Source organism: Mustelus asterias, chromosome 14 (genome assembly GCF_964213995.1).
Source record: "Mustelus asterias chromosome 14, sMusAst1.hap1.1, whole genome shotgun sequence".
Classification (NCBI taxonomy): Eukaryota; Metazoa; Chordata; class Chondrichthyes; order Carcharhiniformes; family Triakidae; genus Mustelus; species Mustelus asterias.
In genome coordinates, this window is record NC_135814.1 from 40,451,070 (window position 1) to 40,565,434 (window position 114,365).

At 42.8% G+C, this 114,365-nt stretch overlaps 1 protein-coding gene across 3 annotated transcripts; it reads right to left on the reverse strand.

Moving 5' to 3' along the window:
* Nucleotides 1–26,721: 26,721 nt before the first annotated feature.
* Nucleotides 26,722–105,851, reverse strand: ttc21b (tetratricopeptide repeat domain 21B). Of its 3 annotated transcripts, XM_078228221.1 has the most exons (30): nucleotides 105,793–105,851; nucleotides 89,305–89,434; nucleotides 89,092–89,202; nucleotides 85,322–85,488; nucleotides 82,626–82,748; nucleotides 80,265–80,422; nucleotides 78,202–78,286; nucleotides 77,462–77,560; nucleotides 73,734–73,926; nucleotides 70,860–70,957; nucleotides 62,029–62,229; nucleotides 59,669–59,798; nucleotides 57,798–57,955; nucleotides 55,730–55,954; nucleotides 54,704–54,942; nucleotides 51,541–51,613; nucleotides 51,436–51,459; nucleotides 50,900–51,010; nucleotides 48,625–48,763; nucleotides 47,765–47,889; nucleotides 43,910–44,098; nucleotides 41,794–41,904; nucleotides 38,705–38,786; nucleotides 37,565–37,715; nucleotides 34,755–34,916; nucleotides 34,019–34,214; nucleotides 30,941–31,165; nucleotides 30,123–30,243; nucleotides 29,945–30,012; nucleotides 26,722–27,685 (listed from the first exon to the last, which is right to left on the reverse strand). In XM_078228221.1, the coding sequence occupies exons 1-30, from the start codon at nucleotides 105,817–105,819 to the stop codon at nucleotides 27,608–27,610; spliced, it is 3,999 nt and encodes a 1,332-aa protein (XP_078084347.1). In that variant the 5' UTR covers nucleotides 105,820–105,851; the 3' UTR covers nucleotides 26,722–27,607. The 3 variants fall into 3 exon arrangements, with proteins under 3 accessions (XP_078084347.1, XP_078084349.1, XP_078084348.1); XM_078228223.1 differs by lacking the exon at nucleotides 51,436–51,459 and having other exon boundaries at nucleotides 47,765–47,871; XM_078228222.1 differs by lacking the exon at nucleotides 51,436–51,459.
* Nucleotides 105,852–114,365: the final 8,514 nt, after the last annotated feature.

Here is a 114,365-nt window from a genome sequence, read left to right on the forward strand (position 1 = left end):
TCCCCGCACCGCCCCCCCCCCCCTCCACCCGCCGACAGATATTGGGATGCACCACACCAATTGCACCCTGTGCCAGTCTACACACGCCCACGCGTCCGACGGACATTACCACCCAGCCCCGCTGATCAGCCCTTGGCACAATTCCCTCCCTCTCACCCCAATCACCGCCCCCCCCAGCAGAGATTCCCCCTTCCCTCCCAACCAAGCAGAGATCCCCCCTTCCCTCCCACCCTGGCAGAGTTCCCTCCCTCCCACCCCTGTGGAGTCCCCATTCTCTCCTCCCCTGTCATAGCTCCACTCCACAGGCTCCACCTGCACTCAGGCCCCACCTCCTTGGCACTGCCTTGGCACAGTAATGGTGCCTGGTGAGCAGTGCCAGGTGGGCGGTGCCAGGTTGCCAGGTGGGCAATGCCAGGGATGCACTGCCAGACTTGCACTGCCCCATGGGCACTGCCTGGCCTTGCCCCTGACCACCCGGGGAGGAGAGGGCTTCAATGGTCTCTGATCCTCCATGAGGCCATCAAATTTGGTCTCCGCTAATGGAGACCGGCTGTGATTCTCACTGAGGAGAACCTCAACTGGCCAGTGGCGGATTAACCATTAGGCTGAGTAGGCTTAAGCCTAGGGGCCCGGAAGGGAGGGGGGCCCGAGAGCAAAGAAAATCACTAACTGTTCAGGTGAGCGTTCATTTTCGGCACTGAAGAAGATCAAAATCTATTTGCGCTCAACAATGAGCGATGAGAAACTTAGTCATCTGGCACTCATGCACATTGAATCAGACATGCTTCGACCTGTTGATTTACATGCTGTTATCGACACTTTTGTAAACCAAAAAACACGCAAGCTTTTTAAAGTACAATTGTAAAGAAAATGAAAAATAAATGAATGAAAGAGCTGTAATTGATTCATATAACTTTATGATATTATACATGTAGTACATTATACATAGTACAACGATATAAGTTATCTAACGTCACTTAACGTCACTTTATTCTATTCAACAAAGGGTGGGGCAGGGGGCAAGGTCAGGGGGCCTTACTAAAGCTCAGCCTAGGGGTCCGGGTGGTAGTTAATCCGCCACTGCAACTGTCGAGTGGTTAAGGTAAGTGAGCCTGGACGATAGCATCCGGAACTCGTTATTGACACACTAAGCATGTCATTGGGCGCAAAGCCGAGTTCACCAACAAAACAGGGCCAGTATGATCAGGGGAGTTGAAAAACTGGTTGCGTTTCTCATTTTCGCCACCCTTCCAATCTTACCACCTCGCCTTGTCGAAAGATTTTGCCCATGTGTCTGCACCAGCTCTCCAAACGAACATCATGGTGCCATTCCCTTGCCTTTTCCCCGTACCCCTGCACATTGTTTCTAATCTTTTTAAATTTTATTCCTTTCTTAGAGTTACAAAGCCAATGTGCAGAGTGGACAGGGGCAAGACCCTAATCCACCTCCTTGCTTGCTCCAAAAATCAATTCAATTTGAATCCAAATCATGGCCCCACCAAAGGGACATACTAGATCCAAGCTGACAAGAACAGGCATTACACCTGATCTGGGGCTTGATCATATCCTTGATCTTAGCCAAAATGTCAATTATTACCTCTCTTCAAGTAATCATCTAATGCCCTCTTGAATGCCTTGATTGAACCTGCCTCCACAACACTTCCAGCTGACAACTGATCATTTTTATTTTAGTAAAGATGCACAGAAGATTCAATCTCGGAACAAAAAATTGCAAAGTAATAATCCATCTTAAAGTAATATTGTCAATTGTAAAAGCGACTATGATTTGCCCATGAGAAAGTCCTGTCAGAAGTTTGTAAGCAAACACATAAGAACTACGGTAAAAAATTATTGTAAGAGATTATATGAATCTTATGTTTAAATAGCAATTGAGTTGAAAAGCATGAGTGTAAACTGAATGATTCAAATATAATTAGATTATGTTTTTGTAAAGAACTATTTGGCAACTCTATGTGATTGGCACATTGGAGTGGCACGAGGCACAGTGGTTAGCACGGCTGCCTCCCAGCACCAGGGACCCGGGTTCAATTCTTGGCTTGGATCACTGTCTATGTAGAGTCTGCACATTCTCGCTGTGTCTGCATGGGTTTCCTCCGGGTGCTCTGGTTTCTTCCACAGTCCAAAAGATGTGCTGGTTAAGTACATTGGCCATGCTAAATTCTCCCTCAGTGTACCCGAACAGGTGCTGGAGTGTGGCGACTAGGAGATTTTCACAGTAACTTAATTGCAGTGTTAATGTAAGCCTACTTGTGACACTAATAAATAAAGGCTGAACATTGGCACAAGGGAGAGACAAACATGCTAAAATGTAAAGATCAAGCATACTATCTAGGAGTGAAAATTGTAAAGTTGTGTATGCTACGTTAAAGTTTTAAAGTTTATTTATTAGTCACAAGTAGGATTACATTAACACCACAATGAAGTTACTGTGAAAATTCCCTATCGCCACACTCCAGCACCTGTTCAGGTACACTGAGGGAGAATTTAGCATGGCCAATGCACCTAACCAGCACGTCTTTCAGGCTGTGGGAGGAAACCGGAGCACCCGGAGGAAACGCACACAGACACGGGGAGAACATGCAAATTCCGTACAGACAGTACGGAATTCAAACCCGTGCCCCTGGCACTGTGAGGCAGCAGTGCTGATCACTGTTCCACCGTGTTAGTGCCGCTTTTAGAAAGACACATAGTTCACTAATCAAACAATGGGACAAATACGGAGCAAGTTGGTGTCAATCATATATATTTTGTTTGTAGGCAAGGGTGATAAAAATAGCATCATGAAAGATGGATGGGTTGTATATTAACCAAGATCCGGGAAGCTGGCTATTAGTATAGGATATTTGTCCAAATTAAACATGAAAGGGGAAGGGTTTTAAAAGTAGATAAACAAACTTAGAATAATAAAACAAAGTAAAAATTTTGCTGAAAACACAACAGAAATAGTTTGAAACTTGAATCAATTCAATATTTACAGAAATAAACTATTCCCAAAGGTAAAAAGACAAGAGAGGTGGAACAATTTAGCTTTGTTTGTGCAACAGAATTGCAAAATGAAGGGAAGTGAAAGGGACTTTTGCCTCTGCCCATCTGCTGTTGAAACCCTCATCCATACCTTTGTTATCTCTAGATTTTATGGCCGACCACATTCTTCCCTTTGAGGTCATTCAAAAAGTCTGCTTTTGTGCACTTACTCTGGGAGTCTTAATTTTAAAATTTAAATCCCTCCATGATCTCCCCCTTTCTCTGTAATTTCTTCTGAAGTTCCTGCGTAACCTGCACTCATCTAATTCTGGCCTCTTGAGAATTTAATTGCTGTATCATTGGTGGCTATGGCTTCAGTTGCTGAGGCACCATGTCCTGCAATACCCTCCAAAGCCCATCACCTCACTATCTCTTTTTCTGGGAGGAGACAGGGCAGAGCGTAAAACAGGTGAGGATCAGAATGTTGTAGACTGGGAGGAGTGTGAAACAAATCATGATCATCATGAAGCAGACCGGGAGGAGTGTGCATCAGGTTGGGATCACTCAGAAGCAGACCAGGATTAGTGTGAAGCAAGTCAGGATCACTGTGAAGCAGATCGTGAGGAGTGTGAGGCAAGACGGAATCCATGTGGAGCAGACTGGGAGGAGTGTGAGGCAAGTCATGATCACTGTGAACAGACCAGAAGGAGGGTGCAGCAGTTTGATGACTGTGAAGCAGACCGGGAGGACTGTGAAGCAGATGAGGATCACTGTGAAGCAGACCGGAAGAAGTTTGTGGGGTTTTAGCACCAGTACTGGGTAAAGTTGGCGTTGTATCTTTGGGATGATCTACATGTGAAAGTGCTGGAGTTGGTGTTCTAATGATTCACATAACTAGGGAAGTAGAGAGGATTTTAAGCTAAATAATCAGGACAAGGGATCAGATTTGGGAAGATATGGTGATTTGAAGAGTAGAGGCAAAAAAGAGAAAAATGTCTTAACGTGGGAAATGATAAACAGACTGTGACAAGAAGGGGCAGAGAGTACAAATCTAAGAGTAAATCAGCAGTCAAGGCTAGATGTTACAAAAATAATAAAAGGACAAAACTAAAGGCTCTGTATCTGAATGTTTGTAGCATTTGAAACAAAGCAGATGAACTGATAGCATAAATGGAAATAAATAAGTATGATCTGATACAGGATGACATAGATAGGGACCTGAATATTCAAGGGGACATGACATTTAGGAAAGACAGCAAGCTAGGAAAAGATGGAGGAATGCTCTGTTAATTAAAAATGGCATTGGCACATTGGAGAGAAATGATCCAAGTTCTGAAAATCAGGATGTAGAAGTGGTTTGTTTAGAGACTAGAAATTTTAAAGGCAAAAAATCACTTGTAGGAGTGGTACTCAGGCCCCCTAACAGTAACCACATCGTAGGATGGAGTATAAATGAAGGGATGATGAGAGTTTGTCTGAAAGATACACCGACAATCATGGGGATTTTAATCGACAGAAACACTGGAAAAATCAGATGGGCAAAGGTATCCTAGATGAGAAGTTCATAGAATGTTTTCAGGATTGTTTCTTAGAACAGAATGTTCTGGAGCCAATCAGAGACCAGTTTATGATAGACCTGGTATTGTGGAATGAGATAGGTTTAGTTGATGATCTCATAGTGAAGGTGCCCCTATGTGGCAACAACCATAACATGACTGAATTTCACATTCAATTTGAGGGAGAGAAGAGTGGGTCCAAGACTAGTATTTTAAACTTTAATAAGGGCAATTATGAGGGCATGAAAGCAGAGCTAGCTAAAGTGAACTGGCAAGTAAAGTTAAGCAATACATCTGTAGAGATGCAATAGCAGACATTCAAGGGGATATTTCAGAGTTACAGAACAGATAGATTCCAATGAGAAAAAAAAGATTCAAGGGGGTACCTACCACTTGTGGTTAACTAAAAAGGTTAAAGATAGAATCAGACTTAAAGAAAAAGCATATAATTGTGCAAAGATGGGTGGCAAGTCAGAAGATTGAGCAGAAAATTTTAAAAAAGCAAAGAACTAAAATATTGATAAGGAGGGAAAATTAGAGTATGAGGGTAAGCTAGTTAGAAATATAAAAACAGATAAGAAGAGTTTCTATAGATATATAAAAATGAAAAGAGTTAACTAAGTGAGTCTTGGTCCTATAGGAAGTGAGTGGGAAATTAATAAAGGAAAATAAGGAGCTGGAAGATGAATTGAATGAGTATTTTGCACCGGTCTTAACAACAAAGGATTCAAGTAAAATCCCAGAAATAGGGGGGTCTACTCTTGCTCCTAGTTCTTATATTTGTATGTATATTTGTACATTCACCAAATGGGAACGGTGTTTATTTATCTACTTTATCTCAACTTTCATAATTCTTAACATTCCTATCAAATCTCACCTTGATTGCCTTTGCTGCAGGGAGAACAAAATCAGCTTCTCCAACCTAACCTTTAGCTAAAATCCCTCTTCCCTGGAACCATTCTGACAAATCACTTCTGCACCCTCTCAAAGACCTCCATATCCTTCCTGAAGTATGATGACCAGACCGAACACAGTACCAAACCAGAGATTTATAAAAATACAGCATTACCACCCTGATTTTGTACTCGATACCTCTATTTATGAAGCACAAGATCCCACATGCTTTGTCAATAACTATCTCAATATGTCCGGCTATTTTCAAACATCTATTCCCATGGACCTCCCAGGTTTCTTCAAAGACTGTGGGTGCAATTTTCCAGCCCTGTCATTTATATTTTTCAGCAGACACGATGGGTTTAACGGCCTCTTCTGTGCCGTAACTTTTCCATCATTCTATGGTTCAATGAATGTAGGCACAGAAACCTCCAGGTCCCTAGTTACCTGCATAAATATCAGAAAAAGAAATTAATTTTTTTCAAGCATCTCCTCACAGGTTAGATTTTTCTAATGCTTCTTAACATGACAGAATTGTCGCCAATGTTAGGCATGACAGCAATATTGTGCAACATAAACCACCAATACTCTCACATGAGAGTGTTTTTGCTTCTATCTCAAACAACCTTGCACAGTAAATATAAAGAATCTGCATTGATATAACATTTCATCACAACCTCGTTCTGTGACACTGGCGAAAGATGACAAAGTCCCATTAAACTGACAAATGTTCCATAAAAAGCAATAAATCCAGCATGGCGCTGGATTTTCCTGACCCAAGGAACAATCACTCTTTGGAATTTTTGCAGGGCTACCCATAGAGATGGGTTCTCTCTCCAAATGAGGGTGATCTATTTCAATATTCCTCAAACCCATAATCCAGCTTGACCGGACGGAATGCACTACTTGGTCTCGACTCCCCATCTCCAGGGCCATGCCATAGAATCATAGAAACCCTACAGTACAGAAAGAGGCCATTCGGCCCATTAAGTCTGCACCGACCGCAATCCCACCCAGGCCCTACCCCCATATTCACCCACGAATCCCTCTAACCTACGCATTTCAGGACACTAAGGGCAATTTTTAGCACGGCCAATCAACCTAACCCGCACATCTTTGGACTGTGGGAGGAAACCGGAGCACCCAGAGGAAACCCACGCAGACACGAGGAGAATGTGCAAACTCCACACAGACAGTGACCCGAGCCGGGAATCGAACCCAGGTCCCTGGAGCTGTGAAGCAGCAGTGCTAACCACTGTGCTACTGTGCCGCCCAGATTGACTAGTATATTTTATTACGACCAGGTGAAAAGCATTGAGTTGGCTGCCCTTTTTATTCAACCCACTTGGTTGATCACAACAAAGGTTCATTTAAAATTGTTTCCTCATGGATACCTTTTCCCAATCCAAATATATTTATATTTTATAGGGAGCCAATTTAACCAGGCATTCTTGAACGTAAGTTTATTAGTTACGAAAGAAGACCAGGGAAAATAATAGATACCCCCTCCCATCCATACATTCACACATCAGAAGTGAGAGCTAAGAGTTCAAATAAAAGTTAAAACAATATATGAATCAGTCCTTGGCTTGTCCATGAAGTGTAGATGGTAGCACATTGCAGCCATTAAGTTCATAGAATCATAGAAACCCTACAGTACAGAAAGAGGGCATTCGGCCCATCGAGTCTACACCGACCACAATCCCACCCAGGCCCTACCCCCATATCCCTACATATTTACCCACTAATCCCTCTAACCTACGCATCGCAGGACACTAAGGGCAATTTTGAGCATGGCCAATCAACCTAACCCGCACATCTTTGGACTGTGATTTCTGTGATTTCGGTAGAGTTGACTTTAGCAGTTTCAAAGTGTGTTAGAGACACTTACTTGCTTATTCCCAGAGACAGAGGTGATCTCTTTGCCTCTGCAGGGATAACTGAAGAGGCTGTTCTTTTTCTTTCAGCTTGCTACCTGTTAGACAACTTGCCTCCAGCAAGAGGGAGAGAGATCACCTGCCTGTCTCTGTAGGGGTAACTGACTGATGTTGCTTCACTGTTCTTCTGTCTCTGTCACTCACTGGTCTTCAACTGGAGGAATAGGCATGCCAGGCATCTAAAGTCCATTTTGTCTTCAACTGAACTTTTTTTACGTATTCTGAAATATAATTCAACAGGGGATTTTGTTTTGATTTTTGAGGAGATGTAGGAAACAGTCTATTGTCTCCACAAACACAGGAATTTAAAACCCAGCCTTTTGCAATTTCCATATCTTTCTTTAAAGTGTCTCCGAAATGGGCCTTAACGTTTCTTCAGGTCTGAAATTCCATTTCTCAGGACAGGTCTGTCAGTAAAATTCAGATAGAAATTTTTCAGAAAGTGGGCACTTTGTAGATTCGACCATCTTTTGATCAGCGTCTTTACTTGTATTTCTTTCAAAAAAACACAGGTCTTCCTTGGAGAGTTCAATATGCCGGTAGGTGGTTGGTGAAGCTCGAGCCCACTTTCGTGACAATATGTAATATCTTGATTGAAAGACTGAAAAAGAAATGGTTGCCATGGTTTGTTTGAAAAGCAGCAGGACAGTATGTTGATGGCAGGGTCCTGTGCATTCAGCCCTTTCACTGAAGCGTTGCTTGGATACAAAATCACAGAAAATTCAAATAGTCTGCACAGGCAATGTTTACTTTTTCTTTTTGCCACTGCTAATTAAAACTTAGTTACAAGAACAATTCTTGTTCAGATGGCTTTTACATTTATATTATAGGTTACTCCAGTGAAAAAGATTTTTATCTGCAATTTGAGCACCATTTACATGAGTGATGAGTGTTGTGTTTTATTAAAGTTTGGTGAGAGACACACTGCTGGCAAAATGGAAAGCATTGTACATTCAGCCTGATACTATCTAATGTTAGCAGTTTTAAATTCAGTATCAAGAGATGGGAATAGTGTTACCTAGATCAAAATTAATAGCCATGTTGTTTTATTTGATATTTTTACTGAGAATATAAGCCATAGATGTGCAGTTTATTATAACCAAGATTTTGATCACACTTACTGCTCTCAGCAATTAGTTTTGAGAATTTCAGCATGACAAAATCCAAAACCAAGTTATCTTTACCTTTTTGTGCTACAGTTGAAATATAGAAGAGAAGGACCCATCTTACAAGTTGAATCTTGTTTGAGGCTGATAGTGTCATCAGTTCATCATTGCCAAGCACAGACATTCCAGGTACTGGAAGTTCTTGACATTATTGATAGTCTTGCTACATATATTGCCCCACAGGAAAAAAAATGAGCACTTAGTCATTCCAATCCTGGTGAACTTAAAAGCATGAATCTCTGCGAAAGGACATGGTACTTTAACACAAACAATTCCTGTGGGAAATCGTAAGTGGTCCTAAAAGATTGGCATGTTAACTGTGTGCTGATCTTTCTCAACTGAATATAACCTGTTTGGTTGCTAATAAGACAATAATCTGGCTTCATATCCTTTTTTATCCCATGGATGGAAGGAACAGGAGTAAGTAACAGATATCCATGAACTCCGGGCCTCACGGTGATCCCTTCACCCTGCCCACTCCCATCACCCCACAAGCCAACCAATGAGAAAAGCTTGATATTTAATTGATTATTGAAATTAATGTACCAGAACTCAGATTTAATATGCGGTCAGACCTAATCAAGACTTTTAATTCTGTCAGGAGATTCTGATATAACTTTCGGATTACAGTAAAATTTGGATATGAAGGAAAAGGTATATCAAGATTGAGAATTATTTTTTAAAGATTGACAAGTAATCAATATCTAAATACAAGATTGCAAATTACAGGCTAATTCCTTTTTGAATGCTTCAATTGAACCAGTCTCTGCCACACTCTCAGGCAGTGCATTCCAGACTCTATTCACCTGCTGAATGAGAAAGCTTTTTCTCCTGTTGCTTTTAATTCTTTTGCCAATTACTTTAAATATGTGTCCTCTTGTTCTCGATCTATCCAGGAGTGGAAACAGTTTGTCCCCATCTATTCTCTCCAGACCCTTCATGATTTTAATTATCTCTAGCAGATCTCCTCTCAGCTTCCTCTTCTCCATGAAAAAACAATCCTAACTTTTCCACTCTAGCTACGGAACTGAAATTCCTCATCCCTGGAACCATTCTTATGAATCTTTTTTGCACTCTCTTCAATGCCTTCACATACTTTCCATAGTGTGGCACCCAGAACTGGATATTCCAGCTGAGGCTGCACTAGTGTCTTATACAAGTTCAACATAACCTTCTTCCTCATATATTCTATGCTCCTATTAATAAAGTCTAGGATACTCTATACTTTATTAACCACTCTCTCAAACAGTCCTGATCTACTTGGTCCACGTCATTCATTCTTCACATTCTTGCCTTGGACCTCAAACATCCTACCAAAATAGTGACTTACAACAGTTTTCTGTTGACATTACAATGACTATTTAAATGCAGCTTAAAGTACAATGGAAAAATGAAAGGCCCTACATGGCAACGGAAATAAAAACCCATCCGGTTCATTAACGTCCTTGAGGGAAGGAAATCTGCTGTCCTTACTGGTCTGGCCTACATGTGACTCCAGAACCACAGCAATGTGGTTGACTCTCAACTGCCCTCTAAAATGGCCTAGCAAGCCACTCAGTTGTCAGAAGGCAGCTCACCACCACCTCCTTTAAGGGCAAGTAGGGATTGGCAATAAATGCTGGCCTAGCATTGACAAGATCTTCAACAAACAGCATTAAAAGTAAAAATAATTAAAGTTTAGAAATGACTCGTTGTGATATTTGCAGGTAATCGGTTAACCTGTTCAGGTAAAGATAGTAAGAGTTTTAACAACACCAGGTTATCCCAGTCCAACGCCGGCATCTCCACATCAGGTAAAAATATGCAAACCTTCAGTAATGCAATTTCAAACTCTTGTTAACTCCTTATTTGCTGTCACATTGTTTGCTGTAATTCTGTGAAATGAATGCAAGCTACCTCATTCTATAATGAAGACTCTATTCAGCAACAGAACTTATGTAATAGCATTTTCTCTCTAGCTATCTTCTACTGTGGTGTGACAAAAAATCGAATTACAAATAAATGCCTGTACGAAAAAATTGCTTTATTACAACAATGAAAAAAACATACAAAATGATCTTTTAGACATGAATTAAAGCTTATAATAATAGTTGCAAGTCATCATGCAGACTCGGTTAATAGTCATCTTGCAATTCTTACAAATGTGTCATTCTGACCACTATCAGATCCCACTGGAGCACCACAGCAGAAACAGGGTGGTGCCAGGGACCCGGTTTCAATTCCAGCCTCGTGTAACTGTCTACGTGGAATTTGCACATTCTCCCCTTGTCTGTGTGGGTTTCCTCTGGTTTGCTCCCACACTCCAAAAGTGTGTGGGTCAGGTTAATTGGCCATGCTCAATTGCCCCTTAGTGTCAGGGAGATTAGCAGGGTAAATATATGGGGCTACAGAGGTAGGGCCTTGGTGGGATTATTGTCAGTGCAGGCTCGATGGGTCAAATGGCCTCTTGCTGCGCTGTAGGGATCCTATAAAATCTTAATTATTTTACACTTTTAATAGGTCTTCAATCTTCCTTTATGATTTAAGATCTTGAAGACTTGGAACATTTATTATAATTCATTGCTAATTATATTAGAATTGAATTAAAATCAATAGAGTGCTAAATGGAATTTCCTGCGGCTAAAAAGGGATTACATTGAAAATATTTAATTTTGTCATGTGTTAATATGCTCAAACTATTGTTAAAAGCTCACTACAGATTGCTGACTTTCCTTATCATTTTTCTGCAAGTATTTTGCACTGTTACGTTTGAGATAGTGAATCTGAATTGTTTGGTCTTTGCTTCAGTTATTGTTCTGTGTGCCTCATTGCACATGGATAGCAATCTGGTAAACAAAAAAATCAACTATAACTCAGTTTTATGCCAAACATAGCCCTGCAGTATGTTGTTTGATGCACTGACCAACCATGCAACATTCTCAGAAACAAACTATTGTTTATTTTGTTTAAACTCAGTTGCGTGAGTTGCAGTACTGCCTTAAGCTCATGTACAACCCAGTTTAACACATTACTCTTCAAGCTAGATCATTAAAACACTCTGGGCGTCTTATGTCTCACAAATTGATTTAACTTCCATTCAGTTCTCCAGTATTTTACAGAATCCTAAGAAAAGCAACAAATGTTAAGAATTGACTTACCCAATTTCACCGATAACTGATTCATGGCTCACATTATTTTGCACCTTGTCAGATACACACCAACGTGCATCAACAAAGAAAAGCTGGGAGTAAAAGGCTGCAATGTAGTGGTCAGTAAGGTGAAAAGCCACAGCTTATTGAGAGTTTCTGTCGACTCTCAGCCAAGCACCCCCACGCAGAGTTAAATCAACAGTTGCAGTGACTACCACATACCTCCTTGGCCTCTTAGTGACTGTATTATACGCAAACAAGCTAGGGGGACTGTGAATAAATGTTGCTGGCATTCACATAAGGCTGCGAACATTGCATTAAATTGTGTGGAAAAGAAAATAAAAATCCAGTATGGTGATATCCCAAAAGCTAAACCCACCATTTTAGAGAAACAAATTAAAACCATTCTCAGAGTGGTCTGTCTGCCAACTGATCTTATCTCTAAGATATATGGCACTCATTCCCCAGGGAGATGCTGCTAGTCCAAAGACAATGAACAGATTGTGTCCAGATTTGTGTGTTGGGCACAAATGTTTAAAACAATAGTGAGTCCACAGTTGATAAAGATACACCGTTAATTTTAAGCACTGGTTAATAGTTAACAGGTGAGCTGGTGGAGTATTACCAGTTCAAGGACACCAATACATTTAAATACAGCCAAATTAATTAAATGTATTGCTAAGATATAAATAAATGTTGGAAATTTACTTGGGGGAGGGGGGCGATGTTGTCCCGTTTTGCCGTCACAAGATAGGCAGAGGTGCCACCCATGCCTAGAACAGGGTATGTGCCAAACTTCTGCTCTGCTTCCAACAGCAGATCGGGTAAACCCGGAGGAAATTTCGAGAGGGAAATTTTTAAAAACGTCTGTAGTACAAGAACATGAATGTAAGTGTCCACAAGGTACTTTATTCTTTCTCACCATATGAGAATTGTACCTTTATAAATTTCCCATTCTTGCCTTGGGCCTCAGCCATCCTAACAAAAAAGTGACTGTTACAACAGTTTTCTGTTGACATTACAATGGCTATTTAAATGCAGCTTAAATTACATTGGAATAATGTCATCAGAAAATGAAAGGCCCTACATGACAACGGAAATAAAAAAAGTTCACTAATGTCCTTTAGGGAAGGAAATCCGCCGTCCTTACCTGGTCTGGCCTACATATGACTCCAGAGCCACAGCAATGTGGTTGACTCTCAACTGCCCTCTGAAATGGCCTAGCAAGCCACTCAGTTCTCAAGAAGACAGCTCATCATAAGGGCAACTAGGGATTGGCAATAAATGCTGGTATAGCCTGCGACGCCCATGTCCCATGAATGAATTAAAAAAACTTGGAGTTATAGTTAGCCATTAACACAGGATTGTGTATAATGTTGGGAAAGAGTTGGGAAGAGACGAGAAAGAAGATTATCCAGGATTGCAATGTGATCTTGATCAATTGGGCCAGTGGGCTGATGAATGGCAGATGGATTTTAATTTAGCTAAATGTGAGGTGATACATTTTGGTAGACTGAACCAGGGCGGGACTTACTCAGTTAATGGTAGGGCATTGGGGAGAGTTATGGAACAAAGATATCTAGGGGTACAGGTTCATAGCTCTTTGAAAGTGGAGTCACAGGTGGACAGGGTGGTGAAGAAGGCATTCGGCATGCGTGGTTTCATTGGTCAGAACATTGAATACAGGAGTTGGGATGTCTTGTTGAAGTTGTACAAGATATTGGTAAGGCCACACTTGGAATATTGTGTACAGTCTGGTCACCCTATTATAGAAAGGCTATTATTAAACTAGAAAGTGTGCAGAAAAGATTAACTAGGATGTAACCAGGACTTAATGGTTTGAGTTATAAGGAGAGATTGGATAGACTGGGACTTTTTTCCTTGGAGCATAGGAGACTTAGGAATGATCTTCTCGAGGTCTATAAAACAATAAGGGGTACAGATAAGGCAGATAGTCAACAGCTTTTCCCAACATAAGGGGAATCTAAAATTAGAGGGCATAGGTTTAAAGTGAGAGAGGAGAGATACAAAAGGGTCCAGAGGGTGAGTGTCTGGAATGGGCTGCCAGAGGTAGTAGATGAGGTGGGTACAATTTTGTCTTTTAAAAAACATTTAGACAGTTACATGGGTAAGATTGGTATAGAGGGATATGGGCCAAATGCGGGCAATTGGGACTAGCTTAATGGTAAAAATTGGGCGGCGTGGACAAATTGGGTCAAAGGGCCTGTTTCCATGCTGTAATCCTCTATGACCTCTAATTGGACACTGAACAAGAAATAAGGGAGGTGTTGGAAGATTATGGGGATAGGTTGACAGAAGACATTTGACGTTTGAAGATGGGGAGATATGTTGCAAGGAACAATTGTTTGATTTGATTTGATTTATTATTGTCCCATGTATTAACATACAGTGAAAAGTATTGTTTCTTGTGCACTACACAGACAAAGCATATCTTTCACAGAGAAGGAAAGGAGAGAGTGCAGAATGTAGTGTTACAGTTATAGCTAGGATGTAGAGAAAGATCAACTTAGTGCGAGGTAGGTCCATTCAAAAGTCTGATGGGCAGGGAAGAAGCTTTTCTTGAGTCGGTTTGGTACGTGACCTCAGACTTTTGTATCTTTTTTCTGACGGAAGAAGGTGGAAGAGAGTATGTCCTTGATTATGCTGGCTGTTTTTCTGAGGCAGCGAGACGTGTGGACAGAGTCAATGGATGGGAGGCTGGTTTGCATGATGGATTGAGCTACATTCACGACCTTTTGTAGTTTCTTGTGGTCTCGGGCAGTCTATACTTCCCACTGGCTCGGCAAAGCAGCCAGCATAATACTCTCTTCCTCCTTCTTCTGTCGGGAAAAAGATGCAAAAGTCTGAGGTCACTTACCAACCAACTCAAGAACAGCTTCTTCCCTGCTGCTGTCAGCCTTTTTAATAGACTAACCTTGCATTAAATTAATCTTTCTCTACACCCTAGCTATGACTGTAACACTATATTCTGCACTCTCTCATTTCCTTCTCTATGAATGGTATGTTTTGTCTGTATAGCATGCAAGAAACAATACTTTTCACTGTATGTTAATACATGTGACAATAATAAATCAAATCAAATCAAAAATCAGCAAACTTGAGTTGGAAGGGAATTTGGGGAATTTGTTTCGGAAGAAAATTCTAATAGAAGAGCATGATAGATTGTGGCCTTGTCACTGAAAGGAAGGGAAGTATGAAACATGCAGTAGACCAGAGTGAAGGACTGCATTGCTTGATTTGAGACATCGAGCTGGGATGTGATACCATGTAGAAACTTGTAAATAATGGAAAGGACTTTGAAAATGAGAGATAGAAAACCAGTAGAGAAGGCAGAGTTATGGGTTAGTGGTTGTGGGTTATGGAGTTTTAGACAAGATGGAATATACAGAAAGATTCAAGAAACGATTCAAGAGAACATAAAGACAAATCAAGTTGGTGGTGAAAAATGCATGGAGAAGAATTTTATTAGAGGCAAATGAATGATTTTAAGTGACCACATCCCTTTATATTTGAGCTGTCAGCCAGATTTCCCAGATACTTCTGTGATTAAGCTGTTGTCTTAGTCTGATTATCCATTTAAATCTTTGGCGCCTATGCAGTTTAGAAACTACTTCAGTTCAAATTACTGTACCAAACTTACATCAATAGATTGGTTACCCACAAAATAATTTTGACTGATTGCTTCGATTTGTTGAATCTGATAGTCTTTTTGTTTTAATATTTTGCTATTTGTAATCCACTAAATTCATATTAAGTCCTGTTTCTATCCCAGAAAAGAGTTATGTTCAAACTAAAGAGTCAGTGCATTTTATTTAGGCTCTTACTATATTACAAGATACAAGAAGGAGAAAGACTATTATTTAAAAATATTTATCCGGAGTTAGCCTTTCTCTGCAGTTGTGGAATTGTTGATGTTGGTTTGCAGAATGCCCAGATCTTTGCTGGGTTTTTTAATAGAATGTTCATTATCAGAGAACAGTTTCAATCACATGATTAGCACTCATTGATGCACAATAGAAGACAATAGTGGTCTTTCAGAAGTAAAGAATTAGTTTGAGTCATGTGGTCAAAGGCCATTGATGTTCATTAGATGGTAATCTTTCACACTTTGGTCTTGATAGCTTTCCTTTGTCAAATGCAAACCTGGAATCTGTTGTCTCTGTTTTAGAGTAAGCTTAAATAATAGCAGGTGTGAAATTCCACAGAAGAGAACTGTTTTGGCATGTCCATTGATTTGGGGAGGCACCCATCCATTATAATTAAATTCAGAAGCTTGTTAGTCTGTTGAAACATTAAGCAATCACTTGATCCCCTTAGCAGCCATATTATCAGCTTATCGGAGTCCATTTTAAAAGGAATACAGCTTTTTAAAAAAAATGTAATATCGTCATGCCTGTACCGACACGACATAGTAGACATTTTGTTTTAATTGCTAGAAGCAACATCAATTCAGACTCCTAAAAAATTTTGGCTCATTGTATCTGCCTCTGAAAAAAGTGCCCTCATTGGCTAGATTATCTTTCCGGGGTGAGGGAGGGCTTGTGTGGGATGGAGTTGTGCCCCAGACACAGTTACAGGGCAGCCAACTACTGAGGCAGGCTGTTTAGAAGGCCTGCCTCTGTCCTCTGGCATTTTGTCCCAGATGTTTTCTGAAACATTAGGTGTCTCCCTTCAAATCCCTTCTCTCCCACCCACTCATACCTGTTAACTCATGTCAACCCATGTCCCCACCACCCCATGACCTTTTATAGCCCCTAAGCAAATTTAGAGTGCACCCATCTCCTCACCACTTCAGGCCCCTGATACTCCATGCCAGCTCATGCCAGCCCATGCCCTCCAACACATCCATGAATTTTTCTAGCCCTGAAGTCAACTTAGTGCCAACTCCCCAACACCTTGCTTTGGCCTTAACACCCTCCATGCCAATACAACTAATATCCACAATGGGCAGACCTTAGCACAGTAAGGAATCTAACAACACCAGGTTAAAGTCCAACAGGTATATTTGGTAGCAAACGCCACTAACTTTCGGAGCGCTGCTCCTTCGTCAGGTGAGTGGGAGATCTGCTCATACACAGCAAACAGGGCATATAAAGACACAAACTCAATTTACAGAATAATGAATAATGATTGGAATGTGAGCCTTTACAGCTAATCAAGTCTTAAAGGTACAGGCAAGAGGCTGAGTAATTTACTCAAATTATTAAAAACTCTGCGACCAGCCTGAACGAGTACGCCACTACAGTAACTGACTTCATTAGTAAGTGTGTAGAAGACAGTGTGCCAAAGAAGAAAATCCGTGTGTTCTCCAACTGGAAACCATGGATGAACAGGGATATCCACTGCTTGCTGAAGTCCAGGTCTGAGGCGTTCAAGTCAGGCGATACTGACGTATATAAGAAACAGTAAGAAGTCCCACAACACCAGGTTAAAGTCCAACAGGTTTATTTGGTAGCAAAAGCCACTAACGTTCGGAGCACTTGCTGCTCCTTCGTCAGGTGAGTGGGAGTTCTGTTCACAAACATAGAACATAGAACATAGAACAGTACAGCACAGAACAGGCCCTTCGGCCCACGATGTTGTGCCGAGCTTTATCTGAAACCAAGATCAAGCTATCCCACTCCCTATCATCCTGGTGTGCTCCATGTGCCTATCCAATAACCGCTTAAATGTTTCTAAAGTGTCTGACTCCACTATCACTGCAGGCAGTCCATTCCACACCCCAACCACTCTCTGCGTAAAGAACCTACCTCTGATATCCGTCCTGTATCTCCCACCACGAACCCTATAGTTATGCCCCCTTGTAATAGCTCCATCCACCCGAGGAAATAGTCTTTGAACGTTCACTCTATCTATCCCCTTCATCATTTTATACATATAAAGACACAAACTCAATTTACAAAATAATGGTTGGAATGCGAGTCTTTACAGGTAATCAAGTCTTAAAGGTACAGACAATGTGAGTGGAGAGAGTGTTAAGCACAGGTTAAAGAGATGTGTATAGTCTCCAGACAGGACAGTTAGTGAGATTTTGCAAGCCCAAGCAAGTCATGGGGGTTACATATAGTGTGACATGAACCCAAGATCCCGGTTGAGGCCGTCCTCATGTGTGCGGAACTTGGCTATCAGTCTCTGCTCAGTGACTCTGCGCTGTCGTGTGTCATGAAGGCCGCCTTGGGGAACGCTTACCCGAAGATCAGAGGCCGAATGCTCGTGACCGCTGAAATGTTCCCCAACAGGAAGAGAACACTCTTGCCTGGTGATTGTCGAGCGGTGTTCATTCATCCGTTGTCGTAGCATCTGCATGGTCTCCCCAATGTACCATGCCTCGGGACATCCTCTCCACATCGTATATAAGAAAGCCAGATACGATCTAAGGAGATCCATCAAAGATGCCAAAAGACAGTACTGGACCCAGCTAGAGTCCCAGGCTAGCCACACTGACCCCCGCCGACTATGGCAAGATCTGCAAGACAAAACAGGCAACAAGATGAAGGCACGTAAAATTGCCAGCTCCAACGCACCCCTCCCTGATGGGCTCAATGCATTCTATACCCGTTTTGAGCAAGAGGTCAGCAAGAGCACGCCCTCCACCCTGGTAGCCCTGCATGAACCTGTATCTGGGGTCACCATTGCAGATGTCAGAGCAGCTTTCTCGAAGGTCAACACACGGAAAGTGACTGGCCCCGATGGGGTACCCGGACAAGCACTCAGATCCTGTGTGGATCAGCTGGCGGGAGTATTCACAGACACCTTCAACCTCTCTTTACAACAATCTGAGGTCCCGTTCTGCTTCAAGAAGATGACTATCATCCTGGTACCTAGAAAAACCAAGCAGCGTGCCTTAATGACAATCAGCCAGTGGCTCTGACATCCATCATTATGAAGTTCTTCGAAAGGCTAGTCATGGCACGAATCAATTCCAGCCTCCCGGACTACCTGGATCCACTACAGTTTGACTATCGCCGCAACAGATCGACAGCAGACGCCATCTCCCTGGCCCTGCACTCAACCCTGGAACACCTAGATAACAAGGACACCTATATCAGATTTCTATTTATTGACCCAGCTCAGACTTCAATGCCATTATTGCCACAAAACTCATCTCCAAACTCCGTGGCCTGGGCCTCGGCACTTCCCTCTGCGACTGGATCCTGAAGTTCTTAACTCACAGATCACAATCAGTAAGGATAGGCAGCAACACCTCCTCCACAATCATCCTCTACACCTGTGCCCTACAAGGCTGTATTCTCAGCCCTCTACTATACATATACACCTATGACTGCCAAATTCCCCTCCAATTCAATTTTCAAGTTTGCTGACGACACCACTGTAGTGGGTTGGATCTCAAACAATGACGAGACAGAGTACAGGAATGAGATAGAGAATCTGGTGAACTGGTGCGGCAACAATAATCTCTCCCTTCATGTCAACAAAACGAAGGAGGTTGTCATCGACTTCAGGAAGTGTAAAGGAAAACATCAATGGGGATGAAGTAGAAAGGGTTGAGAACTTCAAGTTTTCAGGTGTCCAGATCACCAATAACCTGTCCTGGTCCCCGCATGTCGACGCTATAGTTAAGAAAGCCCACCAACACCTCTACTTTCTCAGAAGACTAAGGACATTTGGTATGTCAGCTATGACTCTCACCAATGTTTACAGATGCACCATACAAAGCATTCTTTCTGGTTGTATCACAGCTTGGTATGGCTCCTGCTCTGCCCAAGACCGCAAGGAACTACAAAAGGTCCTGAATGTAGCACAATCCATCACGCAAACCAACCTCCCATCCATTGACTCTGTCTACACTTCCCGCTGCCTCGGCAAAGCAGCCAGCATAATTAAGGACCCCACGCACCCTGGACATTCTCTCTTCTACCTTCTTCCATTGGGAAAAAGATACAAAAGTCTGAGGTCGCATACCAACTGACTCAAGAACAGCTTCTTCCCTGCTGCTGTCAGACTTTTGAATGGACTTACCTTGCATTGAGTTGATCTTTCTCTACACCCTAGCTATGACTGTAACACTACATTCTGCACTCTCTCGTTCCCTTCTCTATGAACGGTATGTTTTGTCTGTATAGCGCGCAAGAAACAATACTTGTCACTGTATGTTAATACATGTGACAATAATAAATCAAATCAAATCAAAATAAATTTATTTACATGTTAGTTGACATCTGTTTAGCAAGCCTGCCACTGAATCATTCAGGCTCACTTGCCTTTATGTCCTCGCCAGGTGAGGTTCTCTCTGGCGAGGAAAACACCTGACCTCCATGAACGGGGAATAGTCGTGTTGCCTTGCCAGTGGAACCAGAGGCCATTGAGGCTCCGGGGAGGCTGAGGACAAGGGGGCTGCCCCTTGGGCAGTGCCAGTCTGGCAGTGCCACCCTGGCACCTGGACAATGCCAATGGGCCCCTTGGCATTGCCCAGTGGGTTGTGCCAGGCGGTGGGGCCTATGAAGGGAGGAGGGGGGTCCACTGCCACTCTATAGATGTGATCGGTGGGAGATGGAGGGGGGGGGGGTGACTGCTGCCACTCTGCCTGCAATCGGTGGGGATCCACTCACTGGCTCCTACAACCAACATTTTGTAACAAAGTTTCTCTATAGAATCCCTACAGTGCAGGAGGAGGCCATTTGACCCATTGAGTTTGCACCAACTCTATGAAAGACCATTCCACCCAACCCCACCCTATCCCTATAACCCCGTGCATTTACCATGGCTAATCCACCCAATCTACACGCCTTTGGACACATGGGGCAATTTAGCATGGCCAATCCACCTAACCTGCACATCTTTGAACTGTGGTAGAAAATCAGAGCACTTGGAGGAAACCCACGCAGACACAGTGAGAATGTGTAAACTCCACATAGACAGACACCAAGGCCAAAATTGAACCAGAGTCCCTGGTGCTGTGTGGCAGCAGTGCTAACCACTGAGCCTCCGGGTCGCCCCTCTTCAAGTACAAGTGAGTTCTGTGTGAGTCCTACAAGCTGGGAATTCACATCTGATGGTCCATCTCCTTTCCTATCTATTGTATGTTTGGAGACAGGACACTTGAAAGTGTTATCGCTGATTTTCTATAATCTAATCACAGGAGACCCAGAACAGGTTATGATTGCTTTATTTCAAGCACATGCAAGGAAAGCACTATTTCAGAGAAGGGTTTCTGGAGCAAACTCTGCCCAGCTGAAAAACATGACATATTTATATAGTGATAAATCACATAAGCAGTATATTGTTCTCAATTCCAGCATTGTCTATTTTAAATTAACATTAAACACAGACACCGTGAGGCAGGGTGTCTGTTGCTCTAAGAATTATTTGTCTTCCTAACCTCTTGTTGTTACCAGGCTTGGCCTTAAACTATCAGCTTGAGGCGGGACAGAGGTCACTAGGCATACTAGCTAGCTGTTCATCCATGTAAGGAGTCTTTGTTTATATCAAGGTGTTATTTTCCCGAGTGTGGAATGTTACTTAAACTTTCTAACAGTTTTACATAGATTGCCTAGTGATGACACTTTGAACTTGTATAGAGATCCCTTAATAATCCACACCACTATTTGCCCGAACAAGTTGTTGTAATAAACCATATTCATTATTTCCCTCTAACAGAAGGACTGGGTTAAAAATGAACAGAATTTTTATTTGTCGTGTGATCTCTTCCATGGCTGCTTCTCTCCGTTTCTCGCTCTACATGGGATGACATTACTGCTGTTTGCATACATTACTACAGCAGCGCTCCACAATGAGTCAATAGGAACAAATACAAATACATAACATTTCCTCCTTCCTTAAACATCGCCAAATCAAGTTCAACATGAACAATAGTGAATCTGTCAGTCACTATTAATGAATCCGACTCTGTGGAGGTTGTTACTTCTGGAATGGTTGACAGCAAACCTCTGGCATCTTCTTTTTCACACCGGTGGGAACCTCTGGCGTTCTCGGGTTAGGTGTTAGTTCCAAAGTCTTTCCTCACAAAACTATATCCATCACTTCTCAGAATACAGGATCACTCTGAATGTGCCTAGAAGTGACAGGGGTGTTGTCTACTTGTTCAAAGTAGAAAATAGTCCCCTTTGAGCAGTCCAATGAACAGTGGCAATCTTGAAAGTCCATCTGCATTACAAGGTTGACTTGATTGTCGGTACTTAATGGTGTAAGTATGTGCAGACAAAAGCAATGTCCATCTTTGCGTTCTACTTGCTGCAAGTGACGCAATTCCCAAGTGTGGTCCAAAAATGATAGCGAATGGACAATGTTCTATCAACAATGTAAACTTTCTCCCATATAGGAACTGATGGGACTTCTTGACTCAGAAAATGAGCCCTAATGTTTCCCATTCAATCTGGGCATAGTTACTCTCGGCTTTGCTCAAGGTTTGTGAAGCAAAAGCAATGGGTCTTTCTTCACCTGATGGCATATTGTGGGAGACCACCACTTCTATACCAGAAGGGGATGCATCACAAGCTAACTGTAAGAGTAGAGTTAAAGTGCATGAGTGCGTCAGACTTACTGAACTTTTTTTTGGCTTGCATGATGGCGTCATTATATTGATCTGGCCACTTCCATGTCTTGTTCTGGCAGAAGAGGTTATGTAATGATTTCAGAATTATTGCCAGATTTGGAGCAAATCTTCCATAATAATTCAACAATCCCAGGAAAGAACGAAACTGACTTACATTCTGGGGTGCAGGTGCCTCTGTAATGGCCTTAGCCATAGAAGGGGATTTGGGAAGGCCAGCAGCATCAATCATGTGTCCCAAATATTCAATGGCGGATTTTAAAAAATTACACTTGTCCTTACGGACTCTCAGGCCATAGTGTTCCAATTTCTAGAGAGTGGCATCTAAGTTTTGAAGATGTTCCTCTTTTATCTTTTCGAGTGACTCTGAAGAAGCGTTCACAGTATGGTTGAATTTAAAAATACAGATGGAGCGTGAGAAGGTAAAATCCAATACCAGTGTCTTGTGCTTAAACAAAGGAGACTACAAAGGGATGAGGGAGGCATTGGCTAAGGTAGACTGGGAGCAAAAACTTTATGGTGGGACAATTGAGGAACAGTGGAGGACTTTCAAAGCGATCTTTCACAGTGCTCAGCAAAAGTATACACCAGTGATAAGGAAGGACTGTAGAAAAAGAGATAATCCAGCCATGGATATCGAAGGAAATAAAAGAGGGTATCAAATTGAAAGAAAATGCATACAAAGTGGCAAAGATTAGTGGGAACCTAGAGGATTGGGAAATCTTTAAAAGTCAACAGAAAGCCACGAAAAAAGCTATAAAGAAAAGAAAGATGTATTATGAGAATAAACTAGCTCAGAATATAAAAACAAATAGCACAAGTTTCTACAAATATATAAAACAAAAAAGAGTGGCTAAAGTAAACATTGGTCCTTTAGAGGATGAGAAGGGGGATGTAATAACTGGAAATGAGAAAATGGCTGAGGCATTGAACAGGTATTTTGTGTCGGTCTTCACAGTGGAAGACACAAATAACATGCCAAAAATTGATGACAGGAAGGCTATGGCAGGTGAGGACCTAGAAACTATCCTTATCACAAAAGAGGTAGTGTTGGGCAAGTTAATGTGGCTAAAGGTAGACAAGTCTCCTGGTCCTGATGGAATGCATCCCAGGGTACGAAAAGAGATGGCGGGAGAAATAGCAAATGCACTAGTGGTAATTTACCAAAATTCGCTGGACTCTGGGGTGGTTCCCGCAGATTGGAAAACAGCAAATGTGACGCTACTGTTTAAAAAAGGTCAATACTATAGGCCGGTTAGCTTAACTTCTGTAGTAGGGGAAATGATTGAATCTATCAGCAAGGAAGAAGTAGCAAGACATCTGGATATAAATTGTCCCATTGGTAAGATGCAGCATGGGTTCATGATGGGAAGGTCATGCTTGACTAATTTGGGGGAATTGTGCAGTGGACAATGGGGAACCTGTGGATGTAGTGTATCTGGATTTCCAGAAGGCATTTGACAAGGTGCCGCACCAAAGACTGCTACATAAAAGTGCACGGTGTTACAGGTAATGTATTAGAACATAGAACAGTACAGCACAGAACAGGCCCTTCGGCCCACGATGTTGTGCCGAGCGTTATCTGAAACCAAGATCAAGCTATCCCACTCCCTATCATCCTGGTGTGCTCCATGTGCCTATCCAATAACCGCTTAAATGTTCCTAAAGTGTCTGACTCCACTATCACTGCAGGCAGTCCATTCCACACCCCAACCACTCTCTGCGTAAAGAACCTACCTCTGATATCCTTCCTATATCTCCCACCACGAACCCTATAGTTATGCCCCCTTGTAATAGCTCCATCCACCCGAGGAAATAGTCTTTGATCTATTAGCATGGATAGAGGATTGGTTAACTAACAGAAAGCAAAGAGTGGAGGTAAATGGGTGTTTTTCTGGTTGGCGATCAGTGACTAGTGGTGTGCCTCAGGGATCAGTGTTGGGACCGCAACTGTTTACGATTTACATAGATGATTTGGAGTTGGGGACCAAGTGTAGTGTGTCAAAAGTCGCAGATGACACTAAGATGAGTGGCAGAGCAAAATGTGCAGAGGATGCTGAAAATCTGCAAAGGGATATAGTCTAAGTGAGTCTGGCAGATGGAGTACAATGTTGGTAAATGTGAGGTCATCCATTTTGGTAGGAATAACAGCCAAATGGACTATTATTTGAATGGTAAAAAATTGCAGCATGCTGCTATGCAGAGGGACTTGGGTGTCCTTGTGCAAGAATCACAAGGAGTTGGTTTGCAGGTGCAGCAGGTAATTAAGGCGGCAAATGGAATTTTGTCCTTCTTTGCTAGAGGGATGGAGTTTAAAAACAGTGAGGTTATGTTGCAGCTGTATAAGATGCTGGTGAGCCACACCTGGAATACTGTGCAGTTTTGGTCTCCTTATTTGGAAAGGATATAGTGGCACTCGAGGGGGTACAGAGGAGATTCACTAGGTTGATTCCAGGGTTGAGAGGGTTGGCTTATGAGGAGAGACTGAGTAGACTGGGGCTATACTCATTGGAATTCAGAAGAATGAGGGGAGGTCTTATAGAAACATATAAGATTATGAAGGGAATAGATAAGATCGAAGCAGGGAAGTTGTTTCCACTGGCAGGTGAAACTAGAATGAGGGGGCAGAGCCTCAAAATAAGGAGAAGCAGATTTATGACTGAGTTGAGGAGGAACTTGTTCACACAAAGGGTTGTGAATCTGTGGAATTCCCTGCCCAGTGAAGCAGTTGAGGCTACCTCATTGAATGTTTTTAAGGCAAGAATAGATAGATTTTTGAACAGTAAAGGAATTAAGGGTTATGGTGAGTGGACGGGTAAGTGGAGCTGAGTCCACAAAAAGATCAGCCATGATCTTATTGAATGGCGGAGCAGGCTCAAGGGGCCAGATGGCCTACTCTTGCTCCTATTTCTTATGTTCTTATGTCATCCAGATAGCAACTGGACTCCACTCAGGAACCCATTGCTCTTTGAAACGATGCAGGAGGTGGTGATGTCGAATGGCAATCTTTGATACTGAAACAAATCTGTGTATGTTACAATTATCGGAAATTTATGTGACTTCTTGTCCACATTCATCTGCAAATAAGCCTGACTCAGGTCAATTTTGGTGAAATTTGGCCTCCCACCCAATCCCGTAAACTGGTCTTCAGTGTGAGGTACTGTTCCCCACATATAACATATGGTGACCTTGAAATCCCCGCAAATCCTTACAGATCCATCCACCTTGATGACTAGAATAATAGACATGGCCCATTCACTGATGCTGAAAGGTTCCAGGATGCCAGTCTTCACCAGACACTCCAGGTCAGCCTCCACCTTCAGCCTAAGAGTGTATGGGCAATAGTTCCCAACCTTTTATAAATCATGACACACCTCTATACTATAAGAACAATTTGAGGCACTCCTATTTTCTCTGAACTGCCCCCTAGCAAAATATTTTTTTGGGGTGATTTTCAGCCCCCGTTTGCCGTCAGAGAGAACAGTGGCGCAGGCAGATTCGGGAAACGCCAGTTTTCATGTTTTACTTTGCATGTGAGGGTGCCAAAAATCTGATTTCCACCATACTAATGCTGAGCACTGATAGCTTCAGTTCCAGCTATCACAAAACCTGGGCCACTAACTTGGAAAAATGTAAACAATACAAATGTGAAGTATAAAAAGGCAATCTTGATTTCCTTAAAAACGTGGCTTACAAATTATTTATCCAGTTCGTATAAGATTTAATATTTTGAAACAGTCATCAACATGAATGTTGACTGTTTCTCTCCACAGATGCTGCCTGATTGAGTTTTCCTAGCATTTTTTTCTTATGTTCAATTTCCAGCATCTGCAGTATTTTGCCTTTGTATTAATATTTTTGAGTACTAATACCTCAGGTAGAAAAATGAGGTATGAGCAAAAAGCCGTAACATAATTAAAAAAGGAAGAGGAGAAAGCTGCAGTGCAGGACAGCATAAGGCTAATCTAATATATAGGCATTAACATAATTATAGATACAAGTTATTGGCATGGTTTTAATATTGTGATTTTCAGAACAGCACATGCCATTTTCTACCTCTGTCTCTCTCACACCTCCCAGGGTTCTGCACCCTTTTCGAGTTTTTGCTTTTTCACTTATCATGGCTAATCCCCTAACCTACACATCTTGGGACACTAAAGCTGCAATTTTACCATGGCCAATCCACCTAACCTGCACATCTTTGCACTGTGGAAGAAATTGGAGCACCTGGAGGAAACCCACTTAGGAACCTAAGTCAATTCAGAGAGTGATATGATGTTACTGCATCGGACATGCCTGTTGTGTTATGGACAAGGTCAAAGACAAGATTTGATAATGTGGACAGATTTCCTTCCCTAAAGAGCACCAGTTTCATGGGCACTTTAATACTGAAACTAGCTTTCAGTTCCAGCTGCTATGGCAGGATTTGGACCCCTGCCCACAGCATTTGCCTGAGTGATATTGTATTGTGTGACATAACAAAAATCAATCTGAAAAACAAATCAACATTGCCTATTTATTGATATTTGCTCTGAAATAAGGTTGTAATTGATATTGCAGTATTTCTTGTTTTCCTTTAAGAATACAACCACAAGTAGAATGGAATAATTGCAGAAATCCTCTTTACGGCACTAAATACAGCTATTTATCAACTAATTTGGAATACTAAAAACAAAAAGATTACAAACAAATTAGATAGAAAAATGAAAGCCTCCAAAAATCTAGCACTATTTTTAAAGTGGAAACCATGTGACAATCTTTGTTCTTTGCAATTAATTTAACTAAGTTGCATGCATTGGGGAAAAATCAAAGTTTTGCAGGTTCATAGAAATATAAAACATCAATCTTAGTTTCCCTTCTTGTCTTTAAATGCCTTCACAGATAGTGATTCACCATGTAGACAGATCACCTTTTAGTTTAAATCATTCAGAATAGACTGACTCCTTCCCCAAAAGCTGAAGAAAATGAACATCAACATCATGTACATCTCAAATTAATTTGTACTCAAAATTTCTAATGTGTACTTAAAAGCACATGGTCAAGTGGTGACTGCAAATTTTCTGGCTTGAAGAACTCCTTGAGGGAATCGTCTAAAATTAATGATTGTGCATTACATCATTGACAGTACTAGAAATGTTGTGGCAGAAAATCAAAGGAGATTATACATGTACAATTTCATATGTACAATACTCATAATTTAAAAAAGAAATAACATTACTGTAAAAACAATGAAACACTATCACAGTATTTTGTATATAAATTATGAAGCATACAAAAGTCATATAACTAATTATACTTTAGAACGTATTGTACATAATGCAAGATTGGCATGTCAAACTGTACATATATCTTCAGAAATCTAAAGCAAAACTAGCATCATATGACACAATTAAGAACGCAGAGCTGCTCGAGCTTTGTCTAGAATATCTTTCCTCATTTTTGGATAATTGGGATGTGCTCCCAATACCTGCAAAAGGAAAACAAGACACCTTACCAGTTTGAATATTTTAAATATTTACACAATATTAAAATTATTGAATCTTCCGACTTCTGGTTGTTGTGACTTGGTAACACTTTGAAAGTATTAGAGAACAGCTACACTCAATATGCAACGGTATGATGCTTGCTTCTAGTTTCATTAGGGAATGTAACTAACTATAGCATTTGTTACCATTATTTCCAATTAGCAACACTAATCCTTCTATTTGCTCCTCCCACACTTGTGTGACACTAATGAATCATCCACATCAACCTGCAATTTAATTTTGTCTGTCACCAAGTCAGGTAAATTTATTAATTTGTCTAAAATTTTACATTTCTTCCCTTCTTGGTGCATACCTTTTCTTGCAGCTGCAATTTTTATTCAAGTCTATAGTTTCACTCAACAGAATACTGTAATGTGATCTACTGTGTGTATTTTTAGCGTCCAGTGCTTTTCCAAAGAGTCTGTAATTCTTCCCAACTTTGACAGGTGCTGTTCACCCTGTTCTTCATGCTCCATTAATATACTCCATGCTGGGGAACTCCTGATGTGTTTTGGTCTGTCAGCCCACCCTGCTCATCTCTTCAGGCCCCAATCCCTTGGGCTTTGTTCAGGTGAAACTCTGTTACTATATAACCCATTCCTAGTTTTGCTCTTTGAAAACCCATGGCCCATATCTTAATACCTTTGAATTGCTTGCATTGAACTGGCCTTTGACTTATAAAATGGGAATATAATTGCAGACATTAGGGATTTATTTTAAGATTCAAGCAATGTACTTACAAAGGGTCACCAATGCTGCAGCAAATTAATAGAACGCAAAGGCAAGACACAGCATTAAATCAGAAGTTGCCCACTGCACAATGAGTTTATTAATTTGGTTGTGACTGCTGCTCCATTGAGATATTAATTCTCAGTACATGTTGGTCTGTCTGCTATTTGATGAATTTATTGATTCACTATTGTTGAAGGCTCCATTCATTCACAGGTACACTATATACACTATATGCTCATGAATTGGTCGCCTCTGCAAACTGGGTGACCTTTTCGAGGAACAGCATCATTCAGTCCTCAAACGTGACCCTGACCTTCAGTCATCTGTCATTTTCATTCTCCACCTTGAAACTATTTCCTGAGCTAAGAAAAACGAGGTAAAATGCAACCAACTTCACACAATCGCACACATTTGTCTTGGCCCATGTTCACACCAGTACAGATGTCAGAGTAAGACAGGCTTATCGGATTTTTTATGAAAGATGAAACAATAGCCAACTCTGACCTTTCTATCCTTGGCCTGCTGCAGTGCTCCCAACACAAGAACAAGAAACAGCACCCTGGAGTGGGAAATCTTGCGAGAGGGTCCTTGGCATGTTTCGTGGCAGTGTAAATATAGGACACGATTATTCCCCCCCCACCTCCTCCCACCAACTGTTTAAATGAAAGGCCACATTTCCTACTGTTGAGCATTGGGAACCAAATTTTAATAAATTTGGATCTCAATATAGTGGCCACATGCCAGAATCATATCCCCACGTCAAATGTAAATCGAATGCCAGCATGATTGCAGAACGGCGTGATTTATAACTTGTTGTCTGTGTGGAGTTTGCACGTTCTCTCTGTGTCTGCGTGGGTTTCCTCCGGGTGCTCCGGTTTCCTCCCACATTCTGAAAGACCTGCTGGTTAGGTGCATCGACCCGAACAGGCGCCGGACTGTGGTGACTCGGGGAATTTCACAGTAACTTCATTGCAGTGTTAATGTAAGCCTTACTTGTGACTAATAAATAAACTTTACTTTTTTACTTTACTGAACATTGGGCTTCCAAGTGGTGGCAAGGACTCTACAGCATGCACAGAGGGACCTTAAGAGGCAGCCGCAGGTAATGACTTGAACAAGAACGGTCCTTAGCAAACAAATAGCTACCATTGCATCTCTGTTTGATACTGCAGTGAGGAGACCGTCAAGAAGATGGAACCTGGTAATCTCGCTTTCTCTCTAATCGCTTATAGACAGGAGAGAAGACAGAGAAGAATGAGATAGCAGCACTTGGCTTGCCAAAGGCAGGTGCAGAACCCTCCAACAGCAAGGGGTGACAGGGCCTTCTCCTCACAGAGGATGAACCTCCAGAGAGCTGTCACTCGTAGGTTCATCAGTAGGTGTAAAGGGTAAAACCTCAGATTGCTGATTGTAACTGATCTGACTCGCATTTTGAAAGCAAGATCAAACACTGAATTTAAAAACATTACCTTATGACAAATGTCAATAGCATCAACATATCGTTTTGCCTTCAAATAGTTAAAGGCCAGCTTGTACCCTGTAAAATGAAAAGTGTCATTCATTTTCTGAGCTGGTATTACAAATCCTTGCATTTAGGAATTTATGATAATATCTGTTCATGGCTTGTACCAATAATTTTAATTTTACCTATTGTTGGATTTGTCTGGTTGCAATACTTCCAAGCCAACTCATAATTAATGGCTGCATCCTTATAAGATTGTTCTTTTTCCATAATATATCCCATATATTCATAAGCCTTGCAACAGGACTAAGAAAACAAACATCTGTTAATAGATTGAAGAGCCATAAACCAATTACACAAATTTCTCCAGGCCTGCAATATTTCAACTACCGTTTGTTGAAGTGACCTTGTTTTTTTTGACACTAAGTAAATGAGCGTGGTACATCTTTAGAAATCATCTTGTGTGTGTGGGTGGGTGTTTGTTGCTATTACATTTGGATGTTGTGAAAAATAAACATTTATCCTTTCTTTTGACTTAAACTTATCAGAATATCTGTTTTGTGCCTATTCTTAAAAGTCACACCATTCTAGTGGTCAAATTGCTTCTTCTCAAAAATACATCTTGCTGCACTTAGTGGAGAGGTGGGAAATAGGGAAAATTATCCCACATCTCTCTCCTGTCTGTCACAGCATACTCACCACGAGTGGTGAGGCAGACGGAGAGGATTGTTTGCCTGTTATGAGCCCGGCTGATTTTCATTGGTTCCACTGATTTCAGGCAGTTTCTATAACAGACGCTGCCAGATTCCTATTCATGCAGTAAAGACAAAATATTCCTCCAGTGCCACTTTTGAGTTCTAACAGTAATGTTCAACTTGCTCAAACTATGTTTCACTGCATTATGTTTCAAAAAAATGACTATAAACACAAACTGTAATGCATGTCTAAGTTCATTATCAATTTCTAAGTAGCTCACAATGTAGGAATCATTAACTGTTTTTACCTTATTGTGCCGTAGACACCGTTTAAGAAGTTCAACTGCCATATCAAATTTTCCAGACTGAATATAAACATCAGCTAGAAGCAACCAACTTTTTTCCAACTCTTCTGCATCAATTGCATTCCAGTTTAATTTTGCAATGCGTTTTAGCTGATTTCTTGCACGAGGTGTTTGCTTTAAAATCATGTATGCTGTGGCCATTCCAAATAGTGCGGGAATGTGGTCCTTCTGCATTAATATCAAGAATAAGTGGGTGCCAAATATTAGTTCATATAAATACATTGCAGTTCTCCTTTGTAAGGACTGAACTGCACTCAGATAAATGAAGTTTGAGTATGATGAATTTGCAAAAGAGTTAATTTTTTTACATATTTATTTGCTCAGCATTATTATTCAGAATTTGCTTCCTTGGACTTTGATAATTTTTTAAAAAATGAGGGTAGGTGAGCTGTGGGCTTTCAAGGGCAAGCTGCTCCAATCTATAAGAGGAGCAATGCATCAAATAAATAGCGAACATAGATTCAGGAAAAGAAGATTCTGATGGACCGAAGTCCTTGACATCCTGAGAAAACGACAACCCAAGTAGACTGTGGAATAACCTATGACATAATCTTCTGAAAAGCATTTTACAAAATTCTATATAAAATATATTATTTAAGCTCAAAGCTTTGGGGAAATCAAGGTAAATCATCAAAGTGTAAAGAAATTAATTGAAAGATGGATAACAATGGGAAGGGACATAGGAACAGGAATAAACCACTTAACCATTCAACAAGACCGTGGCTGATCTCGGACCTGTGATCTCCATATACCTGTTTTTGCCCTGTATGCTTTAAGAGCTTTGGTTTACAAAAAAATATCAACCTTGGATTTCAAATTAAGAATTGCCATTTGCAGGAGTTCCAAATTACTACCACTCTCCACATTTATATATTCTAGCACTTCACAGCTGCAAACAAGGGACCTATTAAACTCCTACCATGGTCTTAAATCCCTTTCTTAGTTCTATCCATAAAGTATCCGCTGCTTGGTCCCATTTTATCTTTTATTTTTGAAGTTATTTTATCTTTATACCTGTTATGTCAGGGAAGAGGTAAGCAGTAAGAATGATGTCTCAGGGCTTGGGTGCATAAATAAATACAATTCATAATATGCATCAATGACTTGGATTTTGAAGCTCAATACACAATAGTCATATGTTCATTTGATTTTTTTTTCCTTTATTCTTTCATGGGATGAGGACATCGTTGTCTGGACCAGCATTCACTGCCCTTTCCTAATTGCCCTTGAACTGAACTTGGCTTGCTAGGTCATTTCTGAGGGCATTTAAGAGTCAACCACATGGGGGTCACATGTAGGCGAGACCCAGATAAGGTTGGCAAATTTCCTTCCCTAAAGGACATTAGTAAACCAGATGGTTTTTTATGACAATAAACAATGGTTTCATGGTATTTCAGATATTTACTGAATTCAAATTTCACTATTTGCTGTGATGGGATTCGAACCCTGGTACCCAGAGCATTACCGTGGGTCTCTGGCTTACTAGTCCAGTGACAATACCAGTGTGTCACTTTCTCCCCCTTAATATTAATGATCAACTAGGAGAAACAGTAGAATTGGGCAAAATATTACAAGGTGAATTAAAGTGAGGTTATTCACTTTGGAAGCAAAAACGAGAAGGCAGATTACTACCTGAATGGCTGTAAATTGGGAGAGGGGAGTGCTCAGCAGGATCTGGGTGTCCTTTTGCACCAGTCACTGAAGGTAAGCATGTAGGTGCAGCAGGTGGTAAAGAAGGCAAATGGTATGTTGACCTTCATTGTGAGAGGTTTCGAGTACAGGAGCAGGGATGTGTTGTTGCAATTATACAGAGCCTTGGCGAGGCCATACCTAGAGTATTTTGTGCAGTTTTGGTCTCCTTTTCTGAGGAAGGATGTTTTTGCTCTCGAGGGAGTGCAATGAAGGTTTACCAGGCTGACTCCAGGAATGGCGAGACTGATGTGTGAGGAGAGATTGACTAGGTTAGGACTGTTTTTGCTGGAGTTCAGCTGAATGAGGGGGGATCTCACAGAGACTTATAAAATTCTAACAGGACTAGACAGGGTAGATGCAGGGAGAATGTTTCCAATGGTGGGAGTGTCCAGAACCAGGGGTCACAATTTGAGGATTTGGGGTAGACCATTGAGGACGGAGATGAGAAGACATTTCTTCACCCAAAGAGTGGTGAGTCTGTGGAATTCATTACCACAGGAAGTAGTTGATGCCAAAACATTGAATGTATTCAAGAGGTGGCTAGATATAGCACTTGGGGTGAATGGGATCAAAGGTTATGGAGAGAAAGCAGGACTAGGCTATTGAGTTGGATGATCAGCCATGATTGTGATGAATGGCAGAGCAGGCTCGAACGGCCAAATGGCCTCCTCCTGCTCCTATCTTCTATGTTTCTATGAATGATATAAAGGGTAGGATTTTCACCCTGACATGGGTATGGGAATGGAGGTGGGCGAGTACCGAATTTCACACCTCAGTCGGCATGCCAGTGTCCAGCATAACCCAGCACCCGAGCCAGAACATTTCTGAGGAAAGTTATTGACCTGAAATATTAATCCTGTTCCTCTCCACAGATGCTATCCAAGCTGCTGAGTTTTTCAAGTTTTTCCGTTCTTATTCCTCACAACTCAGGCCTGGCCACCAGCAGTAAAAGGTCAAAAGCTGACTGACAATGAAGCTGCAAGCTTCATTATCATATATTAAAGTGAAAGCTGGCTTCTGGGATCAGGTTGTTTGCCTGTCCACCTTCCTGTTTCAGTTAAAGGTGGATTTGGGGCAAGAAGCAGATTTTGCTGACTTTAACCCACTCATTTTCCTCTGAAAATCCACCTCAATATCACAGGTTAATGATATGAACCATGTAAATTAAGTTTAGGAGTGATATGAAGTACTTCACACAAAATGTGGTCAATACGCAGATTGGATTTGCGGTACAGTAACAAAGTAATGAAGGTAAAGATCCTGATTCAATGAATTCAGATGAACTGAAAAGCTTTTCCCATCCATAATTGTGATTTATATAAGACTAACCTCAGCTGTTGCTATTTCAGTGAAGACACTGAGAGCTCGTTCCACATTTGCTTTATGCTTTGTTGCCATGAGGCAGCAGCTTTCCATTATGCGCAACTGAACATGGCCTTGAATAGTCTGAGGTTTTAGTTCTTTCAGGAGTTTCTCTGCTGTCATCACAGCCAACTGCTCTGACTCTTGCTTTTCAGTTGAGTTTCTATGAGCAATAGAAGCATGTAACAAAAACACCAAAAGATTTTTATTTGATTTTGATCAGTACTGACCAAGTATTCGCATTTCCTATTATGAAATTACACTGTATTCAGAAACAAATACAAGATAGCTTTGCATGCAATTGCAACAATTGTGCAAAGTATCCAAACATAGTGAATCCCAATAAGTTACATTGGTCAGCCAGTATTCTGCCAGCACAGGTTACCAGTGACTTGGTACTCTAAATCCTATGCTGCAAAAAATTAGACAGTGCAAGGGAAAACGGAGTAAAACTACAGTATTTTTTCCCACACGCCCAACCTGAGCCTAGGAAAAGTTAATTTCATCCTGTTAAAGAGTTTAGTCTTAGAACAGGGGTAACCATGATAAAGCAAAAGGTTTGATACAAAAATTGACAGATTACAAAGAATCAATAATGATGATAAAATAAAACTGAATATGCAATTTAGAGGAAATTAAAATTTAGTTTTATCCCTATCACGTAAACACACAAGACAAATATTTAGCAGCAATATGCTCTCACCGCACATCTCCATCCAGGTTCTCAAACACTTCACCTCCTATAGTATCATTATCTGGATTCATGCAGATCTCAATCATGTTATAAATTGCATTTTGCCCCCAATCACTGTCCTTGCGAGCCTTATTGAAGTGTCGGAGTGCATCATTTGGCTCCCCAGTGTACCTAGAGAAAATTAATCACAACAAACATCACTTCTTTGTGACAAAATATTTCTGTTACCAACCTGTGTGTGGCTATTCTGTCCACATGTCAGAGTTCCCTGAGGCAACATGAAGATCATGGGCTGAGAATGAGGGAGTCCATTTAGCTCATTCACACCACCATGGCTCTGAGTGCACTGAGAGAGTGGCTAATTGCACAGAGATATGCGGCAGCACTCAAGGTGGATGCAGGAACAGCATACTGACATACAGAGAATGAATGATACACTCTATAGCATGGATGGGTCTATGGCACTAATGGAACAGAGATGCTTAGAGTGAATATCAGTTGTGCCCCAGCTCAAGGTCCCCTCCACTGGTACAGAGCCCCATCCAAAGATGAAGACAGTTACCGAAGAGGATGCGGGTGTCACCCCCACAGCATACCATTACCATCATTGGCCTTTCTGGCTCAGGGACCATCTGTGTAGCAAGGCCCAGTGACTAAAACTATCCCTGCATTTAAGCCAATGCAGTGGCCTTCAGGCAGCTCAACAACGAGGATAACTGCAAAAGGCACCCTAGTCAAAAAAGGCACGTGTGAGCAGGCTGCCTCCACCTAATCAGTGGCCACAAGGGGAGTTGTGCATAGAAGTAGCAGAGCATGGAGGCCATCCTATCCGTCAGAACACCGAGTGGTTTACTAGGATTTATTTCACTTGTTCATGTGCATTTTGCTATTTTTATTAACGCTGTAAATAGTGACACCCTAGACATGTGAGCTTCCATTCTTTAATGGAAAAACCTGAAAAGACGGAAGAAGTGGTGAAGAGAAGCAATGGTCTTTGAATGGGGATGGGGAGACCGTTGGACAGATGAAAACCATGCATTTGGGGTATGAGTTGATCTAATCAAAGTTTTGTTTTCAATGGAAGTTCTTTGACAAACAGATCTGGTTGCCCCCTAGAATCCATTCACAAGGTTTTGTTGATGTCATGAAGAAATGTGGTACAGAGACTGTCAGATGAAGATGATTCGGGCTAGTGTACTTAGGCATGAAGCTCTTGTTATTGCAGACCAGCTGAATGTTGAGGGAATGGAAGTCCTCCCTGTTAATTAATCTCACTGCTTACTCAACTCAGAACACTCAGCACCTTGGTTAGTCATTGGGGTGTAATTGATGATACCTTGCACCTGCGGGAATCCAGCAATGGACATGAATACTATGTCCTATGCACCTGTGAGGCACCATTCATTTGAAATTCTATGTACTTCCCTGGTTTCACAAATAGGGTATCAATAACTTACGAGGTGTTATGCAATGTAATGCAAATACTTATGAGACATCACCAAGGTCCACTATCAATCATTGGAAAGAGCCAGAGGTGAAGGTGTTCAGGATAACAGTGACTGGCTGGGCATGGCAAGCAGTACTCCAAGGTCTGAAGACTTCAAGGGAGGCATAATTCTCAGTGACTATCTGCCTAGATGGACAGTCTCCTGTTGGACTGATCTTCTGACTTGTCCCAAGTAGTTTCATCTTCAGGGTACAGCTAATGTTGAGGATATGACCTTTGTTACATCCCTACCCCTCATTCCTCTCCTCTGCTCATGCCTGGGGCTCTGCATATGCTCTGTGGATGGTGATCCTCAGTGCTACTTTACTCTAACTTCCACTACCTCAATCGCATGTCAAGCTATTGCCTTATTGCATTCAGCTGACTCATAGTGCTTACAAACCCACCTCTCTCCCAGAGGGTCACAACACTCTCAACTGACTGAGCACACACAGACCATCTTTTCCGCTAACTCTGCTCACCTGATGGAACCACCATGCCCCTCTTAGCCATTCACCCTCTTATGGACCCAAACAACTGTGTGGATCAGCTATGATTGGCTCCCCTCTGTGTTGCCCCCCTCTTCCACCTGAACTATTTCTGGTTCATCATTTCACATATGTATCCACACCAAAATTCCAAACTGGCCTTTGACAGGCTAAAAACAAGGCCGTTCGCAAGATCAACTGGCCTATTACTCAAATCTGGCAGCTTTCAGCATTCCTCCCTTCTGAGCAACATCTTTGGCAATCAGAACAGTAACATCAAACTGACACGATAGCCAGCAGCGCTAATTTTCACATCACACACCCCCACATGCACCCTCATCAAGGGTAAAATGCCTGCCCAGAGAAACTATTCCCTCTGTTCGGAAAATCCAGAAGAAGGAGCTAGAATCTTGAAAGTATTGCTTGGCTATTTGTAGAAAAAGAGACAAGAAAAAGAGACGACAATTTTTCACTAAAAGGGTCATGGAAATCTGCACCATCCCATCCCCCCTCCAATAACTCCTTCACTCCTGAACGTTGAAATGAACCTGGAGTTTGTTCCAAAACAGCAGCCCTACAATTAGGCTTTTATTCCTATATTTTTCTATTTTACCAAGGAGGTAATCATAACTAAATATTTACTGTGCTCAGATGCATAAAATGAGGACTAGTATCTGAACTTGTTTCATCCTCCACTCAGGAAAATGAAGTTCTTACTGCTTCCTTAACTGGACACAGGCCAGATAAAATTTGGGATCTTCCTGGCTTAATGTGGTATATTAGTTCACTGAACTACTCGTACTTAATTATATTTTTATAATTGTCATAACTATAGGACAACTTACCAGAGGTACAATCCTTTGCAATAATTAAAACCAGGCTCAGAAGTTGGTCTTGAAGTGTGTTTTTCAGCCATGTCAAGGAATCTGGGAACTTCTTCCAATTTTCCAGCTCGCCTCAACAAATCGATCAAACGTGCTAATGTCATAAAATTATCTAAACAAAAAAGAACTGTATCAATGCTATCACAGTTTTAGATTTACTGGCTATTTTCTCATTCAAAATAATTGGACATTAGCGATTTTGAATTGTACTCAGAACAAACACGACAGCCTGATCAAACAAGAAATAGTTAAAAAGCAGGATGCTAAGTTGATTTCAAACAATAGCCAATTTATTTATATTGTGTTATTCTGGAAAATACAGAGAATCCTGTTGATGTCAAACCTGCTTGATTAAGGAAAATAGCTTGTAAAGCTCGGGACACAAGTACTAGAAAGTCAATCAGTCAGGTAGCAAGAGGCTGAAAGTGGACAAACTAGACAGGGCAAATTTGTGATCTTACATTAAGTAAAGAGCCCCCTACAATGGTCTAGCATTTCTATGCTCTTTATTTGTGTAATAGGACATGAACAGAAATTACACTGGTTGCCCTAAAGGTTTCTTTATCATACTAACGGATTGTATGGCCAACTGTGGAATAACGCAGTTTATCTAACAAATCAAGTGCTGCTACCTTGCCTTGAGTTAACTTGATCCACCTTATGAGAGGTCAAATGAGTTCCCTTGTCTCAGACACTGGTCTATAACAGAAGGGAGTCTCATTGTTATACTCCCAAACCTGCTACTAATCCTTTAAATAAAGGCAAGAAGGTGGTATTAAACCATTTATTGGAACAGCAGGCTCCATTGTATCAGATTAAATATTGGCAGACCCAAATTATTAATAGGCATGTAGTGCATATATTGCTCAATTGTGAAATGAAATGCAGAGCTTCTTCAAATAAGCTGCTTGTTATCCCCATCTCCTCGGTGAAACTCACACATTAGCTGGTTAGAAAAATGATATTTTTTATTCTTCTGTTTGCAGAATAGCTAAATACTGACAAGCTTTAAGTTACTAATCCAAATATTTTGCTGCATGATTGTAAGATAGCCTACTTACAAAATGTTAGCAATGTAAAACAATAAACAGCCAAGTTTACCTGGTTTGCGTTCTAAAAGTTGTTGGAAGTGAAATACAGCTTGGTCATAATCCTGCTTTCTGAACATCAGATCAGCCATCATCTATAACAACACATCAATATAACTCTAATTAGAATAAATATTACACAGAATTTGCCAAAATAACAGTGGATAAGATTTGTTTTCAAAAATTACGAAATATATTTACCAACAATCTTTTCCAATATTAACAAAACTTAGATTTATTTCTAGAGAATAATGAGGCAACAAGCCATTGCAGGGCATTATCTCTGATTGCTGGGATCTTCTATCTTTTATCTGGTGTAAACCCACAAAAATCACAAGGACACTAATGCCTAAGATGGTTTTGACATCTGACATCAAGGTATTATGTTATATGTGCCTCACTATATTTTTATACTATGCAGGAGAAATTGCTAAGAATTGTCTTGGTTGGTCAGATAATTCAGGATGTTTCTTTGCAAAATTAAGATCATGGTTTTGAGACTAATATCCTCAATCTTCAGTTTTCTGTCCTGTATTTTTGCTTAATTTGAGTTCTTTCAGTAACTTTTGTGCACTAAGTTCTAATACATACAAATTGGTGCCTGGAAATTTGAAAAATGCATCTCAAATGCATCATAACTTTACGGATAACAAATAATTGTTAGCTCATTGCTTTGTTGTCTGAATTCTTTCATAATTGGCAAGAATATAGGAACATAGGAGCAGGAGTAGGCCATTTAGTCCATTGAGCCTGCTCCGTCATTCAACACAACCATAGCTGATCACCCACTTCAATGCCTTTTTCCACACTATCCCCATATCCCTTTACGTCACTGGTATTTAGAAATCTGTCAATCTCTGCTTTAAATATACTCAATGACAGAGCTTCCACAGCCCTCTGGGGTAGAGAATTTCAAAGATTCACAACGCTTTGAGTAAAAAACAAATTCTTCATCTCAGTCCTAAGTGGCTTCCCCCTTATTTTGAAATTGTGTCCCCTGGTCTAGATTTTCCATGATGTGGTGTTGTTAAAACTCTTACTAGATTTCCCAACTAGGGAAATATCTTATCTGCAACTACCCTGTCAAGTATTTGGTAGGTTTGAATGAGATCACCTCTCATTCTTCAAAACGCTAGAGAATGTAGGCCCATTTTGCCTAATCTCTCTTCATAGGACAGTCTGCCCATCCTGGGAACAAGTCTAGTGAACCTTTGTTGCACTCTCTCGATAGCATTAATATCATTCCCAAGATTAGAGGGCTGAACTGCACATAGTACTCCAAGTGTCTAACCTAGTTTGGCCACACTAGGTTCTGTAAAATTGAAGCAAGACTCTGCTACTTCTGTTCTCAAATCCCCTTGGCATAAACGTACTCAATGACTGAGCTTCCACAGCTCTCTGAGGTAGAGAATTTCAAAGATTAATAACCCTTTGAGTAAAAAACAAATTCCTCATCTCAGTCCCAAAAATGTGCACGTTAGTTGATTGGCTATGATAAATTGCCCCTTGGTGTCAGGGGGATTAGCAGGTTAAATATGTGGGGTTACAGGGCTAGGGCCAAGGTGGGATTGTTGTCGGTGCAGGCTTGATGGGTTGAATGGCCTCTTTCTGCACTGTAGTGATTCTATGATTCAATGAAGGCTAACATACCACTAGGCTTCCTAATTTTTTGCTGTACTTGTATATTAGCTTTGAATGCCTTATTGACAAGGACACTCAGATCCTTTTCTACATCTACACTTTCTAATCTTTTAACATTTAAGAAAAACTCTGCACATCTGTTCCTCCTACCAAAATAGGTAACCTCACATTTTTCCACATTATATTCCATCTGCCATGGTCTTGCCCACTCATTAAAATCTGTCCAAAATCCCCTTGAAGCCGCTTTGCATCTTCCTCACAACACACATTCCCACTTAGCTTTGTGAACTTTTTCTGCCTGTTAACCAATCCTTAATGCATGCCAGTGTATTACTTCTTTTCCCAAGTACCTTAATTTTGCTAATCCGCCGCCTCCTGTGAGGGACTATATCAAAAGCCTTCAGGAAATCAAAGTATAATCCAAGTATACTATGCCCACCAACTCTCCTTAATCAATGCCGTTAGTAAGATCCTCAAAAAACTCCAACAGGTTCGTCAAATATGATTTCCTATTCAGAAATCCATGTTGACTATGCCCAATCAGATTACCAAGTGTCAATTTATCAGATCCTTTAGAATAGATTCTAGCATTTCTCCTACTACTGATGTAAGGCTAGCAGGTCTGTAACTCCCTGTTTTCTCTCTCCCTCCCTTCTTAAATAGTGGTTGACATTTTCTACCTTCCAATCTTCAGAAACAGTTACGGAATCAATAGAATTTTGGAAGGTGATCACCAATGTATCCACTATCTTTTTCAATACTCTGGGATGTAGAATATCAGGTCCTCAGGTCTTATCAATCTTCAGTTCCATTAATTTCTCCAATACAACTTTCTTACTAATACTAATTTCCATCAATTCCTCATTCTCCCTAGTCTCTTGGATGTCTAATTGTGGGAGATTTCTTGTATTTTCCTCAGTGAAGACAGATACAAAGTTATCAGTTAGAAAGGGTTAATTTGTTCATTTAGTAGCGTGTGCATTCCTGATGGGAATAACGGAGAGCGCTAACATACTCTGAACTGATTTATGTAATGGTGCTTGGTGTATTGAATTTTGGCATCATTAATTCCCCTGCATAAACTAGATGGTAAACCCCAGATTATTTCTTGATGAAGAGTTAAACTGAAGGGGTTAAGGTTTTGTTGGCGTCCTTATTGAATATTCTCATCAAGGGATCATCTCAGAGTTTTTACAATGCCATCGTATAATTGTAAACAGCCAGAATTGGTACTGCCTCACGTAGAGGGCATTCCTTTCTCATTTCTTCACCACTAAATCAAATAAAAGGGGAGTCCTGAAAGGTAACCTTTGGCCCACAAAATGCGTGACAACAAGACTAAATAAGCACTCGAGTTTTCATTACATAAGCGAATGACAAACTTCCAAAATTTAAAAAGGTTACCAGCAACAGCACTAATGCCTCAATTACCTATTGCGTTTCGGTTTTATTTCTACTAACCATGGTAGCTGCGTCATTATCTTGGTCACTTTTCAGCAGAACTGCACATTGATGCTGACAGGCATTAATATCATCCTGGGCAAGATACAACTGCGCAAGCTCTAGCATCACCTGCACAGTAAACAATAAAAATACATCATGATGTTACACTGCAAGATATTTGTTGGTATATAATGATATATTATTCCACAACTATAGAAGACTACTGACTCATTTGGGTGTGTGGGCAAACAATGTTACCATTCTTTTATAGTAAATTGTTTTTTGAATATAGAAGAATATTCCAAGGTTTTAAATTCGAGGTAATGGCGTTCTGTCACCTTCACAGCATGTATTAGACATGTAGACTGATAAATATAAGTGACATTTAGTTTTTAAAAAATATATATATCGCAAAAATAATAATCAACGATGCCAGTGAAACATATCAGTGTACACACAATTTTTAAAAAATCTTCTGTTAAGATTGTTGTATTGTACCATGAAAATTACAAAATGATGTGGCTTTGGGGAATTAGCTACATATCAAAATATGAATTTTTGGAAAAAAAATTATTTTGAAAGTTGTTGCCTGTCTTTTGACAGTTTTTCTTTAAACAACATCAAACAGAAAGGATTTAATTTCAGACTGCATGTGCCCGGATTCAAATTCCCCTATGAGCTGAAAGATCCCATATTCTCAAATTACCAACTTTTTCATTTTGGAGATGGTGAGATTACTGACAGATTCCCTGAAATTTTGGTTTTAAATCCCACACCTACAAAGCAAAACGAAAGAACAAGTAACAGATGGCACAATGGAGGAAGGTCAAACTGATATTTGCCCCCCCCAACTCCAGCCACCACAAAACACACTTCCCCCTCACCACTGACCCCCCATTCCCTTACCTCACCCCCTCCGCAGCATTCCATCGGAACCGCTCTTTTCATGACAACCTGATCCACTCCTCCATCAACACCAAACCCTCATCCCCTCCCACAGCACCTTCTCATGCAATTACAGTAAGTACAACACCTGCCCCTTTACCTCCATCCTCCTCACTGGCCCTAAATATTGTCTTCAGGGAAAGCAACTTTTCACTTGCACCTCTCTCAATTTTGACTACTGCATTCACTGTTCTCAATATAATCTGCTGTATATCGGGAACACTAAGCGCAGGCTGACTGACTTCGCTCAGTCCACAAGCATGACTCCAACCTTCCTGTTTCTTGCCACTTCAACTCAGCCTCTTGCTCCCATGCCCACATGTCTGTCCTTGGCCTGCTGCAATGTTCCAGAGAAGCCCAACACAAACTGGAGGAACAACACCTCAGCAGGAATTCTCCCATCCCGCCCGCCACTTGGATTCTTGTGGGCGGGGGACAGGCCATGTAAAGGCTCATTGAAGTCGGGTGGGAAGCTCCGGTTTTCAGGCGAGCATGGCCGGAGAATCCCACCCCTTATCTTCCAATTAGGCACATTGCAGTCTTCTGGACTCAACAATAAGTTCAACAACTTTGCTTTCAGTGAGCACTGGCCTTTTTTCTCCTATTAACACATCATGCTATCTTAGTGTCCTGCCACTATCAGCACCTTCTATAGTTCTTAACACTGCCATAACACTTCCTCTGTCTTGTGCCTGAAACACCTTTGTACAACCTCTCTTAGTTCACACCTATTTTGCTCCACCTGCTTCATCCCCTCTCTAAAAGTGTAAAATCCATCACATTTCTCCCTCTCTTTAACTCTGAAGCAGTCATATGGACTTGAAACATTCATTCTCTTTTTCTCTCCATAGATGCTGCCAGATCTGCTGTGTTTATCCAGCATTTTCTGCTTTTATTTCACTTTGTGATGTTGCCCTGGAATAAACAGAAATGGAATGCTTTCACAGGCACAGTTCATCTTATATATTGAAAATTACTTTGTAGTACTTCATTTTAGTATTATCAGGTAGAATATTTAACAATGTTTACGCAAGCTTTCCAAGTTTCTCTGAAGCAGTCTCCAATATCACAATTTTCACATTCCAGGATATCTATCCAAACATACACATCTTTCCCTTGTGAAATGGAGACATAGTTCAGAATTTTTTGAAGTCACCACATACAATAACTTAGCAACTGCACAACTAACCTTATGATCATTCTCATAATAGACAAGTGCCTCTTTGTAGAACTTAATTGCTTTTTCATAGTCTCGCTGGTCTGTGGCATGCTTTGCTATTTCAGCACATATCTCTGCTGCAAGTTGCTTCTGAGTAGGGACTGCATCAGTCTGTTCTAGTTGAACTCGTTTTAACACCTGGGCCTGGACCTCCCGTGCCTGTTCAGAAAATGGCAAGAACAAAAAAAAATGAGTGGAAGTTGTCAGATTTTAAAATGGCAGAAATTAAAATTGGAACGTACATGTGACACTTTAAATACGCACAAAAACATTCACATTTTAGTTGCTTAGCATATGACTTATCAAACCTATGATGTGAGACAACAATTTTTTAAAAAACACACAAATGACTTTAAACTTTAGCTTCCTGAAAACATGGATTCACTTGAATATTACATTTGGAAATCATTGCAATTTGAAGCAGATTTTTAGCAGTCACCATTTTTCCAAAATCATTTTATTAAGCATGCTGTCAAGCAGAGCAAATTAAACAAATGTAATAATAAGAAACAATAAGGAAGTGTAAATAATAATGACCTGCAATTCTTAACAAGTATTCAGTTTTTAAGAGAGACTCTTTAGTTTCTATAACATTTATGAAACCAAATTAAGGAACATGTATTCTAACATTCTTACGTAACAAGCTATAGAACTGCAGGGTTAAAAAAAAAAATCAGAGGAACGGCAAAGAAAATTCCAAAATACCACCGAGATCCAGAATAGCAAAAATTCCAAATAAAATGTATGGATATGAGAAATACCAATTTAAATTCCATGCAGGCTAACTATTTGTTGCAGATGGGTTTATGATGTATTTTAATAAAAATGGGAAATAGGTTAAAGTGGTCTGGAACACTGTACAATGTCTGACTAATGGGAAATTTTCAGGGATATCAGCAAAACAGAACAATGATGGAGAGGCAGGAAATTATGAATTGGTTGAAAGTGAGATGAGAGATTTAATTCACAAACTAAAGTATTTTCAAACTTAGTTAAGCTAAGAAGAAGACAAACACCAGGGTCTGATGGGGTACATCGAAGGACCTTGAGGAATATTGGAAAAGTCGTAATTGAGGTCTCAGAAATTACATTTCAAGATTGTATGTACAATGTGTGCCACAAGGCTAGAGAGTGGCCAATTCACAATAATTTTCACAAACAGAAACAAAGAGAATACAGGCCAATCAATTTAACAGCTTTGAGAGGAAACAAAACTGGATTTTTTACAGATGATTTTATAGAAATTTGAGAGAGAAAATAATTAGAAGCAGTGAATACATTTTTCAGAAAGGAAGCCTGCGTTTGACAGTCACGAACGAGTTATTTGAGAAGGTGACAGGTACGATGAATTGGGATGGGGTGGGGGAAGGAGGACACAGTATATATGGCGTATGTTCAAATTCTTGGACAAAGCACCACACTGGAGACTGTTGGAAAAGATTTAAGGGTTTGGAATTTTGGAAAGGAAAGCTACATGGAAGTATAATTCCCAATTTTTACTGTTTTACTTTAAAAACAGAGGCACTGGACAGAGTTCAATAATAGCACCAAGTTTGAAAATCAACAATGAAGATACAGTGAAGAAAAACAAATGAATTAAGAAAAATGGCAGAAGAAAAACACAAGATATTTTTAAACTCATGAAAATAATTAAAGCATTAAATGTCCCAAACCTTTACTTTGCTACCAGAAAATGATAAATAGAGTACATGACTAAAGCCTCAAGTTACTTTAGCTGTTATGATATGAATGAATGCTATCAAGCACATAAATTCTGAATTGAATTATATTTATAAAATAAATGGAGAAATTCCTGACTGAACAGAAAGTAAATGAATACTGACCATGTACCACAATATGAGTAGGTAAAAACTAGGTTATATATATGAATATAAACCTTGATCGCTTAAATCAATTTTTGTCACTTTTGATTACATTATACACTCGTCAGGTCTGACAAATGCTTTTTAAGCATGCTAGATTTGATAGTTCTGTTTAAAATCATTTAGTGTTTTGTTAAAAATAAAGCAAAACTGTTCCCTCTGGTAGGAGGGTTAGCCCTGGAAGATGTAAGATCGTTTGCAAACAGACCAGAGGGCAGGTGAGGAGTAATCACTTTTTGCATCAAGTTACTGTGATCTGGAATGCACTGCCTGAAAGATTGGTGGTGAAAGCAGGTTCAGTAATTACTTCCAAATGTGCATGATATATATTTGAGAAGTATAAGGAAAGAACAAGGGAGACAAATGGATAGCTTCTCCCAAAACAGGCAGAGTGGGTCAACTGGACAAAGAACAATACAGCACAGGAACAGGCCCTTCGGCCCTCCAAGCCTGCGCCACTCATGTGCTCATTAGACCATTCTTTTGTATCCCTCCATTCCCAGTCTGTTCATGTGGCTATCTAGATTAGTCTCAAACGATCCCAGCGTGGCGGCCTCAATCACTTTGCTTGGCAGTGCATTTCAAGCCCCCACCACCATCTGTGTAAAATACGTCCCCCTGACATCTGTGTTGAACCTTGCCCCCCCTCACCTTGAACCCGTGACCCCTTGTGTTCGTCACCTCCGACCTGGGAAAAAGTTTCCCACTGTTCACCCTATCTATGCCCTTCATAATTTTATACACCTCTATTAGGTCACCTCTCATCCTCCGTCTTTCCAGGGAGAATAACCCCAGTTTACCCAATCTCTCCTCATAGCCAAGACCCTCTATACCAGGCAAAATCCTGGTAAACCTTCTCTGTACTCTCTCCAAAGCCTCCACGTCCTTCTGGTAGTGTGGCGAGCAGAATTGGACGCAGTATTCCAAATGTGGCCTAACCATTGTTCTATACAGCTGCAACATCATATGCCAACTTTTATATTCTATGCCCTATCCAATAAAGGCAAGCATGCCGTATGCCTTCTTCACCACTCTCTCCACCTGTGCTGCCACCTTTAAGGATCTGTGGACTTGTACACCCAGGTCCCTCTGTGTGTCTATACTCCTGATGGTTCTGCCATTTATTGTATAGCTCCCCCTTACATTAGATCTACCGAAATGCATCACTTCGCATTTATCTGGATTAAATTCCATCTGCCATTTCTCCGCCCAATGTTCCAGCCTATCTATATCCCGCTGTATTCTCTGACAATGTTCATCACTATCCCCAACTCCAGCAATCTTCGTGTCGTCCGCAAACTTACTGATCACACCAGTTACATCTTCCTCCAAATCATTTATATATATCACAAACAGCAAAGGTCCCAGTACAGAGCCCTGCGGAACACCACTAGTCACAGATCTCCAACCGGAAAAAGACCCTTCCACTGCTACCCTCTGTCTTCTATGGCTAAGCCAGTTCTCCACCCATCTAGCTAGCTCACCTTTGATCCCGTAAGATGTAACCTTTTGCACCAGCCTGCCATAAGGGACCTTGTCAAACGCTTTACTAAAATCCATATAGACGACATCCACGGCCCTTTCCTCGTCAATTGTTTTTGTCACCTCCTCAAAAAACTCAACCAAATTTGTGAGGCATGACCTCCTTCTGTCCTGTATGATTCTATGGTATCTGGAACAATTATAATATGAAAAGGCCAGAAAGTGTTGATGCAAAGAAGTAAATTTTTTATATATTTATTTTTAGTACAAGGACTTTATGTACTCGAGTAATGCATTCTAATATGAGCAAAGGAAGATAATGCTATTAAAGATACATGGTTAGGGCAATAATTTCGCCATATTTATTGACCTTGCAAGCATTATTTGAAGACCTGAAACTTTTAAAAGCTTAAATTAACTTTCAATACTCAAACAAATAAAAGCAAATAAGTCTACTCACCCTCTGCAATGCCAGGATGGCATCTTCAGTCTTCTCCTTCTTACTATACATTTTTGCTAGAAGCATTAAATATCGTGCATCGTCCATCAAAACTTGAAGGTCACTTACTGTAAAAGATTGAAGATCTAAAATACGATATGAAAATATTTTTTGTTCTTTTATAAATCACACTAACAAAGGCAGTGTCTGTTTTCTAAATTTTACTCAACATTGTTTATCCCCTTTCCCTTCATGCCCTTTTCCTTTCACTATCTTTTTAGGCAGTTGTCTTGCAAACAAGCTGTCTTGAAGATTTCTAGCTTTGTGCCATCCAGCAATAAATTATGAAAAAGATGTCATGAACACAACAGGTTTTATTCACTTATTAGTTATTACAGCCCAATTGTGAATCTAGCATTTTAGCTAAATTATGGGATAGCTTTTCGATTTGCCACCTGGGTATAAAAATCAGTATTACAAATCAACTTCCTGTTATAGAAACGGCATGATCTTCATCTTCATTTAAAAATGGGGCAGTTTCTGTAACATGTAGCCAATATACAATGCTATACTCCCAAGGTAAAAATAAAAATAATTCATAAATGTTTCTGATTTTCAATTGTATTTTCACGATATTTAAAAACAACCCAATCTTTAAACCACCAATCTAAAGCAACTAAAATTTTTTAATAAACAAATATTGTAGATATAGCACAATGTGGTTGTCCTGCCTGTGTAAACAAAGGGTTATTTTTGTAACATATTAAAAGTAATTTTTTATGTGCCACTTATGAAGTTAGATATATTGAAATCATTTCCCTTTGTTACTGAAGTTGATTAATAAAAGCGAACAAATTCACCCTTTATAATAAAAATCATACCATAATCATGTTCTAATGACTGCAGTACAACCTTCTCTGCCTTCTCATACTGTTGAAGCTTAAGCAGGAGCTCAGCTAAGTCATAACGAAGGAAATTCTGCTGACCAGTCTTCACTGCTGCTTCATAATAATTAATTGCCTTTGAGGACACATTAAGAAAAGAATTAAAGAAATACATCCACTTTTCATGACCACCAGACATCCTTACAGTCAATGGAGTACTTTTGAAATGCAGTCACTGTTGTATTGTAGGAAATGAGGCAGCTAACTTGTGCACAGCAAAGTGATAAGGACCAGATAATCTATTTGTGATGTTCATTTAGGGGTAAATGTGGGCAAGGACATTTGGTGAAAACTCCCGTTCTTCTTCGAAATAGTGCTACAGAATATTTTACAACCACGCCTCAGTTAAATGTCTCATCCAAAAGATAGCGCCTCTGCAGTGCAGCACTCCCTCAGGACTATCCTGGAGTATCATCCTTGAGTTTTGTACTTAAGCACAGGTATGGGATTGAACTCAGAACCTTGTGACTCAGGGGTAAGAATGCTATCCATCGAGTCATGGTTGTCATAAACAATCCAAAATATCTTTGACTTTTTTATTCATTCACAGGATGTGGGCATCACAGACTGGACCAGCATTTATTGCCCATTCCAAACTGGCCACATTTCAGAGAGCATTTGAGAGTCAACCACATTGTTGTGGATCTGGGGTCGCATGTAGGGCAGACCAAGTAAGGACGGCAGATTTCCTTCACTAAAAGGGCATGAGTGAACCAAATGGGTTTTGCGACAATCAACAGTGGTTTCATGGTCATCATTAGACTTCTAATTCCAGACTTTAAAAAAATTTTTTAATTCAAATTTCACCACCTGCCACAATGGGATTTGAACCTGGGTACCCAGATCTTGCTCTGGGTCTCTGAATTACTAGTCTAGTGACAATATCACTTATGCCACCACATTCCCTAACACTGAAAGCCTTATTGTAGCAACAAATTGTGTGTATTATTACACCCCATCCCCACTAGTTTTCTCCCCTTGGGAATGAAGACCTAACGCATGCTAGTCTCGGATTTTCACGTTAAAAGAAGCCCACAAGCATTTTACACATTAGTAGCTTAGAAAATATGTGCTTATGGGCTATTCAATTGTGCAGACACCATAATTAAATTCTATCCATCTTTCCTCCAATACCCACATGCATTTATTGCGGGACTCATTAGGTTTCAACCACGAGCAGTTCCTTCTTGTGTTGCGACAACCTCGCTCACCACTGTTTCATTCAGGCTGACTCAAGAGGTGATTATCTTCAAGATGCATAGTTCTGGTAATAGAGGGCATCCTAGATGTTTGGAATGCCTCTCGGTAGTCAGTTAACAGAATTTGCTTGGCTGTATCCCCACTTCTACATAAGGCTTTGCAGCAGCCAACAACAGTAGGGAAGTGGCTGAGTCATAGCTAAGTAGGCTAGGTTTTGCAGACTCCTGATGGGAGGGATTCCTCTAGGTCATTAGACAACTCATATGCCTTCTGTGGATGCATATCTGTGGACTGACCAATCTGCAAAATAGCAGCAATCTGGATCTGGACTAAGGAGAAAGCAAGAAGCTTCCCCTTGACATGAGTGCCTTTTTTGCTGTCTACTGGATAATGAAGACCACTGGTCTTGCTTTGTCCATTCTACTCTTGATGTAACTTGTCTCCTTGTGATAGGTGGAACAAAACCAGCAAGCAAGTACAGATTGTCCAGTTAAATAGGTTTCAGGCAGGCAGGCAGTCAGTCATAGCTCTGCAAGCTACATTTGAGGACAGGAACCAACCTTGAATGGGGAGCACATCCCAGACTGACCAAGCAAACAAAGCTCTTTTTTCCCCCTCCCTAGCCCCAGAGTATGGAGACAAACTGCAGCACCTTTAGTGTGACCTGAACTGAGATCAGGGCAAAACAGAGATTAAATCTGAATTATTCTGCTATCTTTATAGTTTGTGCGGATCATAGTATAATTTTAACTGCTGAATCATTTAGGGAGATCAGATAATTATTTGTCTTTTAAAAACTAATTTATAATTATCTGATTTCCACACCACTATAAACAGCAGTCAATAAATGAACATTCATTCAATAAGAATTTGATCAGGAGGCAATTTACTATTCCATACAATTTACATCAACTGTCTATTAGGAACAGAATAATTATAAGCAGCATAGCTTACAATAGGGATTCCATCAGGAAGTTTCTGGTCTAATACAGAAAAACGTCTGATAACCGACCTTTGTGTAATTATGTGTTTTAATAAGAGCTTTTCCAATCTTGCTAGCCAAAGTTCCATCTCTTGGATTTTTCTTTAGAGCTTGTTCATATACATCAATGGCTTTTTCAGGCTGGAATGGAATAGAAAGTATCTGTTTCACAGCATTATACTTCCTATTAAAAGACAATTAAATTTGTAATAGAATGTTAAATTAAACTATGTTGGATGTGTGCTAGATTATCTACTTGGATAAATTGGTAGACATTAACCTACCCTCAGATTCTGCACACATTTCATTAACTTTCAAATAAACTCTCCTAGGAGTACTTAACCTCTCATGTACTCTGTGGAGCTGCAAATATCTCTGCATAATAGCAAGCATGGCACTAAAATTAAGAAAAAAACTACAATTTCGAGTTCATCTCTTTGGTCTGAATATGGGAGACAAAAAAGACACGACAACACCACCTATCTTGATAAATTTAGATTATCAGCTTCCACTATTAATGCTGTCATAGGAACTTAAAACGAAAAGTTGATAGCAAATATACAGACCTGTACGCATGATGGTGCCATCTGCTGAAAATAACACTTATAGTCATCAACTGAACATGGACAACACCAATAGAAATTTAGTTGTAAAAATAAGACATTTTTCACCTCTTGAATATTCATGTAGGCATCACCTAACAAAAGATAGGTGTGAGGTCCAGGAAGTTTGTCAACCAAGTCTCTATAAACAAAAGATAAAATCATACTTAAATGATAGCTCTATCAAATTCAGTCTAACTTAATTTACCTTCATTTTTATACTGTGTAAATCCAACATAGAGGTAATATTTCTCAGATGAAATTTTATGAGTATCAGACAATCTCTCATGACATTGTACAAGGGACAATTCCAATGCAATATTCAAATCAAGTAGGGGTAGAGGGTGGGAAGCCAGGTACAAATATTGAGAAGGAGAGAGAAGGAAAGAGAAAACGTGTGATAGGGAAAAAGTTGGGGTGAAGAAAGAACTATGGTATTCGCTGAAATAAAAACAAAGTACTGTGGATGCTGGAAATCTGAAACTCAGCAGGCCTGGCAGTATCTGTGGAGAGAGAAACAGAGTTAATGTTTTGGGTGGGATTCTCCAGCCGTTCACACCAACGGGATTCTCCTGCCTCGCTGCAGTGAAAGGAGATTTGGCTGAGTGCCAAATTCTCTGCCCTCTCCTTGCAGGGTGTGAAAGGCCAGAGAATTATGTCCCTTTAGTCTGTATGACGTCTTCACAACTGAAGAGGGATAGAATTGTAATGAATTATACAGTTAGAGAGGGGGTGAAGGAGGTGGGGCAGAATAGAAGATCAGAGATAGACTGGAGTTAACGAGAGTTTGACAAAGATGCCATGGGCACCAGACAAAGACAATAGTGGCATTCAGGATGAAAGAAGTTCTAATAGTGGAATAAAGGTTAGATGGGAGAACGTGTTAAAAGGAGAATAAAGGTCTGTGCTCAGTGAGAAAAAAAACTGATAAATAAGTAACATGGCTCTCTGGGGTGGGGGGGCATTGCAGGGGCAGTGGTGTTTGCATTGAGACAAACCAAGGAAACAAAAATGGTGGTGGTGGTGATGTGTGTGTGTGTGTGTGAGAGAGAGAGAGACAAGATAGAGTGGAAAATTCAGTCTGGGCCCTCTTCCACAACTATTTCTCTGTTGCAACGATGACTATAACAGTGTCACTTTATGCCTGGACCTGGAAAAATTTATCAATTTTCCTTCCAAGTTCCACGCCTCTCTCACCTTCATATGGTCTACTTCCCTTCCTTTCCTTGACTTCCCTGTCTCCATTTCTGGTGATAGACAGACCACCAATATTCATTACAAACCCACCGACTACCTCGACTATAGCTCCTCACACCCTGCTCCCTGTAAGGACTCCATCCGATTCTCCCAGTTTCTCCACCTCCACTGCATCTATTCTGACGATGCTACCTTCAGAAACAGTGCTTCTGATATGCCTCAACCAAGTTTCCCCACTGGACGATGTTTCCCCACACTGACAGGGCACTCAACGATATCCGACCCATCTCCCGCACCTCAGTTCTCACCCCTTCCCCTCGCTCTCAGAACCATGACAGGGTCCCTCTTGTGCTCACTTTTCACCCCACCGGCCTCCACATTCAAATGGTCATCCTCTGCCATTTAACATAAAAACATAGAAGATAGGAGTAGGAGGAGGCCATTTGGCCCTTCGAGCCTGCTCCGCCATTCATTACGATCATGGCTGATCGTCCAACTCAGTAGTCTAATCCTGCTTTCTCCCCATAACCTTTGATCCCATTCACCCCAAGTGCTATTTCCAGCTGCCTCTTGAATACATTCAATGTTTTGGCATCAACTACTTCCTGTAGTAATGAATTCCACAGGCTCACCACTCTTTGGGTGAAGAAATGTCTCCTCACCCCTGTCCTAAAAGGTTTACCCTGAGTCCTCAGACTGTGACCCCTGGTTCTGGACTCACCCACCAACTGCCAACTCGTGCATTAAACATATCTTCCCCTTAACCTTTCGTCGGCATTCCGCAGGGACCAAACCCTCTGATTGCCCTGGTTCACTCCTCCATTGCCCCACCCTTCATCTCTTTCCCACAGCACCTTCACATGCAATTGCAGAAGGTGCTACATTTGCCCTTTTCCTCCTCCAACCTCACTGTCCAAGGGCCCAAATGGTGAAGTAGCATTTCACTTGTACCTCCTTCGGTTTAGTCTACTGCATTTGCTGCTTCCAATGCAGTCTCGTCTTCATTGGGGAGACTAAATGCAAATTGGGTGATTGCTTTACGGTCGGCAAGCATGACGCCAATCTTCCTGTTACTTGCCATTTCAACTCAGCATCTTTCTGTCATGCCTACATGTCTGTCCTTGGCCTGTTGCAATGCTCCAGTGATGCCCAACGCAAACTGGAGGAATAACACCTTAAAGGCACATTGCAGTCTTCTGGACTCAACATTGTGTTCAACAATTTTAGACTGTGAATTTCCCTCCATCTTGACTCCTCACACCCTGCCCCCCCCTTTCGTTTCCTTGGTTTTCCCATGCAAACACACTCCAGTGTAGCCATCTGTCACTTGTTTTCAGTTTAGCTTTCACTCAGCACTGATCTTTGGTCTCCTATTAACACATTTTTCTATCTTACCTTTACACGACTGTAAGCACTGCTTTACTCCTTGATGCTGCCATTAACAATCCCTTTGACTTGTGTCCATAACATTATTGTCAATCTTTCCTTAGCTTTGACCTATCCCTGACATTCTATTCTGCCTCACCTCCTCCATCCCCTCCCAAACTATATAATTCATTACATTTCCAACCCTCTGCAATTCTGAAGAAATCATACAGACTCAAAATATCAACTCTGTTTCTTTTCTGATCTACTGAGTTTATCCAGCATTTTTTGTTTTTATTATAGTGTTCAATGTTTGGTTTTCCTGCACAATGGGCAAAGGTCAGTCATAAGACTTCCCTGACATATGTGAAGAGAGCAAAAGCTGAGGGGGTCTTAAGTGATTCCTTGTCAGGCAAGGAAGATTGGGAGTTTAGTTAGAGTGGCTCTACTTCTCTGCTTAGTAAGAGCCACTACTTCTAACTTTTAACTGCCAATACGGGCAACTGCAGTGGGGCTGCCACATAACCAGATGACCTCAGTGCAATTGACGTCACTTTCAGTGTTACTTACAAATGAACTACCAAAAGGATGTTGAAGCAATTTTTAACTTTTAATTTATTGTAGATAAATAAGGAAGATGTTGCATGATCCAAAAAAAAAAGCCTGTCACCTGTAGCAGCTTGCATATAACTGCTTATCTTTCCTCTGGTTTAGGTATATGGCAGCCATCTTCTCTTTTGCCTGAATGAAATAAGGTTGTTCAGGTGTGACATTTCGAAGCATACTTAGTGCCAACTCGATATCCCCACGTACAACAGCAAGGTCTGCATTGGCAATTGTAACACGTAACTCTTCAGGGGTACCTGAGAATTCATTAATGGCATCTTGCATCACTTTGGCAGCTTCATGCTATAGAAAAACAAAAGTTTTTCTAGTGTTACAGGAAAATCATCATATATTACATACATGTTGGTGAAATAGCTGTATGCAAAATACATGTTATGCATAAGATGTAGGATCTCATTATAATCTATGCTGTTTTATGTAAATGTGAAGCTTGTGAAATATATATTTTTTTAAATAACAAAGGCTAGTTTTATCAATATTCCAGTACCCATGAGACCAATTTTACCAAAGCAGAAATTACAAGTAGGTGAAATATAAATAATAGTTGCATTATAAGATGTGCGTTTATAAATCACTATTCATGTTGAAATGCATTTCCTATAACAACTTATAGTAGCTTTTAACATAATGAAACACATTAAGGCAGGTCACAGGACACTGAGCCACATAAGAAGATATTAAGCCAGATGACCAAAAGCTTGATCGAAGAGGTATGTTTTAAGGAATGTCTTACAGGGGGGAAAGGTTTCTGGAAGGTAGGTTCTAAGCAAATGAAGCCATAGCCACCAATAGTGGAGCAACTAAAATTGGGCTGCTCAGAAGGGCAGGATTACATGAGCGTAGATATCTCAGAGGGTTGTGGAGCTGGAGGAGCTTACAGAGATAGGGAGAAGTGAGGCCATGGAGGGATTTGAAACAGTGATGAGAATGTTAAGATCAAGGAGTTGCTTGACCAGGGTAAATGTGAGTCGGGGGGAGGGGGGTATCAACTAGGGGTGTTATGGAATAGTAAAGTCTGGAGGTAACAAAGGCATGAATAAAAGGGATGAAACATAACTTCTTGCATTACCTGTTCTCCATTCATACGGTGAGCATCTGCTAGTTCCAGAAAAACTGAAACGCGATCAGTTGCACTAAATTCAATTTTTTTGCTTTTTGATTTGGATGCACTTCCAGTTTTCCTCATTGAAGGTAAACCTGCAGCTATCTTCAAGGTCTTAATGGCTTCCTGTACATCACCCATTTTCTTCTGAGTTTGAGCTCTAATCAAATGATACAGGGGATGTTCACGAACCTGAAATTAGAAAACCATTAAAATAAGAGGAACACAATCAAGGCTTTCCTGTTTTCAGGTTATTATGCTACTGCTAAAACTCAGACCATGTGTACCTACTGAAAAAGTATTTCATGGACCTTTTTTTCATTCATTCATATGGTATGAGCATTGCTGGTAAGGCCAGCATTCATTGCCCATCCCAATTCCCCATTATTTGGACCACCATCACCAGAAGAACCACAGCAGTCGAAGAAGGAAGGTGTAACACTATTTCCTTAGGACAATGGAACAAATGTAGCTTTGTCAATGTGAATGACAGTGGTGGGCTGAAAGGACCAAAAGTCTTATTCTGTGTGAAACGGTTACAATTACATTCCAAAAACATATAAATAAAACAAAATATGAAAGCAATAAGTTGCAGTTACTAAAACAGAGATAAGAAAGTCAAGCTTAGTCAGTCTTTTTCATTGGAGTTTGCAAGGTTAATGGCTTTCCTAAATCTGATTTATGATGCAGCATCTCACTAACTGGAGAATGAAAGAGGCTAGACAACAGTGCCTCACGGAGGGCAGTTTGAATGTGGAATTCTCCATCACATAACATTGTGAAGAAAAATCCATAAAACGTTCGATAATAATTGTCTGAAAAAGATGAACATTAAGCAGGATTTTGGGGTGGGCCTTCAACATCAGGATCAATTCGGGATAACAACATTGCACAGTGTGGGGAACAGTCATCTAGCAATGATAATCCCCCAATTGATAAGACAGTGGCCAGAGGGTAGGCTCAACATCCAATTCAGGACAATATGTGGGCTCTTGAAGCTGGAGACCTGTCAGCATAAGAAAAGCAGCAGGTTATCTTTTCAGGTAAAAGAGAGAGTGGGGGGTGCATCAAAATGAAAGAACCCGATCTTCAACTTCTAAAAAATTAAATAAAAAGACTCATCAGCCACGTCACCACTGTGGAGGGAGAAAAGGTCAAGCTGGTGGGGAAGGCCTCAAATGCAACTTGGAGTATTGCCCCCTCCCCAGTCTGACACTGGAAGGTAGCTGGCCTACTCACCGATGCCTCAGGGAACCTGGTGCCCAAATATAAAATTCCAGTCAGCCTTTGACAATTCAAATTAAATGGCCTTTAATACTTATTAATTGGCTACCTGCAGATTGTGGATAAGTTGTTGGCCTCTGCCCACACCTTCCCATCTCCTATAAAATGGTCCGGGGACAGGATAGTGCTGGCAAACCAGCATGCTGGCCGGCAGTACAAATTTCAGCACCCAGACACCTGAAAGCTCCCCACTGTAGGCTTAAGATCCTGTCCATTAAGTAGATTTGGCTAGCAGCAGAATGGCTCTTCAAATTTAAATGGCAAGAGACCAATTCAATAAATCATATAGGCTTCGGCGCTGCTTTTCAAACCAAATTTATCATCTTTACCTTCCCCTAATTTTAATCAGTATGATCGCATAGCACTATAGTATGCCTCTGAGGTTTGCACAGCAGATTGCGCAGTATGGATGGAGAGGCAGCCTGGAAAAATCAAATGACTTTCAGGCCAGAAAATCATTTTGGATCAAGGAGACAGCCCTGTGACGGTCAATGGTCCTGTCATGATGGAGTAAACTGTCATATTGAATGAGTGGAAAATTTAGCTCATAGAATTTAGTAAAAATACAGTAAAATTTAGTAACATAAAGAGATTGACTCTACATTAATTTTAACGTGCGTGTTGTGTGTTAGGAATAAAGGAAGACTGAATTGAAAACAAAAAATTAAATTTAAACTAAAAATCTGCACTGGTACTATCTAAATTTAAAAATATTATAAGCATTATTTAGTAAACTCTATATCAAATTTACCTCAAAATTATAACTCAAACACAATTCCAGAGAGTGTGAGCAGAGCTTAAAATTTTCTTGGGACAGGTAAACCTGAGCCATCAGGAGGTGAGCATCTGCATATGAAGGATTCTGTTCTAAGCAATGTTGCAGATTGTTTTGGGCAGCATCAACATCACCTTTTAAATGAGAAAAAACAACAAAAGTGAAAATTTTAATCCAGCTCATGCTGTAATATTTTAGTACTAGGTAAAACTATTGTGCAAGTAATTCCAGAATTTTCTTTTACAAATAGTTGTTCGGTCAGACAGAGCTTGAGTATTGCTGAAAAAGGATACTTGTTGCCTAGTTTGAAAGTCAACTAAGCTTGGCAGTTAATTGTCAAGTCATCTGTTAACTGATGCATTCTCCATGGCAACACATCTACCAATCAGAGTTCACTTGTCAACCAATCACCCTCTTCCCTTGCAATATAATATTCTCTTTACACTTAGTATTCTTGTGAATTGTCCTGATGAGTTAAGACAAAAAGCTTTGACAATTGCCTTCTTTCAGCAATACTGAAATTTATCTTTTGTCATAACTATTTCTGAAAGACTACCTCCCACTTAGAACAAAGAACAAAGAAAATTACAGCACAGGAACAGGCCCTTCGGCCCTCCAATCCTGCACCGACTACGCTGCCCGACTTAACTAAACCCCCCTACCCTTCCGGGGACCATATCCCTCTATTCCCATCCTATTCATGTACTTGTCAAGCCACCCCTTAAAAGTCACTACCGTATCCACTTCCACTAACTCCCTCGGCAACGAGTTCCAGGCACCCACTACTCTACTTTACACACTACTCTCTGTGTAAAAAATCTGCCTCGTACATCTCCTTTAAACCTTGCCCCTAGCACCTTAAACCTATGCCCCCTAGTAATTGACTCTTCCACCCTGGGAAAAAGCTTCCGAGTATCCACTCTGTCCATGCCTCTCATAATTTTGTAGACTTCTATCAGGTCTCCCCTCAACCTCCGTTGCTCCAGTGAGAACAAACCAAGTTTCTCCAACCTCTCCTCATACCAGGCAACATCCTGGTAAATCTTCCAGAGCTTCCACATCCTTCAGGTAGGGTGGTGACCAGAATTGAACACTATATTCCAAATGCGGCCAAACTAAGGTTCTATAAAGCTGCAACATGACTTGCCAATTTTTAAACTCAATACCCCGGCCGATGAAGGTAAGCATGCCGCATGCCTTCTTGACTACCTTCTCCACCTGCATTGCCACTTTCAGTGACCTGTGTACCTGTACACCCAGATCCCTTTGCCTACCAATACTCTTAAGGGTTCTGCCATTTACTGTATATTTCCTATCTGCATTAGACCTTCCAAAATGCATTACCTCACATTTGTCCGGATTAAACTCCATCTGCCATCTCTCCGCCCAAGTCTCCAACTGATCTATATCCTGCTGTATCCTCTGATGGTCCTCATCGCTGTCTGTAAATCCACCAACCTTTGTGTCATCCGCAAACTTACTAATCATTAATTTGCCATTAAATGCCAAAATGCTTTCATTTTGTGTGGAACATTTTTCTCTAGTTATTTTTAATTACAAGGAACGGTAATACTCTCAATATGCTGTAAATGTGCAGATATTTATACCAAACAAGATATCTATGTCTTCATATCTCACCATTCTGTCAATCCAGTGTTATTTATATAGATTTAAAAATATAGACCTGTGCAATTTCATGATTTTGAAAAACATTATTGACCTCACAATGAAGAGGCCGCATGAAACGGTAAAGTAACCAATTTGTCTCCCCCCAAACAAACTAAAAAGGTTCTGTTGCATTATAAATAAAGCCTGTACATTTTTAAGTAACATGACAATATAAATACCTGCTAAGTATTTAACTCTGGCCATTAGAAAGGCAGCTTCCAATAGTCCTGGCACTGTTTTCACAACAGTATCCAGCACTGAAGCACAATGTTTCAGTAATGGAGACAGAGGCTGACCAGGAGCTCCAGGCTGAAAGAAAATTAGATTGTCATGTCTAGAAAAACCTGTAAAGTCCAATGTTTCTCACTAAAATGTACAAAACAAATGCAAACCAGGGACACTTAAGTACTGAAATTTCTGAGTAATTTTCAAAATATGCAGTTTCTACCTTTTTATAGATGCTGCCTAACCTGCTGAATGGTACCAGTATTTTCTGCTTTTATTTCAGATTTCCAACATTTACCTATTTTGCTTTTGTTTTACTGAAACTCAGTACTTGCTTGGAAATTAAATTCCAATGGATTCCCATGATGCACTACTTCAGTGCATGTTTACACATTTTGTTTAGAATTTAATATTTTATGCTGTTAGCAATATTCAAAATACTTAGCCTTACTGTGTTGATATTCAGCACTTTAGCATTACTTGCTCTGATTGAAGACTCAAGAAAAAAAAAGTTAAAAAAACATTGAATTTCTAGGGAATGCAAAAAAAAGCTTCGAAATCTGTATAAGTAAAGCTTCTGTTCTAGTGTACCTGCAATAGAAACTATACATCCATCTATCTATTTCAATACCATAGCACAGAAATGGTAATTCCGTTAAAACAAAGTGACTGAATGGACAGTAGTTTCTCCCTAGAATGGTGTTTTATACTCAATTTCATGGGCACATATGGCACATGACAGATAAGGATGTATTTGCCTCCAGTGTTCTTCAATTACCCATTAACATTGAGTTAACTCTTAACAAAAAGTTAAAACCGTTTGGTGACTTTTACCTTTTTCTGACTCCATTTTTTCATATTCATTCATGGGACATAGGCATTGCTGACTGGCCAGCATTTATTGCCCATCTCTAATTGACCTTGAACTGAGTGACTTGCCAGGCCATTTCAGAGGGCAGCTGAGAGTCAACCACATTGCTGTGGCTCTGGAATCACATGTAGGCCAGACCAGGTAAGGATGGTAGATTTCCTTCCCTGAAGGACATGAGTGAACGAGATGGGTTTTTCCGACAATCGACAATGGTTTCATGGTCATCAATGGATTCTTAATTCCAGATAATTTTTATTGAATTCAATATTGAATCTGCTGTGGCAGGATTTAAACTCGGGTCCCCAGAACATTAGCTGAGTTTCTGGATTAATAATCGAGCGATAGTACCATTCGGCCATCACCTTCCCACTATTTATCAAAGTCCTTGTATTTCTAATCTGAATAAATCATTAGCAGAGTTGCCTGTCAACACAGACTGCATTTCAACTTGTTGGCAACAATTTAAAGTCATACCAGTTTCCAACGGCCATAGTTCTTTGTAAAAAATACATTTCCATTAGTTTCTTGTCAATTTTCAAACAATTATAAAGACCTATTTCAAAAACATGCTTGAATAACAGCTGCTTTCATCAGTTAAAAATAATATTGGCTCAGATTTTGTGCTCTGCAGTTCAGCATTGGTGCTCACTGCTGACCTATCTAGTAATCTCTGTGGCATGGATTTCCCTTTTGCCAACATCAGTTTGAATTTGGCACCAAGGGATCTCCAGATTTCTAGCAACAGGGATGTCATCAAGCAGGGTAAGCAACCAATCACACTGAAGTATTCGCACAGTGAATGCAGCAAACCAGGAAGTAAAATGCACTGATATCCTTAATGTTACCAAAAGTGAAATACACACAAACTTTAAATGAAACACATTTTAAAAATTCAGATTTCTTTTCATCATAAAAAAATTGGCATTTCACAAGGAGAAAATTAGTTTCCCGGGGTCAGAGGAGTTTTCAGCAGTAATTATGAACCAACTATTATAAACCGAGTTACACCTTATTCAAAAAGGTGTGATTTTTTAAAGGGTTTTTACAATGAAACCAAAAGTATAAGTTAGTTCATTGATTCCTATTTGATTGCACTCTGGGAGAATTCAACAGCCCCTACATGGGAAAGGGCAGAATCACTGACAATAAATTCTAGACTTCTAACTTTATATGCACAGACTCTCGAAGTTGCTGTCAGCTTCAAAGGAGTAGCAAGTAATGGCGAACATTGATAGCTTTCCCGTCATTACTACTGCAACATTTGCACCAAGGCATTAAGTATTTAACCATTTATAAAATTACAAAGCAGAATTAGTAAAGAAAACAACACCGGCAATCTTAATGCTTTTAAGTTTTAGATCCAAAAATGCAGTCTTACAAAACAGGCATTTTTCATGTTTCTGGGATATTTCCGTAAACATTAATTTAACATTGAACTTTTACCTGTGTGGGACAGAAGGCAAGATATTCACGAATAATTTCTAACAGAAAGTCAGGATTTAATTTCTCATAGTAGTGAACTCCCAGGGGTAGGCCTTGCAATGTGGAGAAATGAGTGTCAACAGCATCATTTAGCAAATGAATTACTTCATCCTGCGCCTTATGTTTCTTTACTGCTAAAACTGCACGCAAGAAAGACAGTTCCTGCAAAAAAGATGTTAAAAGTAATTTAATTTTCTTTTTCCGTTTGAACAATCTTTTCTTCTTAGACATGAGGTATTCTGATTAATAATACTTAAATTTCAGATTCAAAGTGGATGTTACTGATTTTAAAATGGTGGCGATTCAGCATGCATGATTTGTACACATTTCTACACATCACATACAGTTCCACTGGGACTGCAATGGGTGCAGCTAGCTTAATTTGAAAATGATGTCATAATTTAGACAGCACACATTTCTTGTCTTTATGTGTGCTTCGTGTGCAGTTCTCTAAGCAAGACTGAGCAAATTAAAGTTAATTTGAAGAGTTCCTTTGCGCCAATTATTGTTGTGTAGTCTCTTCCCAACACCTACCCTACAATAGTTGCAAAAGCCTAACAATGGATTTTCCCTTGCAGTTTTATCAAGAAAGAGAAGGACCATCAAGGGAAGGCCAGGCTGCACATTTACTAGAATCTACCGGCAGAGATACTGTAGATGTCAGCATATAAATATGCTGACATCTACAGTAGCCTCCAAAAAAACAGGACTTGTATGCCGAGCATAAAATCAAACCACTAGCGTGGGCATAGGTGATCGCCATCTTTGTCATTCACCATGTGAGGTCACAACATGGCCCATATTGTCTGCTTGATCCCTTGCACTCAGTACCAGTAAGTAAAACATCCATTTGTGGGGTGAAAAATTGAGGCTGATTACTGAGAAACTTACTGATATTATTGGTAAAGAAATAGTAATGGAGAAATTAATGGGACTTCAAATTGACAAATCTCTTCACCCCAGGTTTTTAAAAAATGGTAGCTACAGAAACAGTGGATACACTGGTTTGGGTCATCCAGAATTCCATAGATCCATAGAACCATAGAAAATTACAGCTCAGAAACAGGCCTTTTGGCCCTTCTTGTCTGTGCCGAACCATTTTTTGCCTAGTCCCACTGACCTGCACTTGGACCATATCCCTCCACAACCCTCTCATCCATGAACCCGTCCAAGTTTTTCTTAAATGTTAAAAGCATTTACCACTTTATCCGGCAGCTCATTCCACATTCCCACCACTCTCTGCGTGAAGAAGCCCCCCCTAATATTCCCTTTAAACTTTTCTCCTTTCACCCTTAACCCATGCCCTCTGGTCTTTTTCTCCCCTAGCTTCAGCGGAAAAAGCCTGCTTGCATTCACTCTATCTATACCCATCAAAATCTTATACACCTCTATCAAATCTCCCCTCAATCTTCTACACTCCAGGGAATAAAGTCCCAACCTATTCAATCTCTCTCTGTAACTCAGCTTCTCAAGTCCCGGCAACATCCTTGTGAACCTTCTCTGCACTCTTTCAACCTTATTTACATCCTTCCTGTAACTAGGTGACCAAAACTGTACACAATACTCTAAATTCGGCCTCACCAATGCCTTATATAACCTTACCATAACACTCCAACTTTTATACTCGATACTCCGATTTATAAAGGCCAATGTACCAAAGGCACTCTTTACGACCCTATCCACCTGTGACGTCACTTTTAGGGAATTCTGTACCTGTATTCCCAGATCCCTCTGTTCAACTGCACTCTTCAAAGTCCTACCATTTACCCTGTACGTTCTACTTTGGTTTGTCCTTCCAATGTGCAATATCTCACACTTGTCTGCGTTAAATTCCATTTGCCATTTTTCAGCCCATTTTTCTAGTTGGTCCAAATCCCTCTGCAAGCTTTGAAAACCTTCCTCACTGTCCATTACACCTCCAATCTTTGTATCATCAGCAAACTTGCTGATCCAATTTACCACATTATCATCCAGATCATTGATATAGATGACAAACAACAATGGATCCTAGAACATTCCCCAGGTTAGCAAACATAACCTAAACTAATGAAGGAGAAAGAAGTCAGGGAACTGTAAGTTAGTTAGCCTGATATGGGTAACAGGAAAAATGGTAGAATCTACTATTAGAAAGATGAGAAAACAACAATTGGAGAATCATAATATGATTAGGCAGAGTTAACATGGATTTATAAAAGAAAAATCATGTTTGCAAAGAGCTTTTTGAAGTTTAAATAGGAAAGTAGAGAAGGGGTAAGCTGTGGATGCAGTGGATTTGGGTTTTCAAAAAAGCATTTGATAAGATGCAATACAAGAGGTTATTGTACGTAATTAGAGCTTGTAAGATTGGTTAATCAATGGAGAACAGCAAGTGGGAATTTATACATCATTTTTGGGTTGGCAGGCTCAACTACCAGGATACCTCAAGGACCAGTGCTTGGGCCTCAGTTATTTATAATTTATACTAATGACTTAGATGAGGGGATCAAGAGTTATGTAACTAAGTTTGCTGATGATATAAAGTTAGGTGGAAAAATAAGCTGTGAGGAGGATGTAAAGAGGCTGCAAAAGGATATACTACAATGCTAGAATGTTCCAGTGAAGCCGAACACAAACTGGAGGAGCAGCACCTTATCTTCCAATTAGGCACCTTACAACCTTCTGGACTTACCATTGAGTTCAACACCATCAGACCATGAACTCTGTCCTCCATTTTGTTTCTTCCCCGACCCCAAAGGCCTGCCTATAACTTGTTCTCATGTTTTGTTTTCAGAAAATATTGACACTTGTTTTGCTACCCTAACACATTCTGTTATCTGTTCTTTATGCCACTATTAATACCTGCCTTGGTTTTTAACAATATCATTATCACTCCCTTTTTCTGGTGACATCTTTGTCACAAACTTTCCTGAGCTCCCACTTATCCCTGAACTTCCATTTTGATCCATTCCCTCTTTTCAACAGCATAAACCCCTCATATTTCTAAATCTCTTTAGCTCTGAAGAACTCATACAGACTCAAAATGTTAACCCTGTTTCTCTTACCACAGATGTTGCCAGACCTGCTGAGTATTTTCCAGCATTTCCTGTTTTTATTTACTCAGGTTAAGTGATTGGCCTAAAACATGGCAGATGGAATATAACGTAGTAAAGTGTGAAGTTCCCCTTAATGGACAGAAAATAAAAAGCAGAGTATTTATTAAATGGTGACAGATTGGTAATTTAGATGTTCAGAATGACCTGGGTGTCCTCGTACATGAACATTGCCTGCTGTACGTGAAGGTACAGCAGGCAATTAGGAAAGCAAATAGTATTTTTGCCTTTATTTCAGTGATTGGATTATGAGAACAAAGAAGTCTTACTGCAATTGTACAAGATCTTGGTGAGACCACACCTGGGGTACTGTGAACAGTTTTGGTCTCCTTACTGAAGACAGATACCCTTGCCTTGGAGCGAGTGCAATAAAGGTTCACCAGGCTCATTTTTGGGATGAGGGGATTGTCTCATGGGGAGAGAATGAGTAGACTAGGACTCTATTTCCTATAATTTAGAAAAATGAGAGGTGATCAAATTGAAACAGAAAATGCTTAAGGATAAAGGAGGATGTTTTTTCCTGGTTGAGGAATTTAGAATTAGAGGTCATAGAATCAGAATAAGGGGTCAACCATTTAGAACTGTGATCAGAGGAAATTTCTTCACTCAAAAGTTTGCAGATCTTGGAATTCTCTACCCCAAAGGAATGTGAATGCTCAGTCACTGGGTACATTCAAGACAGAGACAGATCTTTGGAATACCAAGGGAATTAAGGGGTTTGGGGATAGTGATGGCAAAGATGTAGATGAGGTAGAAGATCAACCATGATTTGATGAAATAGTGGAGCAGGCGCGACAGGCCAAATGGCTACTGATGCTCCTCATATTTATGTCCTTATGTCTCCCTTTGGCAAAGGAACTATCCTGCACCTGCTCAAAATTACAAGGGATAACATGACAGCTGTGCTGCATGCTCCATACTGAATGGCAACAGGAAAATGGTGGGAGACTGACTGCAGAATCACCCCTCAAGTCTAACATGGGAATGATCCAAATTGTACCTCAGTCTCCCTGCCAAAATGGACAAATTCACTTTTTCCCACATTAAACTCCATCTGCCAATTTTTTGCCCACTCACTTAACCTGCCTATATCCCTTTACAGACTCCCTACCTCCTCTTATTAATTTAGTTTCCTACCTATCTTGGTGCCATTGGCAAATTTAGCTACCATACATTCAGTCCCTTCATCTAAGTCACTGATGCAGACTGTAAATAGTTCAGACCTCTGCACTGATCCCTGTAGCATTCCACTAGTCCCAGCTTGCCAACCCAAAAAAGGCCCATTTATCCCTATTCTCTATTTCCCGTTAATGAACTAATCTGTTATGCTAATATGTTACCAATATGCATTCTTAAATTTTCAGCTCTCCTGTGAACACTGAAACAAATGTCATGAGTATCTGCATTTCTGCACTATCAACCAATATAATGAAAAATAATGCAAAGTACACAATTAATTAAAAAATAATCACTTTATTTCAGCTTGTCCTGTATTTCTTTTTATCTCAACTTTCCCTTCTACCCTCACTTTATCTGATTTTAATTTATCTTTTTTTTAAATCAAACTATTCATAACCAATGGTTTTAGTTTAAAAGGAATCTGGCTTTCAAACCATGATTGATTTCTAATTCTTCTCAGTAACACTATTCAAGGTCTCAGAGACTGAATCAGAAGGCGGAGAGGAACCACCTACAGCTACTAATCCTATTGGGAGGCTGCAATGATCCTTAGATCTAAGTGATTGGTTTTTGTTTCAGTCAAGGCAGGCTCATTGTTGCAAAGCACCTTACTGTCAGCATTTGCAGTTAAACCAGCAGATTTGAGGTTTAAAGTCCCCACACGCCCTCACACCTCCATGCACTACAGGAAATGTGAATCTGTTATCTAACTATAATTGATTCACCAAATTACAATTGCAAGTGGAACCAACTGAAATTGAAGGAGGCATTATCCTTTTGATAACAGGTTGAAGTGAGGACCCATCTGTCCTCTTAGGCCGATGAAAAGATCCCATTTCCTTATTTGAAAGAAGAACTGGCCAATACTTATTCCTCAATCAACATTACAAAAACATTTTATCTGGTCATTATCACATTGCTTTCTGTGGGAGTTTGAAATTGGCGGCCATGTTTCCTACATTATAGTAGTGGCAACACTTTCATTGCTGTATGTGTTTTGCAATGTCCAGTGCCTATGGTGGAAGGCTCATGGGCAGCCTTCACACCCCACCACCATTTGTGGCCCTTGATGACCACTTAATGTATTAACCCAGTGGTGAGCGGGTTAATACAACCAAACCGTAGCGTGTTAGCTTGCAGGCTCCTAGGGGAATTTCCCTCATTCAAAGGCACTCAGTGTCTGACTGAGACACCCTGTACTAGAAAGGGAAGGCGAGGGAAACTGCTGAAGACCACCACCCTGCCCTTGCTGCCAACCTCCCACCCTATGACTCCCACTTTGCCACCACTCACCTGTGCCCGCGGGTGGGTGTAGTACCACCACCAGCCTCCTTGGTGACGCTGCTGGTTACAGAATAGCAGCCAGCCTCTGGTTGGACAGCAGCTCTTGACGGTGGGATTTCTAGCCCCAGGGTCATTGATCTTGAGGGAGACCCACCACTGAGTGGCACAAGATGCAATGGACCTTCTAGAAAAGAGGCATTTCAAAGATCTCATTGGCTTTTCAGCCAGCGGCTGAGATCCCTAACATCGCCACAAGATTTTGCCCTTTCGTTCTAGTAATAATAGTAATAGATATAATTTGAGCTCCGTCTTTCAAGGCTGTTTTCATTTTCTATATAAGAATCTGAAAGAACATTTTTGACTGCAGCAACATCTCTAACTCAGTAGAAATGAGCTTAGTTTAGAACACGACATTTCTATTTGAATAACAAGAGGACATTGCAGCAGGTATGGTTATGTTACATTCAACAACAGCTTAATAAAAATTACTGGCAAAAAACTTTCAAAAATTTAAGAGGAAACCACTTTCACTGATTGCAGTAACTTATTAATTCTGCAGAGTAGCTTTTATGTCGGATTTGTATGATTGTCTTAAAGCCAATCTAACCCGTCAGCATTTTTAAGCAAATGTTCAATGCAATTTAGTTGAGCAGCAAGGCAGCTGCTAGACGTTTAGAAGCTGAAAGTACTATTTTTGTTCTCTAAAAATCCAAGTGGCTTACTATTCATTAGAGGAACTACATTCTAAATATTTAACTGTAAGATTAAATAATAATTTCATAGCATAATAAAGTGACTTGCTTCAAAATAATTCACTGTATATGAAATTTGAGACTTTTCAGAGAAGCATTATAAACAGCACAAAACATGCAAGTTCTTCCTTTTTTCCCAGTGTGAATTTTCAACAACCCTGAAATGATTGCCATTTCAATAGGTTATGTGTTGTTTTGAAGGCAGAGATCGTTAATCTTCCAAATTAAATGCCAAAAGGTGAATGGTTTTCATAATCACTTGCAATCACTTTCACACGTGGTGAAATATGAGATGATTTTTCTTTGTAATTATTCTGGCCCTACTATCGTTAATGCACTCACTGTTCAGAGCATTTTTACTTCCTCCAAGATACTGTTCCTCTGGCTCTGACTTCTTTCATATATCCCCATTCTTCCTGGTCTACTTTTCTTGGTCCTAATCTGATCTGTCTCCATCAGTTCTTCAAATATGCAAACTCTTTCCTCATCTTCAAAGGCTTCCATAAAACAAATCTCTTATGGTGGTGCCTTTGGTCACCTCTCCAAACACTTATTTGTCATTATGAAATGCTTTTGGATGTTTTTAATGCAATTTTCAGCAAAAATTTCAGCCATCAGCAAAAACAGAAATTTGCAGGTGTGTTGTAGAGTGTTAAGTTATTTGCTTTAGCTCCAGCTGAATACAGAAATGCAGGAGTAGCTTTGCTTAAAACTTATTGCATAAAAATTGCAGAGTTTCTTCAAGAACAAAGAACAAAGAACAATACAGCACAGGAACAGGCCCTTCGGCCCTCCAAGCCCGCGCCGCTCCCCGGTCCAGGATTGAATCCTGAATCCAGGATCCCCGCCCAATTTTCCAGCCTATCTACATACCAATATCCTATCCACCGAGCTGTCCCCCACAGCTACGATGCTTTGTTCATTACAACCTATTAACTCACCCCCACCCCCCCATTCCAGACCATGTGATCTCCAGGGAGAGGCGAAAACCCAGAGTGAAAAACCCCAGGGCCAATATGGGGAAAAAAAAATCTGGGAAATTCCTCTCCGACCCCCTGAGGCGATCGAAACGAGTCCAGGAGATCACAATGGCCCTGATCGGAAAATGCTTCCCAACCCTAGTCATTTCCACTTCCACGAGAAACAAGGAACAATTAGCCCGCGCCGCTCCCTGGTCCAAACTAGACCACTCTTTTGTATCCCTCCATTCCCACTCCGTTCATATAGCTGTCTAGATAAGTCTTAAACGTTCCCAGTGTGTCCGCCTCCACCACCTTGCCCGGCAACACATTCCAGGCCCCCACGACCCTCTGTGTGAAATATGTCCTTCTGATATCTGTGTTAAACCTCCCCCCCTTCACCTTGAACCTATGACCCCTCGTGAACGTCACCACCGACCCGGGGAAAAGCTTCCCACCGTTCACCCTATCTATGCCTTTCATAATTTTATACACCTCTATTAAGTCTCCCCTCATCCTCCGTCTTTCCAAGGAGAACAACCCCAGTTTCCCCAATCTCTCCTCATAACCAAGCCCCTCCATACCAGGCAACATCCTGGTAAACCTCCTCTGTACTCTCTCCAAAGCCTCCACGTCCTTCTGGTAGTGTGGCGACCAGAACTGGACGCAGTATTCCAAATGCGGCCGAACCAACGTTCTATACATCTGCAACATCAGACCCCAACTTTTATACTCTATGCCCCGTCCTATAAAGGCAAGCATGCCATATGCCTTCTTCACCACCTTCTCCACCTGTGACGTCACCTTCAAAGATCTGTGGACTTGCACACCCAGGTCCCTCTGCGTCTCTACACCCTTTATGGTTCTTCCATTTATCGTGTAGCTCCTCCTTACATTATTCCCACCAAAATGCATCACTTCGCATTTATCAGGATTGAACTCCATCTGCCATTTCCTTGCCCAAATTTCCAGCCTATCTATATCCTTCTGTAGCCTCTGACAATGTTCCTCACTATCTGCAAGTCCTGCCAGTTTTGTGTCGTCCGCAAACTTACTGATCACCCCAGTTACTCCTTCTTCCAGATCATTTATATAAGAAATATTCTTTAAGAGATACTCCACCTGAAGCAAAGGCTATTGCGGCTGTTTTGTGGTTGGAATTTGGCACTAATTAATTTTTATCTGTATATGCAGTTAAATCAACAGATTTAGGTTTCAGGAATTTGTGTCATCAATCACCAGTTCTCTGTCGCATGAGAGATTTGAACCCACTGTTTTAACTGCACATGCAGATAAGGTGGCCTTCAGCTGGCAAGTTGTGGTCATTTGTCCACCCTGACTAAGCAAGTCAGTTCGATCGGGACAGTAGAGCTTTTGACTGGCTAACTTGCTGTATGTACACATTTACAGTGTCATGTGTCTGATACATATCAAAGAAACGACAAGCAGGGTAGCAAGAATGAAGGATTGGTTAGATTTAAGAGGTTAAGTACAATTGAAATTAATGGCAAGAACAAAGATATAATTACCCCAGATTTTCCAATAGATTGTTGGATTTCATTCAGGAATTCCAATTGTTGCTCTGCATCTTCTAGTTGTCCTTCAATTAGTTGGCATCTTATAATACCTCAAGTTACAAAAGACATTCAAACTTAATTTACCATTCATAAAAAATTATTTCTACATATCTATACTTTATATTTATTGAACAAAGCATTTTGGGCAATCTTCTCAATATATTTGCATTAAAATCAACAACGGTAATTTGCACTCTATATTATTCCACAAATAGAGAAGGTCCCAAAACACTTTACAGACAAAATGTAAACAGCACATTCTAAGAAGGAGGTAAAGACGAAAACAGAAATGTTTAGAAGGCTGAAATAATGAAGAACAAAAAGCGTTAAGATATAAGGTACTTTGGAAGGGCGAGGATGATGCTAATCAAGCCATGCTAAATGGTTTGTAATTTGTGGAGTAATTATCCCTAGCTGCCTTAAATCTGGCATATTGGTGGTCAACTCTGCATTAAATACATGAGGCTGTTGCTCCATGGTGACATGGCCGTCTCTAGCACAATTGGAGATGAAAGCAGCGAGCTGAGAATATGTAGGATTCTCAGCCTCTCCTTTCTCTGGGCCTTCTTCTCAGCTGGCTTAGTTTTCTGTTTCCCTAAATGGACAGCTTCCAGGAGCCCAGACTGACTGGCCTATAGTTTTCTGGCCTATCCCTCGCATCCTTTTTAAATAATGGTACGACATGCACAGACCTCCAGTCCTCTGGTCCCTCACTTGTATCTAGTGAGGATTGGGAAAAAAAAGCCTTCATAAGTCCCTGTGGGAGTAATCACTGGTTATATAAATTCCATTTTGGGCACTGGTGATGTGGTCATAATAATGTGGTGGGTAGGGGAAGTGGAAGAGGGCACAGCACAATTGGAAGTTCAACAGGAATTGGGGAGAGAGGTTGTGTTCGGGGCAGCTGTCAAAATGTGCCTGAGATTAATGTGGACGCTTTGGCCAATAACTAGAAACCAGATAACTTGAGTGCATGCAATAGTTCATTAGCATGGCAAACAAGATGTGGGGCTCAGTTGAGAACCTGTGGTTTTTGAAGTGATTAGATTTTTAGAAGTAACCAGCAGTGGTTTAAGATGGAGAAAAAAATAAAGCCTGGCAACAGTTCAAGTCCTGATAGCTAGTGGAGGAGGGCTAAAGACTAGAGATAGTTAAAGGAGGTTGTGGATGTGGCTCATAAGGATGACCCAAGATGTCAGGGTCACTTATCTGTGGAAGAAATTCTGGAACATGGCTGGCAGCCAGTTACAAGTTCAGGATTGTATACTTGGCTGGTGTTGAGGATCTACCTAAATGACGTTGGGACTTGCCCCGCTGACCTTCATGGTCTATACCCTTCCTGCCTTGTTTGTGATAAAAGTTATGGTGTTTCTTTACATGATGAATGTTGAATTTGGCAAAATTACACAGCCGTGGGAATATGGGCCAGTGTATTGAGGTGAAGTGCGATCTTAGTATTTGAGCAATGAATCAATCAGGGAGGCAGAAACATCAGTGGTGTTGTTTGGAAATGGCAGTGGAGGAACTGTTACAAATGCACGGACGGGTTTATAAGATTGTTATGTTTTGGGACTGTCTCCTTAATTAAGGGTACAATGGAGGGGGTCATGTGACCTACTCTGAATCCTACCCAACATCAAGCTTGGGTAGCTTGATTGTTGAAGGTTAAGGATGGCACAGGTTATGTTACTGGGAAAAAGATGCAAGATTTCCACATCTGTAGACAATGGCAGAGGCACCTGTATTGACAATAGGTGGATTGTTGGTTTCCCAAAGGGAAGTGTTTCGAATGGGAAGTTTTGTCAATGGTTAAACTTTACATTGTCTATTTAATTGCAAAGATAGAATGGTGTTGAGGCATCTAGAGAATAGCTAATTAGCATTTTTACCTGGATATATGGTCCATGTGATTCACGTTGCCACAGAGATGGATTTTGAGAGGGGAAGTGTCCATAACAAGCCACTGTAGTATTGGCGTACAAGGATTTCTAAGATATCACTAAATTTGACAGAGGCAGGTCTGTCTACATCTGAGTGAATCTGAGAGGATGGCAGAGAGTTGGAGGCAGCCAGACTTTACATTTAACCATGCAGAATGTGGGTGGAAACTCAAATGCTCAAATTGAAGAGACCATGTTCATGAGAAGTTAAACGAGACCAGGAAGATTTGCCTAGCTTTTGTTTGAGGGCAGAATCTTCAGGATAAGTCTCATCATGAAAGTAACTTTGGGGATTAGAAGTTACTGGGCTGGAAAAGGAATAAGAAAACAGGCCATCGAGAACTAAGAATAAAATTTACACTGCAAACTATTGGCAAGAAACTTAGAAACTTGGGTTAGGCGGCATTGTGGCACAGTGGTTAGCGCTGCTGCCTCACAGCTCCAGGGACCCAGGTTCGATTCCTGGCTTGGGTCACTGTCTGTGGGGAGTTTGCATGTTCTCCCCGTGTCTGTTTGGGTTTCCTCCGGATACCCCAGTTTCCTCCCACAGTTTGAAAGATGTGCTGGTTAGGTGCATTGACCCGAACAGGCGCTGGAGTGTGGCGACTAGGGGAATTTCATAGTAACTTCACTGCAGTGTTAATGTAAGCCTTACTTGTGACTAATAAATAAATCTTACTTTAAAAAAAAAGATAGGGGTAACAATGAATAATTATAGCCCCACTGCTGGGAAGGCATGGATTTTGAAATCTGTTCTTGGAGCCTGAGGGGAACGAGTTGCATAGCCATTATTACATCAGAGAAGCCAAGGTTAGTAACAATCTTTCACCACACAAAGGCAACAGATGAAGAATTTCCTTGAAGGATGTAATTAAAATTGTCGTACCAGTTAATGCAGGGACACTAGATTCATCCAGTGACATTGCAGTCTTGTACCATCTAACAGCTTCTTTTACTTTTCCTTGTAATACCATATGATAGCCGAGTTCGTTTGCAAACTCTGCATTGCGTGAAGACATGCCGAATGCCCTTTCAACCAAGGTATAGGTCTGCTGAAGGACAATCTGGTTCCGTCCGCACTGTATTAACATGCATGAGTGATGATTTACACCAAAGCAAGTTATAACTCAAATATTTCAGTTACTGAAGTTCCATACACTCTAAGGTAAACTTACTTTGGCAACCATGTAAACAAAAGAAGCACAAAGAGGCAGAACGTCACCAGCCCTTTTGGCATACTCATGGCACCACCATAAATCAGATGGGAGTGCATATGCTAGATTTCAGCTTGTGCTGAAAGTTTTCATGGAAGTTTACAACTGACAGAAATTCTCAATTAAGTGTTCCCAAGGTCTTGGTCTTGCAGTGGTTAGCGCATATCTTTGGTGGCCAGGGACACAATCTGGATATCAAGAATGTATTTTGCAACCATTCAGGGCATGTAATACAGCAATGCTGCAATAATAGCTTGGGCACCTGCATTTAGATGACTTCCCACTGACTTCATGTTCCGACATGGTCATAAATGCAGATCACTAGCTGGTGTGATCCCACACAATGGGATTTACTGGGCCAACATGCTTTTACCCATACAGTAAATAACAAATGATAGATCCAAGGTTATTTGGATAGATAGCATTCAATTGTCACAAAAATGCTGAAAACACCCAAACCTTCATTAGCTATCTAGATAAAACATCTCTCAGCTTTCAAATTGTTTTCTGCACCTCAAATCATGAATGAGCTCCAACTTGAACTTCACTTTGGGAAGACTGAAAGTGTGAAAAATGAAAGCAAATTACTGCAGATGCTGGAATCTAAAACCAAAAGGGAAAATGCTGGCAGCATCTGTAAAGAGAGAAAAGACCTGATGTTTCGAATCTAGATGACCCTTTGTCAAACCGAAAATCAAGACCGAAAGTGTAGTTTTTGTCTCCCATACTGCCGATTCCTTCCGCCATTCATTCATATTGAACTAGACCTTACTCAAATCTGCTTCCTGTTTGATCCTAAAATAAGCTTTAAACCCAACCCCATCTATCATGAAGATTCCCAATTCCACTTGAATATTGCTTGCTCCATTTCAATCTCAATGCTACTGAAAATCAGTCAATCTTTGTCTCCTCTAAATGTGATTATTTCAATGCCCTCTTTCCTGGTCTCGCATCCTGCCCCATAAGCACCAACTTGTTCAAATTAAAACTATCCCTATTCTGGCTTAGCAAGTTTTAGCCAATCACCTTTGGCCTTGGTGATGCACACCAGCTTCCTGTGGCCTATCGTACTAAATTCAAATGATTTATTCCCATTTACAAATTCTTCCATAGCCGAGTCCCTCCCTATTCCTTTAAACTGCTTTGAGGCTGTCCTCACCTTGCTGCAGTTGCCAAGTTTCCAAATGCCCAGGAAACTCAACAGGTGGACCACCTTTGGTCTGTGTGCAATCAGGACCCCGACCTTCCTGTCACTTGCCATTTTAACACACGATCCTGCTCCCATGCCCACATGTCTGTCCTTGGCTTGCTGCAATGTTCCAGTGAAGCTCAACACAAACTGAAAGAACAGCATCCCATCTTCTGGCTAGGCACGTTGCAGCCTTCCGGTCTCAACATCGAATTCAACAACTTCAGATGATTAGCTCTACCCCACCTCAATCCCTTTGTTTTCATTTTATTTAATTTTTAAGTGTTCTCTAGCTTTTATTTCTTTATTGCCTTTTATTTTTCTTTCCCCCATTCTTTCCCCCTATTTTATCTCCCCTTTCCTTACCCTTTCTCCCTCTTTTGCCTCAATTTTATCACTCTTCCACCCATCTCCCCACTCCCCCCACATCTTCATTAGTCATAGCTTACCCTCTGATTTCAGCTTCTCTGCCGTTTAGCCATTCTCACCTTCTATTCTCTCTGTAGACTACCATTAGCAACCTTTCCCCTTGTTTTTGTGGCTATGGCTCATCTTTCATTCCCTCACCCTACAGTATAAATGTTTCCCACTTTCTAAGCCTTTTAGCTTTGAGAAAAAGTAATCAGGACTCGAAACATCAGCTCTTTTCTCTCCTTACAGATGCTGCCAGACTTGCTGAGATTTTCCAGCATTTTCTCTAATGGGTCCAGGAAACTCAGTCCGCTTACCCCTTGTCCCTTTTCAGTAAAGCCCACTATGTATTTTTTATCAGTAACCAAACAGAAATCAGTAACAGAAGCTTTCAGAGCCACACAAAATGTATAATAATTCTGCTAATGTCACTTTATATGTCTAAAAGATGCTGGAAATATTCAGCCGATATAGTATGATCCAAGGCAATAGCAAAGAATTAATATTTCAGGTTGATGAGCCTCTCTTCAATAGCATTAAAAGCTGGCCTGGTCTGCAGTTCAATTTCATCCTTTGCCTCATTCAGTGTTTCAAAAAAACTTTTTCCTTCCTTTCAGGTGTCAAGGATCACAAAGTTCAACAACTTGTGGATACCAATGCCCATCCAGATCTTTCCTCCCCTTCACTTTCCTCAAATCCCATTCCTCCCTCCAATTTCATTTCTTGCTGCTTGTTCACAATCCCCTCTGACTTTGAACAATCAGTTTGTAACCACCCTGCTTCAATAAATTTAGATCTCAGCATAACACTTACCACTCTTTCCTGGTGTCTTTGCCTCCGCTCCCACTCCCATCCCATGGCTAAAAGACTCATCCTTTCTTCTTCAGAATTCACCTTTCCATGTGGACCGCTCCATCTGCATTTTCACCCTCCCTAAATCTATTCATTGAGAACTGCCAGCATTACATTGGCCATCTTAATTTCTCTGTTCCCCTCAGTCATTCTAACCTATCTCAGAAGATCAACAACATGAAACATTAACACTCTTTCTCTCTCCATAGGTACTGCCTGACACATTTGCAGAATTTGCTTATTTCATATTAAGTCAGGTTTTATTTTCAAAATTTCAGCATCTGTGGTGTTTTTGTGATACTTATAATATAACGAATCGCATTCGTCTTGCCACAGCTGCCAGTGAAAATGGAGAATTTGGCGCTCAGCCAAAACTCCATTCACTGCAGCGAGACTGGAGAATCCCAGCCACAGGTGAAGTTGGAAAATTCTGGCCATAATGCAACAGTGAATAATCAAGAAAGACAATGGAAACATAATGAGCAAACACATTTAAAAAGGCGATGAATGGATAGAATAAAGATGTTAAAATTAATAAAATGCCAGCTCCTTTCTGTAAAAAAATTAAACCCTTGTTCTATTTTATTTCACACCCACCCTGGAAAAGACCCTTAAGGGGCCAATATTTATATCTGGTTGTCAACATTATAAGCAAGTAATCTACTCATGAAGGATATTATAGTGAAGCCTGAACTTGTCAACACCCAGAGAGTTTGTGGACATTGGCGAGAAGTAAGAACCTTGCCCAACATCCCATTCTCTAACTCAAGGTTCCAGAGAAGAGTTGATGGACTCTTACTTCCACTTTGACAGTGATTAACTGATTCAGCACAAATTAACATCATATTTGGACACTGCATAATTTTTACAACTCAGTTACTCACTGAATCAAATTGCCTAAGTTGCTGGGAAAAATATTTTTGTTTCAAAATATTTTAACAAACTTACCATCCTACTGAAGGCCAATGCCATTTTATAAAAGAGATCAGGATTATGTGGTTCAAAACGGTCCAGTACACTGATCAGATCACCAATTCTAGTGCCGGCCTAGAAAGATGTCGAAAACTAACATGAATTCCACTTTGCAGACTTTGAATGGTACACCTTAACAAATCATTACCTATGTATTATTAGTTGCGAAACTTAAATATATTTGTTAAATGTTGCTTCAATTACCTCTGCACTCCTCACACACAAAAAAGACAACTACACATTTAAATTCTGATCTTTTATAGGTCCTTAATACAGATATCATGGACAGTTATCTTGAAACTGTTGTAAATTTTAATTTAAGTTGAAGGTGCACATTAAATAACCCTATAATCCTTCCTCCAGACAGCGTACCTAGCACATCTACCATTTAAGAGTTCAGAAATTATCTCCTCAAATGCATTTAATTAAAAAATTTCTGCAGAAGGTTTTAATTCCGATACAATACAAGAACCATATTACAAACTAGCACGTGATTTTATATGGCACAGATCTTAGTATCTCCTGAATGATTTGTTGAAGGAGGCAGAAGTATGAGAACATTGGGCTTAGAATATTGTCACAAGTAACACCCATAAACAAATTTAAGAAAACTTTACCAGGTTGCACTACTGACTAGGGGTTGAGTATGATGAGGATTGACATTATAAATAATAGATCACTTGTTAACTGGTGCTTCATTATAACATTTTCCTTACCTCCTTAATATTTCCCTCTCTGCATAAAGAATGGAGGGCCAGCATCCTCAGACCTTCAAAATTATGACTGTCTTTCTGTAAGAGTCTGTGATAGATTTTAGAATAAATTTTAAATTATTGTACTAAATTACATTCAAATGATTGGAATCTTAATCTCTAAATTATACCAGATAAATAAAATACATTCTATTTAATGAGAAACTTTAATGGTACTGAACTTTATTTTTGGAAAATGTATATTTTTAATTTGTCTCAGAATTTAAGGAATTGTATTGCACAAAATGTTTAACGTTATGTTATGACAAGCCAACTTGTATTTCCTTGTAACAGTGGAAAAGGAAACATGTTGAAAATATCTTTATCAGATAAATAAGTTAAATTCACAACATACATATCCGTTCTATCAATAAAACAAAGTGCAAATGGGAGGGCAACAAAATTGTGTTTTCCGATTATTTTTGTTTTTTTTTGTTGGTACGTGGTGTGTACTGCACAATGGTGAAGAACAATGCAAAATCAACAGCAAGAGCCCCATTCCCTCATCTGAGTTGGATTCCACCCCTGGAGGGTTCTTAAACTTAAGAGACTCCCATTCATTTCAGTTTTTTCTGGAGCTCCTTGGTATCTTTCTCAAGCAAATGCTGCCTTCACAAAGGCAACAACTCTCACCTCTCTGATTTTCAGCAATTGTGTTTGAATTAAGGCTGTGATGACATCTGAAGCTGAATGGTTATAGTGTCAGTGAGCGGATTATTAAGGAGTTAGTGTTGTTTGATGTTGGTAACATTATCCATCAATTTCCCGAGTATTGGGCAGTAATCAAATTGTTGCCAATTTTCTACATTGTAACACAGATGCCACTGGAATAGCTTGATTGGAGAGGCTGCTAGTTCCAGTACACAGGTCTACAGCACTACAATCAAGATGTTGGCAGGGTCAAGATGCATCCAATGCACTCAGCCATTTCTTATATCACATGAAATAAGCCAGACGAGCTGGGCACTGATATTTATAATAGTAGGGAGCGCAGGGTTGGCTAAGTGAGGCAGCCCTCTTGACATTTTTGAGCTGAATAAGTTTGAAAATACTTCGGACCTATCTCTTATGCTGATGTATTGGGTTCTGCTACAATTGTGGATGCACAGTTCCTTCGCCTTGTTAGTTGCCAATCACTGATTTCAACTGGGTATGGTAAGACTGCAGAGTTGATCTGTTCATTGTGGTCTATAATCTGCTGTCTTTTGTACTTAGCATTCAGGTAGCCCAATGTTGTAATAAAGGATGGCTAGGCCATAAAGTTGCAGATTGTGATGGGGAGCCACATGTGATAAAAATTGAAGTTCTCCAATCAGAGTACTATCTGTTTCCTTGCTTCCTTCCCTCTGCTTCCTCTGAGCGCCATTCAACACGGAGGAGTAATAACCCATGAATTAATGAGTGAGGAGTGATAACCAACAGGACATTTCCTTGAAAATGAAAGCTGGCAATTAAAAATGGAAACGCTACTATAATGGTAGATTTATTTTATAATTTCATCATGATTCTGCTTACCTTAGCAACTATGATTGCAGTGATACAGTCATTTTTTTCCCTATGCAATCATTTGTGTGTGCATGGTTAGTGCAAGTATATATCTGGAGCAATGTACAATTTGATTCGATTCCGGAGCACATTAAGTGGTGCTATGCCACCCATTTCATGATCATCTTTCCAGAAATTCATCTGAACTTTAACCAGGTGTATTATGACTTTAACCCTCTATGAATCCATCCATTGATCTTTCTGGACACTATGTTAACTTGTATTTTTAATGTTAGAAAACAGCAGTATTCTTATAACTTTAAAAACTTGCAAGAGATGCATGCATGGAACTACTGTGATCACACTCCATAGATACTGCTTCAAACTTATTTACTGTAGTGTAAGTGCAGATTGAAATTTCATCTTTATTGTAAGTAAGCTGTGCAACATGCCATTCTGATACAATGTTCTGGTCTGACATAATCATTCACTCACCGACAAGATGTAACAAGGTTACTTTCGAATGAAGTTGGCTTCTTTACCTGTGTACTGTCTCAATTGTCTGTTCCCAATCCTGCAGGGCTAGTTGGAGTTCTATCTTCTTTACAAAAGCTGGCAGGAAGCCAGGAAAATGAACTATTATCTGGTTTACCATTTCCAAAGCTCCAGAGTAGTTCTGACGCATCTCAAGATATTGTGCCTATTATAAAGATGAAAGGACATGCTGGAACTAAAATGGAAATTTGAGCAAATACAATGGCCGCAATTTTCCGGCTGTGTCACAGAAAACTTTAGAGCCGAGTGGGGCTGTAGAATCGTGGGCGAGTGGTTTAGCGCGTTCTGTGTTGTCGCTGAACCTCGTTGGTATCTTAACACCCGCCGTCACCAGACATAATCTGGATCCCACAGCGTATTTAAATGAGCATTTAAATGTGCTGAGTCCATTCGAGGCCGGATCTTCCCTGCTCCTATGATTTTCCAACCCTTGCAAGAACCCGGCAAGAATCACTACTGGTCTCCATAAACGGAAACCAAATGTGATGGCCATGCCTGGGGGGCTCGGTGGCCATTGAAATCCCCCGTAGTTGGGTTCATGGTTGGGCTTTGCCCTTCTGGCAGTGCCAGCCTGGCATTGCCCACTGGCATGTTGGCACTGCCAAGTAGGCACTGCCAGGGTGCTGCAGGCAGTGCTCAAGGGGGCTGGGTGGTCATGAAGGGGAGCATGAAGGAGGGGGACCAGGTCATGAGGTGGGAGCGGTCATGGGGGAGCCAATGCCCCGATACCTTCTTGGGGTGGGGGCCTGGGGAAACAGCCCTCTAATGAGGGAAAGGTGGGGGGTCCCCGATGTCTGCGGGGGGAGGGAGGGGAATCTTCAATTTCAATTTGAGATGGGGTGTCCTTTAAAAATGGCGGCTGATCTCTGTGTTTAGGCCCCTCTCTCAACCAGTGCGAAACTCACCCTCTGCCAAAAAATGACGGAGTGTAGGAAACTTTAATCACACTAGTTTTCTCGCCCAAAATGACACTTAGTCATTGTCAGGAAAATTCTACATAATATCTACGTAAACTAATTGTGTCATAATTTTGGAAGGATAAGATCATCGAAGTGAAGAGCTTTTTTCATCAAATCCTCCAGTATAATATTGGCTGAAAATTTCTGCTGAGGTATGGTGAAGTTGTAAATGCATTTATAAACAACAGGTTTATGATTTTATTACACATACCTAGCGAAAAGAAATCTTTGAGTTTGTAATTCCATCTGCATAAATTCATAAATTCAATCTGCATAAATCAGTTACTTAGAAACTAAAAACTGCTGCAACTGAGTCGGTCCATTTCAAGGACAGAAAATGCATATTGGTTGAAATGTGGCCTCCTACTGTTAAACTTTATTTATAAAGTTTATTTATTTATCATTCTTTCAGAATGTGGGAGGAAACCAGGGCACCCGGAAGAAACCCAATCAGATACGGGGAGAACGTGCAAACTCCACACAGACTGTGACCTAAGCCGGGAATTGAACCCAGGTCCCTGGCACTGTGAAGCAGCAATGCGAACCACTGTGCTACCGTGCTGCCCGTGTTATACCTTCCCACTTTGTTGGTTGACACATATAGTATTGCCATGATTCAATGATCAGACAGGGAGAGCAGGACAGTCAACTTTTCTTCCATTAATTTAAGTGCAAGGATAATCCATCCCTGTTTATGGCATTCGGGCTAAATGCTTTGTAAAGTGTTAAAACCAAAATAAGTAAGTAGAAGTATATGAAAAAGGAATACACTGCGGTAATCAAGAAACAAAAATGACCAAGATTGATTGACAGAAAGAGAGAGTGCACACAAAAGAGGAAAATAAATTACATTTTAAAGGAAATGCACCACTTTTTATATAAAAGCAAAATACTGCAAATGCTGGAAATCTGAAATAAGAACAGAAAATGCTGAATAAACTCAGCAGGGGTGGCAGCATCTGTGGAGAAAGAAACAGAGTTAACGTCTCGAGTCTGCACGACTTCTTCTTCAGAGAATTCTAAAGAGTCAAAACATTAACACTGTTTCTTTCTCTCCTGATGTTGCCAGACCTGCTGAGTTTATCCAGCATTTTTATTTCATTACTTTTTACTTTTGTTGGGTGTGAGAGGAGGGAAGAATAGAGCCGGGGTAAGGGAGAACAGATAGTATTTACAACTCAAGGAGTTAATTCAACCGACCCATTATCTTCTAAAGTAGATTGCTTACTACCAATAATGGGCAACATTACATGAAAAGAAAATATTCAAACTGTTCTTTAATAATTTTGATGTGAAATTGGTCTGCAGCATTTTTTTTATCATGCGACCACGGAAGACCAATTCCACTCCTTTTATTTTTATAGTTTTTTAAAAAAAAATTAAACTCACCTTCCCCATCATAGCAAATACATCATTTCCATCTTGGATTCCTTCATCAAAATATTTGACAGCCTTTTTTGCATATGCATCTCTCCCACTGGTTAGCTCGATCCATCCTTTCAAAATCAGGCCCTGGAATGACAGTACACTAATTCTCACACTGATAAATGCCATGTATAGTAAATCACTACACATTTTGATTACCTGGAGAAAATGAGGTAAAATTCACAGGCATCAGTTTAGTCTTCTTGTTGACTGGTGTGCAAACATTTTGGCACCTTCAACTGCACACAAATTATTGACAGGTACAATGTTTAAAGAATGAATAAAGTGGCAGTAATTAGTTACTGAAATAAGATAGGAAGTGCTCAGCAGACCAATTAACAGTGAGCATTTTAGGTCACCAACCTTTCGTCAGAACTCTGACGATAGGTTATCAATCTGAAATATTAACTTTGTTTCTTTCTCTGCAAATGCTGCCAGACCTGATGTGTCACATTCTCTGTTTTTATTTCAGATTTCCAGTGTGTGCAGTGCTTTGCTTTTGTAATGGCTGGTTACTGTTTGGTTTATTTAAACAGCTAATTCAGTTAAAGTTAAGTTGAGACTTCCAGCACATCTTCTAAATCACTGTGAACAACACACCAGTGATATATTGTTTGTTTAAAAGAAAAATGATAGTTAATAGCAAGAGACAATTTCTACCACAGAATGGTTCTGTGTAGCTGAATCCTGGGAATCACAAGAGCAATGCAATTTACACTGGGATCATGGATTTATAAAGTGAAGACAGAAAATTTGAAAATAGCTGACTTTTTAATTCTTCATTCAGCAACTATAACTAAATAGAAACAGGAAGCACTGAACAATCACACTGAAATTATTATATTAATTAAGAGCATTACTGTCTATTGATGGCATTTGGCAGCTTCATCCTATTCAGTTTGGTAAATATTACAGACCAAATAATTGGGAAATATTTTATGTTTTAATAACAAAATGTACTCTACTTTAGAAAGGAAGTAGCTTGGTGTACTTTGCATTGAAATTTGATTCTTGGATCAAACATGGCTTAACCAGAACACTAAATATAACTTAAAGCAAATACCGTTTAAATACTTCAAATGCTTTTGAGTTTTTAAACTGAAATCTTGTTATCAATGGATAAAAATCTTGCCATCAGGAATTAATAAAGCTAAAACACAAATATGACAGGTTACAAATCACTGAGTACCACTTAAAATTTTGTTGTCGTGGTGAAATTGATTCATTGAAGGTCTATTATCAAAGGCCAACTGGAATTTCTGAGTTGGGGAACAGTGTAAGTGCCTGAAGGCAGCCTCTTGGCAGTGGGGGGGGAGTAGCAGGTTGTGGCAACAGTACAGACAGGTGTAGAGGCCCCCTTCCATCTGTCAAGCTTCAGCTGCAGTCGCTGACTGTCGTGTGGACAGGATTACCCTCCACAATGGTAGCCCAACTGAAGACATATTATTTAAGACTTTAAAAAGCTCTAACCTGGCAGCCCCTTTTCCCCTGTTACCCAAAAAGCTTGCTGCTTTTTCAGTGTTGGAGAGACTCCTATTGGCATTCCAGCTTTGAAAGCACTACCCTTCACTACTACCTCCACCCCGCCAACCCATAGAATCCAGCTCCTTATGTGAACGGCAAGCCCACATTCTAGCTATTATTCCACTAATTCAAAGAAAATCACAGCCAGGTGACAGTTTCCCACAGAGCGTAGGATTTTGACCCTCATTTGAGCCTGATGGCGGGTCCTGAAGGTGTCCCACAGGAAACATCCTGCCTGATATCTATATACACTGGAACATATTTAATTTTCAATTTTGAAAGGGTAACTTGACAATGACAAATTCACATCATGTGAGACAAATCATGTACAACTGAAAGTGCAATTATGTTCATTAAATTTTCATAAACCCATGTTTCAAAAGTAGATATCTTCATATTCATTGGTGTATCTCTGTCATTCTTTGCTATCATAGAACATAGAACAGTACAGCACAGTACAGGCCCTTTGGCCCTCGATGTTGTGCCGAGCTTTGTCCGAAACCAAGATCAAGCTATCTCACTCCCTATCATTCTAGTGTGCTCCATGTGCCTATCCAATAACCGCTTGAGAGTTCCTAAAGTGTCTGACTCCACTATCACAGCAGGCCGTCCATTCCACACCCCAACCACTCTCTGAGTAAAGAACCTACCTCGGACATCCCTCTTATATCTCCCACCATGAACCTTATAGTTATGCCCCCTAGTAACAGCTACATTCACCCGAGGAAAGTCTTTGAACGTCCATTCTATCTATCCCCCTCATCATCTTATAAACCTCTATTAAGTCGCCTCTCATCCTCCTCCGCTCTAAAGAGAAAAGCCCTAGCTCCCTCAACCTTTCCTCATAAGACCTACCCTCCAAACCAGGCAGCATCCTGGTAAATCCCCTCTGCACTCTCTCCAACGCTTCCACATCCTTCTTATAGTGAGGTGACCAGAACTGCACACAATATTCCAAATGTGGTCTCACCAAGGTCCTGTACAGTTGCAGCATAACCCCACGGCTCTTAAACTCAAACATTATATATTCTTTAAAATTCCTAGTTAGTTGCAATATGGGACATCCATTTGTGCAAATTCTCCCTTAGTGATAATATCAGTTTCGTTGCACAGTTATCTATGAAAAATATACTAACCTTTCTTGCTCCATTAGAAAGTTTAATCATTCTATCAACGTATTCACGAGCTTTTTCATGCCGTCCAATATGCCAAAGGAAGAGGCCCGCAAAATACAATGCCATCTGTCCTGCAGTTTTCCGGTCCTCTTTTAGTTTGCTATCAAGTTCTTGAATGGCATCACGATCTTTTATCAATGCAAAAGATAAACTACTTCAGTATTTCAGTAACTAAACAGAGTATTTTAGTGCTTACCATTCGATCTAATTAGTTATTATTTTATGGCACTTTTATTGAATGAAAATATTGTTTGAATCATGCAACTAAAAATACTGCCGACTCAAACAACAATTTATTTACATGTCAAGTTTTGCTGCCCCAGTGGTTGAGAAAAGTTTGCGCTGAGTTTGCGCTGAGATAGTTGATCTTAGCTGTAGCAGCAATCATGGGACTATAACGGTTTACAACATCTGTATTATTGGGGAGAATTCAGTCAGGGTTCTCATTCTGATTATTATGCTATATTAACATGTAGCTTCAATGTTTATTCAAGGATGTTGTAGATGCATATTTATCATGAAGATGACAGAAGGCGATTATTGTCATAAAATGAGAACATAGACTCCGGAGTTTCAAACAGATGTAAGGAAACGAACAAATAGAAATCAGGTAGCAGACGTGTATCGGCTGTAGGATATTATAGACATTTTTCTTATTCTTTTATGGGATGAGGGCATCACTGGCAAGGCCAGCATTTATTGCCCATCCCTAATTGTCCTTGAACTGAGTGTTGCACTAGGCCAGTTCAGAGGGAAGTTAAGAGTCAACCACATGGCTGTGGGTTTGGAGTCATATGTAAGCCAGACCAGGTAAGGATGGCAGATTTCCTTTCCTAAAGGACATTAGTGAGCCAAATGTTTTTTTTTACGATAATCGACAAGTGTTTCATGGTCACCATTACTGAGACCAGCTTTCAGTTACAAAATTTATCAATTGAATTTAAATTCCACCAGCTGCTATGGTGGTGTTTGAACCCATAAGTAAGAGTATTAGTCTGCATTATTAGTCCAGTGACGTTACCATTCTGCCATCATCTTCCCCCAATCTAAATTAATTAAATATATTGCAGAGTCCTATTGCAGAGGTGGGGAGGGCTATAAACAAGCAAATAATGGCTGCGTGCAAAAACGGAAAGGCAATAATCATGGGGGATTTTAACCTGCGTATTGATTGGTCGACTCAAAGTGGACATGGAGGGCTTGAGGAAGAGTTCTTAGAATGCTATCGGGATAGTTTCATTGAACAGTATGTTACAGGACCTACGAGAGAGCGAGTTATCTTAGATCTGGTACTGTGTAATGAGACAGGTAGAATTAAGGATCTTCTTGTGAGGGATCCTCTTGAGTTGAGTGATCATAATATGGTTGAATTTCTGATACAGATGGAGGGTGAGAAAGTAGGGTCCCAAACCAGTGTCCTCTGCTTGAACAGAGGGGAGTACGATAGGATGAGGGAGGAATTGACTAATGTAGACTGGGCGAGCAGACTGGTAGGTAGGACAGCTGAGGAACAGTGGAGGATTTTTAAGGAGGTTTTTTTAAGTACTCAGCAAAAATATATTCCGGTGATAAAGAAGGACTCTAAGAAAAGGGATAACCAGACGTGGATAACGAAGGAAATAAAGGAGAGTATTAAAATAAAAACAGATGCGTACAGAGTGGCCAAAAAGAGTGGAGAATTAGTGGATTGGGAAAGCTTTAAAAAACAACAAAGAACGACTAAGAAAGCGATTAAGAAAGGAAAGATAGATTATGAAACTAAACTAGCTCAAAATATAAAAAATGATAGTAAAAGTTTTTACAAATATATAAAAAGGAATAGAGTGGCTAGAGTGAATGTTGGACCCTTGGAGGACGAGAGGGGGGATTTAATAGTGGAAAACGAGGAAATGGCTGAGACTTTAAATAAGTTCTTTGTGTCGGTCTTCACGGTGGAAGACACAAATAGTTTACCGAATATTAGAGATCAAGAGTTGGTGGGAGATGAGGTCCTTAATACAATTACTGTTACTAAAGAGGTAGTGCTTGGTAGACTAATGGGACTGAAGGTAGACAAGTCCCCGGGCCTGGATGGAATGCATCCCAGGGTACTGAAAGAAATGGCTGAAGTAATAGCAGATGCGTTAGTAGTTATTTATCAAAATTCGCTGGACTCTGGGATAGTGCCGGCTGACTGGAAAACAGCTACTGTTACGCCGCTGTTTAAAAAAGGAAGTAGACAAAAGACGGGTAACTACAGGCCGGTTAGTTTAACGTCCATAGCTGGGAAGATGCTGGAGTCCATCATTAAAGAGGAAATAGCAGAGCACCTGGATAAGAATGGTTCAATCAAGCAGACACAGCATGGATTCATGAAGGGAAAGTTGTGTTTGACGAATTTACTGGATTTTTATGAAGATGTGACTAGTGCGGTTGACAGAGGGGAATCGGTGGATGTGGTGTCTTTAGATTTCCAGAAAGCATTCAATAAGGTGCCTCACAAAAGGTTGCTGCAGAAGATTGGGGTACACGGAGTTGGGGGTAAGGTGTTCGCGTGGATTGGGGATTGGCTATCTAACAGGAAGCAGAGAGTTGGAATAAATGGGTGCTTTTCTGGTTGGCAGTTGGTGACCAGTGGCGTGCCGCAGGGATCGGTGCTGGGGCCTCAACTGTTTACCATTTACATAGATGATCTGGAGGAGGGGACTGAGTGTAGGGCATCAAAGTTTGCTGATGACACGAAGATGAGTGGGAAAGCGAATTGCGTGGAGGATGCGGAAAGTCTGCAGAGAGATTTGGATAGGCTGAGCGAGTGGGCGAGGATCTGGCAGATGGAATATAACGTTGGCAAATGTGAGGTTACCCACTTTGGAAGAAATAATAGTAAATTGGAATATTATTTAAATGGAGAAAAATTACATCATGCTACTGAGCAGAGGGACCTGGGGGTCCTTGTGCACGAATCGCAAAAACTCAGTCTGCAGGTGCAGCAGGTGATCAAGAAGGCGAATGGAATGTTGGCCTTTATCGCGAGGGGATAGAATATAAAAGCAGGGAGGGTCTTGCTGCAACTATACAAGGCACTGGTGAGGCCGCAACTGGAATATTGTGTGCAGTTTTGGTCCCCTTATTTGCGAAAGGATATATTGGCCTTGGAGGGAGTGCAGGGAAGGTTCACCAGGTTGATACCAGAGATGAGGGGTGTAGCTCATGAGGAGAGATTGAACAGATTGGGTCTGTACTCGTTGGAGTTTAGAAGGCTGAGGGGTGATCTTATAGAGACATATAAGATAATGAAGGGGCTGGATAGGGGAGAGGTAGAGAGATTCTTTCCACTTAGAAGGGAAACCAGAACTAGAGGGCACAGCCTCAAAATAAGTGGGGGCCGGTTCAGAACAGAGTTGAGGGGGAACTTCTTCTCTCAGAGGGGAGTGAATCTCTGGAATTCTCTGCCCATTGAAGTGGTGGAGGCTTCCTCGTTGAATATGTTTAAATCACGGGTAGATAGATTTCTGATCGATAAGGGAATTAAGAGATATGGGGAGCAGGCGGACAAGTGGAACTGATTCGCCTCAGATCAGCCATGATCTTATTGAATGGCGGGGCAGGCCCGAGGGGCTAGATGGCCTACTCCTGCTCCTATTTCTTATGTTCTTATGTTCTTATTTAATCTTTTATGGGTTATTTTTACTCAGAACAAATGGTGTAATATCTTCACTGCCAGATAATGTATGCTATGTGTATTCACTCACCTGGAGCTAAACTTTTTTTATGAGCATAGATTAGAGCCATTATAGAACAGAGCGACACATCCTGCTTTTCTCTAACAGCCTCAAGCTCACGCATAGCTTCTTGAATTCGATCTGCATGTGCAAAAGACAACATTTTTGAATTATGAAATACATTACAGGTTGACGCTTGAATGTTATGAAAATAGATTAAGCATTTTCTTTGCACTTAATTACCTTCCATAAGGATCCCATATGCATGAAAAAATAGGAACACAGCATCATTGCCATATTTTTTGAGACCCTCATCTGCTGCAATCTGGATATGATTGAAATATTTCTTTTCGCAGTAATAGTTTATGAGAGCCTGCAAAATAAATAGATGAAAGTATATTGAATTGTTCTTTCAGTACTAGTCTTCTCTAAATTACTAGCTCCTCCACTTGCCCTTTTTATGTGTTCATGTTCTTCCATTTGATTGCTCTTCATACTCACAGAGGAAAAATGCTGTCCAAATTCCCAGACCACACCAATAATGTTCTGCACCAACATACTCAAGTTCTGTACTACAAACAACTATTCCTATCAGATTCATGATTGCAGAAAATCGAGTTTAGATCAGAACATCCCTCTATAACAATACGTCACAACAGCCAGCTTGTATCACCCAGCTACCAATTTCCAGATTTTTATCGCCATTCATAGCAGCAAAGTGACATGCCATCCCATCCAGTACGCTCCACTGGGGGAGGTGCAATCCTGGTTAACAGGTACAATTCACACCACCTTTAAAAACAAGAGTAAATGCCAAATGGTGCCCAGATATTTCTTTAGCAAGAAAATGAAGGCTAAAGGGGAGAGAAAGGATAGAAGCCTGTAGTTGGAGAGGACAGATAGATCAAAGACACAATTTTTGAGGAAGTGGTTAATGACAAATGATATTGATAAACAGAAGCATCTGAACAAAGATAATCATTATTAATATCAGCAAATATTGGAGCTGGAAAAGGTAGTAAAGATGTTTCTGAAGTGAGTATGACAATGTCAGGTAGTTGCTTGACTGGTTTGTGAGACAGCTCTCCCAATTTTGGCACAATTAAGCTCCGAGATATTAGTAAGGACAACTTTGCTGGGTCAACAGGGTGGACTTTGCCATTGTTGTTTCCAGTGCCTTAGTCGATGCTGGGTGGTCCACCTGGTTCATTTTTTATTGACTTGTTTATAGCAGTTTGATACAACTGAGTGACTTGTTACATCATTTGACAGTCAACCACATTGCTGTGGCTCTGCAGTCACATGTAGTCCAGACCAGGTAAGAGCAGCATCTTCATCTTGGGACAATCCTGGGTGGCTGTTATGCTATTCAGCCAGTATGGCACAGCAGCCCTGACTTGGGACTGCCACTCATGCCCCCTGTAGCAGTATTCCATCTTCTACTGTGAGCTGTTCTCTTCTACTCCAGTACAGGTGGAATTGAGGTTGCACTGGACTTTTCATTTCCCCGGCAGTACCAAGTGTTTCACTTTTGCAAGTACCAGGTCCTTGTGCGTCCAGAGACATATATCTTGTGCGGCCACAGGAAGGGTATTTGATTTGATTTGATTAATTATTGTCACATGTATTAGCATACAGTGAAAAGTATTGTTCCTTGCGCGCTATACAGATAAAGCATGCCGTTCATAGAGAAGGAAAGGAGAGACTGCAGAATGTAGTGTTACAGTCATAGCTAGGGTGTAAAGGAAGATCAACTTAGTGAGAGGTAGGTCCATTCAAAAGTCTGACAGCAGCAGGGAAGAAGCTGTTCTTGAATTGGTTGGTACGTGACCTCAAGACTTTTGTATCTTTTTCCCGATGGGAGAAGGTGGAAGAGAGAATGTCCGGGGTGCGTGGAATCCTTAATTATGCTGGCTGCTTTGCCGAGGCAGCAGGAAGTGTAAACAGAGTCAATGGACGGGAGGCTGGTTTGCATGATGGATTGGGTTACATTCAAGATCTTTTGTAGTTCCTTGCGGTCTTGGGCAGAGCAGGAGCCATACCAAGCTGTGATACAACCAGAAAGAATGCTTTCTATGGTGCATCTGTAAAGGTTGGTGAGAGTCGTTGCTGACATGCCAAATTTCCTTCGTCTTCTGAGAAAATAGAGGCGTTGGTGGGCTTTCTTAACTTTGGTGTCGGTATGGGGGAACCAGGACAGGTTGTTGGTGATCTGTACACCTAAAATCTTGAAGCTCTTGACCCTTTCTACTGTTCACAGTCATTATAATCTCTTCTATTTTGGGCACCATCGATGAGGTGTCTGCTAAAGGTAGCCTCTCAAGGCATTTGTTACTCGACTTTCCAGCCGTTGCTCCAGCTGATAAATGTCAGCTGTCAGTAGCAATAATTTGATTTGATTTGAACTGATGCTATCGGTGGCACCACTTTGTCCTCTTTCAGTAGTCCCGGCAACAGCTTGTGATTGGGGACTATCACAAACTTACGCCCAGATAGATGAAATTTCTTCACTCTAAATATTACTGCCAGACCTTCTTTTTCAATGTGGGTGTACTTTTTTTCTACTGTTACCAAGGTCCGGGAGGCATAAGCTATTGGCCATTCCTCTCCATTGTGCCATATGTGCTAAAACTGCCCCAATGCTGTATGGAGACACATCACAAGTGAGTACTAACTCTTTTCTGGGATTGTAATGTGCTAAGACATTTGCCGACGATAACTGTCAGTTTATTTTCTTAAAAGCAAGGTCTTGACGGGCATACCATTCCCAAGCTTGACCCTTTTTTAACAGTTAATGTAGGGGAGTCAAGATGGAGGCCCGGTTTTGTATGAACATCCCGTAGTACATCACCAGTCCTAAAATTGATCATAACTCCTGGATTGAAGTTGGGGCCGGGGCATCTTTAATCCATACACGCAGTCCTCCAAAGGATGTAAACCTGCTTTGTCCACTTTGTGACCCAGATAGGTCACTTGATGTATTAAGAAAACGCACTTCTCACTCCTTAAGCGTACACCAGCTGGTGACAACTGCCTAAGGGCTTCATCCAGGTTCTGTCGGAGTTCTGCCCTTGTTTTACCTGGAATGAGCACGTCGTCCAGATAAATGGCCACCTGTGATAAACCTTGGAATATGTTTTCCATTGTTCTCTGGAAAATCGCGCAGGCGGACGATACCCCAAAAGATAACCTTGTGCATTGATAGAAGCCCTTTATAGTGTATTGATCGTGGCCTATTTCTGCAAATCCTCATCCAGCTGCAATTGCAAGTAAACATGACTCATATCTAATTTTGAAAAGAGTAGTACCCCTGCTAGCTTTGCATATAAATTTTCTATCCAGTAATCGGGTATTTGTCCAGTTGTGAATGGCAGTTTATTGTTTGTTTGAAGTCCCTTCAAAGACAGACTAAACCATCTGGCTTCATAATAGGCAGCACAGGTGCTGCCCATTCCGCAAACTGGACAGGTTTCATTCTACCTTCTCATTTCAATCTTTTAATTTCTGTTTCCACTTTCTCTCTTAAAGCAAATGGAACCAAGCAAGCCTTGCAAAATCATGGAACAACATCCGGATCGACATGTAACATCGCTTTGGCTCCTTTTATTGTTCCTAGCCCTTCTTGGAAAACCTCCGGGTATCGTAACATGACTTCACTCAAATGCCCATTCCTCAATTGGAAAATGTTCACCCATCCAGTTGGATCTCTCTCAGCCAGTTTCGCCCCATTAAGCTTGACCCCAAGCCCTCCAATATCATTAATGGTAGCTTAACCAGTTGCTTTTCGTAAGAAACAGGAACAAAGGTCGTACCCACAACTTTCAGTGGTTCCCCTGTATAAGTCTTTAGTCTTGCCAAAGTCTTTATTAAGCATAAGGGTTGGAGTCCAGTGCGAATTTTGCTGAACACTGCTTCCCCGACCACAGATATGGCTGTGCCTGTGTCGACCTCCATTAATACTGGTCGTCCATTTAGTCTTAAGGCTATTTTGATATGTTCCGATTTGGTCATTGCTATGTCTATGTTACAATGTCTTACCGGGCGAGATTCTGCAGGGACTGTTGTCTGTCTGGTCCAAATTTGGCCTTGTTTTCAGGCAGTCCTCCAGCACATCTGAGTTTACTAGTTTTTGAATCCTTCCCGAGGGCAGCTATATAATTTCCTGCCCCCAAGTGGTGGTCCCCTAATTCAGTTGCACTGGTGTGGGTGTCCATTTCCATTGGGAAGCCGTGTAACTCGTATGCCCCTCTTGCCGCCTTTTCCAATGACAAAGCCAGCCCAGTTGAGACTTCACCAGCAGGCATTTTTGGACAGTCACATTATTTATCCACCCCATTTCTTAACATCTCATTTAGTATCAACCTGATTTCGCAGGCATCTGCCAGACGTCTCAACCTTGTTAAGAAACTCGTGACAGACTCCCCTGTTTCCCAGATTGCCGAGTAAAAGCGGTACCTTCTCAGGATCAGAAGTGGCTTAGGGTCATTCTTTCACTAGGTCTGCCAATTCTTGGAAGGTTTTGGTATTTGGGGCCTCCGGAGAAGCTAAGCTGTGCCTAATGGCAAATGCCGATGGTCCACACGCAGTCAGAAGAATGACCCATTGCTTTTCGTCTGACATGATGTCATTAGCCTTAAAAAAAATGCATGCATTCGTTCTACATATTGGGCCCAGTCCTCCACAGCAGGGTCAAAAGAATCCAGTTTCTGAAACAGAGGCATGATGTCTGACAATGGCTTATCCCCAATGCGTCGTGGCTATTAGCGAGCGCCTACCCTCAGGTCGTTCTTTTTCCTCGTCTCCAGTGGAATAAGTCAGCGGTGGCCAGTATCCCTTCACCAGATTTCCTTTTATTTACAAGCTCTATTTAATTTCATAGAGTGTTAGTTACAACCTCTGAGTCAGCATTCGGAGTGCCAGGAGGCCTGACACTTCCAGTTATGTATACAACAAAGGCTCCCTGATTGGAAAAACAATAAAGAACTCAATGAGGGAGTTCATATTCTAAGAGGCCAACCTCAATGGCCTTATTGAAGTCATTACACTAGTGATACGGTAGATAGAGATAGGATGTTACACCTAACTGGTGAATCTAGAATCGAGGGGCACAGTCCCAGAATAAGAGGAAGTCTATTTAAGACTGAGATGAAGGGAATTTCTTCACTCAAAGGGTGAATCGTTGGAATTCTCTACCCCAGAAGGCTGTGGAAACTCAATCATTGAGCACGTTCAAGCCAGAAATCAATACATTTCTGGATACTAATCGCATCAAGGGATATGGGGGTAGCACAGGAAAGTGGTTTTCAGATAGTTGATTAACCACAACCTAAAAAAATGGTGGAGCAGGCTCAATGGGTCGAATGTCCTGCTCCTATTTTGTGTGCGTGCAGCAAAACAGCGCTTCAATCTTGTCAAGGAAGCCACTGGCTCTCAGACTTTACTTGCATATGGCCAATCATCTGCTTCATCGAAACAGATATGTATCAGCAACTGGCTACCAGGTGGGAACAGCTCCTTGAGTATCAAGTGGCTGCCAGCCTGTACCATGGGAACAATTACTCAGAATGAAGCAAATAACAACAAGGGGAGTTTCAAAGGATGGGAGGGTCTGAACCAGGGCACTGAAAGTTAAATACTTCTTCATAGCACATCTCAGCTGCGACCAAGTGGATAGCATCGTGCCTGGATATTCAGTCATTACTACATGAATTTTAGGCCTGAATTTTACCAATTGGGCAGACAATCAGATGTCAGATAAAAATGCAGGGCGGCAGAGTGTGTGGGCAGGAGGCAGGGTCGGTAGCATGTGAAGAAGTGGGGTCAACAGTAGAGGAATGTTGTCACAATGAGGAAGGGTCCCTCCACAGTTCAGTGATACCTTCCTGAAGGTGAAAAAGGAGGTCCTGTGTCCGCCAGGCACAGAACATAGAATAGTACAGCACAGAACAGGCCCTTCGGCCCACGATGTTGTGCCGAGCTTTATCTGAAACCAAGATCAAGCTATCCCACTCCCTATCATCCTGGTGTGCTCCATGTGCCTATCCAATAACCGCTTAAATGTTCCTAAAGTGTCTGACTCCACTATCACTGCAGGCAGTCCATTCCACACCCCAACCACTCTCTGCGTAAAGAACCTACCTCTGATATCCTTCCTATATCTCCCACCACGAACCCTATAGTTATGCCCCCTTGTAATAGCTCCATCCACCCGAGGAAATAGTCTTTGATGAGGAAGAGTCCAGCAAACCTCATCAAGAAAGCAAGGCTGGAGGAGGCAGGCATCATAAGCAGCTAAGGGGTTGTTGCAAGAACCTTAATCCAGTGCAGAAAGAGATTTAATGATCTAATGCAGTTTGGAAAGGTGAGCAGTGTTAGTTGCAAACTTGAAGCCTAGCAGGAATAAGGCAGCATTCACGAAATGTGAGGCTAGATGGTAGACCCATGCAATGGCAACAGGAGGCAGAGTCCAGTGAGGCACCTAATTCACATACAACCAAATCACATGGTCAGTCATGGGCAAATGCTGGATACCTCACCATGCCAGGTCTGATGCTTCAGAGTGACCAACACATACGAAACATGAGGCAGAGAGCGACACTGCCTATGTCTATGCTTGCAGAAACATGCTCAGAAAGACAGGGAACATTAATGAATCAGAGATGGAATGCCTTTATCGCCTTGTAACACCAATGGAGAAGGAAGCTATAGCGATAAGAAGGGTCACGCATGGCAACCTGTCACTGAGGATGAGATAGGAATGGAAAATGAGTATAGTGCTGGTTGCGTCCAATATTCCCCAGATCCTTTGTGGCCTGTGGGCCTTTATCACCACTGGAAGCTCCTGATCAAGGGGAAGCACCAGTGTTTGACTGAAAGAGCAGCTGTTTCACTTAAATTGTGTCTCTCTGAAAGGTACAGCACGTCAGAGACAAACCAGGGTTCCTACTAAAGGTTCATGGGATGCAACACCATCTGAAGGTTTTATGTCACTAATCCAGCACACCCTCCAACAGCGCAGATACACTCACATGGGTGGGCCTTGTTGCATGTGAAGAGCAGCTGCCACAATTTGGTGAGCATTGCACAGATATGCAGGAGAAGGTAATTAAGTCAGTGATACCGGTGGCCAATTCTCATCGGAGAAGTTAGGAGAGGCCCAGCGAAGCTCAGTTCCCTGCAGACAGGAAGCTTCAGGTACCATCAGCAAACCAGCTGTTGCTTCATCTGTTGGAGTTTCCAGTGGAGACAGTGTATTCCCACATTCAAATAATGGATGCTTCCATCCATGCCACACATGGCTCCATAACTCTTGCATGTGAACACATGGTATCCTCCATTTACAGTAGCAAACCTCATTGAGAGTCACATGGATCTTAGCACCCCGTGGATGCAGGACGGGTTTTGGACCTCCATAATGTGGCTTCACCTGGAGGTCTATGGAGTGATGGATGGTCAAGATACTTCTCCCCATTGCCAAAGTTTCCTCACTACAGAACAAGGCCAAACTATTCAATGTATAAGAATGTGTGTATATATTCTCATGCAAAAGTTGACAGTGGCCTGATGTGGAACCAAATAGATGGTGTTTAAAACTGAAGGTTTCATAAATGTCTGTATTGACAGATAGTTTTGGTGTATAGCACTGACCAGTATAGAGGGAGTTGGTTAGCTCAGTTAGCCGGATGGCTGGTTTGTGATGCAGAGTGATGCTAACAGTGTGGGTTCAATCACCATACCGACTAAGGTTATTAATGAAAGCCCACCTTCTCAAAGCCACTCCTCAGGTGTGGCAATAGAAACATAGAAAGAAACATAGAAAAACTACAGCACAAATAGGCCCTTCGGCCCCACAAGTTGTGCCGAACATATCCCTACCTTCTAGGTCTACCTATAACCCTCCATCCTATTAAGTCCCATGTACGCTTCCAGGAGTCTCTTAAAAGTCCCTATTGAGTTTGCCTCCACCACCACTGACGGCAGCCGATTCCACTCGCCCACCACCCTCTGTGTGAAAAACTTCCCCCTAACATTTCCCCTGTACCTCCACCCCAGCACCTTAAACCTGTGTCCTCTTGTAGCAGCCATTTCCACCCTGGGAAAAAGCCTCTGAGAGTCCACCTGATCTATGCCTCTCAACATCTTATATACCTCTATTAGGTCTCCTCTCATCCTACGTCTCTCCAAGGAGAAAAGACCGAGCTCCCTCAGCCTATCCAGGCAACATCCTTGTAAATTTCCTCTGCACCCTTTCAATCATTTCCACATCCTTCCTGTAATGAGGCGACCAGAACTGAGCACAGTACTCCAAGTGGGGTCTGACGAGGGTCTTATATAGCTGCATCATTATCCCCGGACTCCTAAACTCAATCCCTCGATTGATAAAGGCCAGCACACCATACACCTTCTTAACCACCTCCTCCACCTGCGGGGCCGATTTTAGAGTCCTATGGACCCGGACCCCAAGGTCCTTCTGATCCTCTACAGTACTAAGAGTCTTTCCCTTAATATTGTACTCCTTCATCCCATTTGACCTGCCAAAATGCACTACGCATTTATCTGGGTTGAAGTCCATCTGCCACTTCTCCGCCCAGTCTTGCATCCTATCTATGTCCCTCTGTAACTTCTGACATCCCTCCGGATTATCCACAAGCCCACCAACCTTCGTGTCGTCGGCAAACTTACCAACCCATCCCTCCACTTCCTCATCCAGGTCATTTATGAAAATGACAAACAGCAAGGGTCCCAGAACAGATCCCTGGGGCACACCACTGGTGACCGACCTCCATGTAGAAAAAGACCCATCTATACACACTCTCTGCCTCCTTTGGGCAAGACAGTTCTGGATCCACAGGGCAGCAGCAGGTTAAATCCTCAGGTTAAAATCCTCACCAATCAATTCTCCCCCTCAAAGAGGAGAGCAGCCTATGGTTATCTGGGACTATGACAATTTTATCATTACCATGCAGAAGGATGCTAAGGATCTCTGATGAAAGATCAGAAAAGCCACCGCTGGGAGAGAACTCTTGGTCCAGTTGCCACTTGCAGTTGTTCTCATGTCAGACATCTGCTGATCATAGTCATGAATTTTTCTCCCTTGTATATTGTCTATATGGACTTCAGCAAGGCGTTCGATAAGGTCCCCCATGCAAGACTTCTTGAGAAAGTGAGAGGGCATGGGATCCAAGGGGCTGTTGCCTTGTGGATCCAGAACTGGCTTGCCTGCAGAAGGCAGAGAGTGGCTGTGGAGGGGTCTTTCTCTGCATGGAGGTCAGTGACCAGTGGAGTGCCCCAGGGATCTGTTCTGGGACCCTTGCTGTTTGTCATTTTCATAAATGACCTGGATGAGGAAGTGGAGGGATGGGTTGGTAAGTTTGCTGACGACACCAAGGTAGGTGGTGTTGTGGATAGTTTGGAGGGATGTCAGAAGTTGCAGCGAGACATAGATAGAATGAAAGACTGGGCGGAGAAGTGGCAGATGGACTTCAACCCGGATAAGTGTGTAGTGATCCATTTTGGCAGATCCAATGGGATGAAGCAGCAGTATAATATGAAGGGTACCATTCTTAGCAGTGTAGAGGATCAGAAGGACCTTGGGGTCCGGGTCCATAGGACTCTTAAATCGGCCTCGCAGGTGGAGGATGCGGTCAAGAAGGCGTACGGCGTACTAGCCTTCATTAATCGAGGGGTTGAGTTTAGGAGTCGGGAGATAATGCTGCAGCTTTATAGGACCCTGGTTAGACCCCACTTGGAGTACTGCGCGCAGTTCTGGTCACCTCATTACAGGAAAGATGTTGAAGTCATTGAAAGGGTGCAGAGGAGATTTACAAGGATGTTGCCTGGATTGGGGGGCATGCCTTATGAGGATAGGTTGAGGGAGCTTGGTCTCTTCTCCCTGGAGAGACGAAGGATGAGAGGTGACCTGATAGAGGTTTACAAGATGTTGAGAGGTCTGGATAGGGTAGACTCTCAGAGGCTATTTCCAAGGGCTGAAATGGTTGCTACGAGAGGACACAGGTTTAAGGTGCTGGGGGGTAGGTACAGAGGAGATGTCAGGGGTAAGTTTTTCACTCAGAGGGTGGTGGGTGAGTGGAATCGGCTGACGTCGGTGGTGGTGGAGGCAAACTCGTTGGGGTCTTTTAAGAGACTTCTGGATGAGTACATGGGATTTAATGGGATTGAGGGCTATAGATAGGCCTAGAGGTAGGGATATGATCAGCGCAACTTGTGGGCCGAAGGGCCTGTTTGTGCTGTGGTTTTCTTTCTATGTATCTCACTATCATGTGAATTATACCCAGCTGCACTATCTACATTGGCTGGTGTCTGTTGAGACACCTCATAGTCATCCCCTTCCTCTGAGGATGTAGCTTGCTCAGTGTCTTCCTCTGGTTCGACCATTCCTTCCCTCTGGAACATCAGGTTGTGCCATGCTCAACAGGCAACAATGACGTGGGATACCCTTGAGGGTGTTTATTGATTCTCTCAGATCGATCAAAGAATCTAAAATTCACTTTCAAAGAAAACAATGTCCTGCTTGATGGTGGCACTTGTAGTCACACAACAGCAACTGTACATGTACTCATGAGTCTGAGTTTTGAATGCATAGACTCCTGCACTGAGAGTGGTCAATATCACAAAGAGCCATACACAGCGGCACTTGGAGTGCATGTAGGAACTACTTCCAGCAGCCTCCGCAAGATATGGACGACTGCCATTGGCATCTCAGCCACAAGCAGAGACACACAAGAAGCCTCAGCTGAGACCACAGAGAGAGCAGGGTAAAAGTAGCTGAGAGCAAAGGCCATAACTTTGTTAATTGCACCATGTGGTTCACTTTGATGGCTTTCATTTGTACTTGTGCAAATTGTTCAAACTTAATTACATGAAATATTGAACCACGATCCCAAATTTAGATGCTTTCATTCCTCACTGACAAAACTGCAAAAGAGGGAAAAGGTGATGACAGTAAGTAATAATTTTTGAACAGAGATGCTGAGACTGCTGCAGAGGTGTGTACCATGCATTCTGTGAGATTGGAACTATCCAAAATTGTGTCTAATGGATCTGTTCTCACAATCAGAGCAAGGTATGTGCCAGAGCATGCAGTTTTGCTGGACAAGTCTAGCACTCAGGTGAAAGGTGCCTTGTTCAGATGTTCAAACTATCCTGATCCTGTTGGGTCAAAATGACAGCCCCAGGCAATACCTATGAGGGCACAGTCTTAGGATAAGGGATGATTTAGGACTGAACGAGAAATTACTTCACAAATGGGTTGTAAATCTTGGAATGCTCTCCAACAGAGAGTTGTAGTTGCTGTATCATTGAATACATTTCAGGCTGGGATAGAAAGATGTTTGGTCTGTGAGGGAATCAAGGAAAATTGAACTGAAGCCCAAGATCAGCCACGGTCACATTGAATGGCAGTGCAGGTTTGAGGGGCCACATGGTCTACTCCTGCTCTGACTTTCTTGTGTTCTCCCTGCACAATGTGGGCACCATTTGCTCTGTATATTCCTCCTCCACCTTCTATGGACTGTGTTGCTCCATCGATGATGCCCTGCATGTGAGGAAATCCAAGAAGGAGGCAAACTGCAAGTTTTGGTGACCAAGGAGGACCAAGGAGGATGAAGGTCGGAGCCAGGATAGCAAGCGCAAACATGTATAAAGCACTTCAGTGGATATAGACCAGCTGAATGTTTAAGAGAGTGCAAATTCTTCTTGTTAATTAACCTTACTGGCTGCTCATTTTGCATCTTGGTGGCCACTTGGGTGCAATCAGTAATGCCCTACTTGTGCAGAAATCCAAGATGGAGGCAAATTGCACTGTCCCTGCACTTGCAAGGTGCCATCAGTTTGATATTTTATTTATTACCCTGCTTTCATAAAGAGTATAAGTGACATGCAAGATGCAATAGCGTGCTGACATTTGAAAGATGCCACAAACTTCTAGTTCTAATCCTTGGAAAGAGCCAGAGCTGAAGAAGGCCTGTGACTTTAAAGGCTATTGACAGGCCATAGTAAGCAGTGCTGGGTAATTTGAAGTCTTCCTCAATGAAAGCACAAATCTCAGGTTCCATCCACCAAGATAGGCATAGTCTCCTTGACAATCAATGCTAAAGGTGTGGCCTTTGTTGCCTTCTGGGCCCTTGTTTCTCTGTTTGCCTTCCTCTTGTCTGTGGCTTTGCATCTGCTCCTGAAGATGTTGACCCTCGTCACTATTTAGCCCATCTCCACCTACGCTGCTTTGTTGTTTTGCTTGTGGTCACAGCTGCACTCACAACGCTTCCTGCAATCTTATGTTCCACGAAACATGGAGGGTCAAGACCCCCCCAGCTGACCAAGTGTGCACAAACCACTTGGTCGGCTCACCCGGCACATGTGCGCGAATGGAAAGCCATCTGCCCCTTTATCAGCCCATCTCACTGAATGGCATGGTCACAACCTGTGCCTCATCACATTGTCTCCAACTTCAACTTGGTCAGTCCAGATCCCACGAATTTCCATAAAAACTACAGACTAGCTGAAAAGGTCTGGGAGGAGGGCACAACGGGATAGGTCGGGGAGGGTGCAGAGGGGAAGGTGCAGAGGGGAGGGGGGAGTGTGCGAGGGGGAGTGTGCGAGGGGGCGGGTGCAGAGGGGAGAACTGCAGGGGGGGGGGAGCCGCAGGAGGGGGAGGGGGTGGGGGTGGGAGGAGGAAGTGGAGGACCGCGGGGGGGGGGGGACCGCGGGGGGGAGTGGGAGGACTGCGGGGGGGAGGGGGGGGGAGGGGGCAGGACAGCGGGGGGGAGGGGGGGGGAGAGGGCAGGACTGCTGGGGGGGAGAGGGGGCAGGACTGCGGGGGGGAGGAGGACCGTGGTGGTGGTGGGGGGGGGGAGAGGACCGTGGGGGGGACCGTGGGGGGGGGGGGGGGGGGGGGGGCGTGGGGAGGACTGTGGGGGGGAGGACTGTGGGGGGGGGGGGGGGGGGGGAGGACCGTGGGGGGGTGGGCCACAGAGGGGGGAGGGGGGGGAAGGGCCACAGAGGGGGGAGGGGGGGAAGGGCCGCAGAGGGGGGAGGGGGGTAAGGGCCGCAGAGGGAGGAGGGGAGAAGGACCGCAGGGGGTGGGGGAGAAGGACCGCAGGGGGGGGGGGGGGGGGGGGGGGGGAGAAGGACCGCGGGGGGGGGGGGGGGGAGAAGGACCGCGGGGGGGGGGGGGGGGGAGAAGGACCGCAGGGGGTGGGGGGAGAAGGACCGCAGGGGGGGGAGAAGGACCGCAGGGGGGGGGGAGGGAGAAGGACCGCGGGGGGGGGGGGGGGGGGGGGGGGAGAAGGACCGCAGGGGTGGGGGGGGGGGGGGAGAAGGACCGCAGGGGGGGGGGGGGGGGGGGGGGGGGAGTAGGACCGCAGGGGGGGGGGGGGGGGGGAGAAGGTCCGCAGGGAGGGGGGGGGAGAGAAGGACCGCAGCAGGGGAGGGGGGGGGGGGGGGGGGGAAGAAGGACCGCAGGGGGGGGGGGGGGGGGGAGAAGGACCGCAGGGGGGGGGGAGAAGGACCGCAGGGGGGGGGGGGGGGAGAAGGACCGCAGGGGGAGGGGGGGGAGAAGGACCGCAGAGTTGGTGGGGGGGAAGACCGCAGAGGGGGGGGGGGGGAACTGCAGGGGGGGGGGGGAGAAGGACCGCAAGGGGGGGGGGAAGGACCGCAGGGGGGGGGGGGGGAGAAGGACCGCAGGGGGAGGGGGGGGGGAGAAGGACCGCAGGGGGAGGGGGGGGGAGAAGGACCGCGGGGGGGGGGGGGGGCGGGGGGGGGGAGAGAAGGACCGCAGGGGGGGGGGGGGGGGGGGGAGGACCGCAGGGGGGGGGGAGGGGGAGAAGGACCGCAGGGGGGGGGGAGAAGGACCGCAGGGGGGGGGGGGAGAAGGACCGCAGGGGGGGGGGGGAGAAGGACCGCAGGGGGGGGGGGGGAGAAGGACCGCAGGGGGGGGGGGGGAGAAGGACCGCGGGGGGGGGGGGGGGGGGGAGAAGGACCGCAGGGGGGGGGGAGAGAAGGACCGCAGGGGGGGGGGGAGAGAAGGACCGCAGGGGGGGGGGGGAGAGAAGGACCGCAGGGGGGGGGGGGGGAGAAGGACCGCACGGGGGGGGGGGGGGGGGGGGGGGGAAGGACCGCAGGGGGGTGGGAGAGAAGGACCGCGGGGGGGGGGGGGGGGGGGGGGGGGGGAGAGAAGGACCGTGGGGGGGGGGGGGAGAAGGACCACGGCGGGGGGGGGGCGTGGGGGTGGGGATGGACCGCAGGGGGGGGGGGGGGGGGAGTGGGGGGAGAGAGAAGGACCGCAGGAGGGGGGGGGGGAGAAGGACCGCAAAGGGGGGGGGGGGGAAGGACCGCAGGGGGGGGGGGGGAGAGAAGGACCGCAGAGTTGGTGGGGGGGAAGACCGCAGAGGGGGGGGGGGGGGGAGGACCGCAGGGGGGGGGGGAGAGAAGGACCGCAAGGGGGGGGGGGGGGCGGGAGAAGGACCGCAGGGGGGGGGGGGAGAAGGACCGCAGGGGGAGGGGGGGGGAGAAGGACCGCAGGGGGAGGGGGGGGAGAAGGACCGCAGAGTTGGTGGGGGGGAAGACCGCAGAGGGGGGGGGGGGGGGGAGGACCGCAGGGGGGGGGGGAAGGACCGCTGGGGGGGGGGGGGGGGGGGGGGGGGAGAAGGACCGCAGGGGGAGGGGGGGGGGGAGAAGGACCGCGGGGGGGGGGGGGGGGTGGAAGAGAAGGACCGCAGGAGGGGGGGGGGGGGGGGGGGAAGGACTGCAGGGGGGGGGGAGAGATGGACCGCGGGGGGGGGGGGGGGGGAGAAGGACCGCAAAGGGGGGGGGAGAAGGACCGCAGGGGGGGGGGGGGAGAGAAGGACCGCAGGGGGGGGGGGGGTGGAGAAGGACCGCAGGGGGGGGGGGGGGAGAAGGACCGCAAGGAGGGGGGGGGGAGAAGGACCGCAAGGGGGGGGGGGGGAGAAGGACCGCAAGGGGGGGGGGGGGGGGAGAAGGACCGCAAGGGGGGGGGGGGGGGGGGAGAAGGACCGCAAGGGGGGGGGGGGGGGGAGAAGGACCGCAAGGGGGGGGGGGGAGAGAAGGACCGCAAGGGGGGGGGGGGGGGAGAAGGACCGCAAGGGGGGGGGGGGAGAGAAGGACCGCAAGGGGGGGGGGGGGGGAGAAGGACCGCAAGGGGGGGGGGGAGAAGGACAGCAAAGGGGGGGGGGGGGAGAGAAGGACCGCAAAGGGGGGGGGGGGGGGGGGAGAGAAGGACCGCAAAGGGGGGGGGGGGAGAGAAGGACCGCAGGGGGGGGAAGGACCGCAGGGGGGGGGGGGGCGCAGAGGGGGGGGGGGGCGCAGAGGGAGGGGGGGTGCAGAGGGGGGGGGGCGCAGGGGGGGGAGGCGCTGAGGGGGGGGGGCGCAGGGGTGGGGTGTGCAAGGGGGGGGGGGGAAGGGGTGCAGGGGGGGGGGGAAGGGGTGCAGGGGGGGGGGGAAGGGGTGCAGGGGGGGGGGGAAGGGCCGCAGGGGGGGGGGGGAAGGGCCGCAGGGGGGGGGGGAAGGGCCGCAGGGGGGGGGGGGAAGGGCCGCAGGGGGGGGGGGGGAAGGGCCGCAGGGGGGGGGGGGGGGGAAGGGCCGCAGGGGGGGGGGGGAAGGGCCGCAGGGGGGGGGGGGAAGGGCCGCAGGGGGGGGGGGAAGGGCCGCAGGGGGGGGGGGAAGGGCCGCAGGGGGGGGGGGGGAAGGGCCGCAGGGGGGGGGGGAAGGGCCGCAGGGGGGGGGGGGGGGGGAGGGCCGCAGGGGGGGGGGGGGGGGGGGGAGGGCCGCAGGGGGGGGGGGGGGGGGAGGGCCGCAGGGGGGGGGGGGGAAGGGCCGCAGAGGGGGGGGGGGAAGGGCCGCAGAGGGGGGGGGGGGAAGGGCCGCAGAGGGGGGGGGCGGAAGGGCCGCAGAGGGGGGGGGGGGGGAGGACCGCAGGGGGGGGGGGGGGGAAGGACCGCAGAGGGGGGGGGGGGGGGGGGAAGGACCGCAGAGGGGGGGGGGGGGGAAGGACCGCAGAGGGGGGGGGGGGGGAAGGACCGCAGAGGGGGGGGGGGGGGGAAGGACCGCAGAGGGGGGGGGGGGGGGGGGGAAGGACCGCAGAGGGGGGGGGGGGGGGGGGGAAGGACCGCAGAGGGGGGGGGGGAAGGACCGCAGGGGGGGGGGGGGGGAGATGAAGGACCGCAGGGGGGGGGGGGAGACGAAGGACCGCAGAGGGGGGGGGGGACCGCAGAGGGGGGTGGCGCAGGGGGGGGGGGGAAGGGCCGCAGAGGGGGGGGGGGGGAAGGGCCGCAGAGGGGGGGGGGGGGAAGGGCCGCAGAGGGGGGGGGGGGGGGAAGGGCCGCAGAGGGGGGGGGGGGGGGGAAGGACCGCAGAGGGGGGTGGGAGAAGGACCGCAGAGGGGGGGGGGCGCAGAGGGGGGGGACCGCAGAGGGGGGGGGGCGCAGAGGGGGGGGACCGCAGAGGGGGGGGGGGGCGCCGAGGGGGGGGGGGCGCCGAGGGGGGGGGGCGCAGAGGGGGGGGGGGGGGAAGGACCGCAGGGGGGGGGACCGCAGAGGGGGGGGGCGCAGAGGGGGGGGAAGGACCGCAGGATTGGGGTGGGGGAGGGATCGGGGGGAGGGGCAGTTGGTTGGGGATGCGTGAGGAAGGGAAGTGGTGGCGGGCTTTGGGCCGCTGTGATCTGCCCGCGGTTCCCCCCCGGCCCAGGCTCCCGCTCACCAGCGACACCGAGTCCTGATCCGCCATCTCCTCCCGTCTCCTGGTTACCAAACACAGACACGCACAATCGAGCTCCAACCGCCCGGCACATCGATCGATCCATCCACCTCGCCGCCGGCAATCGGCAGCTGATGCCTGGCTGTGCTGTCTAACTCTCCAGTGAGCGTTGTCGGTGCAACATGTCCAGAGGCAGCAACTGTGCTTCAAACACACATTTAAAACACTTTCCCTTTTTGCTTTTACAACTTTTAATTGGTGGCTGCTCAAGAAAATGGTTAAAAAGTCACAGGGGATTGGCTTCATAAACAGAAGCAAGGGGTGTATGATGATTCTTTAGAAAATGGTTCAGCCTCAACTGGTGTTTTGAGTCAATTTCTGGACACCATTTGGACCATGTGAAAGCTATAGATGAGAATTGCTAGAGTAGTTCTATGGATGAGAGAGTTAAGTTACACGGATAGGTTGGAGAAGCCGGGGCTGTTTCCTGCCAGAAAATTAGGTTGCGAAGATATTTGACCATGAGAGGCCTATCCATTTGATGCAGGAGTCGAGAACCTGCACACCACAATATAAGGTGTCAGAGAGTATTAAAGCATATATAAAAGAGGCCTTTCAGCCCATCATGTCTGCACCAGTCATCAAACACCTATCTATTCTAATCCCATTTTCAAGTACTTGGCCCATAGCCTTGTACGTTATGGCATTTCAAGTGCTCATCTAACTTCGTATTAAATGTTGTGAAGGTTCCCGCCTTTACGACTCTTTCAGGCATTGAGTTCCAGATGCCCATCATGCTGCGGGTGAAAAAATGTTTCCTCACATCCCCTGTAAATCTCCTGTCCCTTACCTTAAATCTATGTCCCCTGGTTATTGACCCCTCTACTAAGGTGAAAAATTCCTTCCAGCTAACGGATCCATGTCCCTCGTGTTGCACTTCACTGTTTTAGAATGGTCGGCAAACCACTGTCATGTTTAGGCTACTTCAGGATGGTGATGAGCATCAAGCCAAGCTTCAAGTCTCAAACTACCTCTGAACAAAGCCAAAGAAGGTCTATAGTTGTACTTCTAACCTTTAAGGAATCTAATTAGCCTCATTTTTCTGAGTCTACAGTGAGTGGCATGGTGGCACAGCGGTTAGCACTGTTGCCTCATAGTGTCACTGTGCTAACTACTGTGCCAGGGACCTCGGTTCAATTCCTGGCTTGGGTCACTGTCTGTGTGGAGTCTGCACGTTGTACCTGTGTCTGTGTGGGTTTCCCCCAGGTGGTCCGGTTTCCTCCTACAATCCAAAAGATGTGCTGGTTAGGTGCATTGGCCATGCTAAATTCTCCCTCAGTGTACCTGAACAGTCACCAGAGCGTGGCGATTAGGGCATTTTCACAGTAACTTCATTGCAGTTTTAATGTAAGCCTACTTGTAACTAATAAATAAACTTTAACTTTATATACTGGTATATTATCCACTACAGGCACCCTGCCCACAATGTTCTGTCCATTGTAGGAGCGGCACGGTAGCAGAGTGGTTAGCACTGCTGCCTCACAGCACCAGGACCCAGGTTCAATTCCCGGCTTGGGTCACTGTCTGTACGGACTCTGTACGTTCTCCCAGTGTCTGCGTGGGTTTCCTCTGGGTGCTCCGGTTTTCTCCCACAGTCCAAAGATGTGCAAGTTAGGTAGATTGGCAATGCTAAATTGCCCCTTAGTGTCAGGGGGACTAGAACATAGAACATAGAACATTACAGCGCAGAACAGGCCCTTCGGCCCACGATGTTGCACCGACCAGTTAAAAAAAAAACTGTGACCCTCCAACCTAAACCAATTTCTTTTCGTCCATGAACCTATCTACGGATCTCTTAAACGCCCCCAAACTAGGCGCATTTACAACTGATGCTGGCAGGGCATTCCAATCCCTCACCACCCTCTGGGTAAAGAACCTACCCCTGACATCGGTTCTATAACTACCCCCCCTCAATTTAAAGCCATGCCCCCTCGTGCTGGATTTCTCCATCAGAGGAAAAAGGCTATCACTATCCACCCTATCTAAACCTCTAATCATCTTATATGTTTCAATAAGATCCCCTCTTAGCCGCCGCCTTTCCAGCGAAAACAATCCCAAATCCCTCAGCCTCTCCTCATAGGATCTCCCCTCCATACCAGGCAACATCCTGGTAAACCTCCTCTGCACCCTCTCCAAAGCCTCCACATCCTTCCTGTAATGTGGGGACCAGAACTGCACACAGTACTCCAAGTGCGGCCGCACCAGAGTTGTGTACAGTTGCAACATAACGCTACGACTCCTAAATTCAATCCCCCTACCAATAAACGCCAATAAACGACTAGCTAGTGTAAATACATGGGGTTATTGGGATAGGGCCTGGGTGGGATTGTGGTCAGTGCAGACTCGATGGGCCGAATGGCCTCCTTGTGCACTGTAGGATTCTATAATTCTATGAAATCAAATACTTCACACTCCATTTACACAGAAAATTTATCTCGTTTAATCCTAATTTTAACAAAACATTAAAATTCTAATAGATGGCCCATAAATTTTTTAAAAATGTTTTAGTATACAATATAATTATTTAATTGCTATTTTCTTATTTGTTGATTACCATTGTTAAATATTTTCCATTTGTTATTTCCCACAGTAACATGCCAATCCAGAATGGGATAATACAGCTTCCACCAGGGGGAGCCAAAAACCAATTTTGCTTCCTGACAAAATTACAATTTGTCGGCTGCATCCCTAACCATGTAAGCCATGAATGATCATTATTTTTTTTAAATTGAGAAGAGAAAGCCAGGTAAGATAATTTATTGACCTGAATTCAACTCCCAGGTTTTAAGTTTTGCACTTCATAAGCTGTTCATTCAAAGCATAATTCACCCACAAAGGTCTTGGGTTGTTGCTCTGACCAGGTTGTTGCATGATGTGGAGATGCCCGCTAACACTAACAGTAACTGTGTTTACCAGGTTGTTGCAGTCAGGGCAGCCATACCAGGTGCCCAAGTTCTTTCCACATATGATATTTTCTTAACTTGTCCTGAATATATTAGGTAGAAATCAAATACCTGAAAAGTCAGCTGAATAAATATCCTAGCTACACGAGTGCGTTTCATCATCCATTCTCGTGCAGGAAAATTACTCCCAATGTGTGTGCAGTTAACAATTGCTTCCAGATCTTAGAGCTGCTAGGGAGGAACTTGTTAGCTCGTCTTCCTCTGGGAAGATTTTTAAAAATTCATTTGTGGGACATGGGCGTCGCTGGCTGGCCAGCATTTATTGCCCATCCCTAGTTGCCCTTGTTAAGAGGGCAGTTGAGAGTCAACCACGTTGCTGTGGCTCTGGAGTCACATGCAGGCCAGACCAGGTAAGGACAACAGATTTCCTTCCCTGACAGACATTAGTGAACCAGATGAGGTTTCATGGTCATCAGTAGATTCTTAATTCCAGATTTTTTTTATTGAATTCAAATTCTGCCATCACCTAGTGGCATTATCACTAGATTATTAATCCAGAAAGTTTGTCACTTTGATCTCTCAAAGTGACAAACATCCATTGGCAGCAGTGCTATCCATTTTTCCTGGATTCTCTGTTCCTGGGTACATTTGCCTTCCCATGCCAGTAGCCATATCTGAATTAGCTGGTTTAAATCACACTTTTTTTAAAGAAACCTGTATATCTATTTTTTTTATTCATTCTGACATAAAACCAGCACCTATTGACCATCTTCCCTTGAGAAGATGGTGGTGACCTGCCTTCTTGAACTGCTGCAATCTGTTGTCGCGGTTTTGAAGCAAACAAGTGGCTTGCTAAGTAATTTCAGAGGGCAGTTATGAGTTAAGCACACTGCCATGGGTCTGTTCTTACATATAGGCCAGGATGGATAAAGACCATAGATTTTCTTCCCGAAAGAACATTATTGAATCAGATGGATTTTTACAATGACCAAGAGGCTTCATGATCATTACTGTTCATACTAGCTTTTTATTCCAGATTTATTGAATTAACTCTATTTAAATGTGTCCAAGTGTCACATCTATCTGCCCGTACCTAATTAGCCATAACTTCTGTAACCTTCCCCTCTGTCGGAGATGCACCTTATAACCTAAATTAATCACAGAACCTTCTGCTAAAAATGACTGCATTAAGAATGACTAAAACATCTAGAACTAAATTACCCTTAATTTCCTCAGTTCAACTGACCAACCTGATTGACGCATGTTTGAAGAATTTAAACCATTAAATCACTTCACAGAGCCCAGGTGTTAACTTTGTTGACTTTCAAAATCAGTGAAGCACCTAGATAGGCGAGATCATTAAGTTATTTTTTTTTTATTCGCTCATGGGATGTGGCATTGCTGGCTGGGCCAGCATTTATTGCCCATCCCTAATTACCCTTGAACTCAGTGGCTTGCTGAGCCATTTCAGAGAATATTTAAGAGTCAACCATATTGCTGTGGTCTGGAGTCACATGGAGGCCAAACCAGGTAAGAACGGCAGATTTCCTTCTCCAAAGGACTTTAATGAACCAGATGTGTTTTTACAACAAGCGACAATGGTTTCACAGAGATCATTAGACTTTTAATTCCAGATTTCTATTGGATTCAAATTTCACCATCTGTCATGGTGGGATTCGAATCCGGGTCCCCAGAGCATTAGAGACATAGAATCATAGAGGTTTACAGCATGGAAACAGGCCCTTCGGCCCAACTTGTCCATGCCGCTCTTTTATTTTAAACCCCTAAGCTAGTCCCAATTGCCTGCATTTGGCCCATATCCCTCTATATTCATCTTACCCATGTAACTGTCTAAATGCTTTTTAAAAAACAAAATTGTACCCGCCTCTACTACCATCTCTGGCAGCTTGTTCCAGACACTCACCGCCCTCTGTGTGAAAAAATTGCCCTTCTGGACCTTTACCTTGAGTCTCTGGATTACTAGTGCAGTGACAATACCAATAGACCACCGCTGACCAGTTCTTTATTAATAAAGGAGTCATACACAGATCCAGATTAGACAGGATGTCTTTATTTCTCTCTTAATTAACCATCTACGGGCCTGTGGCATATGCATATTTCAGGTGGGTGCTAAGGCCATATGACAGGAATTGACTTCTTAAAACTCCAATATTCATCTCTTTTGGTGACACAAAGCTGCAAGATACTGGCCAATAACTTGGGGTGGCAGAGGCACCTAACAGCATTTTCCATGAATTAGATTTGGCCTTGCACGGTGGAATTGCTGTAAGTCTGAACTGATGATGTCACAACGAGTGAAACAGGGCAAGGAACTTTAACCAATCAGACTGAAGGGTATGAAATTAACAGCTGATTTGATTTTGATTTGATTTGATTTATTATTGTCACATGTATTAACATACAGTGAAAAGTATTGTTTCTTGCGAGCAACACAGACAAAACATGCCGTTCATAAAGAAGGAAATGAGAGAGTGCAGGATGTAGTGTTACAGTCATGGCTAGGGTGTAGAGAAAGATCAACTTAATGCAAGATAAGTCCATTCAAAAGTCTGACAGCAGCAGGGAAGAAGCTGTTCTTGAGTCGGTTGGTACGTGACCTCAGACTTTTGTATCTTTTTCCTCAAGGAAGAAGGTGGAAGAGAGAATGTCCGGGGTGCGTGGGGTCCTTAATTATGCTGGCTGCTTTGCCGAGGCAGCAGGAAGTGTAGACAGAGTCAATGGATGGGAGGCTGGTTTGCGTGATGGATTGGGCTACATTCACGACCTTGCGGTCTTGGGCAGAGCTGTAATACAACCAGAAAGAATGCTTTCTATGGTGCATCTGTAAACATTGGTGAGAGTCGTAGCTGACATGCCAAATTTCCTTAGTCTTCCGAGAAAGTAGAGGCGTTGGTGGGCTTTCTTAATTATAATGTCGGCATGGGGGGACCAGGACAGGTTGTTAGTGATCTGGACACCTAAAAACTTGAAGCTCTCGACCCTTTCTACTTCGTCCCTGTTGATGTAGACAGGGGCATGTTCTCCTTTACGCTTCCTGAAGTCGATGACAATCTCCTTCATTTTGTTGACATTGAGGGAGAGATTATTGTTGCCACACCAGTTCATCAGATTCTCTATCTCATTCCTGTACTCTGTCTCATCATTGTTTGAGATCCGACCCACTTTGGTGGTGTCATCAGCAAACTTGAAAATCGAATTGGAGGGGAATTTGGCAACACAGTCATACGTGTACAAGGAGTATAGTAAGGGGCTGAGAACACAGCCTTGTGGGGCACCAGTGTTGAGGATGGTTGTGGAGGAGGTGTTGTTGCCTATCCTTACTGATTGTGGTCTGTGAGTTAGAAAGTTCAGGATCCAGTCGCAGAGGGAGGTACTGAGGCCCAGGCCGCGGAGTTTGGAGATGAGTTTCGTGGGAATAATAGTGTTGAAGGCTGAGCTGTAGTCAATAAATAGGGGTTTGACATAGATGTCCTTGTTATCTAGGTGTTCCAGGGTTGAGTGCAGGGCCAGGAAAATGGGGTCTACTGTGGACCTGTTGCGGCAGTAGGCAAATTGTAGTGAATCCAGGTAGGCTGGGAGGCTGAAATTGATTCGTGCCATGACTATCCTTTCGAAGCACTTCATAATGATGGATGTCAGAATTACTGGCTGATGGTCATTAAGGCACGCTGCTTGGTTTTTCTTCGGTACTGGGATGATGGTCGTCTTCTTGAAGCAGAACGGGACCTCAGATTGTTGTAAAGAGAGGTTGAAGATGTCTGTGAATACCCCCACCAGCTGATCCACGCAGGATCTGAGTGCTTGTCCGGGTACCCCATCCGGGCCAGTTGCTTTCCGTGGATTGACATTCGAGAAAGCTGCTCTGGCATCTGCAATGGTGACCCCAGATACAGGTTCATCCAGGGCTTCCAGGGTGGAGGGTATGCTCTCGCTGACCTCTTGCTCAAAACGGGCATAGAATGCATTGAGCTCATCAGGGAGGAGTACGTTGGAGCTGGCGATTTTACATACCTTCATCTTGTAGCCTGTTATGTCTTGCAGACCTTGCCATAGTTGGCGGGGGTCGGTGTGGCTAGCCTGGGACTCTAGCTTGGTCCGGTATTGTCTTTTGACATCTTTGATGGATCTCCTTAGATCGCATCTGGCTTTCTTGTATAGATGTGGAGATGCCGGCGTTGGACTGGGGTAAACACAGTAAGAAGTTTAACAACACCAGGTTAAAGTCCAACAGGTTTATTTGGTAGCAAAAGCCACACAAGCTTTCGAGGCTCTGAGCCCCTTCTTCAGGTGAGTGGGAATTCTGTTCACAAACAGAACTTATAAGACACAGACTCAATTTACATGAATAATGGTTGGAATGCGAATACTTACAACTAATCCAGTCTTTAAGAAACAAAACAATGGGAGTGGAGAGAGCATCAAGACAGGCTAAAAAGATGTGTATTGTCTATACACATCTTTTTAGACAATACACATCTTTTTAGCCTGTCTTGATGCTCTCTCCACTCCCATTGTTTTGTTTCTTAAAGACTGGATTAGTTGTAAGTATTCGCATTCCAACCATTATTCATGTAAATTGAGTCTGTGTCTTATAAGTTCTGTTTGTGAACAGAATTCCCACTCACCTGAAGAAGGGGCTCAGAGCCTCGAAAGCTTGTGTGGCTTTTGCTACCAAATAAACCTGTTGGACTTTAACCTGGTGTTGTTAAACTTCTTTCTTGTATAGGTCAGGGTTGCCTGACTTGAACGCTTCAGACCTGGACTTCAGCAAGCAGTGGATATCCCTGTTCATCCATGGTTTCCGGTTGGGGAACACACAGATTTGCTTCTTTGGCACACAGTCTTCTACACACTTGCTAATGAAATCAGTTACTGTAGTGGCGTACTTGTTCAGGCTGGTCGCAGTTTTTAAATACTGACCAGTCCACTGACTCGAAGTAGTTCCCTAGGAGATCATCCGATTCCTCAGACCAACATTGCACGACTCTCTGATGGATTCTCCCGCTTCAGTTTTTGCTTGTAAGCCGGGAGCAGGAACACAGCCTTGTGGTCTGATTTGCCAAAGTGAGGGCGGGCGATAGAGCGGTAGGCATGTTTGATATTTGTGTAACAGTGGCCTAGGATGTTTGGGCCTCTGGTGGAGCAGGAGACATGTTGGTGGTAATTTGGTAGTAGGAAGTGTACACTAAATCAGGCACTGAAAGATAAAAGAGGGAAAGAATTCATTAAGAGAAAGAAAAATAGACAAACAAGTAAAAAATAAATACATTTTGCAATTCAAAAATCTCCAAAATCAATTGAGATAACACAGAGGTGGAGGACTCTATCAACATAGGCTGGAATTCTCCCATCTGGGGATTATGTCCTGTAGCAGGGGTGAGCCTGTGAAGTGTTTCCCGCTGTGGAGGTTAGGTTCACGCCAGCCTCCAGCCGGTTTCCTGATCTGCCACGACGGGCACCAACAGAAGATCTCGCTGGAAAATCACACCAGCGTAAAACTGTTTTCTGGGCCTCCCCTTGAACTCTCCACCACCTAGCCACTGAACCCACTTGGGGGAATTCCGCCCATAAGGGACGGTGCGGGAGGAATGA

Excerpts from the sequence above, each read along its gene's own strand:
- ttc21b (XM_078228221.1), bottom strand. The coding sequence starts at position 105,819 with ATGGCGGATCAGGACTCGGTGTCGCTG. Across the intron at positions 77,561-78,201 it reads GAGAGGGAAATATTAAGGAG|GCCGGCACTAGAATTGGTGA; the intron begins GTAAGGAAAATG and ends ACATCTTTCTAG. Across the intron at positions 48,764-50,899 it reads AAACACATAATTACACAAAG|GCAATTAATTATTATGAAGC; the intron begins GTCGGTTATCAG and ends GTGTCCTCAAAG.